The sequence below is a fragment of the Vipera ursinii genome (genome assembly GCF_947247035.1).
Source record: "Vipera ursinii genome assembly, chromosome: 1".
Classification (NCBI taxonomy): domain Eukaryota; kingdom Metazoa; phylum Chordata; class Lepidosauria; order Squamata; family Viperidae; genus Vipera; species Vipera ursinii.
In genome coordinates, this window is record NC_139512.1 from 340,226,423 (window position 1) to 340,370,601 (window position 144,179).

The window sequence follows — 144,179 nt, forward strand, 5'->3', positions numbered from 1 at the left end:
TCACAAGCGCATGAGTAACTGTGCGTAGGGCGTCTCGGTCCAGATAGGGACGCAACTGGCGCACCAGGCGAACCTGTGCAAAAGCCCCCCTGGTCACGGCTCCTATGTGGTCTTCAAAATTGAGCCGTGAGTCCAGGAGGACGCCCAGGTTGCGAGCCCTATCAACGGGGGGTAACACCTCACCCCCCATTGTTAGAGGTGGAATAACTTGGTTGACCCGAGATGCCGATATGCACAGCCACTCAGTCTTGGCGGGATTGAGACGAAGCCTGTTTCTCCCCATCCAGACCTGAACCGCCTCCAGGCACCGGGACATCACGGAGAGGGCATCACTGGGTTGGTTTGGGGTGGAAAGAAAAAGTTGGGTATCATCAGCGTACTGGTGATACCCCACCCCAAAACCACGAATGATCTCGCCCAGCGGCTTCATATAGATGTTGAACAGGAGAGGCGAGAGGACCGACCCCTGAGGAACTCCACAAATGAGAGACCTCGGGGCGGATCTCTGCCCTCCTGTCAACACCGACTGCGAGCGGCCCTGGAGGTAGGAGGAGAACCACCGTAGAACGGTGCCTCCCACTCCCAACCCCCTGAGACGCCGCAGCAGGATACCATGGTTGATGGTATCGAAAGCCGCTGAGAGATCTAATAGGACCAGGACAGAGGAGCAACCCCTGTCCCTAGCCCTCCAGAGATCATTCACCAGCGCGACCAATGCCGTCTCCGTGCTGTGTCCGGGCCTGAAGCCCGATTGGTACGGGTCCAGATAATCAATACCTCCCCCCACCCTAATATTATCTGGAGATTCCTTGAGTATAAGAAGCTAGCTATAGACATTTTTTGATAAACATCTAGTGGAAGGTTGGGTGACATTTTTGATCAAGAGCTATGCTTTTTAATATGATTGGAGTCAATCAAAAGGTTTCTTTCTTTACAAAATGGATTTGCCACCAAGAATTGCACTGCCAGTATTCTTTGCTTTACTGCCAGATTTTGTCACAATGAACTTGAGGAGTTTCAAGACAGAGAATGCTATTTGCTCGTCTGTGATGTAGCCCAGTACAGTATTCTTTGTCCCAGGATGAACTGGCCCTCCAGAATTGCTGGGTCACCCTCACCAGCTGGCCAATAACAAGAGACCCAGGAATTGTAGTTCATCAGTTACTGGGAAATGTTTGCTGTCCCTGCTTGGTCTTCACTGGGTTTCCTCCAGTATCTCAGAAAGATCTTTTGTTTAATTTTCAAGGACCTTTGGCTGGAAATGCCAGATTCATCCTTTAATCGCCTGCTGAAAAAGCAAGTGGATTTTTTTTTTGCCCAATCATTTTCTTTCCCTTCAAAAGCTTGATGAACAATTTATTTATTTATTTAATCCCATTTATATCCCACCCTTCTCCGAAGACTCAGGGCGGCTTACAATCTAAGAAGCACAAACAACTTGTTGGTTACCAATCAGGGATCAGAATTGTTTGTTTTCATTTGTTGTATATTTGTTACTTATTCCTAATGTATTTTCACCATTCATCTTAGTGAAGGGTAGTTGATCCTCGAGCTACCTTGCCCAAAGGTTGCATAATAAGGTATGTGCAACAGCCAAGAATTTAAAGGAAGCAATTCTTTACAGAGAGCAAAGTATGGAATTTGTTGTTATCAGATATGATCATGGTTTCCTATGAAGATTCTTATTTTATTGCAAGCTCAAGGCTGTGGAAGAGAAGGAAGGCCACAGATGTATGTCAACAGGTGGTTTACTGTCATGGTGTATGGTTGGTACTATAGGAAGCAAAATCCAAGGATAGATTAGAGTAGGAGAGGTGTAGTAGGTATAGTAGGAGAGGCTGTGACAGATGGTTAAAAAAGCTGGGATGATTTCCCGCTTCAAGGTAGTGTTAATGATTTGGTGTTGGAAAGCAATCTGGTAGCTTAGTTCCCTGGCTTCAAAAGCCAGACTGGGTTTCTCTCTCATTTTATCCTCCTCTAAAGGAAAAATATACTGCAGCTTCTTACTATCGGAGGTGATTTGCTAGATTTAAATTCAAGGTTGTCATGGTGACCCTGGTGACTATTGTCAAGCATGTGTTGTTATGGTTACCAGTGTTGGTGTGCTTCACTGTAGGATTTGGAGATCATGCTGGAAAAATACAACACAAACCTGGGCTGTATAAACGGAGGCATAGAATCAAGATCACGAGAAGTTTTAGGACCACTTTATAAAACCCTAGTGAGACCACACCCGGAACACTGCAACCAATTTTGATCACCATACTACAAAAAAGATGTTGAGACTTTGGAAAAAGTTCAGAGAAGAGCAACTAAGATGATCCAAGGCCTGGAGACTAAAACATATGAAGAACGGCTGCAGGGCTTGGGTTTGGCTAGTCTAAAGAAAAGAAGAAATAGGGGTGACATGATAGCAGTATTCCAGTAATTGAGGGGCTGGGACAAAGAGGGGGTCAAATTATTCTCCAAAGCACCAGAGGGCAGGAAAAGAAGCAATGGTTGGAAAGTGATCAAAGGGAGAACAAACCTGGAATTAAGGAGAAACTTTTTAACAGTGAGGACAATTAACCAGTGGAACAGCTTGCTTTCAGAAATCATGGGCACTTGTTTGAGGTTCTCCTGCTTGAGTGGGGGCTGGAGTAGAAGACCTTCAAGGTCCCTTACAGCTTCTAATTAATTCTAATTCTAATTCTAATTCTAATTCTAATTCCTATTCCTGTTCTATTCTATTCTATTCTATTCTATTCTATTCTATTCTATTCTATTCTATTCTATTCTATTCTATTCTATTCTATTCTATTCTATTCTATTCTATTCTATTCTATTCTATTCTATTCTATTCTATTCTATTCTATTCTATTCTATATATAATGTTCTATTCCATTATTTCCTTGACTTGATCACTGTTACTGTTGACCAAGTAAACTGTGGTCAGCAAAAGAGTGAAGTCATGGAGATATTTTTTGCAGAGGAAGTTGAAATGGCTGAAGATTAAATTGTGCTTTGGCTTAATATTTGTTTGTATTGTCTATGTCATGGGTCTTCAAACTTGGCCCTTTTATGACTTGTGGACTTCAACTCCCAGAATTCCTCAGCCAGCGTGCCTGGCTGAGGAATTCTGGGAGTTGAAGTCCACAAGTCATGAAAGGGCCAAGTTTGAAGACCCCTGGTCTATGTGGTCTGAAAACGCCCTCCTGTGTTATAAATGTGATATTTATCCCTGGAAATACGTCATGTTGCATTATCAATATGGCTGTGTTCCAAGACAGAGATGGTGCTCCTCAGGTTGACGTGTCTGCTAAAATTTCTCATCTCCCATCTTTTGCATCTCGTACAGCTTGAGTTCTGTCATTCATCTGTCCATTTTTCCTGGGCCTATACATGGTTGGAGTATATAATGCATCACACAAAGTCAGGTGTTGTTTTGGGCCCTTCAATCATAAATTGATGCAATAGCGGAGAATGTGCTGTATGTACATAAAGGCTGAACCATTGGTTGCTTGATTTTCTTCTTCCTATTAACCAGAATTCAAAACATCAAGAACCCAATAAATTAATGCATGGTAAGAATTAAGCTGATATGACTCAGATAATGAGTAGGTTTTCATAACTTTCAACTTAAAATGTTTGTTCCCTGGCATGCTATCACTTTCATCATGTATTTGATGAGCTGAATTTCAGCTCTTAGGGAAACCAAAGTGACTTATGAGTACAGGTATGAAGCCTGTTCAAGCGTCAACACATCCACCTCTCAAAAAAAACCAGCTGGTTAAGTCACCCTGTTATTGTCAGAGCCTTTGACACCATTAATGGCCATTTATTCTTTCTTTTTTAAAATGTGGCTTCTCAATACAAAAAGAGTGTTGTTTCTTTTTTGCAGTTTGAATAAGATGAAATGAATATTTGGAAAAGTTAAAAATGTGGCCAGATAGACAGAGAACCAGGTTTCTTAGCTACATCTGGCTAGATCCAGGTAGCATGCAAAGGCATTAATCATGGTTTATTAATCACTGTGACTGAGTTCACACAACATGCAAAGCTATAAACCAATCACATTTTGCTTTGCTGCAATTGGTATTGGCCAATAACTAGTTAGGAGTCACATGTCTTAAAGACAAATACCTTGGTTTTCTGTGTATCTGATCACAACTCTTACGTTTTCCAAACATTCATTTCACTCATTCAAACTGCAGAAAGAAACAACATTGTTCTGGTATTCAGAAGCCACATTTTTTTTTTAAAAAAAGTTTTGGTATCTTCTTACATTGCATGATATAAAACTCTTACATTTATATTATGTTATATAAGAAGATGGCAAAACCTGGCCAATTTCCTTTGATCTTGAAAGCTAAGAAGGGATGGGCCTGGACATGACAGCAGCCTCAACTGACAAATAAGATCTGGAAGAGCAATGCTTTCCAAAAAAATAGGTTTATAGGTGTGTGCTTGCCAGGATCTCACCTTAAGGATACTTCAAACATTCAGTAAGAGGTTGAAAATGTCTGTATTTAACATGAAATAGTAGCTTTTTATTTGTTGGAACTTATTATTCATTGATAGGGACGCGGTGGCTCAATGGGTTAGGACGCTGAGCTTGTCAATCTGAATGTCGGCAGTTTGGCGGGTCAAATCCTGAGTGCCGCGTAACAGAGTGAACGCCTGTTACTCGTCCCAGCTTCTGCCAACCTAGCAGTTCGAAAGCACGTAAAAAATGCAAGTAGAAAAATAGGGACCACTACGGTGGGAAGGTAACAGCGTTCTGTGCGCCTTTGGCGTCTAGTCATGCCGGCCACATGACCACGGAGCCGTCCTCGGACAAGCGCTGGCTCTTCAGCTTTGAAATGGAGATGAGCACCGGCCCCTAGAGTTGGAAACGACTAGCACACATGTGCGGGGGAACCTTTACCTTTATTATTCATTGGATTTAGGTCTCACCTTTACTTCAGAGACTCAAGTGGTGTACATGTTACTTGTCCTTCCAGATTTTCTTAGCAGTAAAAACCCTGCGAGGCAGGTTTTGCTCAGAGAAAGCAACAGGTCCCAAATCTCCCCTGATCATCCATAATTGCAGGTGGATTTGAACGTTGGCCTGAACTGATGCATATATATTGGTTTTCCATCTTTTGCAACACCATTGGCATGCTTAGTCCTTCCAAAAAGAACTAAGAAGAACATAAGCTTTTGTTTTAAGGAGGTGGCAAGGTGTAAAAGTATGCTATATCTCTGTATTTAATTAGTTGCATGCCTGGACTGGTCTATAAGGAAGGCAGGTGAAAAATAATTTAATAGGACTTTTCTTTCGGTAGTGCTAGAAAGAGAGAGGGATACAAGTATGCAGTATTGATCTTCCTTCTCGGGTAGAGATCATTTTGCTGGCAAGCTCCTTTTACATGAACATTATGAAACTTATGGGAGTGATCAGGCTGATGGTTCCTATCAAATTTCAAGCCAGGTCTTCTGGGTGCAAAATGAAACATATTTTTTGTAGGTTTTGTGGTATCTGGCTAAGGTTGCTTTCTTCAAAAAAATTGTCTCTGTTGAGTGCTAATCTGGTTTATTCTACTTAATCTGGGATGGTCTCCTGCTACTCCTAGATTGAAGCCCTCCTTCTTTTGCCCTGGTTTTTGGCTCCAGAAGATTCCAGATTGCTGATATTCAAAGCTGTAGCAGTGTATGTGACACGTTCTTTTTTATTCCCATTCAGTTCATCTCCATGGGGACAGCAACATCTAAAGAAGAACCCTCCTCTGTAAAGAGTCCAGAGGCTTCAGTTGCTTTCAACATGATGGACGTCTTCCTCTTCTCCATTGTCATTGGTCTCCTGACCTACTGGTTTTTCTTCCGTAAGAAGAAAGAGGAGATCCCAGAGTTTTCAAAAATCCAGACACCAGCAGGAGGAGAAACGTAAGTGGTTGGACAGTCAGGAGCACTTAAAGAGACCTGGCTTTCTGGGGTGGTGGATGCAGTATGATTCTCTCACATCAGTTTAGCTTCTAAGAATTGAGTGCTGGATTCGAGCAGCTTGAATTCATTAAGGATTTAGCCTGCACTGGAAATATGGTCTCCTTGGAGTATTTTTTGGCAATATCTTAGTGTATTATTTTATGGTGTTTGTATGCTGCAGTTACGTATTGCCCATCCCTGTCCTAGAAAAATGATCAGATTGGCTAGAATAGGGCTTTTCAACCAATGGTACGGGTACCACCTGTGGTACATTGGCATCTAGTAGGTGGTATGTGACCATCCTAGAAAAGTGGAAGTGGGGGAGGAGAATGAGCTGAACCGGTGGCAGCACCGCACAAGCTTGAGCGAGAGATGGCTGGAGCTGCAGGGCTGTCAGGGCTCAGCAGAAGTGCCAGGATCAGCACCAGGCTCCAGCTGGAGCTCAGTGCTGATCCTGGCACTTCTGCTGAGCCCAGAGAAAGCGCCAATCAGCTGGAATGTCTTGTGATTTGCTTGGCAACAAGAGACTGGAACCTTTTGAGGAAAAAAGTTAATTTCATCTAATAAGCATGTACCCTATTTGGTTGAATCAGATTTCCCTACTTTGTGTGTTACTGTATTGAAAAAACTAATTAAAAAAGCATATTTTTAATAACATAAACTTAACTATGTTAATTGTATGTGTGTGTGTGGGGGGATGGAGAGAGCGAGCTTGTTTAAAGGTACAGAGAGGACCAGAATCTTGGCAGCAGAAGCTTTGGTGTTAAAATAGTAATGTTTTTCTTGATCAGTTATAGGAGAGCTTGTTATAACTTTTTTTAAAAAAGAACATTTCTTTCTATTTCCTATCTTTTACTATAATTTTAATAAAGATCGTCTTCCACCTGAATTGGGTTAAAACAGCCAGCATGATTAGTAGCCATACTTCCAAAATATTGTGCATTGTTTGGAATCATTCCTAAATATGGTTTCCAGTTTGAGACACCACATTCTGATGATTCCAACTAGGACAGTTAAGGCCTCAAGGATTGTGTGTCAACTGGGTACAATTCCTAGGAGGAAAAAACGAAGGGGACTGTGAATGTTTAGCCTTAAAAAAGTATGACTGAGGGAAGATATTATATAACAATAGAGTTGAAAGGGACCTTAAAGACCTTTAGGTCAACCTCCTCTTTCATGCAAATCTGCTGAAGCCCTTCTCAGAGTTGATTGACTGGCCTCCGTATCAGGAGCCTTGGTGGAGCAGTGGGCTAATGCCTCCTTAAGTAACACCAGCTGCCTGCAATTAGTGCAGGTTCGAGTCCCACCAGGCTCAAGGTTGACTCGGCCTTCCATCCTTCCGAGGTAGGTAAAATGAGGACCCAGATTGTTGGGGGCAATAAGCTGACTTTGTAATAATGCCGCTTGGGGTGTGTGTGTGTGAAAGCCCTAATAAGCAGGCATATACATAGAATGAAGGCTATTGCTAAGCACATTGATTTGTGCTTAGATTGTAAGCCGACTTGAGTCTTCGGAGAAGGGCGGGATATAAATGGGATTAAAAAAAAAGACCTCGATCAAAGAACACTGCTCCACAGGTTGACAACTCATGCAATCTGGACATTTCTCTTGATGTCTAGTCTAAATTGACTTCCTTGTATTTGTAACTTGTTGCCTGGGGCAATAGGGAATAAATTTTGTCCCTCTTCTATGACAACCCTTCAGATACTTGAAGACTAGATTCTGTCTTCACTTGTTTCTTCTGTAGACCCTAACACCCTCAGATCCTTTAATTCAGCAGCTCCCAAACTTTTCTATACCCCACACCCCTAGAATGCTTCTGATATATTCTCGCACCCCTTACAAAAGTTCGAAATAACAGCAACAAATTATGCATATACACTATAATTTTGAAAACCCAAGTTTTCCCACCCCCTGGAATATCCTCTTACACCCCCGGGTTGGGAACCCCTGCTTTAACTGCTCCTAATAGAGCTTAGTTTCCAGATTCTCCACCATTGTAAAATCTGTTCTCTGAACTTGCTTCAAATTGACATTGTCAAACTATGTCAAATTGAAAGCTGCCCAGAGTTGGGTAGAGGATTTCAGTGGGGTCTGACCAAGGGAGGATGGGACTGGAACTATTACTTTTTATGATCGCTGTTCTGTTTTCCTGTTAATAAATCCCAAGTTAGCCTTTGGTTTTTAAGCACCTGCATGACACTGAAGCATTGCGTCACACATAGAATCACATTCTTCAAATATTTGGAGCTGTGTCTCAAGGAGGAAGGCTAGATAAACTGTTATTGTCCACAAGCAAAAGATAAAAGGTAAAGGTAAAGGTTCCCCCGCACATGTGTGCTAGTCGTTTCCAACTCTAGGGGCCGGTGCTCATCTCCGTTTCAAAGCCGAAGAGCCAGCGCTTGTCCGAGGACGTCTCCGTGGTCATGTGGCCAGCATGACTAGACGCCAAAGGCGCACGGAACGCTGTTACCTTCCCACCGTAGTGGTCCCTATTTTTCTACTTGCATTTTTACGTGCTTTCGAACTGCTAGGTTGGCAGAAGCTGGGACGAGTAACAGGCGCTCACTCTGTTACGTGGCACTCGGGATTCGACCCGCCAAACTGCCGACCTTCAGATCGACAAGCTCAGCGTCTTAACCCACTGAGCCACCACGTCCCTTTTAAGCAAAAGGTACAGACCAGTAGTTTTTAGGAAGCCATTTTTTTGCTGAATATTAGAAATAATTTCCTCATGGTCAGGATGCTTTACTAATGGAATCTGTTATTAAGCTGATAGATGGGGCTCAGTGGTCTAAATGGCATGTCCAGTGTTCTGATCTAGGCATTGGGCTAAAGATACTATTATTCCCAGTCATCTCTGAGATTGTAGTGTTAAATTCACAGCCTTGAATGGGTCTTTCCACTTTTGTGAGTCTGCGAATGCTGGGACATTGTTGGTGGTGCTGTAGGGAATGAGTTGGCTTCGAGAACCTGGGAAAGTGCTTTGAGATTAAATGTCCCTGAATCCTTGCACTATTTTCTTGGCCCAGTGACTGAGAAGAAGAGCTTTGGGTCCTGAAGACCTGAGTTCCTAAGTGCCCCCAAATGAGTTGATCCTATAAATCTCCTGTATTGCCATCCAACAAATCTGGAGGGCACAAGTCTGGGAAACAATGGGAGCTTTCTTCCAACACATCTGGAGGGCATCAAGCTTCCTGTAAGCAAAAAAAAGAAGAAGACAATGCTAATGGGTGGTACAGAACTCTCATTCCTCCTTTCAATGAGTTGTGTTTCTTTCCAGAATGAGGGGCCTGTGGGAAACAAGAGGCAGTGGGAAGGCTGCTTAAGGAGACCTTGAATTCAACAGATAAGCATTTAGACTGGATTATGCTGACCTTTCTTCTTGCCCACTCCTAATGGAAACAATTTTGACAGAGTCTCTCTTATGTATCTTGTTTTTGGAACTTCCGTCTAGCCTTCCGAAGAGGTTCTGCAGCGAAGGGCACTTCTCAAAAAGGACAAAAGGAAAAAGGTCTTCTATTTATTTTTGAAAGACCTCTGATGTAAAACAGTTGCTAAGGCAATGGAGGTCTCTCGCTGAGAAGCTCCCCCTGCTCACTCTTGAAGGGTAAAAGTAGGGAGGGTTAGGGTCCTTGGGAATTTTCATCCTTAAAAAGTCCTTTTTCCTTCTCATTCCTTTTTGCTGCTGCCAGATGTTGACATTCTTGGGTTTGTGCCGGGCCCTCTGGGTAATTCTGAAAGCAGCCGGCATGAATCCCAGAGGATCAGGCTGCTGGTGCCGTGTCTGACTGGAGGGGTTGGTATGCAAAGTTTGCCGGGCTATAACAAAAGGAGGCCGGCCACTCACTTGAAGATCCAAGAGGGGTACTGAGAGGAAGGCTGGAGAGGCTTTGCTTCAGAGGGAGGTTTAGCTGTCTGTAGCCAGTATGAAATTGCAGGGTTGTGAAATACTGTCTCTCTCTGCTGTTTCCAATTCACTATGGGTTGCGCCTATTCGGCAGGAGAGGAGACTTTTTCTGAGAGGTAAGTTAACCTAGGAAGTTTGGAAGCCTTAGGAATTGGGATCTGCTTGAGTAAGGGCAGGGTCTTTCCAGTGCAAAAACTGGTTTGGCAGCAGCTTTGATTCAGGAAAAGTGCTCTGACATGAGCATGGACGTTGCCACGAGAGGCCACTATTTGGGCCTGACGCTGGGAAGTTTCTCTTACTCTCCTCCACCCTCCGCACTAGCTTAGGTAAAACTGAGCTCTTGCTACTGGAGAAAATGAAATAAGGCAGAATTTTTTATTTGCCAAGGAAAGTTATTTTTTAACTGAAAGCAACTTTTTTAAGATACTTGCCTTGTGCAGGATACCAAAGGAAGAGATGATAGCTCAGAAATAGAGCACGTTAAGAACAGAAGAGCTGTGCTACATCAAACTGAAAACCCATTTTTGTCATCCCATGACATCTGTGAGCCCCATAAGCAAGAGATAGACACATCGTACCCTCTTGCTGTATTTCCCAAGTAATTCAGACTAAGAGGAATACTTGTTTGGTAGTAGAGTTAACACATAAGTGTAATTGACTAGACAACTCTTCTCTATTCGTTATCTGGTTACTTCCAAAGTGAATAGCTGCGTTGTGCTTAACTTGGGGTTACCGCTTGGAAAAGCGTTCACAATCTTCTGCTGGCTAGATACTGGTGTGTGTGTGTGTGTGTGTGTGTGTATAGGAGAGCCTTATTAGTCTATAGTGGCAAAAACCCAGTCTTGTAGTAACTAACTACTAACCTGCTGAACATTTTATTAAACTCTTAGAAGTTTATGCCTTTTAATAAAACACGCTAGTTGGAAAAGATGGACTTTGAAAAACAGAATGTTCTTTAAGGTGTTTCAGGCTACTCTTGAAGGTCTTGTTTGTTAATCCTTGACAGCTCAGTAATGGTTTTTCCCAAGCTGCAAATGGGAATGAATGTCTGAAGAAGTGAGATCCCTCTTCCTATCCCTGTCACTTAGCCATTCTCCATAGCAAGCAGTGCTAGAAAAAGGATGAACTTTGGGGTATAGTTTATGTTCTGCTGATAATTGGGGTGCGTGAAACAGAGAGAATCTTGCATGTGGATTGTGAAAAGGAACCTATGCTCCAGGCCGATGTTCCTCAGCCTTACGGTTGAGAATTCTGGGAGTTCAAGTCCAGATATCTTAAGGTTGCTAAGGTTGAGAAAATCCCACTCAAGTCTTCTGACTTCAGAAAATATTGGTTATGATGCAGCTGATAGAGACTATTGACCTTGGTCTGGTGGTAAAATAACACCACTGATCGTTATGCAGCTGCCAGCTCAGCCTTGCCAAACTTAGTGCCTGCTAACTATGATGGCTTATCATCATAGCCCCCAAATAATATTATTTATGCCACTGAAATGATAGGAGCTTTAATTTTGACAGAAGTTGATAAGTAGCAGATTGGAAAACCTGCTGAGCCAATGTGATAGTTTGGTACATAGCTGGAACTGTGAACGTTTCAAAACCAACCCTTTTTTCGTTCTCTCTTTTATAGTGGGCAGTCAGCAAATGAAAACAGTTTTATTGAAAAAATGAAAAAAACGGTAAGCTTCATTTCATTATTTTCACGTTAGTACTTACTGAAACAGGCTTGTTATCCGGGTTTTTCCAGCCATTTCTGCCTCTCTTCTGTATTTGAAGGGCCAGCTGGCAGTAGAATGTAGATTTTTGGGGGGAAAATATTTTTCAGTATTGGATTCCCAGATGTGGTTGGAGTACAGTGTCTACTATTCTTAATCATGAGGCTGGGCATAATGAATATTAGAGAAAGCCTCCCCTGGAGAATATCTTCATGTCATGCTGGGAGAAGTCACGTTTGTGTAAAATATATATTTAGCATAAAATATTGCTAAGAAATTAATTATTTGTACATTAAATTTTTGGATTGCTCGGAATCTACAAAATCTACTTTCTTGGGTGGCATACAAATCCAGTGGTAATACTACAGCTAGTCCTCGACTTACAACAGTTTATTTGGTGACTGTTCAAAGTTCCAACGACTCTGAAAAAAGTGACTTATAACCATTTTTGTACTTAACAACCATTGCAGCATCCCCACAGTCACATGATCAAAATTCAGAGGCTTGTCAACTGACTCATAATTCTGACGGTCGCAGTGTCCCAGGGTCATCTGATCCCCTTTTGTGACTTTCTGAGAAGCAAAGTCAGTGGGGAAGCCAGATTCACTTAACAACTGCACTGATTCACTTAACAACTGTGGCAAGAAAGGTGCAAAATTCACTTAACAGTGTTGCTTAGCAACAGAAAATTGAGCTCATTTGCCATCATAAGTCGAGGACTATCTGTACTACTACTACTACTAATTTATTAAAAAGAAGCTAAAGTGCTCTGGGAGTTAGAATTCAAACAGACCGGCACTTGTCATATAACAACACCTCAGACTAAACAGTTGTTGATAAGAAAGACAAATAAGTTGAATAGTGGACGTGGCGGTAGCTAAAGACAGCAGAATAGAAGGGAAAGAACTGGAGGAAAATCACAAAATACAGGTAGTCCTTGACTTATGACCACAACTGAGCCCAAAATTTCTGTTAAGTGAGACATTTCTTAAGTGAGTTTGCCCCATTTTACAATCTTTCTTGCCATGGTTGTTAAATGAATCATTACAGTTGATAAGTTAATAACCCAGTTGTTAAGTGAACCTGGTTTCCCTATTGACTTACTTGTCAGAAGGTTGCAAAAGGTTTCACATGACCTTGGGACGTAGCAGTGGTCATAAATATGAACCAGTTGCCAAACATCTGAATTTTGATCATGTGATCATGGGGATGCTGCAAAGGTCGTGACTGTGAAAAACGGTCATAAGTCACATTTTTCAGTGCTGTTGTAACTTTGGTCCGGCAAATAAAAGTGGAACGTCTTTGGCAAAAGAAAGCAAAGATAGTACCAGTAGTAATAGGTGGTTTTAGTCCAGTCCCAAAACATCTAGAACAGATATGTCAAACCTGCGACGTATCGGGACGGTTTTGCCATTGCCGGCAATGGGGTGGGCACGGCTTCCGGGTGACACATCCGGCCTGCGGGCTGGCAGTTTGACACCCCTGATCCAGAACAGGGGTCCCCAACCACTGGGCCACAGCCCACTACTGGCCCATGGCCTATTTGCAACTGGGCTGGCTGGTGCGAGCGCACAGGCCTACTCATGCAAGCATTGCGGGTCTCATGGCCCCACTTGCGTGAGTGTCGTGGTCCTTCAGAGCCTCACTTCCACAAGCATCACGGGCGCTGTCGGCCCCACTTGCGCAAGCAATGGATGCTTATGCGCACGCACATACTCCTATCCTTGTCACAAAACCATCCCCTCTTCCCCCCCCCTGGGCTGCCAACCTGGAATGGTTGGAGAATTCTGATCTAGAACGCTGTTTGAAGTCCATCGTCATTCACAGAATCACCATTGGGTAATTGCAAAAGGCAGCTTTGCTTGGAACAGTTTATATCTTGAAATGATACCTTTAACCTGATCAAACAATAATAATAACAATAAGAAGAAGAAGAACATCTGCTTATCCCAGGACCTTGAGAAAGGCTCAATAGGGGGCTAAAAATGCCAGATCTAGTCTAAACATCAGATTGACTTTGAGATGGACCATAATAGTAATAATAAATGCTAAACCCAGTCTAAACATGCTGGCTGCAACAAGTCAAGGTTGACTCAGCCTTCCATCCTTCCGAGGTAGGTAAAATGAGGACCCAGATTGTTGGGGGCAATAAGCTGACTTTGTAATAATGCCGCTTGGGGGAAGGGCGAAAGCCCTAATAAGCAGGCATATACATAGAATGAAGGCTACTGCTAAGCTTGTAAGCTGCCCTGAGTCTTCAGAGAAGGGCGGGATATAAATGGAAATAAAATAAAAAAATAAAAAAGTCATCATCATCATCATCATCATAATGTCTATCTTTCTGTTTCTTTTCTCTTTTAGATTATTTTGTAATTTAAAAAAAATCCTACAAGAGAAAATACAAATAATGATAGCACTTAGACTTACATTCAGTAAAGGTAAAGGTAAAGGTTCCCCCGCACATGCATGCTAGTTGTTTCCAACTCTAGGGGCCGGTGCTCATCTCCGTTTCAAAGCCCAAGAGCCAGCGCTTGTCCGAGGACGTCTCCATGGTCATGTGGCTGGCATGACTAGATGCCAAAGGTGCACGGAACGCTGTTACCTTCCCACCGTAGTGGTCCCTATTTTTCTACTTACATTTTTATGTGCTTTCGAACTGCTAGGTTGGCAGAAGCTGGGACGAGTTAACAGGCGCTCACTCTGTTACGCGGCACTTGGAATTCGACCCGCCAAACTGCCGACCTTCTGATTGACAAGCTCAGTGTCCTAACCCACTGGGCTCTTCGGCTTTGAAATGGAGATGAGCACCGGCCCCTAGAGTTGGAAACGACTAGCATGCATGTAGGGGGGGGGGAACCTTTACCTTTACCTTTACATTCAGTGGTGGGATTCAAATATGTGAACAACCGGTTCTCTGTTTGGATGCCACTTCCATTCTGGGCTTGGGCAACAAAAAATTAGCTATTGGTTCTGCCAAAGTGGTGTGAACTGGCTGAATCCCACCACTACTTATATTTCCTAACCCTCTCTGAGCAATTTACAGAGTCAGCATCTTGCCCCCAACAATCTGGCTCCTCAGTTTATTGACCTCGAAAGAATGGAAGTCTGAGTCAACCTTGAGCCGGTGAGAATTGAACTGCCAAACTGCAAGCAGTTGGCATTCAGCAGAATTAGCCTGCTATGCTGCATTCTAACCCCTGCCCCACCAGGGCTCTTGAATAACAAATACCAAGAACAATACAAACCATACAAAATAAATGCATAAAATCACAGTAAAACTAGTAGCAAAACAATATCCAAGAATTTACTTAATTTTTAAAAACTTTCTGGTAACCAAGATCAAAAAGTAGGTATTATGCAAGTTGTGGTAGGAAAGATATTTTTAAAAATGGGGTGCTGCTAATGAAAATCCTTTTTTTTCTTGCCTGCCTTGTAGAAGGATCTTGGATAAAGAATTGGGTTGATTGGATTCTAAGCCACTAGAAAACTCACATTTTATACTGGGCTTAGAAGCAAAATAACAGTCAGGGCAGAAGGCAAGTCATTAGCTTCATAGGATTGTCTTAGCCTCTCCCAATTAGCAGCACTTTGGTTTCACTGATTTGAAAATGTTCCCATGTTCCCGTGCTAAGTGAGATATTTCTTAAGGGAGTTTTGCCCCATTTTATGACCTTTCCTGCCACGATTGTTAAGTGACTCACTGCAGTTTGTTAAATTAGTAACACCGCTGTTAAACGAATCTGGCTCCCCCATTGACTTTGCTTGTCAGAAGGTCACCAAAGGAGATCACATGACCCCAGGACCCTGCAATTGTCATAAATATGAGTCAGTTGGGGATAACCTTTCGCCGCGGCCTCAAAACACTCCTTTTCCACCTGGCTGACCTGGACTGACAGGGATTTTAATTATGTTTTTAATTTTTTAGCTTTAATTTTTAATTTATTTTAATTTTAATTTATTGTACAGAGGCCTTTAATTTTAATTTTATCTTAACTTCTGTATTTATTGTATGTTATTGTTGTTAGCCGCCCTGAGTCCTTCGGGAGATAGGGCGGCACATAAGTCCCAATAATTAATAAATAAATAAATAAATAAATAAATAAATAAATAAATAAATAAATAAATAAATAAAAACGGTCATAAGTCGCTTTTCTCAGTGCCGTTGTAACTTTGAACGGTCACTGAACTGAAGCATTGTAAGTCAAGGACTACCTGTATAAGCAAACCAAAATAAGCTCAGGGTGGCTTACAGCATAAGCCGGCTGGGAGAAGCTTTATGGACAAGAAGTATTCCCGGGAGAAGAAATTTGCTGAATATTCACTCTCCCACACCCTTGGCCAAGGAACGCTGTCCCAAAAAGCCTCAAGGTGATTCTGTGCCACACCTTTTCTAATCCAGGAGTGAAGTAGATACAGAGACCTGCTCTGTAGCTATCAAACCAGCCACTGTCTAGTACAGGCATAGGCAACCTCGGCTCTTTTATAATAATAATAATAATAATAATAATAATAATAATAATAATAATAATAATAATAATAATAATAATAATAAACCTTTATTGTCAAAGTACAACATGTGTACATTGAGATTAGCTGAGCCTCCCCCTGTGCTCTCTCCCCCCAACACACAGTGACAACAAACCCTCCATCCTACCACACCATGTGAACCAACTACACCACACACCGGCCTCCCAAGTCAATTCTGCATAAGATTATGTCCCATTTAAAAGCCTAACAGCCCACGGATAAAAGCTATTTTTCAGCCTGTTGGTACGGCTGGCTATATTCCTATATCTCCTACCGGATGGTAGGAGAGTAAAGAGATACCGTCCAGGGTGTGAGTCATCCCTGAGAATCTTCCTTACTCTTCCAAGGCAACGAGCCCTGGCGATGTCATCCAGTGGAGTCAGGGAACAGCCCACAATGTCTTGTGCTGTGCTCACTACCCTCTGTATGACTCATGGACTTCAACTGTGGAGCTGAGGACTGCCCCCGACCTCCGTTCATTCCGCCGGGACCTGAAGACCTGGCTCTTCGAGCTCTCTGGCCCAGGCTGAGAATTTTAATTTTAATTTTTAACTGGGGTTTTATTTGTTCAGGGACGGATATAATTTTTTTAAATTGTTTTTAACTTTTGTATTTTTTGTTTTAATCACCCTGTAAACCGCCCTGAGTCCTTCGGGAAAGGGCGGTATATAAATATAATAAAATAAATAAAATAAAATAAACTCCCAGAATTCCTGAGTCAGTTGAAGTCCATGAGTCATAAAAGAGCCGAGGTTGCCTACCCCTGGTCTAGTAGAACAAAGATATATGCTGCTATATATATTTCTAAAACGGGAAGAGAATTAATTTCTCTTTTCTTTCAGCACTCAGCCAGGGTGGATCCTACATGTTAAATGTTAAATTTAATTGACCACTTTTTCCTCCTTTTTTTGTACACTTATTTTTTTTTAGGGCTGAATGTATGTTTTTGTTTTGTTTCTTTGTTTTGTTTTGTTTTACTGATCTGTATTTCATTCTCTCTGATAAAACAATACATTTAAATTTTTTGAAAAAGAAGCGTACCCCAGGCTCTTTGCCTGATCCTTTAACGTAGGGTTAGCACAGCTTGTCTCCTGCAATCTCTTCACGTAGGTTTTGTGCAACTCCCCAGTGTGATTTTGGCCCTTTTAAACTCCGTCCTTTTTCCCCTTCTGTTTACTGACTCTGAATTTGCCTATATCAGCGGGAACAGACTTGCCCTAAAACCATGCACCCCATCCTAACCAGAGTGCCCATCTAGGATGCAATTTGCTGTGGCAAAGAAGCTGCTTAAAAAGTCCAAGAAAATCTTCGAGCTGATATTTCACATAATGTATCTCTATCCCTTTTCGGATCATCCAATAGAAAGACAAGATCTTTTCTGCTCTCAGTTTGGATTTCTGTGGATCTAGAGCAGGGGTAGTCAACCTCGGATCTTTTATGACTCTTGGACTTCAGCTATGCTGGCTCAGGAATTCTGGGAGTTGAAGTCCATGAGTCATAAAAGAGCCGAGGTTGCCTACCCCTGATCTAGAGAATAGGCCTGGAGTTGATCATAATTATTTTCATCCTCCATATGCAGGATAGATTTCTTTAGGAGTGACCAGATCAGTTTGTTTATTAGATGCCGGGACTTCCCACTTGCTCAAGGAGGAGTTTGTAAGCTGTTGGATAAGTCAGTAGTATACATTTCCTTTAATTTGTTTACAATTTAAGACCAAGAAGGTGCAAGGAACAGTTAACACAATAATTTTAGCATTCCCCAAAGAATTGCAAAAGGGTTTTTGAATACGCATTTGCTTTTTTCTGGAAAAACCACATGTAAAATGTTAGCTGCAACTTGGATTGTTCAGTCTATTCTCTATGCGTTCTGTTATTAATTAGCTTTACGGAACATTTCATGCTTAAGCTTTTTGTAGAGTTGCCTGCAACTGAATATATGTATTGCCACATACTTACACTGCAAAGTGGTTGATGGATAAGCGCATGTTGCAGATGGTTATAGTTGGGCCGATATGCACACATCCCAAATTCCAACTATGTGTTGTGCAGAGTTGCATGTTCTTCCTGTTCTGTGCTTTGATGTTTGTTCCCTAGCCAGAATGTTACATTTGCATAAGTGTAAATGGGACACCTATACAACCATCCCAAACAGCAGAGGCAAATGTTCCCTGATGTTTAGTGTCAGAGAAATCTGCTTGAACCTTTACAATTGGAAACGTTTCCTCAGGAAACTTCGTAACAACAAATGGAATATTATATTATATTTATTAAATTTTTATACTGCCCTTCTTCCACTTACATAATTTGAGGGGAAAATAAAAACTCACCCATCTCATATAATACCTAGTGTCCCAAGAGAGGGCAAGTGATACCACATGCATTCTGATGTTATTATACAGATTGAAGTCATGGAGCAGGTGATTATCATGTCTTCCAGAGATGCTTAATTTTTGGCTTGCCTGAAAGGTGTGCCAAAAGTAAATATGTTTCCCTCTGATAGACTTTGGAAGAATAAATTAATTTCTGTTTTGATTTCAGACCTGGTTGGTGATAGTAGTAGAAATTATGATCTGGAATAAGTAGCTTTATTGATGCTGAGCAGTTCCAAAGTCATTGCTAAACTTACTTTCTCACATTTTGTTTTCCTTTCAGGGAAAAAACATTGTGGTATTCTATGGATCTCAAACAGGGACTGCAGAAGAATTTGCCAACCGCCTTTCAAAAGATGCTCAGCGTTATGGGATGCGGGGCATGTCTGCTGATCCAGAAGAATATGACTTGGTATGTTCTCAGCAGTCTTTCCACCCTTTTCAATCCTTGTTGGTGTCACCTGAGTTTGAGGTTACATTGTCCTACCAGCTCTGCTGAGATTGGAATTTACTAATACCAGAAGGTTGCAGTCAAGGAAGTGCTCAGATGTGCATCAGGAGGTGAAACTCTTAACGTGCATAAGTAATAATTCAGTCTTTCCCGACCTGATGCTATCCCTATGTTTTAGGACTCCAGCTTGCTGAATTCTCCAGCCAGTGTGGTTTGACAAAATAGGAATTTATATAAATTTTAGTTCCCTCCACATTACAACGCCAACTGAATTGGGGAAGATTGCATAAGAAGAGCAATAGCACTTAGACGTATATACTGCTTCATAGTGCTTTACATTCCTCTGTAAGTGGTTTACAGAGTCATCATGTTGGCCCCTACAATCTGGGTCCTCATTTTATCGACCTCTGAAGGATGGAAGGCTGAGTCAACCTTGAGTCAGTCAGGACTGAACTGCTGGCAATCAGCAGTGTTTAGCCTGCAATACTGCATTCTAATGCCTGCTCTCTACTAGCTAGAGTCTACTATTTTTTCTTCCTGATGCCTCTCCAATTTCTCCAGCAGAAGGGAAGCAGCAATGTAGCTGCACTAGGTTGCCAGGATCTAAAGAACAATGAAAGGTTTTAATTTTCCTTTTTCTTTAGGCAGCAGGGATTGGGTATGTAACTTCATGCCTCCCAAGAGTTCTACTGTTACAGTGAGACCAAAAAATATTTAGTCAGCCACCAATTGTGCAAGTTCTCCCACTTAAAAAGATGAGAGAGGCCTGTAATTTTCATCATAGGTATACCTCAACTATGAGAGACAAAATGGGGGGAAAGAATCCAGGAAATCACATTGTAGGATTTCTAACGAATTTATTTGAAAATTATGGTGGAAAATAAATATTTGGTCAATAACAAAAGTTCATCTCAATACTTTGTTATATACCCTTTGTTGGCAATGACAGAAGTCAAACGTTTTCTGTAAGTCTTCACAAGGTTTGCACACACTGTTGCTGGTATTTTGGCCCATTCCTCCATGCAGATCTCCTCTAGAGCAGTGATGTTTTGGGGCTGTCGCTGGGCAACACGGACTTTCAACTCCCTCCAAAGGTTTTCTATGGGGTTGAGATCTGGAGACTGGCTAGGCCACTCCAGGACCTTGAAATACTTCTTACGAAGCCACTCCTTCGTTGCCCGGGTGGTGTGTTTGGGGTCATTGTCATGCTGAAAGACCCAGCCACGTTTCATCTTCAATGCCCTTGCTGATGGAAGGTGGTTTTCACTCAAAATCTCACGATACATGGCCCCATTCATTCTTTCCTTTACACGGATCAGTCGTCCTGGTCCCTTTGCAGAAAAACAGCCGCAAAGCATGATGTTTCCACCCCCATGCTTCACAGTAGGTATGGTGTTCTTTGGATGCAACTCAGCATTCTTTCTCCTCCAAACACGAGGAGTTGAGTTTTTACCAAAAAGTTCTACTTTGGTTTCATCTGACCATATGACATTCTTCCAATCCTATTCTGGATCATCCAAATGCTCTCTAGCAAACTTCAGACGGGCCCGGACATGTACTGGCTTAAGCAGGGGGACACGTCTGGCACTGCAGGATTTGAGTCCCTGGTGGCGTAGTGTGTTACTGATGGTAGCCTTTGTTACTTTGGTCCCAGCTCTCTGCAGGTCATTCACCGTGTGGTTCTGGGATTTTTGCTCACAGTTCTTGTGATCATTTTGACCCCACGGGGTGAGATCTTGCGTGGAGCCCCAGAACGAGGGAGATTATCAGTGGTCTTGTATGTCTTCCATTTTCTAATAATTGCTTCCACAGTTGATTTCTTCACACCAAGCTGCTTGCCTATTGCAAATTCAGTCTTCCCAGCATGGTGCAGGTCTACAATTTTGTTTCTGGTGTCCTTCGACAGCTCTTTGGTCTTGGCCATAGTGGAGTTTGGAGTGTGACTGTTTGAGGTTGTGGACTGGTGTCTTTTATACTGATAACAAGTTCAACCAGGTGCCATTCATACAGGTAACGAGTGGAGGACAGAGGAGCCTCTTAAAGAAGAAGTTACAGGTCTGTGAGAGCCAGAAATCTTACTTGTTTGTAGGTGACCAAATACTTATTTTACCGAGGAATGTACGAATTAATTCATTAGAAATCCTACAACGTGATTTCCTGGATTCTTCCCCCCCATTTTGCTTCTCATAGTTGAGGTATACCTATGATGAAAATTACAGGCCCCTCTCATCTTTTTAAGTGGGAGAACTTGCACAATTGGTGGCTGACTAAATACTTTTTTGTCCCACTGTATCTTCAACCTGCAGGGAAAATTGCAATCAGCACATTTGGATAGCTTCAGGTTGGGGAAAACTGCATTCAGTTATAATTTAGTGTAATTATCACTTGCTCTTTTAGTAAAGCATGCCTTGTACGCTGAATGCCTTGTCATCTCTGAAAAGGCTCTGACAAACCCTCAGAATTAAGATTGTAATAATGACAACCAAAATAAAAGAATGGCTGGAATTGTGTGACATTTAGATGATTTTTGTGAGAAGAAAAGGAATCAAGTGAAGTATTATCAAGTCTTGCTCAGGACCTGAAAAACTAAGTGAATCTTGTAGAATCTCCAGTGTTTTTTCTTGTTAGCATTGTGCACATGGATTTCTCCTGGATAAGAAGGAAAGCTGGTGCTTCTGAGTTCCTTATTTTGTATACCCTCTCTCTCATATAGTCGGACCTGACTCATTTATCGGAAATTGAAAAGTCTCTGGCAATTTTCTGCATGGCCACCTACGGAGAAGGGGATCCCACCGATAATGCCCAAGATTTCTACGACTGGTTGCAAGACACAGATGCCAAACTGTCTGGTATAAAATATGCGGTGAGCTTTGATTATTATCTCTTTGCTGCTAGTCTTGTGGCGGGAGACAGTGGACATGATGCTTGAGAAACTAAAGGGTGCTGCCTAGAGGTTGAGACCATTTCATTGCAATGGGGATATGAATTCTGAATATACAAAACCCATCAGGATGCAACCCTTATGTACTTCATGAAAGCCAGGGGGTAAGTCCCAGAAAATTATTATGATCAAGTGTTATGGTTATCTTCAATTCCTGACATGAATGCTCATTTTGCAAATTCTAATCTGAGAGGAATCAGAGTCATATTAGAGAGGGAAGTCCAAAGGGTGAAGGGCAAAGGTTATTACTTGCACAAGTGCATGCATGCAGAGTTGGAAGATATTTTAGACCTCACCTAGCTTGACTCCCTCCTCAGCATGGATTAACTAGAGCAATTCTGATATCCTTGTTTGTTCAGTCCTTGTTTGAAGACCATCAGTAAGGTCTCCCTTCTTTCCCATTCTCCTCTTGTTCTGTTGAACGTTCAAAATTTCCAATACCTTTCTACTCTTATTTTTACAGCAATTGTGTTTCCTGGGAGTTACTAGGTATAGGTAGGATGGTGTTCACAACCACACTCCCTTCTCCCAAGCACTCAGTCGGTTATGTCCGTAGCTTTCTTCCATGACCTCTGCCTATCCTCTCTAGCATAAGATGCTTGGCATACACATTGTGCCTTTTTATCTTATCTCAAATGGAGCTTTGGGACTATAAAGTCTGCCCTGCTGCCAGTTTTCTTATGTGTTCCACGGAACTTGTTTTGAGAGCTGTACAATGGAAGCACAGTTCTCCGATTTTGCTTTTGTCCTACCCAGCTATGCTGCAGTTAAACATGTCCCCAACTAGTTAGGTGGAAGGAACAATATTTTTCAAGCTGTCAAGCTGTCAAGCATCCCTTAAGTTAGTCTGAATCAAGACAAGGAGAGAAGAAAGTTGTGAATGTTACATTCTAGACTTGGAGCTGATGAACACAGTTCCTGCTGTGGGCCAAGTTAGCTTCTATGCCCTCTGTTGCCACGCCTGAGAGTCGAGGAAGCAAAGCAAGCCACAAATATAATTCCTCTGAGATTTGTTCTTGAATTTTGGAGCACTTTGTGGATGATTGAGCTCTAGGGATCAGACTATCTCTTGTTCCTCTCTTTTCAGTATATTCAAATGCATCGTGAGCTCTTTGTTTTTTTTTAAACCATCTCTGTGCATTAGAGTTGCTGCTGCATGCCAAAAGAGAGGCAGTGAGGGAGAGATTCAATGCTGACAATTTTTCCTTGGCAACTGAAAAGCTAACAAAGAGATCTTTAAAACTATCTCTCATTAATTTACCTTTTTATCTACTCCAGCTTTATTTTCCTATGGCTGCCTCCATGACAGTAGGCATTTTTCTCTCTCCTTTCCAGCCATAAATAGTGTTTTTTTTAAGTCCTGTCCTTCTGTGCCTGCCATTTGAGAAGCTCTCGTCCGCCTCCATCCTTGAAAATCCAGCTCTCCCAAATTAGTTGCTTTTTCTAGCGCTTCCATCTAATGGTCATCGATAACAAATAACTATACCATATTCCTGGTCTGAACAATTAATGACCTAAGCCATGTAATATCCAGATGTGCATGGCATGAATCACTGCTCAGTTTCCATGTCTACAGTCCTTTTTCCTTCCCTATTCTAATAAGAGAACTGAAAATAAAGTCATTAACTCTGAATTAGACCTAGCTTTCCCCCCCCCCTTGCTTTGACCATTGCTGCTGCTTTTTTTATGGCTTCCCTTTCAAAATACATCTTGTGCTTCTTTGACAATAGGATACCTTAAATCTCTACATGGTAGACCTTTCTGCTTTGGATGCAACACAAAGTTTTATTCTTGCTCTCCTCCTCAGTCCTAATACACCTTCTCTCCTTTCCCCATGGACTTGGATTCTCCAGTTATATTATCATCTTTGATTTGAAAGATCATCTAATCTCTCTTCAAGGATTCTGTCATTTCACTCTGGTTGCCTGTAGTGCTAGATAAAGCCTGTTCCTTTCAGACCCTTCTTCCTTTTCTTGCTGAAGTCTTTGAGTCAACCATCTCCAACCTATAGTAGCCAAGTTTAAGGAGGGAGGGAGGGAGGGGGAGAGAGAGAGAGAGAGAGAGAGAGAGAGAGAGAGAGAGAGAGAGAGAGAGAGAGAGAGAGAGAGAGAGAGAGAGAGAGAGAGAGAGAGAGAGAGAGATAACAAAAATGTATTCCATGCCCAATGTACAAGGAGGAAGAAAACCTCAGGTTGTTTGACAGACATTTAGGACAGAACCCTCCTCCTCTAAACAAGAGGAACACTTTGATTTCCAAGGAGATATTCCTTGGACTCTTCTGATTGCCTCTGAGCTGAACCAGTCTTCTGCTGCTTTCCAGGTGTTTGGGCTTGGGAACAAAACCTACGAGCATTTCAACGCCATGGGGAAATTTGTAGACAAGAGGATGGAGGAACTCGGAGCTCAACGGATATTTGAACTTGGCCTGGGAGATGATGATGGGAAGTGAGTGGCTGCTGGAATCTCTGCTCCAAGTGGTTGTTTGGCTAGGATAGAAGACAGCAGGCTGGTCTTCGGGCACGGCCAGTCCTAAGTGGAGTTGGAGGCCTGCTTTCTCTGGGACAGGGCTAAATAATGTGAGCCTTCTGAGTCACATGGAGCCCTAAAATAGCTTGGAGCTCTTCTGAAGTTATCGTTCAATTATAATTTTTAATATGACAGAAAGGGAAAAAATGGTTCCATTTATGATATTAACATAACACTATAAACAACGGCTGTTTGCTCAACCATAATATTTTATTATACATACACATTATAATATAATATGTATCATACCTAGCATACATTAAATTATGCATATATTATGCATAGCTGCTTGTATATTTTATTATATAAGTAACCCAAAGAAAGCTCGGATGTTTTCCCTGCAGAGCCCTCCTAAAATTACCACGCAGTTATAATTTTTAATATAAAGAGGGGGAAAAATGGTTGCATTTATGATTTCAACATTATTATTTCTACTATTATTGTCACTATATCTGTTTGCCACCCGACTCCCAGCAGCTCTGGGAGCATGAAAAGCACAACAATAAAAACAGCAAGAAACCAAAAAGGGTAGAGCTGGTAGAATAACAAACTGGGTGAAAAAACAAAAGAGAACAATCTAGGTCAGGGGTGTCAAACTTGCAATGTCACATGACGTGTCGCGACGTATCGCAACTTTTTTGCCATCGTCAGCAATGGGGTGGGTGCGGTTTCGTTATGATGCATCCGGCCCACGGGCTGGCAGTTTGACCCCCCTGATCTAGGTGAAAAGGAGACTTCAGTCAGCCTCACCAAAGGCCTGAATAAAGAGCCAGGCCTGCAGACTCCTTTTTAACCCCAGTAGGGTGGGGGGCTGTTCAGATCTTGGGGAGAGCCTCATTCTAGAAGGCAGACATTACTACAGAAAAGGCATATTTCTGGGGTCTCAATAAATGCCGTTGCTTAATTGAAGGAACCTATAGCACACCAACCTGAAAGGACGTGGTGGCTCAGTGGGTTAGGATGCTGAGATTGCCGATCAGAAGGTCGGCAGTTTGGCGGGTCGAATCCCGAGTGCCGCGTAACAGAGTGAGCGCCTGTTACTCGTCCCAGCTTCTGCCAACCTAGCAGTTCGAAAACAGGTAAAAATGCAAGTAGAAAAATAGGGACCACTACAGTGGGAAGGTAACAGCGTTCCGTGCGCCTTTGGCGTCTAGTCATGCCGGCCACATGACCATGGAGACGTCCTCGGACAAGCGCTGGCTGTTCGGCTTTGAAATGGAGATGAGCACCGGCCCCTAGAGTTGGAAACGACTAGCACGCATGTGCGGGGGAACCTTTACCTTTACCTATAGCACACCAACCCTCCCAGATTGAATCAGCTGGTCGATACTATGGGCGATAGATGAACCCTGAAATAACCAAACTCTATGCATTTAATTAACTTCACTTCATAAGACACATTTTTAATTGCATTAAAATGAACTCAAATATAATTTTAGACCTGCTTACCTCTTTGGACTGCAGTTATTATTTCGCTGTCCAAAAGGTCAGGAACTGCCTACAAGCTGAAAAATTAGCACCTCTTCCAAACCCTTCTGCAAAGCTTGTTTGTTGTGTAAAATACCAGATCCAGCTCAACAAGTAAAGCAATGCATTTACGCAAGAGTAGTACCAGTCGAACTTCCTCCTGACTGCCGTTTTTAAAACTACAGGACTGTCTTTTGGATTAGGCCTTTGACCTCCCATATAAAATGCCAATACAACTGATGTTGCCATTTCTGCAACTGATCAGAGGGCTACATGATGATTGAATCAGCTCTTCCTTACAAAGTCAGAAGGGATGATAAGGTGAAGGATCTGGATCAGGGTTGCTCAGCCCTAGTTCCTTTAAAATGTGTGGACTTCAACTCCCAGAATTCCACAGCTAATGGAAGTTGGAATCTTAAAGTTGCTGAGGTTGAGAATCTTCAATCTGTATATGGATATTGAATATGATGCCTTTGGTTTTCCTCATCTCCCCCTTCACTGTTTCCAACAGCTTGGAAGAAGATTTCATCACTTGGCGTGAACAGTTTTGGCCAGCAGTGTGTGAACATTTTGGCGTGGAAGCCACAGGAGATGAATCCAGGTCAGTGTGGAATAGCAACTAGTAAGAGAAGAGAGCTTGGGAACCACTGATACACCTTCTGCAAAGAGTAGGTTGGGGCACAGGTGATTCTCAGCTTCACTTCCAAAGTAGTCTTCAAGTAAGCAGTTCTGAGCTCTAGCAAGAGCAGTTTTGCCTGGTGGCAGCAGAGAGAGAAGATGGTGGCCCTATCCACACCCATCATGTAACCTATGATAAACTGCTCTTGGAAAAATAAGGCAAGTAGGAGGAGGATGGAGAAACCTCCAGCCTTGTGGCTCTGCTCTGATCGTGGGGAAGTCCCTTAATGACTGCCTCCAGGTTCACCATGTGGCAATCTGAGCTCCCTCCCATTCTGGCTCCTGAAATTGAAAGCCCGGCATCTATTTATTTATTTGTACCCTGCCTTTTTTATTTTCACAAATAATTCAAGACAACGAACATATCCAACCTACCTTTCTCCTCCTATTTTCCCCACGACAACCAACAACCCTGTGAGGTGGGTTGGACTGAGACAGAGTGACTGGCCCACATTCACTCAGCTGGCTTTAATGGCTAAAGTGGGACTTGAACCCATGGTCTCGTACTTTCTAGCCTCGACCCTTAACCACTAGAGTCTAGTGGTCAGCAACCTGAAACAGTGAAAGAGCCACTCGGAACCGGATCCCTCACAAAAGGAAAAACTGGGAGACGCAAAAAATGTGTGCGCATGTGCATACATGCGCGCATGCCCAGAACAGGGTTTGATTGAAGAGTGGAGCCAAGGCGAGATATGCACCTACCCTGCATATTTGAATTGATTGGTTGAACTTTTTTTTTTTTTGGATTGCACATGGCAGAGGACTGGGAGCCGCAGGAGATGTCTGAAAGAGCCGCATGCGGCTCTGGAGCTGCGGGTTGCAGACCTGTGCACTAGACCAAGCTGACTTTCTGCACAAACTTTCATTTCCTTTCTTTTTTTTCTCTAGCATTCGGCAGTACGAGCTGGTGGTTCACAAAGACATCGCCCCAGGCAAAGTTTACACGGGTGAAATGGGACGCCTCAAGAGCTATGAGAACCAGAAACCGTAAGTTTTTTTTTTTTTTAAATTCCATTTATATCCCGCCCTTCTCTGAAGACTCAGGGCGGCTTACAAGCTTAGCAGTAGCCTTAATTCTATGTATATGCCTGCTTATTAGGGCTTTCACACCCCCCCCCCAAGCGGCATTATTACAAAGTCAGCTTAATTGCCCCCAACAATCTGGGTCCTCATTTTACCTACCTCGGAAGGATGGAAGGCTGAGTCAACCTTGAGCCTGGTGGGACTCGAACCTGCACTAATTGCAGGCAGCTGGTGTTACTTAAGGAGGCATTAGCCCACTGCTCCACCAAGGCTCAAGTTACCAAAAGGGAGACTGAAAGAGACAAACAAGGCATGAAGGTCAAAACCCTCCAAGCATTAGCTAGTGGCACTCCCCCACCCACCCATCCCCAACCAGGAAAGACACGGCATTTGCTTTATTGTACCTCCTCTATAGACAGAGGTCCTGCCAAACCAATGCAACAGTTTGGATCATCATAGATGTACTATGAGAATTGCTCGGAAGGAGCCTTCTTAATTTTTCCTCTTGGCCAAGCTATTTAAGCCTTGCTGCCTCTTTGCCCTCTGGAAGGCAGCCCCCTTCCTTTTGGGAATCCAGACTACATTCCACACCACAGGTAGAGGCTGAATTGCTTATAAGCATTTCTCAAACGGCAACAATAAAATCTTGACTGTTTTGAAATATTTGAATTTCCCTTGCAAGGAAACCTGAAAATTTATCTTCGTTATCAGAGTAATAGTGGTAACAGTAATAGTTTTTCTTCTGTTGTAGTTCCTTCTTCTCTTCCTGCTTCCTTTTAAAACTATTACTGTTTCTTCCTCCTCCCCCCTTTATTAGTGTTATTAGAACTTCTGCTGCTGCTTCTCCTCCTCCTCCATCTTCGACTTAATTATTATTATTACTTTCCCTTCTTACTCCTAAAGGGACAAAGAATGATATATGAAGTCAGCAGGGCACACAGACAATAAAAACAATACAATTCAAGAAGCAGGCTCTTCTCTTTAAAATCCCTTTTAAAGAAATCCCCATGAAAAGGAATGTAGTAACTTAACGAGAGTCCTTAACAAGGGGGGAAGCCCTCATCCAGTTGTGAATAAGTATGTCCATTTGTGAACAGCTGTATATTAAAGAGGTATTACTGAATTGCACCCAGTCTTGGTGGACTGAGTTGTGGCAAGCTGCTGGGTGGCTGCCATACAGTCTTTGAGAACTGCTTCCTGTAACAAGGGCAGGTGAAAAATGAGACCACGAGACGCTCACAGTTTTCTGAAATTTTCCTTTAAGAAAGAACAAAGGGAGCCTCCATGGAAAAGAGCTATCTGGAAGACAATTAATTGTGGCCTAACTGTAGGACTCCTACATTGCTCCTACCTTAGTTTGTGACTTCCTCATCAGATGTGCTATCAGAGCAGTGGGTGTAATGGGCGGATGGGAAACTTCAGCAATTTTTTTTCCCACTCAAAAGCAAACGAGTGTTCATGAAGACACCAGAATCGCATGATATTTTAGCTGTTGGTTTCATTTTTTAAAATTCTGAAGGATGCTTGATGCTATGTAGAGCTATGTGGAAGCAAACTTGGTATAGTTGCTCAAGCAGCTCTTGGTGATTTACAAAATAGAAAAACCAAGATGGTATCAAAAGGTGTTGCATTAATTGCTCTATACAAATCCACTAGAGAGAGTGCCTGGCATACCGGGGCGGGGGTAATAATAAATAATATGCAAGAAGATCGCACAGACTGACTACAAGCAGCGGCATGACAAAGTAGCAACAATGGTGCACTGGAAGATCTGCAAGAAATATCATTTGCCTGTAAGCAAGAACTGGTGGGATCATAAAATAGAGAAAGTCATGGAAAATGATAAAGTTAAACTGCTCTGGGACTTCAGAATTCAAACAGACAAGCACCTGCAACATAACACCCCAGACTTAACAATTGTCGATAACAAAGACAAAAAAGTCTGGAAAGTGGACGTGGCAGAGCCTGGAGACAGCAGAATAGACAAGAAAGAACTGGAGAAGATAACAAAATACAAAGACCTACAAATAGAAATAGAAAGACTGTGGCAAAGGCAAGCAAGGGTAGTACCAATAGTAATAGGCGCCTTGGGTGCAATCCCCAAACAACTGGAGCACCACTTGAACACCATTGGCATTGACAGATTCTCCATTAGTCAATTGCAAAAGGCGGCCTTACTAGGAACTGCTTCCATCCTGCGACGAGATCTGTAATGCCATCAAACATCCACATCTGCCTATCCCAGGTCCTTGGTAAGGACTCGATAGGTAGACAAAAATGTCAAATCCAGTCTGAACATCTGGCTGACTGTGTGATGATCAATAACAACAACAACAAAAACGTTAGAAGGTACCTTGGAGGTCATCTAGTCTAACCCCTGGACTGTCCAGTCTCTTCTTAAAAACTTCCAGTGTTGGAGAATTCGCTGCTTCTGGAGCAGGTTGTTCCACTGGTTAATTGTTCTGTCAGGAAGTTTGTCCTTAGTTCTAGGTTGCTTCTCTCCTTAATTAGTTTCCATCCGTTGCTTCTTGTACTGCCTTCAGGCGCTTTGGATAATAGCCTGACTCCCTCTTCTTTGTGGCAGCCCCTGAGATATTGGAACACTGCTATCATGTCCCCCCTCGTCCTTCTCTTCATTAAACTAGACATACCCAATTCCAGCAGCCGTTCCTTATATGTTTTAGTCTCCAGTCCCCTAATTTGTTGCTCTTCTAGAGTCTCAACATCTTTTTTACATCGAGGTGACCAAAATTGGATGCAGTATTCCAAGTGTGGCCTTACCAAGGCATTGTAAAGTGGCATTAACACTTCACGCGATCTTGATTCTATCCCTGTTAGTGCAGCCTAGCACTGTGTTGGCTTTTTTTGACAGCTGCAGCACACTGCTGGCTCAGGGGTGGGCAGAGGGCTTCATAGCATAGATGTCATTGCAGACCGTTGCTTTTGGGGCCCTGTCTTGTCAAGACCTCCTTCAGTATGTGTTCAGAAGATCCAATTGCAGTGCAGTAAACCATTCAAAAGGGACACGGTGGCTCAGTGGGTTAGGATGCTGAGCGGCCGGCAGTTTGGTGGGTCAAATCCCGAGTGCTGTGTAACAGAGTGAGCGTCTGTTACTCGTCCCAGTTTCTGCCAACCTAGCAGTTCTAAAGCACGTAAAAATGCAAGTAGAAAAATAGGGACCACTACAGTGGGAAGGTAACAGCGTTCCGTGTGCCTTTGGCATCTAGTCATGCTGGCCACATGACCACGGAGATGTCCTTGGACAAGCACTGGCTCTTCGGCTTTGAAACGGAGATGAGCACTGGCCCCTAGAGTCGGAAATGACTAGCACGCATGTGCGGGGGAACCTTTACCTTTAAACCATTCAAATCATTAACCAGATATGTCTCCTGGGGTTCCTTCTAGACCATTTGATGCCAAGAATCCCTATTTGGCCCCAGTTTCTTTGAACCGGAAGCTCAACCAAGGTGGAGAGAGGCACCTAATGCATCATGAACTGGACATCACTGGGTCTAAAATCAGGTAAACGGGAATTTTGGAGATTGTGGAATCAACAAAGCTACACGGCACTGGAATGAAGAAATTTGCTTTAAACACAGGCTTGATGGTTGTGTTGACAAAACACATAGTTAACCAGGTCAGTTAAAGAGTTAGAGGCTGTGTTTGTACAACGTGCTAAACTTGGTTATGGATAACCTAAATTACTTCTCTGTAGGTGGATTAGCATATTGTATTAAGTAACATAACTGATTAATTAATAGTTCATTGTATTTCACAAACTCTGAATACAAGTAGACCTTGGTTAATGATTACCCTATTTAGCAACCATTCAAAGTTACAACAGCACTGAAAAAGTAACTTAACAACCAGTCCTTGCATTTATGACTGTTGTAGTGTCTCTGTGATCACGTGATAAGCATTTGGGCATTTCTCAACTGGCAGGTATTTGTGTGCTTCACAGCCAGCTTCCAACAAACAGTTGATGGAGAAACTGGCAGTAAAATCACAAGTTGCAGTCAAGTTGCTTAATAACCATGTCACTTGGTGAAGGAGTTGCTGGCCCCAGTTGTGGTCATTAAGCGAGGACTATCTTTATGGATAAATTCAATAACCAACTGAAACACATTGTGTGAATGCAGCCTTAAGTCTATGTCAAAGGATTTGCCTCCTTGTGCTTTAAAAGGTCTGACTTTATTGTAATAGAGATGAAATTGTATTATATCGGGCATAATTATTTAATGTTTTTTTTAACTTTTGTACTTTGTATTTTGATATTTATTGCCCTGTACACCACCCTGAGTCCTTCGGGAGAAGGGCGGTATAAACATTTAATAAATATAAATATATAAATATAAATATAAATATACAAATGCTAATACCCCTAACTTTAAAAGTATTGGATTAATACTCTTAAAAAATTCCCAGGCTTTGTGGGGACCTTTAACAAGGATTGTGAATCCAAAGATGTACTTCAGTGACCTGGTTCAGACTAAACTATCCGACTGTGGTTCACTAAACCATAATGTGCTTTTGTTTTGGCTCAGCGTGTTGTATAGACGCAGACAGCAGTGATCTTGTTTTCTTTCCCAGATATGAAGCTGGAGACCATATTGCTGTATATCCAGCCAATGATACTTCACTGGTGAATCAACTGGGTGAAATACTTAGTGCTGATTTGGATGCAGTGATCTCCTTAAACAATTTAGATGGTGAGTATATAAAGATGCCCTCTTTGTTTATGTGCTTTTTTGTTTTGAAAACTGACGGTGCAGAACGTTTCTCCCTATCTTTTGAGCAACCATTCCCATTCTTTACCGTACAAACTGTGGCTGATGGAATGTGCTGTTCCTAACAACTGTAAAGCATTAGATGCCTTCCTGTCACGTTTACCAAAAGAGGCCCTGGCGGAGATGCACATAGATAGCTAGGAGTGTACTTTGTTTTTCACAGACAGTTCTCATTTTTTGACAGTTGCTGCAGCAAAAAGTTCCATCATTTCCAATCTGTGCCAATAGCAACTATTTGAAGATGGAATTCATTTCTGGCAGAACTAGTTTCCACACCTGATTTCAAGGGCGTTTACATCCCGTTGCCCAATCAGGTTGCCTGATTAAGATACTCTGCCGTCTTATTCTGCCCTCTTTATGAATCTGAGGCTGCAACATTTGAAGTGGGGAGACCTGCCAAACTTGCTAAGCCTGTTGAGAATATGTATTAGCTTGATGGGGGCAGACATGCTTCACTTGCATTTTGGGGGTTACCGAATGAGTCTTCCAGCTGAATCTTCAATAGATTCTAGGCTCAGCAGTTGGCAGCTTTTAGCGCTGCCGCCTAAGCTCTTCACAGAGCCATTGCTATTGTGTCTTTGTTACAGTGTGGATGGCAAGGGAGGAGGTGGTAAACACTGAACTGAGGACTCCTTCTTTGTTTCATATTTCAGCTTAGTGAACTGTTTGTTCTCTTGCATTGTGTGCCCTTATGTGATCATTTCTCAGATTTCAAGTGTGCTGGTCGCTTTCATCACATGAGATCTTTCTTTCCCCTTGCAAGGTGACCTTATCTCACATGAACACTTTGGAAATGGGATGCTTTAATGAATTTTGTTTTGTCCTGCTTTTGCCCACCTGTCAGCCTTGCATTGTGCACTGGGGCACATGGATCTGGTCTCCATAACTACCAAAGCAGTAGAACAACATTGGTGCAACAGAATTGTCCAGCTGACAGCAGAGTTAAGAACTGAGTAGATTACCTTCCCTGTATGAATGCCATCCAGGTGTATGAACTTCAACTTCTGTAGTTCTTAGCTGGGTCAATGCTAGGTTGGAGAAGGTTAGAATATAACTTTAGGTACCTGTTAGAAAGCTGATTTTTTTTGTCTTTGCATCACTGTGGTGGAAGCTCAGTTTGTTAGTCATTGGTTATTATGACTATGAAAGCTGTGGTTGATCTTAACCTTTCGGTCTCAGTTAGAATTGTCAGGATTGTTGCTCGGGCTCTTTATGCAAGATTTGGAGGTTTATATTTGAATTTCTGAACTCTTCCTCTCTTCTCTTCTGTACAGAGGAATCCAACAAGAAGCACCCATTCCCTTGCCCAACTTCATACCGCACAGCCCTGACCTACTATTTGGATATCACTCATCCACCACGCACTAATGTTCTCTATGAGTTGGCACAATATGCCACAAATGCCAATGAACAGGAGCAACTGCGCAAGATGGCCTCCTCCTCTGCTGAAGGCAAGGTGGGTACTGATCTACATTCACTGCTCTCCTTAATGTTACCAAAATGTCATCTGTGGTTAGTGCCATCAAATTTGGGTTGCAGCAAACCAGACCACCAGTAGATGGTGGCAAAGATAGAGGCAAAAACTCAGCATACTGCCCTCTGGTGGTCCTCTGTATTTTTGCAGCCCTGATCTGCAAAATCCTACATTGAGCCTTTGAAGGAGAACTTGTTGGAATTGGTAGAAATAGGGGATTACCAATTTTCTTTGAATCAGACAAGCAAAATGTGGAGAGAGTTTCCTCCTTTAAATTTCTGGGAGTCTACCTCTGTGAAGATCTTACCTGGAAAGTTAATACAACCCAGGTGGCCAGAAAGGCCCAACAGAGACTTCACTTCCTCAGGGTCTTGCGGAAGAACAGGGTAGAACAACGGCTTATGACCCTCTTTTACCGGTGTACTATAGAGAGCATCCTCTCGCATTGTATTGTGGTTTGGTATGCTGGTCTGACAGCCGCGGATAGGAAAGTATTACAGAGGGTGGTAAGCACAGCACAAGACGTTGTGGACTGTCCCCTGACAGCACTGGATGACATCGCCAGGGCTCGCTGCCTTGGAAGAGTGAGGAAAATGCTCAGGGATGACTCACACCCTGGACGGTATATCTTTACTCTCCTACCATCGGGTAAGAGATATAGGAGTATAGCCAGCCGTACCAACAGGCTGAAGAACAGCTTTTATCCATGGGCTGTTAGGCTCTTGAACGGGAAATAATTTTATAAACTTTATGTATGATTGACTTGCGAGGTCGGTGTGTTGTGCAATTAGCTCACATGGTGTAATAAGATGGAGGGTTTGTTGTCACTGTGAGCTGGGGGTGGAGGCACAAAGGGAGGCTTGTACTTTGACAATAAAGATTCATTCAAAATAGTACAGAAGCTGTTTTCAAGGGTGAAATGCTAAGTGAGAAGACAGACATGCTTGATCCATGTCGCACTTAGATTTTCCTAGTCTGTTCTTCTGGTAAGGCAGAAATGGAATAGGGATGGACAGTGTCTGGGTTATCAGGATTGCTGTTTTAGCCCATGGAAAATCCCATTCTGAATGACGTCTCAAAACTTAAAAAGCAGGACTGGGAATCTCTTCATGGTGGTGCTTACACATCAGATTTGGTAGGATAGGAAGTAACCAGTCATCTTCTGCTAAGCCAGCCCTTGCAGTCTTTCTTCCTCAATTAACTTAGAGCACTCTTCCATTATTTCCCATCCTCCCGATACACTGGATGTAACTGTCATGCTATGCAATCTAGAGTGGATGGAAGTTACAGCCCAAAGCCCTTCCTGAGTACATCAAGTAAAGAGAGACCTTAAGTCCAGGGTTGATTTGTCTAGAACTGACCTTTTTTGAAAAAAAAACCCATATGGATCGCTTTCTCCCCTGTACACCGCCCCGAGTCCTTGGAGAGGGGCGGTATATAAATCTAATAAAATAAAATAAAATAAAATAAATAAATAACATAAATGTTTGCTTGATCCAGGCTTTGTATCTCAGCTGGGTTGTTGAGTCCCGGAGGAATATCCTGGCTATCCTGCAGGACACACCTTCTCTGCGGCCACCTATTGACCACCTTTGTGAACTGCTTCCCCGTCTTCAAGCTCGCTATTACTCCATCGCTTCTACATCCAAGGTGAGCACACTGGCAAGGCATGCCAAGAGCTCTCCTGTTTGACAACCCAATGTATTTTTCCCCGTTACCTTTTTTTAAACTACAAAATATGTACTTTAGTTCTTCTACCCGCCCATACCCAGTCCTTAGGTTTTTGCCTTAGTCGAAAATGACCTTTCACTTTTCCTAGGCTGGCTGGACTGACGGTTGATATTTTGTGTGAGTCTTCCCCCGCCCCCTCACTTTGAGCAACAATGAATCTCCCTACTGCAATGTTGCAACCTGAACAGTCATCGATGAGAAGTTTTAAAGATGTCAGGAGTTGGGTTACAGCTCTTGCAAATTAGAAAGAAATGATTTGTAAAAGGAGGGGGTGAAATTAATGATTTCACTAATTCCAAGGAATGATGGAAAAGGCACGAAAATGCTGATGGCACTGCCTCCTTTGTGATCTTTTTCAGCAAATCCCTAATGTGAAGATGATTTTTCTCATCCTATGTTAATTCCACCAAAGGAAGCAATGGTCTTGTTTTATTTAACGCTGGTTAGACCTGTGTCAAGTTCTGAGCATTAGAAAAAGTCTGTGACAAACTGGGTTCATATGAAAGCAACAAATGGTCCTGGGTATGGGGAGCAGATGGAGAGAGAGGAAAAGATCAGGAAAATGCTCCTCAAAACCCAAAGAGTTGCCACGTGTAAGAAGGCAACTATTGTGTCAAGAATTGAAACCAACCTGATGGCTCATAATAAAGCAATCATTGTGAAAACTTGAGGACTCCGTACTCCGTACATTAGAGAGAGGCCATCAAGCAAAGACAGGACAGCTCCCTGGATGTGTTGTAATTCTGGATTTCCTGCATCAAGCAAAGGTTTGGACTGGATGGTCTACAAGGTTGCCTATCTCCCTTACTCGTTTTTTTTTTTCTGATGTCTGAAAATCCACTGATACATTGCCTAAATACAGAGCATGGTCATATTTTATGTTCATATTTCACTAGAAACTTGTATTTGAACCTTACTATCTTTCAGTATTGAAGTTGGAATCTAGTCCTCAGTTCTGGGCTTCTCTGCCTCCTTGTATTCCAAGGAAACCCAAGTCACAGTTCTTGTCTGTACATTTTTAAGAAGAGATTGGACAACAATTTGTCTGAAATGGTATAGGTTTGTTTATGATTCAGTCTGAACCCTGGACAGAGATTAATTCTGTCACTAAGCAAAGTGTGTGATGTAAATGTAATCTAGGACTTTAGAGCTGTTGTCTCTAAAAGCTCCTGATGGCTCTTTCTTGCATTTTACCACCTCTCCAGGTACACCCAAACTCCATCCATATCTGTTCTGTTGTCGTGGAGTACACTACCAAAACAAACCGAGTAAACAAAGGGGTGGCTACTAACTGGCTGAAGAACAAGCAACCCAATGAGAATGGGCACAAATCCACCGTGCCCTTGTATGTCCGGAAATCCCAGTTCCGGCTACCCTTCAAACCTAACACTCCTGTCCTCATGATTGGGCCAGGCACAGGGATCGCTCCCTTTATCGGTTTTATCCAGGAGCGGGGCTGGCTCAAACAACAAGGTGAGTGCTCAGCTCAATTGGCCCCCTGAGCAACAGTGGGATCCCAGGTTAAATTGCTTGGAAAGCAAGACAGCGAAATCCACAGATTATTTGCTATGGTAGTGAAATAAAGCATTCACTGCAGAGGCTACTAAACAGTAGTAGGCTGGTTATCTTAGTTGTTGCATTTCTTTCCCGACAACCTATATGAGTTACCTTGTCTCATTATCATCCAAACAATCACCTTGTGAAGCAACTTGGGCTGACAGAGTGACTGGTTCAGAGCCATGCTTGGTGAGCTGTATGGTTGAGTGGGGGCTTGAATTAAAGTCTCTCTGCATTGAATCAAACATCTTGACCACTTCATTACTCTGGCCTTAATTGTGTGTGCCCAATGGCTTTTGTGTCTTGCTTCAAGGCTTCCCTAAAACAGTTGTCTGATAGCTGGCTATTTGGAGTGAGAACTTGGATCCTCAGCTAGGTAAAACTTCCGTCCATTCTTGCTGGTATCACCTTGTATAATTGCTGTAAATCATCATTGTTCCCCTGCTCCTCCTCCTCCACCTCCTAATCACCACCACCACCACCACCATCATCTGGTTATGGCCACACACTCCAGCAGACTTTGGGCAGTTTGCAAAATCCATCTTTGATTTGTCTGTGAACGACTGTTTTACAAACCAGTTCACGTTTATCTCTTCTGTAAACAAAAATATATGTTATAAACTATTGCAGTTGCCAATGGGTCAAAATGGAGCTGCAGTTTCTTTTGGCTGATTCTCCTTTTAATAGAGTAACTCAATCAGAGTCAATCCATACCTTATGGAAAAGCACTCAGTGAGGCAGAAAAATAACTTTTCAAAGGACAGAATCCTAACTGTGCAGACGATGCAACCCCAAATAATCTTTCACTCATAGCCAAATTGGAGTGAAAATCTTCTGCATTGCCCTGGCTTTGGCACGCCTACATTCAGGTGTATTGGTTTAAGCAGGAGACTGAATAAGTGAACATCTCCATCTAAATACAGGTAGTCCTTGACTTGCAACCATTTGTTTAGCAACTCCTCAGAGGTACAGCAGCACTGAAAAAAGTCTCACGGCCAGTCCTCGCACTTGCGACCATTACAGCATCCCCAGGGTTATGGGAGGAGCCCTGGTGGCCCAGTGGTTAGAATGCAGTATTGCAGGCTGATTCTGCCCACAGTCTAGAGTTCGGTCCTGATTGGGTTCCATTCTTTTATTCTTCTGAGGATGGTAAAATCCTTGGTGGAGCAGTGGGCTAATGCCTCCTTAAGTAACACCAGCTGCCTGCAATTAGTGCAGGTTCGCATCCCACCAGGCTCAAGGTTGACTCAGCCTTCCATCCTTCCGAGGTAGGTAAAATGAGGACCCAGATTGTTGGGGGCAATTAAACTAACTTTGTAATAATGCCGCTTGGGGTGTGTGTGAAAGCCCTAATAAGCAGGCATATACATAGAATGAAGGCTACTGCTAAGCTTGTAAGCCGCCCTGAGTCTTCGGAGAAGGGCGGGATATAAATGGAATTAAAATTAATTTTTTTTAAAAAAAAATGAGGACCCAGATTGTAGGGGGCAATATGCTGACATTGTAGACGGCTCAGGGCAGGCAGTAAAGCACTACGGAGCACTATAGAAGTCTAAGCGCTCACTTTGATCACATTGCTATGTGATCAACATTTGGGTGCTTGATAAACAGTGTGTACTTACATGAATGCTGTTTGCGACCTTCCTAGGTAGCTTCTGACAACCAAAGTCAATAGGCGAAGCTGGATTTGCTTAACATGGTTCACTAAACAACTGCAGTGATTTGCTTAATAATCATGGCAAAAAAAAGGTCATGAAATCAGATGCGATCACTTAGCAACCACCTTGCTTATCAGTGAGTTTAGTGGAAATTGTCATAGGCTGAGGACTACTGTAATGCTGTAGTACAGGGCTTTTCAACCTTTTCACCCATTGTACCACTTTTAGGATATGGCAACATCCGAGTACCACCAGTCGCCTAGCAAGGTGACAAAAACCTGATGATCCCCCCCCCAAAAAAGGAAAAAAGTGATGAAGTACAGGTAGTCCTCGACTTGAAACAGTTCGCTTAGTGACTGTTTGAAGCTACAATGGCACTGGAAAAAGTGCCCCCCCCCAAGCCACAGCTGAGCAAGACACCTGCCTGCCTGCCCGCCCAGCGGTGCTCTTCCTCCTGTCCGAGGTTTTCATTGTTGTGAGCATTTCTGTTGAGGATTGGCAGCGGGGGTGGGGTGTTTGGTTTTTATTCCCCCCGTCTGCTGGGTGGTTGCAGCAGATTTTGGTCACTTCATATGACCCTGGGACTCTGTGACCGTCATAAATATGAATCATTTGCCAAGCATCTGAATGTAAATCACAAGACCCTGGAGATGCTGCAATATTCCAGCTGATCAGCGCTTCTACTGGGCTCAGCAGAAGCACCAGGATCAGTACTGAGCTCCAGCTGGAGCCTGGCGCTGATCCTGGCGCTTCCGCTGAGCCCCGACAGCCCTGCAGCTCCAGCTGTCTCTCGCTCAGGCTTGTGCGGTGCTGCCACCGGTTCATCTCACTCCCCTCCCCCGCTACCACTTTTCTAGGATAGCCGCGTACCCACCTGCCAGGTGCCAATGTACCACAGGTGGTACCCGTACCACTGGTTGAAAAGCCCTGCTGTAGTAAATCTTTTCACATTTCACTTTGTGGAAGATATGAGGTTCCTAGCTCCCTCCCTCCGCACCCAGTATGCTTTTCTTCTCCATCAGAGCAATTACTGGCAAATAGCTTTCATATTTTTATCTTCAGTGATTTCTGTTTTGTGATTTCCCAAACTGTTTTGTCAGTAACAGTTATATTGTCTGAACTAGGGCTCAGATTTGGAGAGGCACATTCAGGCTGCTATTTGTTGCAAGGATGCACTCAGCAACTCTGAACTGAGGAATATGCCTTTGTGTTCTAGGCAAGGAGGTTGGGGAGACTGTGCTGTATTTTGGCTGCCGACACGAGAAGGAGGATTACATCTACAAAGAAGAACTTGCCAAATTTCTCAAAGAAGGAGCCCTTACTCAACTCAATGTGGCTTTCTCGAGGGACCAGCCAGAAAAGGTAAGCCTGTTCTATCTAAACGTTCCACCATCAGTGGGCATTTGCATTCACTTGTCCCGTTGGGCTTGTTCTGTTTGAAAAATGGGCTGTTTGTATATTTGGTGCTTGGATAATCATCTTCTGTTGAGGAAAAAAAAAGAACCAAATATGCCTGTCTTTTCCGTAATTCTAGAAAACGTTGGTAAAGACATTTTCTATTTCCTAAGTCATTCCCTGCTGTCGGTCCGGTTCAGCCGATTTTTGGACTAGGCATTTTTATTTTTTCAAAAGCGCTTTTGTAGTCCTCATATCTACCTTTAAAAAAAAAAAGTAGATGCCAGTCTTTACGGTGAAGAAGACACAGAGGATATACGCAGCTCTTAAGGCCCCCGTTGACACCCAGTTTTTGTCTCTTCAGATTTATGTGCAGCACCTGCTAAAAAAGAACAAGGAGCATGTCTGGAAGTTGATCAGTGAAGGAAACGGTCACATCTACGTGTGCGGGTAAGGATGGCGAGGCTCTTGTTGTTCACAGGTTTCCTTGCAGCAGTGAGCAGTCAGAAATTGACTTGAAAACAAGTAATTATTAATTTTGTCCCTGGGGCAGAAGTGTTAGGAAGAAAACAGCAGTGCCGTGCTGCCTGGAAATTCTGCTATTAATATCTGAGGGTACCCGGAAGGGTCGCAAACTACATAAATTATCAGTATGAATTTGCAGAAGAATTTGTCGAAAGCGCAAAAATGTTCAAAATAATTCAAGTTAGGGAAGTGGTTGAACTTCCCTGGCTATCGTGACTGAATGTCGGTCAGTCTCATAATATATGGCCTCCATCTGACTTCCCACAAACTTCAGTCTTTAACCTCATCAAGAGAACCTTTGATTTTGTTTCAAGAAATAGCCAGCTATATGTCTAAGAAGCTTTCTTATGCCATTCCAACCCGGCAGCTGACCTAGCAACTATCCATGGAGACTACAGGTCCTATCAAACTGGCTTAGTTGAAGGAATTCTGTTTCCATGCCCCAATCAGTAGATAAATGGTTCAATTTTGGGAGGAGGGGAATTCAGGTGGGAGCATTTCCTAGCTCTGCCTGGAAATAAATGGGACTGAAATGGGACCTTCTGAGGGCAATTAGACGTTTAGTATGCTTTTGTCACTTAGATCTACAAAATACCATAGTCCTCTCTTTGCACCTGCCCATCTTTAGATTCTCTTTTTATTAATTAATTAATTAATTAATTAATTAAATTTTTATACTGCCCTTCTCCCGAAGGACTCAGGGCGGTGTACAGGGCAATAAATATCAAAATGTAAATACAAAAGTTAAAAAAGAGATTAAAAAGAATTAAATAATTATGCCCAAGAATACAATACTAAAAATGTGTTAAAACTTATTTAAATCCAACCCCAAACCCATCAGACCAGGCCAGATTGTTCAAATAGATAAGTTTTTAAATCACGCCGGAAGGAGCGCAGGTAGGGGGCCATCCGGAGCTCAACCGGAAGGCGGTTCCACAGGTCTGGCGCGCCCACAGAGAACGCCCTCCCCCTGGGGGCCACCAATCGACATTCTTTGATCGGAGGCACCCTGAGGAGGCCCTCTCTGTGGGAGCGCACTGGACGGAGGGAAGTTGATGCCGGCAGCAGGTGCTGCCGTAGGTAATCCGTAGGTAATCCGGACCCATGCCATGTAGGGCTTTGTAGGTCATAACCAGCACCTTGAATCTCACCCGGAGGGCAACCTCCACAGGGTTGAAAGGCAGAATTTGTCTGCAGCCAAGATGCCATTTCTCCAAGCCTGCTTTTTGAATTTTATCTACCTTGAGTTCTAGCCACTGCTCTTCACTGACTTACCCTTTACTCTCTATTTTTTCCCCTCCTTCTAGTGATGCACGGAACATGGCCCGGGATGTGCAGAATACCTTTTACGAGATTGTAGCTGAATATGGCAAGATGAACCAGCAGGCGGCTGTGGACTATGTCAAGAAATTGATGACCAAGGGCCGATACTCTTTGGATGTTTGGAGTTAGGGGGCACTTACTGCAGAAAGGAGGGGTGTCTCAGGTGGCTGGTGGAAGAGCAGGGCAAGGACTCATCATTCTGCCTCCAGGGAAGCATCTGTGCATACCTTGACTTTCTCCAGCTCCTACCCCTTCCCTGTTAAGACAGGATGAATTTAGTGGGCTTTGGTTTTCTATGGTAAGATCTAATTGCATTGAGCTGGACTCTCAGAGCAGTGGAGAAATACCAGCATGTCTGTCTGTCTTTCATTCTTTCTTTGGTAGCTGCTACAGGACATATCTGAGGGTGGGTTTCCTGCCCGTTCTTTGCCCAACAAAAGGAACACCCTTCTTGTCTCACAGGTATCACTGCTTGGGTGGAAATGGTGCTTAGATGACCTTGGCCCTTCAACAGTCTCATTTAGCCTGATCAACAGGCTGGGGTCTTTCTTGGGTTGCACTGAAGAATACATTTTGGCAACGATTTTCATTTTGGTCAGCAGCTGGTTGTTGGGATTCATGTGGGATGGGTGCCAGGGAAATGTCTGAAGAGGAGGCAGAAGGCATCGTTTGGAAGGCAAGGGGTAGCAGCAGTGGTTTACAAGAAGCATCAGTAAAATGAAACTCATCTTCCTGTGTGTTAGCAGGCATGTGTGGAGGGTGATGGTGGATCTAGATGCTATGCCTCTCAGCATGGAGCAGAGAAGAACCTGCTTAGGATATGTCACTTTGTTCTTTCCCTCTTGGGGGAAACTTTATTTTACATGAGTGTGAGGGCTCTCCAAACCACCCCTTCTATTTCTCCCTTGCTTTGTTCCTAACTGGATGAGATCCTGGACTGAGGCTGTTCCCAGCTCTGATGCCTGCAGTCCCATGCTGCTCTTCTGAACACAAATTTGCCTCCCGTCACTTGACTCCCTGATGAAGCAGTGGTACCGTGCCTAATAATGTGTTTGGAAACTGGCCAAGCAGTCTGTCTACCGATTGTACATAACTTTAGGAAGACTTGTTCTTGAAATAAAAAAAAACCCGATTCTTTTGTTCTGCCTCTTCTGCCTCTGTGTGGACTTTTGCGGGGAAGGGAGACTGGAGGTTTTGCCAGCTACAAAGCCATAGCTGTAACTGTTAAAACAGAAGGTGAGGGAGCTTTGTTTCATAAGAACCAAGCTTATTTATGTATACTTTGATTATAATTTAACTCTATAGGGCCATGCATGACAAAATGTGTACAGTAGTATATTTAATTTTGCAATTTGCTTACTATCGACAGTCAAAACTCGGATGGGAAGTGGGAGGAAAGGAAAGGAAGTGAAAAGTTCCATTATTGTAGTAGAGTTTGGCTGGGACTTTTTAATGGGTATATTTCGCCAGAATGCAAATATCTGCTGGTTAGAAGGTAGAGCTTCTAGCCTGAGTCACAACAATCTGGTATTTGGAGAAATGATCACCCTCCACTGGGTGATTACGTTTTACCCATTCTGTGGGTTGTCTGTCTTTGCCATGCTGCCTTCCTGTTAAAAAAGACGTCTAAAGTCATAACAGATTCTACAGATGCCCTGTATTTCATAGTGCTATTTCAGGACTCAACATGCTAGGTCTAAACTTCTGTGCCCTGTCACATTTAAACATGCAAATATATTTTCTCTTCAGTACTCTGTTGCCTTTCTTGCTATTTTAAGGTATTTATAAACTAATCAGTCTCAGATGATTCAGCAACTAAGAAGCTATACCATCGCCAACAACCTAACCATAAATATGTTACTTCAAAGGAGTATCACTCACAAACATGAACCACAGAGAAGCAAAGGTGGGCACCCTCAGTTTGGACTGAAAGTACAACGAAATCAAGTTTTAACTCATGAATCGAAAGGATTAAGTATTCTACAAGGTGCAGGTCTTAAAACTTTCAGGAGCTCTCTTGACGGCTGGAGCTAGATAATTCCAACAAAATGACATTAGATGCAGCCTAGTATTTTTTTTTTAAAAAAAGTTTATTTATATCCTGCGTTTACTATTTTTTTACAAATAAGGTGGCAAACATAATCCAGCACACCTTCCTCCTCCTATTTCCCCCATAACAACCAGCCTTTGAAGCGAGTTGGGCTGAGGGAGTGACATGCCCAAGGTCACCCAGCCAACTTTCATGCCTACATTGGGACTAGAATTCGTGGACTCCAGCTTTCTAGCCTGATGCCTTAACCATTAGACCAAACCAGCTCTCTAGGGCAGGGGTAGGCAACCTTGGCTTTTTTATGACTCATAGACTTCAACTCCCAGAATTCCTGAGTCAGCTGACTCAGGAATTCTGGGAGTTGAAGTCCACGAGTCATAAAAGAGCCGAGGTTGCCTACCCCTGCTCTAGGGCTTTAAACAGGGCTCCTTCCAATCACTTGTAGTCTCCCCACCACTATCATGTGTCATCTGGAAATGTGATGTTGATCAGTGACTAAAATGCTTAAAAGAATGTGGAAAGGGAGTTCTGTATTTATCTTCCCTGTAGTATTCTTAAAACATCAAAACAAATTTCTCCACTGCATACAGCTAGCATCCTCCCATTCATTCTGTATCATTCATTGCAGTGCAACTTCTACGTAGGCCTTACCTACCTACCTACCTGTCTCTGCATGATATAGGCTAAAGTGCCAGTCATCTTCAGCCTACATGCCCAATGATCTTGTTCAGTGATGACAGCTGTTACCCAGCACATCTGGAAATCAACCTATGAGAAAGACTGCAATAGCTGTCTTTCTGTGCCTTCTGTCATGGCACTTGCCTTATGGAACAGTTTCACCCCAGAAGTATGGCTGGCCCCAATTCTGGTGGCCATCAGAAAGCAGTGAAGACCCTGGCTTTTCTCTCAGCAATAGGGCTGGGATGTTGATGGTATGGTTGAGGGATGCAAGTATAATCAGGGCCTCAATGTTGCTTCAAATGTTTTAATTATATTGTGGTTTTGATTCCTGTCTGCTGCCCATAGTTCCTTCTGGTAGATGGACAGCCATATAAGCTTAATAAGACTACCTCAAGGACAATCTGTGTGTATTAGCTTATTTTGTCTTGTACCACATTTCTCTACACATTAGACAAGAGAGGGACCAACCAGCAAACCAGGGGATATGGGATTTGCAACATCTGTTTTTAAGGGACAGGAGAAAATCAAAACACTGCCTAAAAATATCCAAATAAAACTGCTGAAAGAAATTCCAGTGCTTTGAACAATATTTGCACTGTTAGGTTGGTGATACACAGCTCTTCCCAAGAATCTCAGGAAAGGTCATAACTCCTATATAGCACTGCAGCCCTAAAAAAAAGACTTAGCTATTTCTTTTTGCTGTGTTAGTTCCAAACTAGATTGGTATAACTGGCTTTGCAAATTCTTCTGAATGACCAGTTGTGAGTGAGGTTAATATGCCTTCTTGGATAATGACCTGCCACTATTTAGGGTAGCTGGGGAAAATGCTGCCTCCCCCCCCCCCAACTATGATAGGACAATTCCCAAGATCCCAAACCTTTGGGAAAATGCTCTCCCACACATTTCCAGAATATCAAACTGGGGAAGACCATTTTGGAACATGTAGAAGAATGACTACCTGTATTGTGGAATCTGATAGTTGCCTTTGTCTTACAGCAGCTATCCAAAATATGATGAATGAGTCCCCCTATCCCTTAAAATGTGCTTTGCCGCTATGAGGAAGCGTCTGGTAACAGAATTTCTCCATATGCTATAGAAAGCAAGGGTTATAAAGATTCCATTATGCAAGTTTCAAATACAAAATTGTTGGGGTTTAAAAAATAAGATATTTGTACCACCACTTGAATACTGCCTACTGCAACAAATACGCCTGCAGCAGCAATGTACTTGATCATGAAAGATATGGCATCCATTTTCACAAAGAGTAAGACTTTCCTTAGTCTTCCTTCTTCTAAAATTGGGGTAGGAACTGTCTTCTCTAGTGGCTGTTGACCTTCCCCTCTCAGGCGTGCAGGCAGCACTAACCAAGGCTAAGTAAGGGATGATGGGAATTTTAATCCAAAACACACAGACAGCTCTGCACTGCTTAGCCCAGGGGTAGGCAACCTTGGCTCTTTTATGACTCGTGGACTTCAACTCCCATAGCTGGCTCATAGCTGGAATTCTGGGAGTTGAAGTCCACGAGTCATAAAAGAGCCAAGGTTGCCCACCCCTGGCTTAGCCTGACCCTTAGCCAGCTAAGCATCTTAGGCAGAGGAAAGCTTTTCCGTCTCCCTCTTCGGCAAGAGAAAAAATTGGGAGGAAAAAAATTCCAAAACGCCAGTGAAGAAAAACTGCTACCAATCAGGGCAGGCGTGCTTTGGATTCACACCATTTTCAGATGTGTTTTCAGTGCAATGGGTTTCACTGAGGCTATAAAGTTCCCTTGAAAATGGTGTGAACCCTCTTAATCTCACATTTGTGAGATCTGGTTGCTCATTCCAGGAGCAGTGATTCAGCAGCATTCCTAAAACATGGGATTGGAGTCTGAGACACATGATGGTGTACGGTGCCCTCCTAATAGGGCCCTGAGCTTTATGAAGTGTCTTATGCGCTGTATTTAAGAATCAGCAGGTACATTCTTGGGATTTCAGATTTTTATATCCTTAACTTGGTACTATTTCCCTTGCCTAGAAGTGCCAGGGACCCAGGCTTCTCTACGTTCTTTTATTTCCCAGCTTCCCCCCCCCGCTTAATGTGACAAGAATACATATTTAAAGACAACAATGCATGTTTGGATGTAGGCCAGCTTTTCCCAGTTTTAGAACCACTATACACTTAAGGCAGACAAATGACGATATGGACTGAGATTGGAGGAAGCCAGGTGCCAACGATGCTGCTGCTTGCTCGGCCAACTATGATCAAATAAAGGTTATTTTTCAGCTTCTCTGGCAGGATGCCTCCTAGGTGCTTGTGAATCCATGTTCCAAAGAGCACGGGGGGGGGGGGGGGGGAAGAAGCGCTGGGTCTTTGGCCCTCAAGGGCTGAGAAGGCAACTCCAGGAGGAGAATTGTGAGGAGGCGGCTGAAAGTAATCACGTCAGGTTTGTCATAAAATATACACAGAGGAGGGAAATCAGGCTCTGTATTGAAGGTGTAGCTGAGAAACTGTCCCCTCCGCTCATAGTAAGGAAGAAATCTTAAGATAGGGGAACATTTCTGGAGATGGGGAGGGAAGAAATCAACCCAGCAGAAATAGTGAGAACACTCTTTGCCCATATAATCTGCTTCCAATAATACAGTTAATGTCCTCAGTAATAAACATTAGATGGCCTAGGTTGAACTTGCTCCCTTCCTTTTCCTGTGACTCAGTTTGGGCAGACAGCCCCCTGCTTCGAAGGAAGGGTACAAAAACCATACAGGTGTCAGCTGGGAGTTGTAATCTGAGAGTCACTTGAGTTCCTCACACAGTACTTTACCCTAATCCTTGAATCTGACACCTGATTAAGTCCAGAGTTCCTTTTGGCAGCAGGAAGGCCTCAAGGCCCCATGCTAGTGGTAGAAGCACTACTCAAGACGTGGTTTCATTGACATCTGTATGCAAGAGAATCACAGGGAGGCAGAAGGAGGAGGAGGAGGAGAACACCCAGCGTGCTGTGGATCCTTCGGTCAGCATAGTAGCGCTCCCTCCAACAGTGATAACGAGGAAGGGGGAGAGGCACTTGAAGGCTCATTCCTTCTTGGTCTTATTCTGGAATTTCTGGTGAACAACTCGTAATGTGGTGAAGAAGTTGCCAGTAAAGAGGGTGAGGAAGGGAAAGGCACACATCAGGACCTGCCAGTGCAATTAAAACAGTCAGTGATTAATGCTTTAAGAGGAAGAGAGAGAGAGAGAGAGAGAGAGAGAGAGAGAGAGAGAGAGAGAGAGAGAGAGAGAGAGAGAGAGAGAGACTCGGCAGTTCTCAAAAGGACTGGACTGCTGAAGAGAGAGATCAATTTAGCAAAACTGTCAGGAATTCTAGAGTAGAACAGGAAGAGCATCACAAAGCATCAGAAAGGTATTTTACTATGAGTTTTAGTTCAAAGTGTTAAAGCAGCTATGTCTTTTGAGGCTTGTATATTTATAAGGCTGTCCTTAGCTGTCTTTATGTGTAGATGTGCAGCCACTTTAATCAGAATTTAATCAGAACAGAATAGAGATGGAAGGGACCCTGGAGGTCCTCAAGTCCAACCCCCTGCTCAAGCAGGAAACCCTATACCATTTCACTTTGATGATGTTTTTAGAGAAAGTGTTGTTTTTATCCACACAATTGATTGGGAACAGCCTTGGAAGCAGCTGAACAAAAGGAGATAGCTGCTTTTAATGCTTCAAAGATGGGAGCTTTGCTCATACCAATATCCTTTGTGAAATGTCTCTTTTGAATGCTTTGCACGAGCCCAACCTGGCTTTTTACAAGTTTCCACTTTCAAATCCCTTCACTTGTTAAGGGCGAGTCACAAATGAAAGCCAACTGAATAGCCATGCTTTGGAAAGAACTGTGAATCCGAATGCAGATGGTCCTTGTTTTACAGTGTCTAAATCTGCTGGGGATGTAGTAATAATTGGAGGATCGCAAGTTCCTCATCCCAGCATATAGCATCATCTGAAGGCAGGCAGTAGCCCAATGACATTTGCTTACGTGTTGTTTTTGTACCTTCCTTTACTTATTCACATCCCAAAGAGGCAGAACAACGGATTCACTAGCACTTCTTTTTTAGCAGACAGACTGAATGGACAACACTGGACCCTCTTTACAGGACACCTTGCTGGCACTGTTTCATGTTACATGGCATTGCCTGTTCTTGAAATCCAGTATGTGTTTCTTATTTGCTTTGTTAATCTTTCGAAAGTTCCTCCTCCTGACTTGCCCTACATTTCAGTCTTGATTTTAGATTAAGTTCAATTCGCACATGTCAATAAAGATTCTCCATTATCCAGCAGAGTTGTCTGGAAGCTGAATCATGACAACCGGATTTCTTTTCTTTTTGGTTTGAAATGTCTTGCTGCTTGTCCCAAGTGGCTTCTTCAGAGCAAAACCGAAGAAGATTCAGACTGAAGAAGCAAAATATTTCAAATCAAAAAGAAAAGAACTCCAGATGCCATGACTCAACTTCCAGATCAGTTCATACATGTTGGCAGAGCCAACATTTCATCCCTACAGAACAACCCAACTAACCTTAAATAAGAAACAGCTTTACAATCAAGCTCTTCGAACATACACACACTTCCACTCTGGGCAGAGACAGGGATTTCCCAACCATGCTGCCCTTTGCGCAATATTTTAATTTATTTATGTGATTTATCACCACTTTAGTCTGGAAGGATTCTATGAATGAAAAAGCTCATGCTCTACCATTGAGCCACGATGTTCATCATTTGCAGAAGGAGTTCCCAAACTCTACATGACTTAAAACAGCATTCATTTTGAGGAAACCTACTTTCATTTTCCCAAATCAGAAACATAAGAAAGGGGTTTTCTTGCCTGAAATCAATATCTTTTAAAATGCTATAAGCGTGCAAAATACTAGCAGGCTGTAAGCTGACTGGCACACTCTCCTAGCCAGCCATGCTGAGATAACAATCAATCCCTCTGAATATTCTGACAATCTTCCATCCCCTGCCTGTAAGCCTGTTAAAGATTGTTATTCACACTATGAGATAAGCGGATATAATGGGCAAAGGGGTTTGGGAGGATTACTGAGAGGGTTTCATATACTTTACCATGAGTATCAATCACACTGGCAGCATTTAGAACACATTTGGTTATTTCTGAAAGTAATGACAAAGCTTGCAATTGATGCAACCGGGCCATGATTTTGAAAGTGTGGGAAAAGAACAGCATTTCCTCTTCCTGTGCCTACAAATTCGCTCTTACCTGCCATTCTTTGCATTCTGGATGGCTGGCTAGTTGGAAGAGTGTGACAGCATTGAACAGTTGCCAGAACTAGAGAGAGAAGATAATTGTTTTATTTGCAATATCTCAGATTTTCACCCTCAAATGTATCACTGTGAGATCACTTGCATCACTGTGAAACCAGTGGTTTTTGGCAGTAGAATTTTTAGGATTTTTAGTCAAAACACACTCTTTCAAAACTACCTGAGAATTCTCTGCTCAGATGAGCATCCCTGCCGTCCCCCGTCCCCTCCCCCCTGGAATTTCAACATAAAAGCACAGGCTTTTTTAGCAGTTTAATTATCACAATAAAGCCTGAGAGTTTACTTGGGACAAAATGCATCTCAAAGCCAGATTATTCACATGAGTTAATCAGTAGGTGCATCTAGGAGAAAAAAGACACATGGAACACTAGTCACACATCAAATTATTATTTCAATTACTCTTCACCTCAATCTTTCTTTTTTTAGGCACCACCACCCCTCCAGCCCTGTACCAAGCACAGTGAAAAAATCAGGCAGTTTCCCCCTCTAAAAGCTGGCAATGAGATGGGGAAAAATACGGTATCTCTTTAAGGAGTGCAATAGGTTTAAAACACAAAAACAGAACAAGGAATCAGATGAATTTTCTCAAACCACAAAGTATGGCAGAATCCCCTGTACCTGCCAGTTTCGATGGCGACTTGGCAACACTGCCCTGCCCACGCTGGTCATAAGAATATTACCATCCCTTGTAACAAACTTTCACTTTGTAAAGAGGTTTGGAGGGGAAGGAAGCTTGTTCCTTTAAGCATCTCTTCACGTAACATTATTATGAAGTAAAAGTTCGATTCTCTAATTTACTTTATATATTTATAAAATGAAACAAAATATATGATTATGAAATAAATGTTTCATTGTCTCTCATTTAGTCAGTTGTTTATAAACAGAGCGTACATCTACCCTGAAAAAGAGCTAATAGGAGGAAAGACAAAATATACAAGAACTCTACATTAGTCTAGTCTAGTCTAGTGGTGAAGGCACCAGTCTAGAACCTGAGAGACTGTCTAGTCCCGCCTTACACATGAGTGATTTGTGGCCAGCCATTCACCCTCAGCCCAACCCACCTCACAGGGCTGTTGTTGTGAGGAAAACAGGAGGCAGGAGGAGTATTAAGTATGTCTGCCACATTGAGTTATTTCTAAAAAAATAATAAAAGGCAGAATATAAATAGCTAATTTACAAATCCAATAAAATAAATAAAATAATTAAACAAAATACACTGAAGAAACTATTCCCCTGTCAGATCAAATAAACCTGGTTTTGTCTTGCCTAGAGTAACGATAATCCCCAAAGAAGTGAAACACACTTACTTGGCCGAAGAAGAGGAACGGAAGCAGGAAAGTGAGGCCTCTCCACATCCAGGACTGGAAACCTTCTGCAAGGAAAAATGCACAGCCAAAGAATCAGGCCACGGTCCAGCAGTCCCAATGGCCTCTTCAGACTGACTGGAGCTGGCGATCTTTGGAAGACTTGACAGTTAACACAGACCTCTTACCTCTGCTAGGCTAGCATTGCCAGAAAAGGAAATAGAGAAGCTTAGAGACAGGCAAAACATTGTTAAGAGCCTGCCTCCACAAGAATAAAAGGCTCAACTCTTTGAGAAGGGAAGGGTAAAAGCTGGTTTGAAAAGCAGACCTACTTCCCAGTCAGATTCAGAATTTTGTTTTTTTTAAAAAAATATGTAACATGGCTATTAGCAATTCTGTTTTTTTAAAAAACTATACCTAGATGAGGACTCTAAAAACGTTAATATCTCTAAGCCAGAATGAAACATGATTAAAAAAAGTCCCTTCATATCAAGCTCATCAGGTGAATTCAGAGACACTCCTAAGTAATTTTCTTGAATACGGCATGAAATAGCCATGACCTTATTTTGGGGTGTTTTTTTCTATTTGCTAATATAGGTTACAGCCCTGGGTGGGATTCCCTTGAGATCTCCCATCCAAATATGAACCAGACCTGATCTAAATTGATGACACAAGCCTAAGATCTACTTCCAGTATCCAAGGGTAGGGAAAAACTGCAATTTGGAGGGATTATGGATCACACAAGCATCCTTGCAGGATGAGAACTGACAAAGCAAGCCTAGAGACAGAAGCTTTTGCTGTCCGTATGGCATTGGCCTGCTGTGGTTTCCCATCCCTAGTATTTCACAATGATCCCACCTTTATGGCCACCAAGAGCTCTTCCTCCTTTCAAAAGCCAGTGACCAGAAGAGCATCTTCTGTAGGGATGACTTCTGTAGGGATGACTTAGTGAAGGAAGATCCCCATCTCTCACACAGGAGAGTTTGCCTCAGCAAAGGAAAAAGAGAAAGCAGAAATGCTACCTACCCACAGTGAGATCCATGGTGTGTCGTTCACCCAGAGCTCTTAGCCGGTACAAGCAACCACTCTGGTAATAATACTGAAGAAACTGGACAAAGCCTATCAAAATTTCAGCAAGGGAGATCAAAATTCAGGGCAGCAGCATATACACTAAGATACTGAAATTATCCATCCCTCATTGTTACTCTAAAGCGTCCCTTAAAAGCAAAGCTCTAGTTTTAAACCTTTTCATCCATTACCTTTGGTGGTAGCGTGGTTTTTCCTTTCTTAAAAATAAAAACATCTAGTGTTCACGGTACTGGGGTGGGGTGGGGAAGCTCAAATACATTTGAGCTGCTTCAGCTACAGCAATTTGCTCTTTGCCTCAATGCCATCTCCTATGCCACTACCCTTTCATCTCAATTTCATCCCATGAGGAAACCCTTACATAGAATTGTTTGACTGCCCCTTATTCTTATTCAAACAGAAGCCTTCGCTAGAAAATGGCATTCTGTGTTCCATGTTGCAGAATTCTGGCAATGCAGCTATGAAAATAAAGGCTGGAATTTATTGTTTTACTGACAGCCTGACACTTGTGGGTCTTCAACCGCTTCCCTCCTCCCTCTTCTTTAATGAAGTCCCACTTACTCTGATACATGGAGAATGTGAGGAACTGATTTCTGAACTTCTGGTACATCAGGCCATCTGGCCTGCAAAGATAAGAGGGAATGCAGAAACATACATGTAATCAGAATTCACTGACATGTGATGGGCACTGGCTATTCTCCTAAAAGGCTCCAGAAAGGAATTAAGTAAACTCTTGAGCTATTAGTTAAAACCACTGAAATCACAAGCATTATGCTCATATTTTTTTCTCCTTGAAATTACCAAGACAACTGAGATGAAGACTCACCAAGTCAGCATGACCCCTGAGAGGAAGGTGGAAATGTAGTGATGAAGCACCCACCAGCCTTTAATCCTGGAAGAGCAAGCATTAAACCAGTTTCATTAATATTTTTCTTTTAAACACGGCAGCCCAATATACCGAGACAATGTCGGGAGCTCCATTTGGAAGGTGCCAGGGCAGTAGCAGCTGGAATATCTTGCGCTGAATGCCAAACACCGTGTCAATGACCATACCTTTAAGGAAAATGTCTGAATTGCCACTTGAGGAGACATGCTCCCCATTCTACTCTTAAGATTGCAAAGAACTTCCAGGAATGATTTTCTCCACAGAAATGCTGAAAAAGCTCTGCTGTCAGAACAGGAACTGCCGTGCTAGATGGACCTGCCCCCTGACTGCATACGTAAGGCAGGGTTTTTAAGGGGATGCTTCCAAATTCAATTCCCAGAATGTTAAAGCAGGACTAGGAAAGATTTTACAGAAAAGATACAAGGAGTACTGGCTAAATATATACTGTATGTGACCTCCTTATAGCTTAAGGAAGGAGAGACGCTGAACAGAAGCACTACTTACTTAGAACCATTGTTGATCAAGATGCTCTCTCGAATTGTCAGTGTGCAGTAATACCAGACCAGGAGAAAATTGAAGACAGCATCAGTTACCCTTGTCATAAAAAGTGAGAAAGTGATGGGTCAATTGTAGTAATAGAATTGCCTGGTGAAGTGAGTGGCTGCTTGCTGGTTTCTATCTCTGGGCTAGAGAATGGGATCGGAAGGGACCTTGGAGGTCTTTTAGTCCAGGGCTTTTCAACCAGTGGTACGGGTACCACCTGTGGTACATTGGCAGCTGGCAGGTGGGTACGCGGCTATCCTAGAAAAATGGTAGCGGGGGAGGGGAGTGAGCTGAACCGGTGGCAGCACTGCACAAGCCTGAGCGAGAGATGGCTGGAGCTGCAGGGCTATCAGGGCTCAGTGGAAGTGCCAGGAGCTCGGCACTGATCCCGGCGCTTTTGAGCCCAGAGGAAGCGCCGATCAGCTGGAATGTTGCAGCATCTCCAGGGTCTTGTGATTTACATTCAGATGCTGGGCAACTGATTCCTATTTATGACGGTCACAGAGTCCCAGGGTCATGTGAAGTGACCAAAACCTGCTGCAACCACCCAGCAGATGGGGGTGAATAAAAACCAAACACCCACCACCACCACCACCGCTGCCAATCCTCAACAGAAATGCTCACAATAATGAAAACCTCGGACAGGAGGAAGAGCACCGCCGGGTGGGCAGGCAGGTGTCTTGCTGGGCACTTTTTTCAGTGCCATTGTAGCTTCGAACAGTCACTAAGCGAACTGTTTCAAGTCGAGGACTACCTGTACTTCATCACTTTTTTCCTTTTTTGGGGGGGGGGATCATCATTTTTGACAGCTTTCTAGGTGACTGGTGGTACTTGGATGTTGCCATATCCTAAAAGTGGTACAATGGGTGAAAAGGCCCTGCCAAGAGCTCCTATAATGTTCCAGAAAAATGGCTGTCCAATCTCTTCTTAACAACCTCTCGTACTGGAGGAACTGCCGACTATAGAAGAATGGACTCTAAAAGTTTCTGACCTGGCGGAAATGGCAAAGATTTCGGCTTACTTGAAAGATCATTCGCAAGAACGTTATATTATGGAGTGGAAAAAGTGGATTGATTATATTCAGAACAAATATGGGACTAAAAAGTTTCATTTAGCATTTGAATAAGTTTCCTTTTCTTTTTTCTTTCTTTTTATATGTAACATTAGTATTGCTTGTAGTCATTTTATATGAGCTAGAGGGCGATAGAGTTAATAGTTTATTGTTGTTAGCATATGGATGTTTATGATTGTTCTTTGTTTTTATACCTTGTACTTAGCTCTGGGAAGTCAGGGGGGGGAATGGGGGGAGGGATAGGGAGGGTTAGGTAGGGGTGGGGGAGGGGGGATTGTTAAAGATAAAATGTACTGTAAAACTTTTCAATAAAAAAAAAACCTCCCGTACTGAAGCACCCACAACTTCTGGAGGCAACCTGTTTCACTGATTAATTGTTCTCACTGACAGGAATTTTTTCCCCTTAATTCTAGGTTGGACCTCTCTTTAAAGATCAGCCAAGATCAGCTAAATGCAGGTAGTCCTCGACTTACTATCAAAATCTGGGTGCTTGGCAACCAGCATGTATTTACAAAGGTTGCAGCATCCCAGGGCTCTTTCGTGACCTTCCCAGGAGGCTTCCGACAAGCAAAATTAATGAGGGAAGCTACGTGATTCACTTAACAACCATGACAAAAATAAGGTCGTAAATTCAGGCACGACTCAGTTAACCACTTTGCTTAGCCACAGAAATCCTGCTTCCCAACTATGGTTGTAAGTCAAGGACTACCTGTGTTTTGTATGGACAAGGATCAGCGAGGCCTGGATTCTAATCCATGCTCACCCAGAGAAACTCACCGGGGGAACTTTGGGCCAAGCAATCCAACCTGACACATAATGGCGTTGTGGGATGCACACGTGCCTAAGTTGTAAAGTTACAAAGGGTGGGGTACATAGAACAACCATTTATAGCTTTTCAACCTTTTCACCTATTGTACCACTTTTAGGATATGGCAACATCCAAGTACCACCAGTCACCTAGAAAGCTGTCAAAAACTTGACCCCCCCCCAAAAAGAGGAAAAAAGTGATGAAGTACAGGTAGTCCTCGACTTACAACACTTCGCTTAGTTACTGGTTTGAAGTTACAATGGCACTGAAAAAAGTGCCCCCCAAGCCACAGCCGAGCAAGACACCTGCCTGCCCACCCGGCGGTGCTCTTCCTCCTGTCCGAGGTTTTCATTATTGTGAGCATTTCTGTTGAGGATTGGCAGTGGTTGTGGTGGTGGGTGTTTGGTTTTTATTCCCCCTATCTGCTGGGTGGTTACAGCAGGTTTTGGTCACTTCACATGACCCTGGAACACTGTGACCGTCATAAATATGAATCAGTTGCCCAGCATCTGAATGTAAATCACAAAACCCTGGAGATGCTGCAACATTCCAGCTGATCAGCGCTTCTTCTAGGCTCAGCGGAAGCGCTGGGATCAGTGCCGAGCTCCACCTGGAGCCTGGCGCTGATCCTGGCACTTCCACTGGGCCCTGACAGCCCCCCCAAAGTGCTGATCCTGGCGCGTTTGCTGAGCCCTGACAGCTCTGCAGCACCAGCCATCTCTCGCTCAGGCTTGTGTGGTGCCACCACCAGTTCAGCTCATTCCCCTCCCCTGCTATCACTTTTCTAGGATGGTCGCGTACTACCTGCCAGGTGCCAATGTACCACAGGTGGTACCCGTACCACTGGTTGAAAAGCCCTGATTTATAGTGTACACAGGGTTACCAAGTGCCTTTTGCGGTAACACTATGGAGGGTTAACATTTTATTCCCTATGATTATTACTTCTTTATTAAAGAAAATTATATAGCTGTCCAAAGTAACTATGGGTAGTGAAGAAAATTAAAACATAGGACACTAAAAACAAAACGACCATTTGAAACAATAACCAATGTAAACATAAAATGCACAATCATCAATTAACCATCTTATGCCAGCTCCATCAGCAACATTTCTTCCATTGCCTAAGGGAAAAACAACTTCACTACTTTGCTAAACTGTTAGTCATTTTAGTTATGGTATTTCATCAATGGTGTAACAATCCCAATTTTAAGAGGTCCCTCACCACACACATAAAAAGAAAGCGTGAGAAAAACTCCTCTCCCTCCATTACTGTATTCATGGTGAATCTAAGTTATCTTTCACATCCCAGAATAAGAGACAGTTACTATATGCTTCCTTCCCTCCAAGGAAATGGCACTAGTCTGTTCACCTCTGCTCCAGTGATGGGAAGATTCTGCCATTTAAATAATCCTCCCTTTTTAATAACAGTGGAAGTTTTGTGGGCTTTCCAAAATCTTTCTCATCTGCACAGAAGACAGCCACGCAGAGCTGGGTGTAAGCCCAGGTGGCAAAGAACGGGAGGGAGGTGTCACTGCTTCTACCTCTTATCACTATTAACAACTAAAGTTGGCAGCTTACAATTTTTAGCATGTTTACATTTACTGGATGTCCAGTAAAATTAATCTCACTGTACTGAAGGGCTGCTGCCTTCAACACCTGATTGCCTTTCCAAGAAAGCAAGCCGTCTCTGCCATGCCACTTCCCAAAGTCCTCTGTGGATTGGAGGTAGCAACTTTAGCTGGCTGAAAGGCAGGGGAGAGGTTGTGCCTCTTTCAGGACTGTGCACTCACCTGGAGTTAAGGAGGAAGCGGCAGGTGAAGGAGATGATAAGCAAAATGATGGTGAGGTAAAGCTTGAACTTCTCGTACTCATCCTTATATGCAAACCTACATGGGGCGGCAGAGGGGGAGGGGGAATAAACCAGTTCCAAGAGCCATTTGTAATCCTGGCTCCAAACCAGCTATCTTCCCAGTACCTTGTGACTGTAACTCCCCAAATCCCCAATCCTAAGAGATGGAGTTCCAGCATAATCTGAAGGATGTTAGATGGAGAAGAACTTTTCAAGCTCTTTATCTACAGGGTGTCTTCAACATATGTCTGCAACTGAATCCAGAATTACAGACACATGTCACTGCAGTTGTAAGTCGAGGCACTCACGTGACTGGAAGTAATTTTCTGGCCTTGTTTTGCAGTGGCTAAGTGAGTGCTGCAGTCAAGCACATGCCATGGTTGTTAAGCAAACCCATCCATTTAAATGGGTGGGTTTTTGCTGGAAACCAGCAAAAACATTCATGAATCGCAGTTGTGTGATAGCAGAAGGGCTGGAGACTGCTTTATGGGCTGCAGAGAACCTATTCCATGGCTATCATAACTTTGAACAGTTGTGAAACAATTGGTCATTGAGTGAGGACTACCCTGTATGGCAATGAACTATATGTCTGTGACTATAATAAATACTGATTTGATTTGAAAGCTCTCTGGAGCTTGGGACTCTGATGTCTTAAGGAACACTTTATTCTCATATGAGCCTGCCTAGCAATGAGCATCCAAACAGTAAAAAGAGTTGATGGAATGAAATACCCTCCCTGCAGGCATTAATTAAATCAATTAAATTTTACTTAGGGGAGTATAGTTCTTTTTTAAAGAATACACCTGTGTTTCACCATGCATCGTTTTGTGCCTGTTTATGATTAATATGATTCTGTACAGGATCTTGGGTTACGACCATTAGGTTCAGTAACTATTCAAAGTTACAGTGGTGTTGAACAAATGTTATTTACAATGGGTCCTCATAATTCTGACTGTTGCAGCATCCTCATAGTTGAACGACTGTCTTACAGCGTTCCCTGTACTGGGAGAGCTGGCAGGAAGTCAGTGTCACATGAAGGCCTTGCTTAATGACCTTCATGGTCCTCACTTATTGACAGCAAGAAGGGGATGCTGATCATCACTAAGCAATGGGGTCATGTGATATTCTTCTTTGCAACTGCATCACTTAGTGATAGTAGTCCCAGTCCCAACTGCTGACATAAGCCAAGTCAAAAACAATATACATATATAACATACAACACCCAGCATCTTGGCTTATTTGATTGGTTTTGTGCCTTAGCATTTCTGGCTCCATGGACTGGTAGCAGCGCTGGCAGCGGCTAGCGGGAGGAGGGGATGGTTTAGCATGTGTAGCCTAATCCTGTGCATGCACAAATAAAGCTTTATGCGCTCGCCCACTGCTTAAATGGCCCAGTTCCCAATCAGCCACAGACCAGTACCAGTCTGCGGCCCGGGTGTTGGGGACCCCTGGCTTAGCACACTGAGAAACTTCATTTGCGTATTCTGAAATTTAAAAGGGGGCTCCTAATCTGTAAAACATCTCAACAAGGAGATAAACTATAATTAATTAGCACCTACTTGGCTTGTTTGCTCAGCAGAGTGACGTTCACATTTCCCAGCACCAGATTCAGGTACAACCTGGAACACAACAGAAAGACGGAAAAAGTACACCTCCATAACAACAACCTGAGTCATACTAGTTTCACATTCTGGGCATACTCAGCATCTCAAATTAATCTGCAAGGAGTCATAATAAGATATATTGATCAGCAGCCTGTTTCTTTTTGGCAGCAGCTGTCAAAACAGGGTATAACATGTGATTTTGCTATAATTAACTATAATTAGCATACAACTGACATCTGTTCTCAAAGTTACCAAGAGCTAGTGGCAGCAAACTAACTAGAAACACCTTTGGCTATAGAATTCATACTGGAATTCTGTCAGATGAAATATCTGCCTATGTTTCCACAGCCACTGGCTATAAGTAGCTAGATGCAACATCTTCCTTATATTTTATTTATTAAATTTATTCGCTGCTCATCTCACTATGATGTGGCTCTGGGAGACTTACTGTTAGATAAGATTATAGTATAAAAAATAAAACCAGTCAATAAATACATTAAAATTAAACAAATAGCTTAGATACGGGGTTGGTAGGAGGTATACAATAGAGTGAAAGTGGAATCTTCCACAGATAGTCCATGACAGACATGTCAAACACAAGGCCCGGGGCCCAGATCCGGCCCGCGAAGTGGTTTCATGTGGCCCGCGAAGCCATCCTGGAAACAGTGAGGAAACGGCCCCCACTGCCTTGGCCCTGGCCCAGAGACCCCCCCCCCTTCTGCCAGAGACCCTCAGATCTGTCCCACTCCTGCCCAGGCCCCCATAGGTACCCTTGATGCGAATGATGTAGAGCTGGCCATGCCCACCCTGTAGGCCATACGCACTCTAGCCACGCCCACCCAGTAGGCCACACCCACCCTGGCCATACCCACCCTGCCCCTTGAGGGCAACCGCAATGCTGATGCAGCCCTCAATGAAATTGAGTTTGACACCCCTGGTCCATGACAACAAAAGTTCACTTAGTGAACTGCCCCCCACCCTCTTGGCTTTTCTAAAGGCCTTAAAACTTGGTCTGACAGATGACCTGGAACCCAGATATGAGTATGTTATCCTGGAGGTGGAATCATTAACTAAATACAGGTAGTCCTCAACTTACAACCACAATTGAGCCCAATGTTTATGTTGCTAAGTGAGAAAATTGTTAAGTGAGTTTTGCCCCATTTTATGACTTTTCTTGCCACATTTGTTAAGTGAATCACCGCAGTTGTTAAGTTAGTAACACAGTTGTTAAGTGAATCTGTCATCCCTATTGACTTTGCTGATCAGAAGGTCGACATGGCAACCATCATAAATGTGAGTCAGTTGTCAAGCATCGGAATGTAAATCCCGTGACCACGGGGATGCTGCAATGGTCATTAAGTGTGAAAAATGGTCATGAAGTCACTTTTTTTCAGTGCCGCTGTAACTTTAAATGGCCACTAAGCAAACTTTTGTAAGTCAAGGACTATCTATGTCTTATCTATTTTATTGTAAGCTGTTTAGAGTCACGTATGAAACCTAGGTGGCTCTATAAATCACATAAATAACCAAGCAAACTATTAAGAGCAGAATCAGTCTTATTTCCCTGTTAAATTAGGGGAATTCTGAGTTCAATTGCCTTACCCATTCTTCTTTGGCAAGTATGCTTCCATTTCAAAAAAGACATCCTGTCTCTCTTTGATCATGTTTTGCAGTTCTTCCAGAGCATCCTCATCCTGCTCCTTGTCAGGAAGAGACTTGTACCTGTACAGGACCAGGAAAAAGAAGCCACATTTCAAAGAAGAGAGCAAGTATTGAAGCCCCACTTCCAAATCCAGCATCCTAAGCTTTCAGATCCTGTTTCATAGCCTCCGAGCCTCAGCCTTGAGATTCTGCCCCCAGAATTTCACACAGGGATTTTTCTTCCAGTTGCATGTGGAGGAGATGAAAACAGGTGAGGATCATGGTTGGAGTCCCAAAGGTGCTTTTTTTCAAAAGGCAACTGAACTCGGTTTTTCCTTAAGGTTACAGATACATTCAGAAGAAAGCCAGAAAGTATCTCCAACCATGATGTCTATGGAGATTCTCAGTCTTCCCGATCATGGTTGTCCCAAAGGGGCTTTTTCAAAAGGCAATTGCTAGCCTCCTGCTCCCATTTTAAGTGAACCACTGGGGTATATCACAAAGGAACCTGCCTTATCCAAGCAGTAATGAAAAGCCTTTCCCAATACACATTTCTGAGCATCGGTACACTAATCTCAAAACCAATATTTGGCAATAGAAGGGTGTTATGAACGAACATTCAGGATATAAAATCTGCTTCTTCCTCTTGAAAGGCAAGAAATACGTGCAGAGGGAGAGCTATCGGAGTCTACAATGAACATTTCCTCTGAAAGTCTTTTGTAACATCAAATTGCCAAACAAATTAGATAAAAAAGCTTCTAACACTCAAACTGACAACCTAATTATTACAATTCATGCAAGATTTATTTGCAAACCAGCATGGTTTTAGTAAATAAGCAAATATAATGTTGCAGAAACAAATATCTGAAGAGCACTATAGCTTACTTCAATTATCATAAATTTAATTTTAATAATAGTGAACTCTGCTGCCTCAACAATCAGTCATTTTATCTGTCTTTTTCCTGGTTCCCATAAGATTAACTCTTCTACCTCAAAGGCAAAGGCTCAACCTTTTATAATCTTGCTCCATTTAAAATCTTTCTGCCAGCTGATGTATGCATTTATTCAGAAGAAACACTCCAAATTTCTGGCTTAAACACAGACTGACAGCACTGCACAACATATTGTAAACCAGGAGTCTCCAAACTTGGCAACTTTAAGACTTGTGGACTTCAACTCCCAGAATTCAACTCCTGGAATTCCCCAGACAGCTAATTGAAGTCCACAAGTCTTAAAGTTGCTAAGTTTGGAGTCCCCTGATGTAAACCATACAATATTCAATGGTCACAAGCTTATTTAAATTAGCTCTGAAAGAATACCAAACTTAGCTCGGTTTCCCCATAACTGTCAGTAAAAGGAATGTGTTTAGACATGCCTAAAGATTCATTAAATAGCATTTATCTAAACAAAGTTTAAAATCATATTATCAGTAAACATCAGAATGTAATAAGTGGGTTAATCATGCCCAATTCTTACTAAATTCAAGCAAAGAAGTAAAATGAAAGATTTCTCAATCAAGCTGGGGTTTTTTTCCACAGTGGGAGATACGTTACAGTGCTAGCACATGGAACAGACGAGCAGAAGTTTGAAAAATTTAACCCAGAAGCCAGCAATATAGTATCCCCAACCACTGCATTACATTGTTGTTTAAAATTGAAATAGTCAAACTCTTAAGCTTTCAATGTTCTCACATGAACTCTTATATAACGCGAGGCAAAAATGCTAAAATCCCACCTTTTGTTGTTGTTGTTCAATCGCTAAGTTGTGTCCGACTCTTTGCAACCCCATCGACCATAGCACGCCAGGCCTCCCTGTCCTCCGCTATTTCCCAGAGTTTGCACAAATTCATGTGCATTGTGTCAATGACCGCTATCTAACCATCTCATCCTCCACCGTCCCCTTCTCCTTAGCCTTCCATCCTTTTCAACATCGGGGTCTTTTCCAATGAGTCTTCTCATTTGGTGGCCAAAGTATTTCAGGTTCGGGTTCAGTAGCTAAAATCTCATCTAATATTACTTAATTTTCAGCATCCCACCTGTCACTTGAATAGGTCGACAGCTCCTGGCTTAATTTCCATTCCTACCACCTTCTCCTAACATTTATTTATTTATTTACTTATTTATTTATTTACTTATTTATTTATTTATTTATTTATTTAATTTGTATACCGCCCTTCTCCCGAATAACTCAAGGCGGTGAACAGGGCCATAAATACCAAAATAACCAAAATTAAAAATTAAAAACAAATTATGCTGAGATAGAAAGTGCCCAGATAGAAGCAAAGTGTGCAAGACTTTTCAATAGAATGATTTTTCACTTTTAAGGTGGACTAACAGAGGAAGGGAAGAATATAAGCTATTAAACACTTTTCAAGTTTAGTTGCTCTGTGGTCTTCTTTAAATAAGGGAAGAAAGAAAGGGAGTAGATGAAGGAGCTGATGCACTTGAAGAAGAGAGAGTCAACTCAATCTCATGGTTCATAATTCAAATTTTGGCATTTAGATATAACACCCAAGTTATCTGCTTGCTCAGGAGTTAATACGTATGACTTGTCCAAAAGCAAACAATATGGAATAATGACTATAAACATACTTCTTAAGAGCCAGAGAGAGCTCCTTCAGTTGCTTTTTCTGTCGTGAAATGGAGCTGGAGATGTTGCCTTGGAGCTTTGTCAGCTCTTCCAGCTTCTGTTTGTATTGCTTTTGAGTTTCCTAATAAAAACAAGAACAGAGTATCACAGCTTAGGACAGAAACTTGACATTTTCCTACAATGCAGGTTAGTACATGCCTGGTAAATAAAAAGCTGGAGAGCTTCATCATTAGTAACAGACATGGGTGGGAAGGTAGCTAGTACATTCACTTATTTCAAGCAGTTCCCAGAGTTCTTTCAAAAATCACCTCAAACAATGATTGGTTGGGCAAGCCATAGTCATGACGTTATCCAAAATGTTAAGTTATACACCAGCTTTTCCAAACTTGGGCACTTGCCAGATATGTGCACTTCGACTTCCAAAGTTCTCAAGTATAGAGTTCTGGGTTCTTGTTCACACATTTAGCAGGCCTCCAAACTGGGGAAAGCTGTCATAAACCCATCTATTTATAAAGACAATGAATGAGTTAACACATATTAAACAATAATTTATTAGATAAACCACAATACCTGGAGCCACATATTGTTTTAAGACAATCGCATCCTTCTAAAACCACAGAAAGTTTAGAAAGTTTCATTGTCCACTGGTATATTACAACTTGGACTTCGAAGTCCTAGTAATGACATTTTAAACTTTGAATGGCTTGAGAGTGTGGTACTTGAAGAACCTCTTCCAATATACACCTACCTGATCCTAAAAGTCTATAATGTAGAAGAGGCCTCCTTCCTATCCCAAAGCTGGAAGAGATGTGCTATTTTGTGATGCAGAAGAAAGCCTTCACTATTATGGCATCCTGGCCTTAGAATACCCTTTCCTGGATCCTGGCTAGCACTGATGTTATCCATTTGAGGCAGACAAAGACCTGACTTTTTACTCTCAAATTTGGACCTTAATAACCATCAGGTCAAGAGGGACGCGGTGGCTCAGTGGGTTAGGACACTGAGCTTGTCGATCAGAAGATCGGCAGTTTGGCAGGTCGAATCCCGAGTGTCGCGTAGCAGAGTGAGCGCCTGTTACTCGTCCCACCTTCTGCCAACCTAGCAGTTCAAAAGTACGTCAAAATGCAAGTAGAAAAATAGGGACCACTATGGTGGGAAGGTAACAGTGTTCCATGCGCCTTTGGCGTCTAGTCATGCCGGCCACATGACCACGGAGACCTCCTCGGACAAGCGCTGGCTCTTCGGCTTTGAAACGGAGATGAGCACCGGCCCCTAGAGTCGGAAATGACTAGCATGCATGTGCGGGGGAACCTTTACCTTTACCTTTAACCATCAGGTCACCATGCCTTTAAAGCAGGGCTTTTCAACCTTTTCACAGATTGTACCACTTTTAGCACATGACAATATTTGAGTACCACCAGTGCTTATAGCAAGGTGTCAAAAACTTGATGACAAAAAAAGGGGGGGGATTTTGGGTTTTACTGATTAGATTCATTTGTTGTTATAGAAATGGCTAGTAAAATGGAAAAGTAAAAAGTTGAGGTTCAATGTTAATGCTTCCTTCTACTGCAACAAAGGAAGTCTGTTCTTTTTCCCTTCTCCCCTTCACTTCGCTTTTCCCTCCCCACTGTATCCTACTATTTGCTTTTGTATTTTATTCTATAATCTAATAAAATGTTACAAACTGTAGAAAAAAGTAAAAAAAGAAGCGGTTTTAATTTCTTTGGTGGCTGTTCCTTTGCTGAATCACTTTCCCTTTGCACTGACAAATGTATGATGAATTTATCCATGTTTATTAATATGCACCACTACCAGCTAGCTCAGGGGTCTTCAAACTTGGCACTTTTAAGACTTGTAGACTTCAACTCCCAGAAGTCCTCAGCCATCATGGTTAGTTGAGGAATTCTGGGAGTTGAAGTCCACAGGTCTTAAAGCTGCTAAGTTTGTAGACCCCTGAGTTCCCATTTGCCGCCGCAGCCGCCGTGGATGTTTGGAAGGCGAGCTCTGTCTTCCACATCTGATTTCACATTGCTGGGGGACCCTGGAAAGGGTCGAAAGTTCCCCTGTAGGGGTGACCAGCAAGGAGGCGATCCCTGCTTGATCACGGGAGGGTGGTAGTCCTTCTGCTCGATCCAGCACAGCCCTCCAAACTGGCGGACGAAAGACCAGCCATAGAAATATGGCTCGTCACCTGGCTGCAGACAGCTGAAGTCAAACTTACTACCAGGCACCTACAAAGCAGCGCGGATGAGACTGGGTGAGATCTGAATCTCTCTTCAATCCTAACTATTTTTTCCACCCGTATAAGCTGCCCAAAGTATTTTCCCCCCTGTGACGAAAGGGAAGGGAAATTCTATCCCACCCTCTAATAACAGCGGCGACTGACTATCCAGGGGCGTTTAAAACGTTGAAACAATAACCTGATTTTAACTGGATTTTTATCATTCCAAAACTTTAGGACTAAAAGACTTCCTATTTTTATTGAAGATTTGGGTTTTTACTTACAAAAAAAGAAGTAAAATTGAAAAAAGACCATAAAAATCTTGGTTTTTTAAAAAATCCTAAATGATATGGTCAACATCTTGTGGCTAAACCTAATATTACAACTTGTGTCTGAGATTGGCTTGAAGCCCAGACTATAGATAAGACTTTTGTAACCTTGGTAATCAGCTGTGAGAAGCCCAGTTGTGTTCTATACTCAGTGATAAAATTATTTTCATTCTCTGACTGTAAAGCTTTTAATTCTCACCACTAGGAAAACATTGATGAAGATCAGGAACAGATTTTATTTATGTTGAAAGCAATTCATGAAACTATTCTTAAAGCCACTAATGAAATAAGAGGCTACAGAAAAGAACAAGACGTAAGCCTAGATATACAAACCCAAGCTTTGATTACAACCAAAGAATTAACTACACAGAATATAATAGAAGAAATGGAGCAATCATATACTATGATAGAAGATTCAACTGATCAACAAACACAGTTAGTGGAAAACTCAGAAAAAGGATTGACAACTTTGAAAATGGAAAAGACTTTCTATATAAACCAGAAGAAACCTGAGGATCAAGAAGAAGAACAGACCGAAGGGAAGATAAACATTTCAGGACAACTATGCCGAGAGACAAAAATAGAGAGACAATTTGTTAGTCCCTTCAAAAAAATGGTGACTGGATGGCCTTTCTTATTTCAAACAATACATATAATAACAGAGGGAGATCTATCTGATGATTTAAAAACACGGATATGGAAGGCGAGTTGGCAAAGAAAGAAAGCTAGAATAAGGCTGAATAAAATCGGGGCTTTGATTTATTAATAAGGATTAAAATAGAATATACTTGATTTGACAAGATACATACTTTGAACACTAGATTTTGTTATGAACTGAGATAAAGAAAACTGGTTATTTTAAAATCTGGAAGTATAAATATTAAAAATTAAATGTGAATATTGATTTGTTTATAAAGGTTGAATGTAAAGCATATATATATATATATATATATATATATATATATATATATATACACACACACACACACACACACACACACACACACACACACACACACTGTGACCACTGCCTGTGGATGGCCTTGGGTTAGGCTGAAACAGGAAATAAGATTCGTTCCATGTGTATATACATATACATATATATATATATATATAAGCTAAAATAGATTGATAAATGTAATAAACATTTTTTTACTTAGCTGATATAATAAAAACTGTATTAGCTTAAATATGACATCAGACATTAAGAGAAAAAGAGAGGAAGTATTTGATGCGGAAACAAGAGAAAATTTGGTTACTAAATTTAAGATGTTTGGAAATTAATAGAAAATAAGAATGAATCGTATTATTATTTAGTTGATGTAAGATGATGAGAAATAGAATATATTCAAATAGATGTGTATTCTAATATTAGACTTTGTGATGTATTGTGATAATGGGAACTTTGGTTACTTAAAACGTGGAAACTATAATATTAAATGTTAAGTTAAATATTAACGGAAAATTAAAAATTGGGAAAACTAATTAGGACACAGATTGTCTATAAAGGTATAAGCAGGGCTTTTTTCCCCACAGAATGCTCAGAATGGTGTTCCGGCACCTTTTTTTGCACACACACACACACAAAAGCTTTTGCACAAGCTGTGCTACTTCCTCCCTCCCTCAGTTTAAACAAACAGGTTCCAGCAGTTGCAAAAAGTGATAACCTTAAATTAAGCCTGTTTACCTACAAAGAAAACTTGCTAAAAGCCACAGACAGACTCAAGATAAGGGGGTAAAACTAATTACATTTGTTTAAAGGGATTAAACCTACGAAGTCAACACTTTGGACTCATTTCTAGCCTTTGTGAAACAGACTAAAATATTCCAATAACCAAAGCACACAAACCAAGCCGCTGAACTACAAAACGCTGTAAAAACTGTATAAAAATCCTTATGGTAATCCATTCAAGCTGCCAGTTGACCAGGAACCCACTAGCTTCTGAAATAAATCCACCTCCTTTCCAACATGCTCATCTTCCGGCTTTTCATTTCATCAGCGTTGATTGCATTCTCCTGGCTGGAGAAAATGAACCAGGGGACCTTATCTTCTAGCAACAGCTGCTTCTTCTTCCCTGTCTCTTTTAACTCCCTCCCTGACTGCTGAGCTCTCCTTCCACAGCTTCTTCTCCATTCTCTTCTCTTTCCTTGTCTTTTTTTCCCCTTTCCCACCAAATCCACCGCCTTTTATATCCTCTCCTCCCCCCCTTTTTCTTCAGTTCACCTGCAGCTCTGTGCTGTTTCCAGAAGCACCAATCAGCTGGAGCCCTGGCTGTGTTCCTAGGGCTTCTGCCGAGCCCTGGCAGTCCTGCAACTCCAGCTGCCTCTCCCTCAGGCTTGGGTCACTTCAGCTCATTCCCCTCCCCCGCTACACTTCTCTAGGACGGTCATGTACCACCTGCCACATGCCAAAGTACCACAGGTGGTATGTGTACCACTGGTTGAAAAACCCTGCTTTAAAAAACCTCTTTGCTGTGTTTTAATAATCTAGCTTTGTTATATATTGGTTTTCTAATCTAATCATAATTCACCAAAAGGTTATTTGAATGGCAAACAAACTGAAAATATTTTAAAATAAATAAGTTACAAAATGTTAAACCAGACCGATTTATAAACTACAGTGGGTAAATTCACACAATGTACAGGTAGTCCTCAAATTAAGATCACAATTGAGTCCAAAATTTCTGTTGCTAAGCAAGACAGTTGTTGAGTGAGTTTTGTCCCGTTTAACGAACTTTCTTGCCAGTGAATAAATGCAGTTATTAAGTCAGTAACATAGTTGTTAGGTGAATCTCACTTCCCCATTGACTTCGCTTGTCAGAAGGTCACAAAAGGTGATCACATGATCTCGGAACACTGTAAACCGTCATAAATAGGATTCAGTTGCCAGGCAGATAAATTTTGATCACATTACTATGGGGATGCTGCAATAGTCATAAGTGTGAAAAACATTCATAAGTCTCTTTTTTCATGGCTGTTGTAACTTTGAACAGTCACTAAATGAACTGTTGTAAGTCAAGGACTACCTATACTAAACAAACAACCCCATAATGGCTTTACAAGGTGCTTGAATCCAGGAGGTATCAAATAGCTTATGAGCCAAAAATGGTTGACCAGAAGCTTCTAATGTTTCTCTGCTTGTGGAAAAGTAGGGAAAGAGAGAAGACGGAATTCAGGAACTGCACTTTACTGATAGTACACCGATGATGTAATATCACTAAGCAAGACTGTACTTTGGTCTCAATGTAGAGATGTCTGCGCTTGTTTGGCAGAGCTGCAAGTACAGCCCTGTTGCTCAATCTATTGTACTTCACAAGGCTAAGGAACAACTTTTCAACCAGGATAAAATACAAGTCAGAATGTGAACTCCCTCATTATTCAAGTTTCAGTGCCATCTGAAAAGGTATGTCACAACTATTACAGAGTAACACAGGACAATTATTTGTGCTTTGCATGCAAATGTAGAAGATATTTAGACACAAAGGTCAGTAGATGTTCTGAAGTCTAGGTGCAGCGATACAATATCAGATATTCCCTTACATCCAACTGTTGTCCTTTAGTTCCTAGGTATCCATCGAATTGCAGTCTGGTACATTAAAACTGGTTGAAAAGGAGAGGGACCCAAAAGTCCAGAGAATTCCCTCCATTCTTGTTATTCTGCTCTGTTATTCTGTTACTCCCATCCTTGGGAATAAGAATATTCTTTTTGATAAGCTGCATTATCAACAGGAAGAACACCACCCATACATTCAAACATCATTGCAAAATTCCTCCCTGTATCTTTACTATTTCCATGTGCACAAGCCTCTTTTTCTTTAATTAAAGTGTTCTTGAATTGAGACTCCTTCAAGTCAAGCTTGACTTCAAACTCTTGGCAATAATACAGAAGTGGTTTGTCACTGCTTTTTCTAGGATTTTTTTTTCTACTTTCCAGTCTAGTCTACAGTCTTGGTGGTCTCTCATCCAAGTGCTAATCAACTCTGAACCTGCCTAATATTTTTAAGAGCAGCCAAGGTCAGCTAAAGGCTGTTTGGACATCTGGACTAGGATCAGGGAGATCCTATTTCAAGCCCACCCTTAATCCATTGTAATTCACTGGGTAATTGGGATCAATCATTTTTTCCCCAGCCCAACCAATTTCATAGGGTTAAAATTCCTGTACAAACTGCTTTGGGCTCCTGATGAAAGCTGGGATGTATAGGGAGTAACTAAATCAATCTACCCAGAAGCTAGGTTTGTACAACCAGATCTATTAAATGTCCACCAAAGCATTATCTACCAAGCCTGGTTTGTGTTTTTCTGTATTTCATTCTTGATCAGTTTCATTCCTGATCAGTGTCCTTCTGTGTACAGCACTTTGTTTAGTGACCGTTCAAAGTTACAATGGCAATGGAAAATGTGACTTATGACCATTTTTCATAGTTACGACCTTTGCAGCATCCCTGTGGTCATGTGATCAAAATTTTCATACATGGTGGACCTGTAAAAAGACACAAGGGTTTTGGCAAATGATACAGACATGGCTAGAGGAAATAATAGGAGGGAGAATAGATTATAGGCCAGAATTTTTCCTGCTTGGTATAACAAAAGAGAAATATAGTAAAGAAGAGATATACTTAATGATACATATTATTACAGCAGCGAGAATGACGTTCGCCCAGAAATGGAAGGATAGCGAAGTACCTGATGAGAGTGAGGTGATAAACAAAATATGGGCATGCACAGAAATGGATGTTAATTTTGGAATTAAAAATAAAGAACAGTCAGAATATTATAAAATTTGGAATAAATTTTACCTATGGTGGGAACAGAAAGGAAGGTCTTAATAGAAGTATACAAGATTATGAATTTAAGTAATATTAGAATAAGGTGGATGATAAGGTTGAAGAAAATTATTGGCATAAATGTATGAATATGTTTAATGCGTGCAACTGTATATAAATGATATGTATATAAAATGTATATAACACACAAAAAATGATGTAAGACAAGAAGGTATGTTAGACCAATAACACCATGTCCAAAGTTTTTAAATATTTTAAATAATAAAATTTGTCATAAAAAAAACAATTTAGATGCTTAGCAACTGTTTCATTTTTATGACAGCTGCAGTGTCCCAGGGTCACACCTTTTGCAATCATCTGACAAGCAAAGTCAATGGCGAAGCCAGATTCACTTAACCAGGTTACTAACTGATCAACTGCAGTGATTCACTTAACAACTGTGGGAAGAAAAATCATAAAATAGGACAAAACTCACTTAATATCTCACAACCACAGAAATTTTGGGGCATAATTGTGGTTGTAAGTCGTATTGCACAAACTTGGACTCCTTGGTAATGGCAATATTTTATTTATCAATCAAATTCATACGGCCACCCATCTCATGAAAAGTGACTCTGAATGGTGTATAGCAATCAGATAAACACATAAATACAACAATCATATAAAAATATAAGAATCAGTATTAAAATTTAAATATTATAAAAGCAAAATATACAAAGGCAATGGAAATATCCATCTCAATAGTGGAGCCATCTAGACCTATCTACAGATCGCTGGGACCTCCAGGCCTGGTGACATAATCAGGTCTTGATGGACTTCAATAGGGACAGAACTAATCCGATTTCAGCCAGAAGAATATTCCATAAGGCAGGTGCCACAGCAGAGAAGATCTGCTGCCTGGGTTCCACCAAATGCATGTTCCTAACAGATGGTAGGGACGCGGTGGCTCAGTGGGTTAGGACACTGAGCTTGTTGATCAGAAGGTCGGCAGTTTGGCGGGTCGAATCCCGAGTGCCGCGTAACAGAGTGAGCGCCTGTTACTCGTCCCAGCTTCTGCCAACCTAGCAGTTCGAAAGCAAATAAAAATGCAAGTAGAAAAATAGGGACCACTACGGTGGGAAGGTAACAGCATTCCGTGCGCCTTTGGCGTCTAGTCATGCCAGCCACATGACCACGGAGACGTCCTCGGACAAGCGCTGGCTCTTTGGCTTTGAAACGGAGATGAGCACCGGCCCCTAGAGTTGGAAACGACTAGCACGCATGTGCGGGGTAACCTTTACCTTTTAACAGATGGTACCTGAATGTGCCAGGTCTAATGGGGTGGGCTGATGTAATTGGGGAGAGCCGGTCCCTCATATAACCCAGTCCCATATCATGAAAGGCTTGAAAGGTTAAAATCAGCACCTTGAATTGGACCTAGAAACAAACTGGTAGCCAATGCAACTTGCACGGCAAAAGTGCAGCAGCACGCGCTGTTCTAGGAGCACACGTAACTGTCTGGGTTGCGGCATTCTGTACCAGCTGAAGCTTCCAGATACTCTTCAAGGGCAGCCCCAGAGTGCATTACAATAGTCTAAACCGAAGGTAACTAGGGCATAAGCAGGGCTTGCCTATCTGGGAAGAGGGGCAACTGAAACACAAGATGCTGTGCAAAGGCCCCCATAGGCATGACAGCCATCTGCTCATTAAGCAGGGGTTGTGAGTCTAGGAGGAGCCCTGGATTACACACTGGGTATGTCTGGGGCAGTGCATCCCCATCCAGCACCAAAGATGGCACAATACTGGAATCAGTGGGCCCCAAAATCAGAATAACTCAGTCTTTTGAGGGCTCATCTGAAGCCTGTTATTCCCCATCCAGATCCCCACAGTTGACAGGTATAATAGTATTGTAGAATAGTATAAAAGATTCATGATATTGCTTAATTTGTTAAAGGCAGAGATACATACTTGGGTATCATCAGCATGCTACAGGTAATCCTCTATTTATAAACATTTTATTTAGTGACTGTTCAAAGTTGCAACAGTGCTGAAAAAAGTGTCATGGTTTTTTTAGACTTATGACCATTGCAGCATCCCCACGGTCATGTGATCAAATTTCAGATGCTTGGCAATTGACTCATATCTATGACAGTTGTAGTGCCTTGGGGGCCATGTGATCAGCTTCTGCAACTTCTGACAAGCAAAGTCAATAGGGATGACAGATTCACCTAACAACTGTGTTACTAACTTAACTGCAGTGATTCACTTAACAGCTCTGGCAAGAAAGGTTGTAAAATGGGGCAAAAAACTCACTTAAGAAATGTCTCACTTAGCAACAGAAATCTGGGGCTCAGTTGTGGCTGTTAAGTCGAAGACTACCTGTAATACAACCACAACCCATTGCAATAAATGTGTTCCCCCAATGCCCTCGTGTAGATGTTAAAGAAGAGAAAGGACCAAATCGTGAGGCACCTCAAACAGTAAGGCAGGACTCTCCCTCCCCAATCATCACCAACTGGAATCGAGAATGAAAAAAGGAGGTGAACTAGCACAACACTGTGCCACCCCCACCCCCCCAATACTCTGAGCTGATTGATAAAGACACTAGTCAATTGTTGTATTTTAGACAGTCGTACAATATATAAACTGAATAAAATACAGCTGATGTTCTAGCTACCTTTACTCCAGAATATACTCCAGGTGCACAAAACATCTAGAATAGATGCTGCTCTCAATCAGGCTAGAGTCACTTTATTTAACATCTTTCCCCAAATTCTTTACATTTCTCCTCAGTAACTCCAGTTATCAATAGATCAACAATTCAGGCTTCTCAGAAACCAACTGGAGAATCAAGGGAGAACGCTTTCCCATATTCGTGCCACACCTTTCATATCCCATAATCAAAACAAACCTACTTCATCCACACCTGCACAGTATTAGGATTTTTCCATAGCACCTGGAGCTCATGCACAAACACTTTCACTTTTCTCCTCACTAATAATACAGTATATTGAAAAAAGAAGGACTGGAAGTCAATCTGGTTGAAAAAACAGAAGATCCAGTTAATCTGGATACCTAAAAATTCAGCATCCTATTTTCAAGGGGTCAGCTAGATACCTCCAGGAAACTTAAAAGCTAAATTCCTCAAAAGGAGATTTTAACTATCAAGATCTGCTTAAGATCGCCACGTATTTAACCAAGTTTTTCAAACTGTTTTGCAGAACCCTAAGCACCACAAGAATTTGATGGGGTTCTGTGAGAGAGTAAGGGGAAAAAAAGTTGTCTTGAACATAACTTTCTTTCTTGATCAGGATTTCAGATAGCTAATCACATTCCACAACCTGAAAAGTCTGAAACTAAACCATGGTTTGTTGAATAAACACAACTGACTGAGTCTGCATACACACAATGCCATAAATCAGCAACCTGCAATGATTTAGTATAATGTTCCGTGAATCTGGCCAGTATACAGAATTATATCTTCTAAATAGTAGAAAAGACTGCCAAGAAAAATGGTCATTTTTTTTCAACAGAGAACTTTCAAATAGGCTAGATTACAAATTGGCAGATAAACTGTAGTAAGGTGTTTTGTTTTGTTTTTTTTAAAAAAAACACCTATCTAGCAGGTAGTTTAGATTATTTTAGATATCCTTTGACTTGGTAATTTACAGTAGAGCAAAAGCCATCTAATAATCGCTATTATGCAACCGGTACCAGAGGTACAGTGCCCTTGATACTGATAATGTATAACCCTTTGGACTAGTAGTAACTAATGATCGCCCTGTCTTCTGTATATACGGTATCTACTGCTGGATACAAGGCTGCTCCAGCCAAACGTGGCTATTTTGCAGAAGGCAGACTTATCATTTCCACTGAAGAAATGAAGCCAGATCATTTGGTCTGCAAATGCCCCCTTCAGATACCGAAAGAGATATGCAGCACGCTCAGAAAACCTTCCAGCTTCACATCTGCTGAAAGCACAAGGGCAGGGGGTCGGCAACCTCGGCTCTTTTATGACTCGTGGACTTCAACTCCCAGAATTCCTGAGCCAGCATAGCTGGCTCAGGAATTCTGGGAGTTGAAGTCCACGAGTCATAAAAGAGCCGAGGTTGCCGACCCCTGCACAAGGGGAAGGCATTCTTCATATGCTCAGCAACGCTTTCCATGCACGCACGAGATATAAAAACACTGTTCTGCTTTAACACGGAGGTGGTTGGGCTTCTACCTGCCGGCTAAAGAAACCCGAGTTTGTGCCCGCACGGCTCATGCCTCCCACCGCCTTTCGGGCCCAGGCAATCTGCACATGCTTGAAATACTCCTTTTCTTCACCCAAGCGAGAAGGAGAAAACGGCTCGCTGGCCCAATCCGAGAGGTTTTGCGGTTTTGTTTTTGTTTTAAGGCGCTTTCCAACTCCGGGCTGGGAACAGAGCAGCAAGCCCCATTTCTCCAGGTGATGCCCGGTTGAGGAACGCCGCCTGCCAGCCCGCGAAGAGGCGGCCGCAAGGGCTGAGCCCGGCTTCCCCGCTCGCCGCCAACAGCCCCTTCCTCCCGGCTCCGGTGGTCTCCGCTCGACAAGGCGTTTCCCCCCACCCCGCTCCGAAGAGCACCTGCACGAGCTGGAAGCCGTCCTGCAGCTCCTCCCAGTCCCGGAGGCAATCGGCGAGCGAAGACCGGCGGTCCATGGCGACGGTGTGAGCGACCGGCGGCAACCCTGCCGACGCGCCCTCCCGCACAGCGGGGGCGGAGTGGAGAAAGAGGCGGGAGCGACGTTTCGGAAGGACGCTTCAGCCAATCCGCCAAGGCTGTTCGGGGACCCGCCCGCTGAGGGCCCGACCAATGGGCGCCGAGTCGAAGCCAGCGGGCGGGCGGGCGGGCGGGCCGGCGGGCAGGGAAGGACGACCGCGGGCAGGAGGACGAGAGGTCGCGGGGAGAGAGCAGTGGCTGTGCTGTTCTCTCCCCCCGAGAACATAGGATAATCATAGAGCAGGAAGGGACCTTGAAGGTCTTCTAGAATCTAGTTCAGGGGTCTTCAAACTTGGCCCTTTTATGACTTGTGGACTTCAACTCCCAGAATTCCTCAGCCAGTCTGCCTGGCTGAGGAATTCTGGGAGTTGAAGTCCACAAGTCATAAAAAGGCCACGTTTGAAGACCCCTGATCTAGTTCAACCCCTATACCAGGGGTAGGCAACCTCGGCTCTTTTATGACTCGTGGACTTCAACTCCCAGAATTCCTGAGTCAGCATAGCTGGCTCAGGAATTCTGGGTGTTGAAGTCCATGAGTCATAAAAGAGCCGAGGTTGCCTACCCCTGCACCAGACAAAAGGTGGTTCCAACAGCTGTGTTTCACAGCACTCCTGCCCACCATTTATTGAATTCATCGACACTAACCTCCTGGACTAGTTCATACGTGCTAGGTCTAGGTCATAGCTGGCTCAGGAATTCTAGGAGTTGAAGTCCACGAGTCATAAAAGAGCCGAGGTTACCGACCCCTGCCCTATACTATTTCAGATCAATGGTTGTCCAGTCTCTTCTTGAAAGCCGCCAGGGATGGAGCACCCACAATTTAGGAAGCCAAGCTATTCCAATGGTTCTTTGCTCTTGCCGTTAGGACATTTCTCCTTAGTTCTTAGGTGCCTTCTCTCCTTGGTTACTTTCCAGCCGTGGTTTCTTGTCTTGCCTTTTGGTGCTTTGGAAAATAATTTGGCACCCTCGTCTTTGTAGGAACCCCTCAAATATTGGAACACTGCTATCATGTCTCTCCCCCCCCTCAATCCTTTTTTTCATTAGACTAGAGCAGGGGTAGGCAACCTGGGCTCTTCTATGACTCATGGACTTCAACTCCCAGAATTCCTGAGACAGCTATGCTGACACAGGAATTCTGGGAGTTGAAGTCCATGAGTCATAAAAGAGCCCCTGGACTAGAGACATACCCAATTCCTGTAGGCGGTTTTCGTATGTTTTGGGCTCCAGCCCCCTAATCATTTTTGTTGCTTCTGAGATGGTGGGTCAAACAGTAGGATGTCAGTTATGGGTGAAGTCGGACCAACTTGGTGGCCTAACTATGCTGCTAAGCCAAGGTTTGTTTAGCTGTGATCTGTCACATAAGCACATATAGGTTGGGTCCATACAAAAGATAGACTTACTAGAACTAACTCAGCTACAGGAGAGTTCATGGACTGTCTACTTGAGGTTTGCTCTTTCCAGATGCTTTTTTGACCTCCCAGCCTGGCTCTCAGTCCTGTGATTTTATCCTGATCTCTCATTCAATAGTAACCTGATCTGACCCTTTCCAGATCAGGTGAGTGGCAAACCAAGCCATTATTTGTGTCACCAATGTTCAAAGTCACAGAAGTGTTTTACGTTACTGGGGGAAACTATGGAAAGAACTCTTTGCAAACAACTTCCTCTTATGCTTTAAAGTCATGACCATTTTTAAATGATCCATGCCAATTTGCTTCTTGCCACAGCTGTTTTTTGGTGCAACACTTGTTATTGCTTCTCTTTAATTCCCTTTGGATGTAAACAACCAGTTTCCATCATAACAGGGTGAGAGTCATTGGAGCAGGTGGTATAATTGTGAGAGGCATTTTGAGTTTTGTGCAATTTGCTGCCTAGTTACATTTGTGTGTGTGTGTGTGTGAAGATTCTAATGGCCGCAAACAAGCTTGAGAGCCACATGCCATCAGCAGACTAAGTATTGCTTAGGAAATTGTCAGCCTAGCCAAGTTCTTCCAACCTTCATAATAAAAACTGTCATGCGGCACATGATTATGTCCTTGATGTGGTATTAGAACCATGTGGATCATTTCCCCTGCTGCCAGCTGACTGGCAAGCTTCACAGGCATCACGCTATTGGTTGATAGTTCCATACACGCATTTTGCTTTTTCTGAACTCTAATGCTGATTGTTGTTGAGCAGAGACCATGACGTTGCTACCTGGATTAGTTCTTCGGTGCTAAAAGTTAGAAGCTAAGGAAGCCTTTCTACTAATGTCCCAATGCATAGATAGGAGTATCAAGATGTTACCAGTGTGTAAGGCAAAGGAAAATATAACTTGCTTGCTTGGAGGTTGGGTCACATGGATTATCAGAGATTATTGGAGTAGTTTCCTTATGCAGGATTCCCCTTCAGTTCTAATATACCCGTGTGAGATTTCTGGTTTCTCTCCTGAGGCAATCATATTCTACAGGAATACTCTATTAAGGCTCCTAATGGAACCCAAATAATCCTAGTAGAGCTCAGTGAATATTTAACTGGAACTGGAATGGTACTGTGTAGAACCTTTATAAAGTTGGAGTAACCATCAACTCCTTGTATCACTCCCTCTTTTGCCTATGGTGTAATAGCTGAGAAACCAAACTTCAAAAAGATGGCTGGAGCTTTTACTCCTTGTTCCCTCTGGTAAGGCATAATGCACATTGCCTGTTTCCTAATTCTATGTGCTGATGGTGTGCTTGCAACTTTTATTTATTTATTTATTAAATTTTTATGCCACCCATCTCCCCTGAAAGGTGACTTTGGGCAGCTTACAAATAGAAAAATAGAAACAAATAGAAAAATAATTAAAATATAACATTAAAACTTCCTAGATTCAGAAACCAGGACCAAGAGATGGAATGGGGATGAGGACTTCTCATCAACCACCTTAAGCTGTGAGCACCTCCCTGGGGGGGGGAGGGGGAGGCTCCAGACCAACTGGCAAAGCCAAGTTTTAATATCCTTCTGGAAGGCCAAAAGGGTGGGAGCAGTTCTCATCTCCGGTGATAGTGTTCCATAGGGATGGGCCACAACTTTCCTTGATCTGCAGCTGGAAACAGATTTTTAGTGGGAGTGTCGTGTTTGGGGAACAGCATTTTGGATGTCTGAAAATTTATTCTATAGAATATGTTTCTGACCTTGACAAGCAAGCTCATGAAAAATAAAAACATAATGAAGCTCCCGATCAGTAATTTGGTTCTGAAATGTCAGTGATGGCAGTTAAATAGATCCGTTCTTCCCAATCTGATAGTTGTTTCACAAATGCACGATTGGGCCGCATGTTATTTTTACATTTCTGGACGTAATTCCAAGCGTTCTGTGAAGAAAGGTATAAAAGGCAAAGATCAGAAACAGGGAAAATATTTGAGGAAAGCCCCAAACATCTTGGGGAAATAGAAAACTTGCATTGTAATATGTGTTCATAGAGTCACAGTCATCTAAACCCATAATCAGGGGAAGGTTCTCTGTAACTTCATGGTGGAATATATGCTTCATCTGCCAAAACCCTAGGTTCAGTTCTTGATACATCAGTTGAAACTTCACCACTTTTTATAGTTTATAATATTTTGTAAAAAGAAATTCCGGTTTGCCGCTGTGGCCACCATAGATGTTTGGAAGGTGAGCTCCGTCTTCCACGTCCAATTTCCCTTCACTGGGGGACCCTGGAAAGGGTCAAAAGTCACTCTGTAGGGGCAACAGGTAAGGAGGGGACCCCCACTTGATTGCAGGAGGGTGGCAGCCCTTCCGCTTGATCCAGGGCAGCCCTCCAAACTAGTGGAGGAAAGACCGGCCATAGCAATATGGCCCATCATTAGGATGCAGACAGCCGAAGTCAAACTCACTATCAAGCACTTCGAAAGCAGCGCGGATAAAACTGGGTGAGATCTGATCTTCTCTTTACCCTTCCTTCTCTTCCTGTAAAAGCTGCTCAAAATATCTATCCCCCTGTGAGGAGAGAGGGAAGGGAATTTCTATCCCACCCTCTAAGAATAGTGGTGTCTGACTACCCAGGGGAATTAAAGCATTAAAAGAACAATTTTAATCTAATTGGATTTATATGTTCCTGAAACATAGGGACCAAAATTTTTCCTATTTTTACTGGAGACTCTTTTTTATCTACAAAAAAGAAATAAAATTGGAAAAAGGATTAGAAAAAATTAGGACTTAAAAAACCTTAAATGGCATTGGTGACATCTTGTGGCAAAGTTTGGTATTACAATTTGTTATTTCCTAAAAGAGGCGTGGCTTGAAGTCCAGACCTTAGATAAGACTTTTCTGACCTTGACACTACCTGTGAGAGACTTAGCTGTAAGAGAACAGCTGGGTAGCATAACTGGCCTATTTGAACTATGAATGTAAACCTTTACTGACTTTCAGAGTTATATGTGGGAAATTGCTTTCCTATCTCTTTACTTGAGGAATATATGAGATGTTGAAATATATGAGATGTTGAAATACCTTGGACTATAAAATCTTTACGATCAGGAAAAGATTCTTTCCCTGTTGAAAGCAATACATGAAACCATTCTTTCAGCTTGTGATAAAATAAGACCTAACATAAAGGATCAAGACGCCAGCTTAGATACACAAATCCAAACTTTGACTACAACCAAAGAACCAACAATGCAGAAGATAACAGAAGAAGTGGAACAATCAAATATTAAGACAGAGGACTCAAATGATCAACAAACACACCTGATGGAAAATCCAGAAAAGGAAGTGACAACACTGAAAATGGAAATGGCCTTCTATACAAATCAGAAGAAATTTGAGAAAGAAGAACAGATTGAATGGAAGATAAATATATCAGAGCAAGCATGGGGAACTGGAATAACAGGGAGACAATTTAACGAATACAAATGGGCTAGTCCTTCCAGAAAACTGGCAACTAAATGATCTCCTTTATTTCAAATAACATATATAATAATAGAGGGAGATCTATTTGACGATCTAAAAGCACTGATATGGAAGCCTAGTTGGCAAAGGATGAAAGCCAGAATAAGGTTGAAGAAAATTGGGGTTTTGACTTATTAGAGGGGATTTCATATTATTAATTAGAGGGTTAAAGAGAGATGTTGAGATCGAGGGAAATTTTGTTATTAGATTTAAAATACTTGGAAATCAGTTGAAAATATTTAATATTAAATATTTTTAATATTTTTATTAAATGTTTAATATTTAAAAATTAGACCTAAAAGGGAAAAGAAAATCATTATGAATATGTTTGATTTATTAACCCACGTAATATAATGTTTTTGATTTATTAAAAAGGATATTGTTATTATTAAGTAGATTTAATATGGTGGGAAATAGATAACTTTTAGGAAATACAACAATATTACATTCAAATAGATAAAATGTGTATTTTGGATATTATATTTTGTTATGAATTGAGATAAATTTCAAAGGTTAAATAGGAATATTCATGAGAAACTAAAAATTGGGTAAAAATTAATAATAGGCTATGGATTGTTTATGAAGATTGAATGTAATTAAGATATGTATAAGCTAAAAATTTATTAATAAATGTAATAATGATGTTTTTATTGAGTTGATATAATTAGAACTGTACTAGCTTGAATACGAGACAGTAAATGTTAAGGGAAAAAGAAGAAATAGCTGATGTTGTAACCTGAGATTTGCACTAAAGACTTTGTTGTCGAACTATTGATTAACCCAGTCACCACATTACTTTTTAAATACCTAAATGTAAAATTGGAAAATTAATAAAATAGTACTATATAATATTTTGTAAGAAGTAGAATATTTTGTAAAAGTAAAAAGTTGAGGTTTGAAGTTGATACTCTATTGCACCAAAGGAAGTCGGAAGTCAATGCCTTTTTTTCTTTTCTTTTCTCCCTTACCTCACAACTCTACTCCCCTTTTCCCTCCCCATCTTTTCCGCTATTTGCTTTTGTATTTCCATTATAAACTAATAAAACTTTCTAAATAGCAAGAAACTTCACCACTTTTTATGTATATACAGTACACAATAAAAGGTACAGGGCTTCGGCCATACATACCATGTTGTGTTTGTTGACTGCCTCTAAAGACTTCTTTGGAGCTATAAGTAGGTAACACAACCACACTTTAACTTGCCATATTTTTCATTCTCAGTTTCTAGCTAAGAGTCAGGTAGCAAATGATGGGAAGATCTGCTTGCTTGACCCTTTGGGGAGCCACTGGCAATCACAGTACACCAGTATTAGGCAAAATGGACCAAAAAGACACTCAGTACGAGACACTAATAATGTGAGGCACTTTAAAGTAAACATGATTCATGTTCTAATTTGAGCATAAAGCAGTGGTGGGATTCAAATATGTGAACAACCGGTTCTCTGTGTGGATGGTGCTTCCGGAAGTCCATTCTGGGCCCGGGCAACAAAAAATTAGCTATCGGTTCTGAAGTGATGCGAACCAGCTGAATCCCACCACTGGCATAAAGGCCCCTATATCATCTTTGGTTTTGCATTGTTTTTAGAACTGATTAAATTGGTTACCATCAAACTCGGTTTGACAGTAGAAAATTTACAATGTAGGTTTCTGTTCCAAGATCTTACAGTTGAAAACTGACACACACACACACACACACACACACACACACACACAAAACAACAATAGAGAATGGAAGAGAAATTTGGACAAAAAGATATCTGAGAATAGCATGCAACCTTATGAATGCTCAGCATAATGGCAAAACATGTTAGGGGTGGGAAGAGCTAACATTAGTGTATGATAGCCTCTCCCTACTTGTGTCCTCCAGGTGTTTAGGAGGTCACAATCCTAGTGTATCTAGTGAGTACCTAATAGGAAAGGTTGTCACAAGTTATCAACTATACTCACCTTCAAGTAAAATTTGCAAGAATGGATAAGGTAAGCCATCACTGCTGTGCTACACCTGCTTATTCCAAAAGTGGAGAAGACCAAGACTGCTCCTTTATGGATGTGAGCATCTAAACAAATAATTTTGCATTTTTTCATTAAGAGTTTGAAGGCAATAAATTCTACAGAAGAACAGTTAATTTTTCTTTTTACAGTTTTAATCTTGATGCAAATTTATGCGGGAAAATTATGAGAGACGGTTGGGCCAAATGTGAATTCTTCAAGTTTAAGCTCATTCATTTAAGTCCAGTAGGAGGTCCCACTGATGTCAATGAGTTATTTTCTGTGTCAAGGTATATAACAGCTATGGGAAGGCATGAAATTATGGCCCCAGGGGACTTTAGGACCTACTTGCCAATGTGCAGATTACATATTCCAATTGGAAATGAAGTCTATTATCTAGGGAACTAAAAGATTTGAACTGACATCATGAGTTCTCTAAACAAAAGGAATTAAAAAAAACACTATTGTATAAAAATAGTTGGAAAACCAGTTTGGTGTACTGTAGTGGTTAAAACACCAGGCTAGAAACCACGAAACTGAGTTCTAATCCTGCCTTTGGCATTGAGTCAGCTCAGTGACCTTGGGCTAGTCTCTCCCAGGCCAAGGAAGGAGGCAGTGGCAAACAACTTCTGGAAAGCTTTACCAAGAAACAGTAGCACACAATACAATGATGATTTCTATATACGTTCTCTAAATGGACATATCTGGATATTTATGTCTGGATATTTCAATAAAAATGCAGACATAAATTACACTGCAAATCAATAAGCAAAAGGATCAAATTTACACTGATCTGCACGTATCTATTCAGAAGCCATCTTGCCTCAGCAAGTGATCCATATTCATATTTTCCTCTGTTCTCCTTAGAGATGGTAAGTCAAGTGGCTGCTCTTTTCCTGACGCTGGAAAAAGATGCAGCTGCTTTAAGGAGTTGCAGACAGGTGCTAATTATGTGCTGTAGCATCTTTTTGCTTTTTTGTTCACATTACCCCTCAGCCTGCTCTATTTCACAATTTTAGATGATCCCTAAATTTATTTATTTATTTATTTATTTATTTATTATTGGGACTTTTATGCCGCCCTATCTCCCGAAGGACTCAGGGCGGCTAACAACAATGTTCAGCGGGCACCAGAAATCTGGGGTTTCTCTATTATAGGGTTGTGATTGTGACATGATCAACAGCAGTCTGAACCAGCTAAACCACAAATTCTTTTTTACTGTTCTGACTTCATGACAATTTGGAATTTAGGATCAGGAATTTTGGACTATATTGATCATCATTAACCCATGCCATTCCACGATCTTTTCTTTTAGTCCAAATCAGTATTTCTCAACCTCAGCAATTTTGAGTAGACTTCAGTTCCCAGAATTCCCTAGCCAGTATGGCTGGCTGGGGAATTGGTAGTTGAAGTCCACTTATGAACTTCCCTCAAGAAATTCAATCTGAAGGCTTTTAACAGGGATGAGATGAGGTGAAATGATGAAGACTGAATATACAGAATAAATGAGTAAGAAAGAGTTTGTGGCTATACACTTGCCCTCTGGACTAGGGGAGGAGAATACCACTACAGTCTACTTACCAATAAAGTGACAAATGTTGCTGAACTGAGAAAATAAATCTGCCTCCAGAGAATCAGGAATAGGAATATGAAGGAGATTTTCTCTGTCTTCAAGGAAGCTGGGGAAAAGATATGATCTGCTTAGAACATGCAAAATTGAATCAGTCCAGAATCATCGCCACATTATAATTGTTTAGCACTGGAGTAGTTCAAATTTGTTTAGGTATAATACTCATAGGATGGTCTTCATTCAATCATTCTCAAACTGGCCTAATTCATGGAGTTGTTTGAAAAGATAATGTGATGATGGTGGTGGAAACTATATATACTGTAAGCTATTAAGGATGTGTAATTTTAAAAAATACAACAGAGTTTGAAAAATGGGCAAGGAATCATAAGTAATCCAAGTCTATATTTTGTAGATCTATTCTCATTGTGCAGGGGATACAAATTGTCTAGAGTCTTTAAAAGGGATGTATGCCTTCTTAAGACTTAAGTATGGAATCAAAGGATGCTTCAGGCTGAGGGGATTTCCAATCGCCTACCCACTTCTATCAGATATTGAGGTAGACAATCTTTGGGTGATAAGAAATCCATATTTTTTAAGGTGACTGAAGGCCACTAAGCTGATTTTCTCTCTTCCAGGTATGTTTTGGGTGGAAATAGAGGAAGGTATTTTTAAAAACAATATTAAGCCTACTCTAGGTCTTTCATTCCCCTGCCTTGTCATGGTGAAGGGGCTTGCATAATTCAATGAAGCTATGAGCTATGCCGTGTAGGCCCACCCAAGACGGACAGGTCATAGCAGAGAGTTCTGACAAAACGTGATCCACTGGAGAAGGAAATGGCAACCCACTCCAGTATCTTTGCCATGGACAGTACCAAAAGGAAAAAAGATATGACGCTGGAAAATGAGCCCCTCAGGTCAGAAGGCGTTCAATATGCTACTGGGGAAGAGCAGAGGGCTAGTCCTAGTAGAGCCAGAAAGAATGAAGCGACTGGGCCAAAGCCGAAAGGACGCTCAGCTGTGGATGTGTCTGGTGGTGAAAGGAAAGTCCGATGCTGTAAAGATTTTTTCTCCATAGGAACCTGGAACGTAAGATCCATGAATCAAGGCAAGCTGGACATGGTGAAACAAGAGATGACAAGAATGAACATCGACATCTTAGGAATCAGTGAACTAAAATGGACAGGAATGGGTGAATTTAATTCAGATGACCATCAGGTATACTACTGTGGGCAAGAATCCCTCAGAAGAAATGGAGTAGACTTCATAGTGAATAAAAGAGTAGGAAAAGCAATACTGGGATAGATAAAGGTAAAGGTTACCCCGCACATGCGTGCTAGTCGTTTCCAACTCTAGGGGCCGGTGCTCATCTCCATTTCAAAGCCAAAGAGCCAGCGCTTGTCCGAGGACGTGTCCGTGACTAGATGCCAAAGGCACACGGAACGCTGTTATCTTCCCACCGTAGTGGTCCCTATTTTTCTACTTGCATTTTTACGTGCTTTCGAACTGCTAGGTTGGCAGAAGCTGGGACGAGTAACAGGCGCTCACTCTGCTACGTGGCACTCGCCAAACTGCCGACCTTCTGATCGACAAGCTCAGTGTCCTAAGCCACTGAGCCACCGCATCCCTTTTAATAGTGGGATACAACCCCCAAAATGACAGAATGATCTCAGTTCGAATCCAAGGCAAACCATTCAATATCACTGTAGTCCAAGTCTATGCCCCTACCACCAGTGCTGAAGAGGATGAAATTGACCATTTCTATGAAGCCCTACAGCACCTTATAGAACTAACACCAAAAAATGATGTCCTTATCATCATGGGGGATTGGAATGCTAAAGTAGGAAGCTAAAAGATAACTGGAATAACAGGCAAGTTTGGCCCTGGAGTACAAAATGAAGCAGGACACAGGCTGACAGAATTTTGTCAAGAGAATTCGATGGTCATAGCAAACACTCTTTTCCAACAACCCAAGAGACGGCTCTACACATGGACATCACCAGATAGTCAACACAGAAATCAGATTGACTATGTGCTCTGCAGCCAAAGATGGAGAAGCTCTATACAGTCAGTAAAAACAAGACCAGGAGCTGACTGTGGCTCAGACCATGAGCTTCTTGTTGCAAAATTTAGGCTTAAACTGAAGAAAGTAGGGAAAAGTACTACGCCACTCAGGTATGAACTCAATCATATCCCTGATGAATATACAGTAGAGGTGACAAATAGATTTAAGGAATTAGATCTGATAGAGTGCCTGAAGAATTATGGAGGGAGGTTCGCAACATTGTACAAAAGGTGGCAACTAAAACCATCCCAAAGAAAAAGAAATGCAAGAAAGCAAAATGGCTGTGTGAGGAAGCTTTGCAAATAGCTGAGGAAAGGAGGGAAGTGAAAGGCAAGGGAGAAAAAGAAAGATACACCCAACTGAATGCAGAATTCCAGAGAATAGCTAGAAGAGATAAGAATGCCTTCTTAAATGAACAGTGCAAAGAAATAGAAGAAAACAATAGAATAGGGAGGACCAGAGATCTCTTCCAAGAAAATTGGAGAGATGAAGGGAACGTTTCATGTAAAAATGGTCATGATAAAGGACCAAAATGGCAGGGACCTAACAGAGGCAGAAGAGATCAAAAAGAGGTGGCAAAATTACACAGAAGAACTATACAAGAATGAACTTAACGTCCCTGATAACCACGATGAGGTGGTCACTGACCTCGAGCCAGACATCCTAGAATGTGTAGTAGGCCTTAGAAAAACTGAGCAACAACAAAGCTATTGGAGGTAACAGTATTCCAGCTGAGCTATTCAAAATCTTACAAGACGATGCAATAAAAGTGCTACACTCAATTTGCCAGCAAATTTGGAAAACTCGGCAGTGGCTGCAGGATTGGAAAAGATCAGTTTATATTCCAATTCCAAAGAAAGGCAGTGCCAATGAATGTTCAGACTATCGCAGCATTGCACTCATTTCACATGCTAGTAAAGTTATGCTTAAAATCCTACAAGCTAGACTCCAGCAGTACGTGGATCGAGAACTACCAGAAGTACAGGCAGGATTTCAAAGAGGCAGAGGAACTAGAGATCAAATTGCCAACATACGCTGGATCATGGAGAAAGCTAGGGAGTTCCAGAAAAACAGCTACTTCTGCTTCATTGACTATGCTAAAGCCTTTGATTGTGTGGATAACAACAAACTGTGGCAAGTTCTTAAAGAGATGGGAGTACCAGATCATCTTATTTGTCTCTTGAGAAACCTATATGTAGGCCAAGAAGCAACAGTGAGAACTGGACACGGAACCACTGAATGGTTCAAAATTGGGAAAGGTGTCCGGCAAGGCTGTATACTGTCGCCCTGCCTATTTAACTTATATGCAGAGCACATCATGAGAAAGGTAGGGCTAGATGTATCAAAAGTTGGAATTAAGATTGCCAGGAGAAATATCAACAACCTAAGATATGCAGATGATACCACTCTAATGGCAGAAAATGAAGAGGAACTAAAGAGTGTCTTGTTGCAGGTGAAGAAGGAGAGTGCAAAAGTTGGGATGAAACTTAACATTAAGAAAACCAGGATCATGGCATCCAGCCCTCTATTTCTGGCAAATAGATGGGAAAGAAATGGAGATAGTGACAGATTTTATTTTCCTGGGCTCCAAGATCACCGCAGATAGGGACTGCAGCCAACAAATTTAAAAAGTCTTGCTCCTGGGGAGGAAAGCAATGGCAAATCTAGACAGCACACTAAAAAACAGAGACATCACCCTGCCAACAAAAGTGCGTATAGTCAAGGCTATGGTCTCTTTGGCTTTGAAATGGAGATGAGCATTGCCCCCTAGAGTTGGAAATGACTAGCACACATGTGCGGGGGAACCTTTACCTTTACCTATGGTCTTCCCAGTTGCAATGTATGGCTATGAAAGTTGGACCATAAAAAAGGCTGAGCGCCAAAGAACTGAGGCCTTTGAACTATAGTGCTGGAGAAGACTCTTCTGAGTCCCTTGGACTGCAAGGCAATCAAACCTGTCAGTCCTAGAGGAGATCAACCCTGACTGCTCTTTAGAAGGCCAGATCCTGAACTCAAATACTTTGGCTTCCTAATGAGAAGGAAGGACTCTCTGGAGAAGAGCCTAATGCTGGGAAAGGTTGAGAGCAATAGAAGAAGGGGATGACAGAGAATGAGGTGGCTGGATGGAGTCACTGAAGCAGTAGGCGTGAGCTTAAATGGACTCCAGAAGATGGTAGAGGACAGGAAGGCCTGGAGGAACATTGTCCATGGGGTCGCGATGGATCGGACATGACTTCGTAACTAACAACAACAACAAGGTCTTTCATTTATAGATTCCGCATGTCTGCCACTGCACATTGATAAGAAATTGCACCTTTAAAAAAAAAACAAGTGGCATGACTGGAAATGGCCTTACAAAATCCAGGACTAAAATAATGCACAGGAAGGTAACTATTGTTATTTCTCTTAAAAGACTGGAAAAGTGGGGAGTGAACTGTCTCTAGTATACTATTACTGTGGGCTGCATACTCACAATGTGCCAGCTTCCTCACAGACATTAATGTGAGCCTTGATTTTCAGATCCTTCTGAATCTGGCTGTCACAGGCTTGCATATAGTTTCCCATGTACAGCTTAGCCGGCAAGATTTCTACTGGATAGGGCTTAAAGGCTTCCAATTCCTGTGGGGGAGGGGATAGATTACCCAATGAAAATATAGTACTTACGGTATTCAAAGTCACTGTTGAATCAAATTCAGGCTCAGGGAGCTGCAATCAATATGGCCATTTTTAAGATCCTCTTGACTGCAAGGGGTGTGTGTGTCACTGAATGATTAAACTTCACATCTCAAATCCAATGAAGTTTAGAAGTTTAGAACCTTACAGGCTGTGGACCAATGAAAATGAGTCTCCTTGAACTCAGTGATGCCTACTTCTCATAGACAAATGGAAAGCAGGCAGTGTGAGTTTAGCTAGAAGAGAACTCTCAAGTATATAAAGATTTAACATTCACAAGAGAATATTACAGGGATAGTTCTTAAATAAAATGCAAGGATCCTTTAAAATATCCAACAGGAATAAACTGATGTCATAAACTTTCTAAAGAGGGACTCGGTTGTCTGCATCAAATGCCTACTGGATCTGGATCTGTATACTAATCTCCCATCTGTACCTACTTTTCTTGACGTTAACATCTTTTGCATGTTTGTAATGTACACATTTTGTATATGCCTTTCCCTAATAGTTACATCCTGATATACATTTGGATTGTAAGATGCATCATAAAGTTCTGAAAATATGGCTACCTATACAATAGCTCTTTCTAATCTGCACACAGGGTTGTATCTCCTGGGCCACTCGCAGTCAGTGTTGACGGGAGGGCAGAGATCCACCCCGAGGCCTCTTGTTTGTGGAGTTCCTCAGGGGTCGGTTCTCTCGCCCCTCCTGTTCAACATCTATATGAAGCTGCTGGGCGAGATCATTCGTGGTTTCGGGGTGGGGTATCATCAGTACGCTGATGATACCCAACTTTTTTTCTCCACCCCGAACCAACCCAGCGATGCCCTTGCCGTGATGTCCCGTTGCCTGAAGGCGGTCCAGATCTGGATGGGGAGAAACAGGCTTCGTCTCAATCCTGCCAAGACTGAGTGGCTGTGCATATCGGCATCTCGGGTTAACCAGACTATTCCACCTTTAACGATGGGGGGTGAGGTGTTACCCCCCGTTGATAGGGCTCGCAACCTGGGCGTCCTCCTGGATTCATGGCTCAATTTTGAATACCATATAGGAGCCGTGACCAGGGGGGCTTTTGCCCAGGTTCGCCTGGTGCGCCAGTTGCGACCCTACTTGGACCGAGATGCCCTACGCACAGTCACTCATGCACTCATGACCTCCCGTTTAGACTACTGCAACACTCTCTACATGGGGCTGCCCTTGACGGCCACTCAGAGGCTTCAGCTGGTGCAGAATGCGGCCGCGTGAGTTGTGATGGGGGTTTCCCGACACTCCCATGTAACACCTCTACTCCGCGAGCTGCATTGGCTTCCAGTTGCCCTCCGGGTGAGATTCAAGGTGCTGGTGATGACCTATAAAGCCCTAAATGGCTGGGGTCCGGGATATCTGAGGGAACACCTGCTGCCAGCATCAAGTTCCTTTCGTCCAGTGCGCTCCCACAGGGAGGGTTTTCTCAGGGTGCCACCGGTAAAAGATTGCCGGCGGATAACACCCAGGGGGAGGGCCTTCTCTGTGGGTGCGCCTGCCCTCTGGAACCAGCTGCCCACGAAGCTTAAGACTGCCCCCGACCTTCGTTCATTTCGCCGGGACCTGAAGACCTGGCTTTTTGAGCTTTCCGGCCCAGGCTGAGAATTTTAATTGGGGTTTTTATTTTTTAGGGATTTGATTTAATCTTTTTAAATTGTTTTTAACTTTTGTATTGATCTTTGTTTTAAATATCCTGTAAACCGCCCTGAGTCCTTCGGGAAAGGGCGGTATATAAATCCAATAAAATAAATAAATAATTAAAGTGGATTATTTTGCATGATTACTTATAAGTTTGAACATTTCCATAATAATATGTTTGGCAAAAAATAATAATACTCCAGGTGAAATTTTGTGAGTCAGCTGACTACTTGAAGAGCTGGGAAAGAATTTTCCCAAATTGCTAAAAATACCACAAGACCAAGATCAAGCTAATTCCAAATCAAGTTGGTGTGACTCTGGAAGTCACTAGGCTGGAGAACAATTCTAGAAGGGATAGAAAGGAAGAGCAACTAAGAAACAAGTGATTTCCAAGGTTCTCAAAATAAGCAAAGAGAAGAAACAGACAAAGAACCTTCAGGGACTACTGACATTTGCTTCTTCTGAGGCTTTCAACTACTAATTGGAACATCAAAGAAGAGAGTGGAAAGTTTCCCACCACAAATATGGCTATATATATGGGCATGCATAGGTACCTGAGGTTTCCCACTGCCAATTTATTAATAAAACAATACTCCTCTGACTTGAAGAAAAAAGGAAAATCTTGAAGTTTAAGAAGAAAACCTGCTCTTTCCTCTATGATGTTTGTCGTACTTGAGGCATCCAAAATATCTTTTGGGTCTGGAGATAATGGTAGGAAGCTGTAAAGAGTTCGTAGCCGCCTCTTAAGATCATGACTGGAAAGCGGGTAAGGCGCTGCATAATTCTTGCACAGCGAGCTGCAGAGCCTTCTTTAGCATCTAGAAGCAGAACATTAAGTGTTGATTCAAAATATTTATTAATCTGTGGCATGGGCTCCAATAAGTCCATCCCATTTATTATTAGATTTCTGTATTACACACACACACATATATTCCCCTATTCATTACAATATGATCCAAGTTCTACCTCTTAGATTTCTGTATTACACACACACACACACACACACACACACTCCCCTATTCATTACAATATGATCCAAGTTCTGCCTCTTAAAAGCAATGCCTCTTTCTATATGTCACTCCACTGTTTTTTCCCTAGTATTTATTTAAATGACATAAAAATAGCAATAGCACTTAGACTTATATACTGCTTCATTGTGGTTTATGGCCCTCTCTAAGTGGTTTACAGAATCAGCGTATTGCCCTCAACAATCTGGAGCTTCATTTTACTGACCTTAGAAGATGGAAAGCTGAGTCATCCTTGAGCCAGTCAGGATCAAACTGCATTGATAGAGCACGCAATCTGGGCGTCCTCCTAGATTCACGACTCAGTTTTGAAGACCATATTGGAGCCGTGGCTAGGGGGGCATTTGCACAGATTCGTCTTATATACCAATTGCGCCCCTTTTTGGACCGAGATGCCCTACGTACAGTCACCCACGCACTCGTTACCTCCCGTATTGATTACTGTAATGCTCTCTACATGGGGCTGCCCTTGAAGACCACCCGGAGGCTTCAGCTGGTGCAGAATGCAGCTGCACGGGTTGTGATGGGAGCTCCCCGATACTCCCATATTACACCCCTCCTGCGTGAGCTGCATTGGCTACCAGTTGCCCTCCGGGTGAGATTTAAGGTGCTGGTACTTACCTTTAAAGCCCTACATGGCTTAGGTCCGGGATACTTGCAGGACCATCTGCTGCCGGGAACAAATTCCCATCGTCCAGTACGCTCACACAGAGAAGGCCTCCTCAGGGTACCGTCAGCTAGGCAATGTCGGCTGGCGACCCCCAGGGGGAGGGCCTTCTCTGTGGGAGCACCAACCCTATGGAATCAGCTCCCCCCTGAGCTTCGGATAGCCCAAAACCTCCAATCCTTTCGCCGCGGCCTCAAAACACACCTGTTCCACCAAGCTGACCTAGACTGACAGGCATTTTAATTAATTTATATTTAGTATTTTTAATTCATTTTTAAATTCTCTAATTTTTTATTGCACTGATGTTCTCAATTTCATTTTATCTTGATTTATGTACTTATTATATGTTTTATTGTTAGCCGCCCTGAGTCCTTCAGGAGATAGGGCGGGATATAAATCCCATCAATAAATAAATAAATAAATAAATTCTATAAGGCCACACATCTCACATCAATGGTTCTATTCACCATGTTATTAATATCTAACAATACGAATTTAGCCAGGCATTTTTTGTTCTGGGCTGCAAAATCCCCTCCCCCATCTCGCAAAGGCTAGAAAGGCACATGTCAAGGAGTAGTGGATTTATCTACCCCCCCCACAACCCATTTACACGAACAAGTGATTTGCCTCTATAATGATAACAAAAAACGTACTATATTCAGAAGATGGTTTCTTTCTTAATTCCTTTATGTCAATTCCTGTGTCAAATGCTAGATGGAGAGAAGAAGAAACAAAAAGATTCAACACAGGGTTTTGAAACTGTTATTGCAAGATACAGAAGCATTTCCCCATTTTAGAAGTTCCTATGCACAACATTTGCTGCAGTAGGCTGGCTCAGTTCAGCAGCTTCAGATGGAGTAAGGCAACTGCTTGATGTAATTAAGCCTTTGATGTTCTGGTCTCAGACTGCCAGGAGCCCAACAGTCACGGTACCTGGGAATTCTAGATACTAATTCCAGTACATCTGATCATCACCAAGTTTAGTGAGAATGAGAAATTTTGGAGCGTCACTCTAGAATGAGCCAAGCCTTAGCAAACTATCCTGCCTCCTTAGTTTTGAAAAAAAAAAGGAATGATACGTGTTAGTTCTGTATCCACTTCAAGTAGATCATAATCCATGTCAAAAGCTGCATCCACAGACTCCGTTTTGCCATCATATACTACACAGTATCGGACACATTCCAGATGGATGGATGGAGGCACCAAATATTTGCCCAATGGATTCTTTAAAACAAACAGACAAAGGTAAATTAAGTAGCACCAAATACAGATACTAAAGAATGGAGTGTGGTATTTCTGTGGTGGATCCTAAGGAAGTTAACCTAACCCTAACAAAAATATCTAAGATATGGTCCCATTCTTATAAAGTAAAACTGATTTCAAAATCTTCAGCTGTGAAATAGCCCTTTCCTTATAAATGGTGACATTGGAATGTCCAACTGTGTGTTGGAGAAGATGAGATCAATTTTAGGGTAGAGATAATGGCTCCCAAAGAATCTTGCTATGGGTCATGCTTGCTAGGGCTAATATGAATTGGTTAAAAATATTTGAAGAAAATGTGCAACCTGTTTTAGGATGTACAGGTAGTCCTTGAGTTACGAGTATAATGGAGTCTGCCCATTCCACTCGTAAATCGAAAACTCGTAGAGTGAATCTTGTTCGAGGTATGAGATCACTCCCTTTCTTGTTAAAACGCACACAGCTCATTAAGCTAACATGAGGTATCTCAGGGTGGAGAAGGCCATGGAGGGCCTAGTCCTGGAACAGGCTTCCAAGGCCTCCCCGACCCACTAAGATACTGCATGCTTCCACCTCCCTTCCTGCCACGTGGACTCACCTGGAAAAGATCCATCTCCTCTCTGCTGCGGTTCTAGCTGCTGCCCGGAGGCCTTTTCCATCCAGAACCACAATTCAGCCTCCAGAGACACACAGAAGCGTCCCCCAGCTTCGGTTCTGTTCTCTGTTGCAGACAACAGAGGCCTAAAGTGCCATGAGATCACGCGAGATCAGTAGCATGAGATCTCACCCCACTGATCTCATGTGATCTTAAATTACTTTAGGCCTCCATTCTCTGCGAACGCACCAAAGGCTTGCAGCAGCCAAGAAAGCGAAAGATCTTGATATTCGCAGAGTGAGTACTGAAGGCCTGGTGCCTAGGGGTGGGGAGGGAGGCAATAACCAGGGTGAATGTTGCAGAGCCACTGAGGTAAGAGTGAACGACTGCTGTGGTGCTGCAATATTCGTAACTTCGGGACTTGCTTGTAAACACTAGGGGGCACTCATCAGGTAACTCTGAACAAGCGTTAAGTGAACGGTCGTAACTCGGGGATTACCTGTATATCCATTGTCTTTTTGAATATTACCCTATATCACAAGAAAGATAGTCCTCGTGATTTTTTATTTACCCCCACCCCCAGGTTTTGAGCCCTGGTGGCGCAGTGGTTAGAATGCAGTATTGCAGGCTAACTCTGCCCACAGTCTGGAGTTTGATCCTGACAGACCTCAAGGTTAACTCAGCCTTCCATCCTTCAGAGGTTATAAAATGGGGAACCAGATTGTTGGGGGGCAATATACCGACATTGTAAGTCACTCAGACAGTGCTATAAAAGCACTATGGAGCAGTATATAAAGCTAAGTGCTACTGCTATTACTATTTTGAAGATAATGGATATTACTAATGTTTAAGACTCTTATTACAGTGTTTGGTTGTTTTGTCTCAATATGCCAAGAAACTATACCATTTGTCACATATGGCTATTGGTGTGGGCAGAAGTTATAGCTACTTCAAAACTATAGCTACCCCAAATGTTCAATGCTACTTTATGAAAACTGCTATGGAACAACAGTTTCCCCAAGAAGCATTGACTGCTATATTCAAAACAAACAAATTTGTAGTCTAGCATGAATCTGCCTTGCCAATTAAGAAAAGTTTTAGAACCATTCTGAATCCTGACCCTAATCCTTCCTTCAAAAACAAGCCATCAAAATCAAATTATATTATCTAAATTAAATTCAAAATTCTTCTTTCAAAATTCAAAAGAAGGGTTTTCAACTGAAAACACTTTAGAATGGTTTCAGATTACTAATGGAACAGTACTGGTAATGTTGAGAAGTACATTCAAGAATGAAACAGGGCTTTTAAAGGTTGTATTTGTTTTGATTTCAAAACACTTTTCACATCACTAGTCCAAATGTTGGAACGCAATTACACAGGGATCTGGTTTCTTCCTTCTTGCCTTCTAAGCACCAAGCCAAGTCTACTCTATTTTCTTGCACATTTATGTCAATAAATTAAAGAATGAGATTGTTTCAGTTATGTTTACTCTTTTATTGTTGTGTTATGCAATGTATATTTACAAAGAAACAAGCCCCATTTTGTCATATAGGGTTACATCAGGATAAATGTGCATAGGCTGGCATAAAGGTAGAGTATGACCATAAAAGCAACAGCTAATTTCTTTCCATACATATGGGCAAAGAAAATTAATAATTTCTAGCCATTAGAAAAATCTCTGCATGGTTGCTATCCTTCATTTTGGGCATATGAGGAGATAAAAAATGAAAGACCTCTCCAGAAATAAACTCACTGTTTTGACTCGTATTGCTGTCATCAAGTGGCTTTCATTATATTCCCTCTTGGTACGAGCATCTGAAAGTAAAACAAGAAAAAAGAATATATATTTATATGAAATCTGCAAGTGTAAATCTATACTGAAATCTATATGGGATAGAATAGAGTAGAGTAGAGTAGAGTAGAGTAGAGTAGAGTAGAATAGAACAGAACAGGATAGGATAAAACTTGAGTAGAACAGCATAACAGTTGGAAAGGATCTTGTAGGTCATCTAGTCCAACCCCCTGCCCAAGCAGGAGTCTCTACATCATTTCTGACAGATGGCAGTCCAGTCTCTTCTTGAAAGCCTCCAGTGATGAAGCAACAACAACAAGAGGGACAGTGAAAAGTAGTGGCTAAAGTGCTGAACCAGGAATGGCCCAGGAAACCAGCAGGGTGACCTTGGAATGGTTATTATATTTATGCTAATGTGCTGCAGATGTTCTAAAGAGATAGGGTTAGCATCATCACTCTAACTCTACCAACTCGCCATTTTTTAAATCTTCCCATTCCTACTCCAGACATTTGTGGGGGCTGGAGAAATCTTCAAGAGAGAGACTCAAGTTCTAATCCATTCCAGGGAAGTTCATTGGGTGACTTCGAACAAACCATTCTCTCTCTCAGCTTATCTTATTTCCCAGGATTGGTTTGCTGAAGAAAATTAGCAGGACAGAACATATATATGCTCCTGAATGAAAGTCAAGATATACAGGTAATAAATAAATAAAATAAATATGGTCTCAGTGGGTAAGAACCTCAAGTGCAGCTGATCAACTTTAATCCCAAAGCTAGGGCAGTGACTTCAAGGATTTGCTAAAGGATCAAGTGATGATAGCTTTGTACACAACTAGCTCATAGTTCTAGCAACATTCAAGCAGTAATATACACTTATACAGGATTTATATGAGTTTTAAAAGTTGAAAACATAGCAATGGCATCTGCAACAAGCCATGTTGATACTGTATGTGTATCATTTTATCAAGCTAAAGATGGAACTTTAAACAGCAAAATTGGCATCATAACATCATGATGTATCATTTCCCCCTTTTCACATGAATGTCAATGACTAGCAATGCCAATGACTATGTCCAACTGCACAGTGTACTAGTGTAACTATCTTTGATATTAACTTTTACTTACCCAGTAAACAGAGATAGTTTGGCTCTGCTAATCTAGAGATCTTTGTAGACTGATTCAACAAATTATACAGTTCTGTTGGTTCACACAAGGTCACTCCTGCCATCCCACTGGAAAAAAATGCCAAAAATCCAATCGCATTCTCTAAAGATTAATTCATGTAAAAGGCTAATGCACAGCCATGTGGCTTCTCCATTAAAAAAAAGTTCTTTTCTAAACTGAAATCCAAGGTATCTGGATGCTTTTCACTCTAAAAGCAGATGAAAAATGGCATCGTTATACAGAGACTCAATATAGGAAATCTTGTTAACACAATCTTAAAATATCTTGCAAAAATTAGTGAAAAACCAGTTGGTTAGGCTTATAGAAGAAAACACCTGATATAAAAGGAAAAGAGATTGTAATATCTTTTATTGATTCACTATTTGCTGAAAGTTTTCTGCCTTGTGCTTCAGATGGAATGGCTCCCAGTAGGATTAAATAAAGAGACAGGTATAACATAAAAGAAAAATAGGTGGGATAAATAAAGGAAAATGAGAATATTCAGGCATTATTTCTTAATATTAGAAGGGTTTTAGACTTTAGGATGACAATTGAAGGAGAGGAAATGCTCAATGAAACTGGCTTCACTGATAGAATGAAGGTGGCACTGCTTTCATTTTTTCTTATTTTGCTAATAAATAGAAGCTTCCTCATTCAGGGCTGAATTAGCCTATGTACTCAGTGATATCGTTTGCCTCATGTCAATTTCATGAACAGCAAAACTATATGGCAAGAGTGATACAGACCATCAAAATTAACAGGAAAATCATTAACTCTCTCTCTATGTGTGTGTGTGGGGGGGGGGGGGGTTCCCCAGGTATAGCTGGTACTAGTCTGGATGAATAGGTTGAAGTGGAATAGTGATTGCTTCCTTACAGAGGTCTCAATGGCAGAGCTTTTGCTTTTTAAGCCAAAATTCCAGATTCAACCCTCTATATTTCTACTAAGAAAGGCACACATTTGAGAAATTGTGGTGTATCATTGTGGACAATACAAAGAAAGATAAGACATTGATCTTCCATGGAAGAATTCTTTTGAGGAAAGGCAAGATGTGAACATAATTGTAATTATTTATGCTTCTGAAACACAGCCTTGCTTTTGGGGGTTATCTTTTATATCTCTATGTTCTCTATTGCATAGCTGATGAAATTAAATCACATCATTCATATTCATACATATGTATATAGGGACGTGGTGGCTCAGTGGGTTAGGACGCTGAACTTGTTGATCAGAAGATCGGCAGTTTGGCGGGTCGAAACCCGGGTGCCGCATAACAGAGTGAGCACTTGTTACTTGTCCCAGCTTCTGCCAACCTAGCAGTTCTAAAGCACGTAAAAATGCAAGTAGAAAAATAGGGACCACTACGGTGGGAAGGTAACAGCATTCCGTGCGCCTTTGGCGTCTAGTCATGCCGGCCACATGACTACGGAGACGTCCTCGGACAAGCGATGGCTCTTCGGCTTTGAAACGGAGTTGGAAACGACTAGCACGCATGTGTGGGGGAACCTTTACCTTTACACACACACACACACACATATGTTAAATGTTTGTTAAGCATTCAGAATACACTTGCTTAGTCCCAGACACGGGACAAATCTTATTTCCTGTTTCAGCCTAGCCCAAGGCCATCTACAGGCAGTAGCCATAGCAGTGGCAGCTCATATTTGTGTAAATTTTTTGGTTTGCTAACAAAGAATAAAGGGAGACCGATATGATCATTTCAAACTTATTTGTTCTCATCATTCAGCCATACCCTTCTGAGATTCGACTGATGGCTGACTGATAAGAACAAATAAGTTTGAAATGATCATATCGGTCTCCCTTTATTCTTTGTTAGCAAGCCAAAAAATTTATATATATATATAAATATATAGGATTTATCGTCTTTTGAATACCTTGCTAGTTAAACTTCTTTCCTCTTTCAGCCTATCCCAAGGCTATCCGCAGGCTATAGTCACAACTTACGACAGTTCATTATTTGTGTAAATTTGTATAATTTACTATATATATATATATATATATATATATATATATATATATATATATATATATATATATATATATATATATATATATATATATATATAAATTAAAAAATATGTAAAATACTGATCAACTCAGTTCAGAACCCAGGAAGAATTATTAAAAAAGAGAAATCCACTAATTATGTGCAGTTTGTGACATCTATTGTCATGGCAATTATGATTCCTGTTGCTATGTGTCTGTCCACTGTTACCAGAGTAACCATAGAATCTACTACTCATAATACTGAGTTTAATCTTGTTACAATTACTATAATTGCATCCACTCTACCACAGATTTTTGGCAGGTCCTTACCGTCCACGGTGATATCGGAAATTTCAAGGGAGAAAAGCATCGCTGCACCTATGGTTATCTTCTTCGAGTTCGCACCACCACGTCTTGCGATAGACCCACCGGGCCTATGAAGCTCCCGCTCCCGTGCAGGAACGCTTTATTTTGGTAACTGTGAGATGACGTCACTCACGCTTTCGTACTCGCGCTCCCTCTTGCGATACACGACCCCAAGAGGCTGATGGGGTGAAAATCGGTTTTTTTTTTGCGAACCCGTTAAAATATCGCGAGAGTTCCAGTCAGGTTATAAAAATTGAATGAATTCTCGCGAGAGTTGAGAAGTTTCTTCTTTTTCATCTTTGAAAGCTGGGGTGCGAAGTGTAGTATGTTAAAACTCCTTTCGCTTAACTTCACTTTGTCTGAGGCGCTTGGTTCCCCAGGGCAGAAGTGGCTGTTCATTCACAGGGGCCTAGGTAAACTAAAATAAATTGACAGCCGGTGACGGGCAAAGGAAATGAGCTAGATGGGCTCCCGAGAATTTGAGGAAGAAAAGCATAGCGAGAACTGGGTAGAGCTGGCAATAATGAGCCCGGTAGGCTCACTCAATTCTGTCAGCGTTATTACCGTACATTGCAAAGGCAAACGCTGGCTTTGTGAGAAAGCAACTTTGTTCCTATTTTTAAAACGTCCTTTGAATTCTCATTTTGGTAGATTGTGAGCCTGAGCAAACTTTTCTGCCGATGTGCCAAACCTCTAAATCAGAATTACTAACGCCAACAGCCCCAGCCCCATTCTCACTCTAAAATAAACGAAAGAGTTCGTTTTCTTTGTTCCATTTATTATTTATTAAATTTACACCGTCGCCCATTTCACCCAAATGACTCTGGGCGGCTTTCATAATTAAAGGTAGCAAGGATTAAACAGAAAAATAAAAGCCGTTAAAAAAAACCGGATTTCCCCCCCCCTTTGGTTGGATTAAAAAAAACAAAAAAAAACGGTGACAAGGAATTTCGCGATGTGACAGATCTCGCGAGACAGAATGAGATTTAAAACAAGGCCGTCGAGAGCGCCAGCCGCCGAATTGTCGCGGGAGTTCGGGAGAGGGGGGGGAAAGTCTCGCGGTGCCCTCGCTGCCTGGAGGTCGTCGAGGATAAGGAGAAAAGCCCGCCGAGTCTTCCTTCTTTTCTGCCGACGTCTCCCGCCATGTTCTCCCGTCTCACACAGTCTGCGTGCGCTGGGCTTCGTAGAGGATTCGGCACCACCTCGCAGGTAGCTGGAGCCTGGGGATGCGGAGCAGGTGGAGGGCTTGGAATCAGTCTTTCAGCTGAGTCTGGAGGGCAGCCCTCCGGCCGGCCTCGTTAAAAGAAATATGCGGATCCCACAGGGCAGCCCCAGCAATCTACTCCCTTGCTGGCATTCTCGATTTAGGCCTTAGGATTGATTGGTCTCGACTCGGATCTTTTTCTATTTAGAACAGCGTTTTCCAACCTTAGGAACTTGAAGATGCGTGGACTTCAACTCCCAGAATTCCCCAGCCAGCTATGCTGGCTGGGGAATTCTGGGAGTTGAAGTCCACGCATCTTCAAGTTCCTAAGGTTGGGAAACGCTGATTTAGAAGAGTCGACAGTAAGGACTTCAGCTCCCAGAATTCCCCAGCCAGCCTATAGTTCCCCACTATAGGCTGGCTGGGCATTGAAAAAAAATCCATGCACCTCAAAGTTGCTAAGTTTGGGGGGAAAAAACGGATCTAAAGTGACCTCTACCAATACAGCGACCAAGGTTGATAAGGGAAAAATACATTTGGCCACGACGGAATTTTCAGCAAGAGGTGGAGGCTGTGCTACAGAACCAAGACGTTTACCTGGAATAGGAGAGCCCTCATTAAATTTTTCATCTTGTTCCTGCACCAAAGGTGCTTTTTTTCCCCCAGGAGGCAACTGGATTTTCTCGTGGGTTTTTTTTTTTTTGAAGACGTTTCGCTTCTCATCCAAGAAGCTTCTTCAGCTCTTGACTAGATGTTGGTCAGAACTGAAGAAGCTTCTTGGATGAGAAGAGAAATGTCTTCAAAAGAAACATAAGAAAGTCCCAGTTGCCTCCTGAGGAAAAAAGAAGCACCTTTGGAATAACCATACCTGGATGACTGAGAACTTCCATAGACATCTTGTTTCTGCCTAAGTAAGAGGATTTCTGGTATTGGAGCTAAAGTCTTGATAAAGTAGTTCTGGCCAATTGTTCATGTGGATTTTAATTTATGGTTCATCTGTGTGAGTAGCCAGTCAGAAAATGTGAAAGGGGGCCTTGATATTTAGTAATGGGAATAAGAAAATTATTTTGTGAAATTGAGCTTTATTAAAACCCCACAAATCCACCAATAGAACAAATCAAGTTTTTTCCTTTTGGTCTTTCACTTTAGAAGGGAGGATTGATCTTATTTTTACTTGCTTGTATTAAAATGTCTAGGTCTTAGGGAAAGAGCTTTTTATATCTGTTACTGGACATGATGAATTTCAGTTCATAGTTTAATTCATAATTTGGTTTATGCAAATGTTGGAAATATATATTTTTCCTCTGAATTTGTTCCATAAATCAGTGCCCTATTTTCTAGGTGTTGCTTGATTTGAGTTTATAGGTGCTAGAATTATAGCTAAATAACATCTACATGGCTGTACATTTCCTATCTTTTATCAAGATTATCTTGCCTGATATCTCCTAATGCTGAAGTTAAAGAAATTAACTTGCTTTGCAGCTTTCCAGCTCAGTGATGCATCCTGCTTTTGGCATGCAGTTATTGTTGAATATATTCATTGCATTTTCTTTCTGCTTGTTTAATAGATGTGATATACTGTATAAGGACCAAGGCAGCAAGGAACATACTGTACAGATACTATGTCTGGTACATAGATAACTGGCCATTTTTAAACTTCAGATGTAACTTCATGAATTAGTATAAAGTCTGTGAGAAAACCTGGATAAAATATTTGAATAAGGATTTAGCTTATATTTCAATTGTGGGGAAAAATGCCCAGAAAGGATCACAAATAAGTTGCTTTGGTTTGTTTAAGTCTAACACTTGATTTGGTTAGGTCAATGAATGCCTTTTATTTTCTTCATGTCCCTGAACCATCACCCCCCAACTTAAAATCTTTGTGAGATTTAATTTACCTATTTAGGGATTTGGAACTATGTAGCACTTTGTGGGGAGGTGAATAAAACTTAATATGTACTGAAACTTAAAAGCCAGATATGACGTCACTGCAGGCAGAAGAACACAGAGTTATCTTAGAAATGTTCCCTCTACCTTTAGTTCATTGCATTAGCCAATTGCAACACAAGGTTGTGTTCACATTTGCAATTGTAACAGAAATGCATTATCAGCAGTGTACCATTAAAAACTCAAATGTCAGTTTCCTGTCTCAATGTATTTCTCATGATTTCTGATACATTCTTGCAATTATGCAGCTGACAACCTAATTGTCTTTACTAGCCTAATACAGAATTGTATCATTATAGTCTTATCACATCTGGAGGAGAATAGATTAGGATATGGCATTTTAACAGAATAACAGAGTTGGAAGGGACCTTGGAGGTTTTCTAGTCTAACCCCTGCTCAGGCAGGAAGCATTATACTATTTCAGACAAATGGTTGTCCAATCTCTTCTTAAAAACTTCCAGTGTTGGAGCATCGGCAACTTCTGGAAGCAAGTTGTTCCACTGATTAATTGTTCTGTCAGGAAATTTCTCCTTGGTTCTAAGTTGCTACTCTCCTTGATTTTAAATGAAGAATTTATTGCTCAATTCCAACAAGTATTTAGACTTTTCCAAAAAATTGCTGATCTCTTGTTTGTGCTTCGATTTATACAAGTTAAATGTTACCACATGTTGCTTCAGAAAACAATATTTCTACATTTAGGAAATCATAAAAAGGTAAAGGTTCCCCCGCACATGCGTGCTAGTCGTTTCCGACTCTAGGGGCCGGTGCTCATCTCCGTTTCAAAGCCGAAGAGCCAGCGCTTGTCCGAGGACGTTTCCGTGGTCATGTGGCCGGCATGACTAGACGCCACAGGCGCACGGAACGCTGTTACCTTCCCACTGGAGTGGTCCCTATTTTTTTCTACTTGCATTTTTACATGCTTTCGAACTGCTAGGTTGGCAGAAGCTGGGGCGAGTAACAGGCGCTCACTCTGTTACGCGGCACTCGGGATTCGACCCGCCAAACTGCCGACCTTCTGATCGACAAGCTCAGCGTCCTAGCCCACTGAGCCACTGCGTCCCTTTTAGGAAATCATAGTGTTAAGCATTTCATAATACCTAGTTCAATACAGATAAGATGAATATGTACATAAAGTATTTTTTTTAAGGTGAAGACTCTGATATTGAATATTTAGTAAGGTATTGATACGCCATAGCATACATTATTACACTGTGTACCTTCCCATTTTCTCAGTTTTCAATTTTTTTTAAAATTTATCCCCCAAATAACTTGAGTACTTGAGGTGGGAGCTGAGGCAACAAGCAGCCTTCAGTCAGGCCAGCTGCTTCTTAGTGCATACAGGAAGGCAGAATTAAGGTTATGAGCAGATTCTGACTAGTGGACTCTCAGATGCTTCTAAAAATAATAATAAACCTTTATTGTCAAAGTACAACATGTGTACATTGAGATTAGCTGAGCCTCCCCCCCCCCCCCGTGATCTCTCCCCCCAACACATAGTGACAACAAACCCTCCATCCTACCACACCATGTGAACCAACTACACCACACACCGGCCTCCCAAGTCAATTCTGCATAAGATTATGTCCCATTTAAAAGCCTAACAGCCCATGGATAAAAGCTATTTTTCAGCCTGTTGGTACGGCTAGCTATACTCCTATATCTCCTACTGGATGGTAGGAGACACCAGCCTGAAGATGATGAGTGGGACCTCGTCGAAACGTCGCCGTAGATAGATGGATAGATAGATAGATAGATAGATAGATAGATAGATAGATAGATAGATAGATAGATAGATAGATAGATAGAGTTGTGTTAACTTTCCAGGTCAGATCTTCACAGAGGTAGACTCCCAGAAATTTAAAGGAGGAAACTCTCTACACAGTCCTCCCCGATGTAAAGTGGGGCAGGTTCCTCCTTTTTTCTCCGGAAGTCTTAACACCATCTCTTTCGTCTTGCCGATGTTTAGGTGCAAGTTGTTGTTACTACACCATATGGATAGTTTTTGTACCTCTGCCCTATATGCTGTCTCATCCTCACCTGTAATAAGACCCACCAGAGTTGTATCATCTGCGAACTTGATTATCGCAGTGGATGGGTCAGATGATATGCAGTCATAAGTGTATAAAGAGTACAGGTAGGGGCTAAGCACACAGCCCTGTGGCGCGCCGGTGCAAAGCTTCAGGGGGGTGGACAAAACAGACCCGACCCTCACTGTAATCGATCCCTAAGAAAGTCTTGAATCCAATCGCAGATGGCGGGGGAGAATTTCAAGTCAGTCAGCTTCTCGATGGGAATGCTCGGCAAAATGGTGTTGAAAGCCTACACATGCACTGTTAATCATCTGGCCAGATTGGAGCTAGCTCTGTCCTGTCTCTGCTTTCTCCAACAATCAGCTGGTCATACCTAGCCTGTTAGCATTCTCATCCACAGCTCGCCTGACAGCCTGCCCCAACCATGCCTCTCCTTGTTGGTGAAGGCAGACAGATGGGACTTTGGAGAGCAAATTTTGGCTAGTTAAAGTGGGGAGGCTGTAGCAGATCCATGAGGTAGATATCTACCCACCGCAGTGGAAGAACCACTGCATTATATTATGTTCTGTTGAGTTACCAATTCTGTGCTTAGAATGCAGTCAAAGGTTTTTACTATTGCCACAGTTCACTTTGTCTTCTGAGATTTGATATCTAACCAGTCAAAATGTTAAAACACTTTACCATCTTCCAAAGCTCAGCATACAATGGCCTGAACTGCAGTACAAGGGCTAATGATATAAAAAAAATGAGAAGCTTCTTACAAACAACTCTGGTATGCACACTTTAATCTCCTCCGTGTTTCTTTTTTTTTTTCCTTGCCCTATTCAGAATCATGCTAGAGTGGCTGTACTTGGTGCTTCTGGTGGAATTGGCCAGCCTCTCTCCCTCTTGCTGAAGAACAGCCCCTTAGTCAGTCAGCTCAATCTCTATGATATCGCACACACGCCTGGTGTTGCAGCTGACCTCAGCCACATCGAAACAAGAGCTGACGTGAAAGGTAAGAGAGATCTGCTCACTTCGGATATCTTGCTTTATTTTTATAATTTCTTTGTGCACCACTAATTCATAGAACCTATTAAGTGGGTACTGTTGCTACAGTAAAAGTTACAATTGATAGATTTCAATCCTACAACTAGTTTATAACCGTAGTCGGAATCTCAATCATGGATTGACTAGTTTTGTCAGTTTGCTTGATTTTAAAAGCTTCCAAAAGGCAATCAGGTCATATATGCTTTTAAAACAATATATCCTTCTTGGCCACTCATGGGCAGCGAGGTAAAGAGATTGATCCTGGCATGCAACCTCTGGCGGGAAAAAGGTTCCTCACCTGTTAATCTAAAATGAGCTTCCTCTGTATCCTACAATTCAGGCTAAGAGGATATCTGCTCTTTCATGAAAACTGCAGTTTAGATTACTTTTATTGGAACTTAAGTCCTATTAGATTTGGTTCTGAACAAGCATGGATGGATCAGAATCCAGGATTCTAAAGTAGTTGGCGATCAGGAATATTCTCTTGTCTTTAATTGTGTGAAAACGAAGACCAGGCTTTATAAAAATAGTAAATGATCTTACTTGGATCTGAAGATAAATTTATGTTTTATATTAAAAGAATGAGGTGCTTCATGCATTTGAAGCATTTTCATGGCCTCAAGAAATTGAAATCTTATATTTTCTTTTATCTATGATTTCTGTTTATCATAGAATCTGTTTTACTGGTACAGTCTGAGCTGTTCTGTCCAGTGTGGGAATTTATATGTCTTGGATGTGAATCAGTTTAGGCATTATGCTTATTTTATATGTATACTCCTTATGTATTTTACTGATTTATCTAACCTGTTCCATGAAAATCCTAATCTGGCTATATTTGTTTTTCTGTGAGCAACAGGTTATTGTAATACCATTGAAACTGATTAGGGAAATCAGTTTTAAAATGTCTAGATTCTTAGGTAGTGATAGAAAATCCAGTGTCCCAGGTACAAGTCTTTCTAAAGAAAACAATTTTTCACTATGTTAATGTTTTCAGTGAATTCCCAGCCAACAGAATGTTGTAACTATGGTTGCTTGTTTCATTGCTTTAGGTTTCCTAGGACCGGAGCAGTTGCCAGAATGCCTAAAGGGCAGTGAAGTTGTAGTAATTCCAGCTGGAGTCCCTAGAAAGCCTGGTAAGCTGTAGTCTGAGAGATTGCAAAGAGATCCAGATCACATGGAGTCATTGCAAAGAGCATCACAATGGATGTTAAGATTTGTCCATACTCTGCAAAATAGGGAAAAAAGAATAGCTTGTATCTATTTATGATGCAGTGTTCCTTGTATGCTGTTGCTGGGCTGTTGTGTATCTGTTATACAGTGGGGTGGGGTGGGGGAATTATTTGATCCCCTGCTGATTTTGTACATTTGCCCACTGACAAGGAAATGATCAGTCTATAATTTTAATGTTAAGTTCATTTTAACAGTGAGAGACAGAATAACAACAACAAAATCCAGAAAAATACATTTCAAAAAAGTTATAAATTGATTTGAATTTTAATCAGTGAAATAAGTATTTGACCCCTTCACAAAACATGACTTAGTGCTTAGTGGCAAAACTCTTGTTGGCAATCACAGAGGTCAGACGTTTCTTGTAGTTGGCCACCAGGTTTGCACACATCTCAGGAGGAGTTTTGTCCCACTCCTCTTTGCAGATCCTATCCAAGTCATTAGGGTTTCGAGGCTGATGTTTGGCAACTCAAACCTGCAGCTCCCTCCACAAATTTCCTATGGGATTAAAGCCTGGATACTGGCTAGGCCACTCCAGGACCTTAACATGCTTCTTCTTGAGCCACTCCTTTGTTGCCTTGGCCTTGTGTTTTGGGTCATTGTCATGCTGGAATACCCATCCACGACCCATTTTCAATGCTCTGGCTGAGGGAAGAGATTCTCACCCAAGATTTGACGGTACATGGCCCCGTCCATCGTCCCTTTGATGCAGTGAAGTTGTCCCCTTAGCAGAAAAACACCTCCAAAGCATCATGTGTCCACCTCTATGTTTGACAGTGGGGATGGTGTTCTTGGGGTCATAGGCTGCATTCCTCCTCCTCCAAACAGGGCGAGTTGAGTTGATTCTAAAGAGCTCGATTTTGGTCTCATCTGACCACAATGCTTTCACCCAGTTCTCCTCTGAATCATTCAGATGTTCATTGGCGAACTTCAGACGGGCCTGTACATGTGCTTTCTTGAGCAGGGGGACCTTGTGGGCACTGCAGGATTTCAGTCCTTCATGGCTTAGTTTGTTACCAATTGTTTTCTTGGTGACTATGGTTCCAGCTGCCTTGAGATCATTGACAAGATCCTCCCGTGTATTTGTGGGTTGACAGCTACATGATCACTGAAACTCCATGAGGTAAGATCTTGCATGGAACCCCAGACCAAGGGAAATTGGCAGTAATTTTGTGTTTCTTCCATTTGCAAATAATCACACCAACTGTTGTCACCTTCTCAACAAGCTGCTTGGCAATGGTCTTGTAGCCCATTCCAGCCTTGTGTAGGTCTACAATCTTGTCCCCGACATCCTTAGACAGCTCTTTGGTCTTGGCCGTGGTGGAGAGTTTGGAATCTGATTGATTGATTGCTTCTGTGGACAGGTGTCTTTTATACAGGTAACAAGCTGAGATTAGGAGCACTCCCTTCCTGGGAGCCAGAAATCTTGCTGATTGATAGGGGATCAAATACTTATTTCACTCATTAAAATGCAAATCAATTTATAACTTTTTTAAAATGCATTTTCCTGGATTTTTGTTGTTATTCTGTCTCTCACTGTTAAAATGAACCTACCATTAAAATTATAGTCTAATCATTTCCTTGTCAGTGGGGAAATTTGCAAAATCAGCAGGGGATCAAATAATTCAGGGGTGTCAAACTCAATTTCATTGAGGGCCACAATAGCATTGCGGTTGCCCTCAGGGGGCTGGGTGGGTATGGCCAGGGTGGGCGTGGCCTACTGGGTGGGCGTGGCTAGAGTGCATATGACCTACTGGGTGGGCGTGGCCAGCTCTACATGTTTGGCATCAAGGGTGCCTATGGGGGCCTGGGCAGGAGTGGGACAGATCTGGGGGTCTCTGGCAGAAGAAGGGTCTCTAGGCCAGGGCCAAGGCAGTGGGGGCCGTTCCCTCACTGTTTCCAGGATGGCTTCGCGGGCCACATGAAACCACTTTGCGGGCTGGATCCGGCCCCCGGGCCTTGTGTTTGACATGTCTGAAATAATTTATTCACTCACTGTAAAAGTATTCAGTGAAATTAGAGTAAATCCTAATGTGCGCTGTCCTATAAATTAAAGTTTGCAGTATTTTGTCAATTCCTTCCTTGTTCTTCAAAATGCTGTTTAACCCATTTGAAAGATTTCCCGTCTTCTATCTTGTATCAGACTTCCCTTTATTTTGTTCCTTTATCCATCATTGCTGGCACTAAATTATTTCTTGTGAATTCTTAGTACTTCCCATTTTTTCAGTACAGCTCTATAAGGATTATAAGTAGGCTAGAGTCATTTTAGGAGGCATTAGCCTTACTTTCCTTGGAATTTTTGCCCATTAGCGATCAAAGCTCTGTTGCTGTGTTTTTACTGGGTCCACATGACTCTTGAGAGCACCTGTTCACAATTTTTTGCAATGTGAACAGGTTGATCCTTCTTGAAATTTTTGATCTCAACTTCAGGTCTCCTAAAATACATTTAACAATTTGCTCCTGCCAAGTAAGGCTCACAGAGGAGCCGTGGGGCTGATTAGCACTCTGAAAGCCCTCCCCTGCCTCTTAATTAAAAAAATATTTTAACATTGTATTTTTAAATCATTCTTGTCTTTTAAAATTTTATATGCTATTCTTACATTTTAATATTTATTTGTACACCACCCGGAGTTCCTCTTTGAGGGAGATGGGCAGTTTCAAAATTGATAAATACTAAAAAAATTCTAATGAGATTACCAGTCCTTCGAAATCTGGGGAAAAGTCAGCTAAAGTCTGAGGCTTCTTTTCTACTCATGAAGGAGATTTCTAACCTTCCACTTGGCCTTAGAACTGACACTCATCTGAGTTTGGAGATGAGTAGAATGATGGCTTATTCTGCTGTATAAGAGTATAAACTCTGGCTGCCTCCAAAGGGATATTTTGTTAGAAATCTTTTATTAGTCCTGTAAAGCAGGGGTCCCCAGCCCCCGGGCCATGGACCAGTATTGGGCCACGGCATGTCAGCAACCGGTCTGCACAAACAAGCAAAGCCCCATCTGCGAGATGCAGGTAGCACACACAACCACGCACTCTCCAGTCCATGGAAAGACCTCTTTCCATGAAACCGGCCCCCAGTGCCCAGAAGGTTGGGGACCTCTGCTGTAAAGTGTTTCTTGCCCATGCAATTCAAATGGCTGTTGGATACCAGAATATCTTGAAGGGTATTCTTGAAAGAGAAGAAACAACATTTGGGTGGGGGGAGCAATTCTAGCTGTACACTGCAGGATATAGGGAGTGGGGGCACTGATAGTAAATTATGTTGACCTATCAAGTATGATCTGGATGGCGTGCAGAACACTGTTAACAAATTCTTTATGCTAATATACAGGGATGACTCGTGATGACCTGTTCAATACAAATGCTACCATCGTTGCTAACTTGGCAGGTGCTTGTGCCCAGCACTGCCCTAAAGCTCTTATCTGTATTATTGCAAATCCGGTAAGCGCTTTACAGCCATGTTCTTTGAGAAATATAATGCAATATGTTGTGGTTGGCTGCAATGGCTTCATATAAGTCACATAAGGAAAATCAGCCACATTGCTGCCATTTTAAGCACATCTCTGTTTTTACTATATCTGTTGGAAACCAAATGGCCTACTGAGCATTAAATACAGATTCCTCATGTTTCCAAGACAGCTTTTTACATAGATTTTCATCACCCCCATGTTCATTCAGATTCAGAATAGAATCACAGACTACTAAATTCCCTGCCACAGAAGAGATAACAGCTAATTATTGAAGTGGCTGTTGAGAGGCAACAGAAACTAATGTTAGAACTGTTTATGTAGAACTGTTACTTAGGATATTTGCAAGGAATTCCATAGGCCTGTACTGTGCTACTGAAACAGTTGGTGGGGATCTATTCCTTTATATTATTCTTGTGGTTTCTACTTTAAAGGGAAAAGTGTTGGAATTGAATAAAGATGGATCTGATTTCACATATTGTTTTATGTACTCAATATCTTACCTTCAAGATAATATTAAACATATAAACTTGGAAATTGTTTTAAAACATTTTGGGTGAGAACTGCTTCAAGGGAAACTTAAAATATTAGAAAATTAAGATATATTCTTTTTGTTTTTTATTTAAAATTGAGGCAATAAACTACTTTCATTTTCAGGTCAATTCCACCATCCCAATTACTTCTGAGATTTTTAAAAAACATGGTGTATATAATCCTAACAGAATTTTTGGTGTCACAACTCTGGACATTGTGAGAGCAAATACTTTTGTAGCTGAATTGAAGGTATGTTAGTAGAGTCAGGTTGCATTTTTGCAGCAAAGCATTTTCTGTTGAAATGGATTCTTCTTTCTATCCTCCTGTCAACTTCAACAAAATTTATTTTTCTAAGCATGACTATTACAGCATTCTGTAGCTAAAATAAAATTGAAAAACGGCAACTGAGCTTTTTCTCCTTTAGAGCTAATTTATCCCAGTTTATAATAGGGCACAAATTTTCTAATTGACTTGCTATGATGAGGTAAGGAGATGGGTCTTCACTGATACTATAATGCAGGGGTGTCAAATTGCCAGCCTGTGGGCCGGACGCGTCATGAAGAAACCGCGCCCACCCCATTGCTGGCAATTGTGAAAAAGCTCTGATATGTCGTGTGACATCACGTGATGTCATGAGTTTGACATGTCTGCTGTAATGGAAGAGCTTGCAGCTGGCTGCTTACATAAAGATTTAGGAGACTATTAACAATTTGGGAACCAATTATTACATTTTGATGTGATCTTCCAGATCTGCTCTAGAGGAATCAGGAATTATCCAGAGCAGCCTAGGCATATATCAATTGTGAGACTATAGTAAATTTTCTCTCATTACTAAGTTTCTTTGTATACAGGGAGTGCAGAATTATTAGGCAAGTTGTATTTTTGAGGATTAATTTTATTATTGAACAACAACCATGTTCTCAATGAACCCAAAAAACTCATTAATATCAAAGCTGAATATTTTTGGAAGTAGTTTTTAGTTTGTTTTTAGTTATAGCTATTTTAGGGGGATATCTGTGTGTGCAGGTGACTATTACTGTGCATAATTATTAGGCAACTTAACAAAAAACAATATATACCCATTTCAATTATTTATTTTTACCAGTGAAACCAATATAACATCTCAACATTCACAAATATACATTTCTGACATTCAAAAACATAACAAAAACAAATCAGTGACCAATATAGCCACCTTTCTTTGCAAGGACACTCAAAAGCCTGCCATCCATGGATTCTGTCAGTGTTTTGATCTGTTCACCATCAACATTGCGTGCAGCAGCAACCACAGCCTCCCAGACACTGTTCAGAGAGGTGTACTGTTTTCCCTCCTTGTAAATCTCACATTTGATGATGGACCACAGGTTCTCAATGGGGTTCAGATCAGGTGAACAAGGAGGCCATGTCATTAGATTTCCTTCTTTTATACCCTTTCTTGCCAGCCACGCTGTGGAGTACTTGGACGCGTGTGATGGAGCATTGTCCTGCATGAAAATCATGTTTTTCTTGAAGGATGCAGACTTCTTCCTGTACCACTGCTTGAAGAAGGTGTCTTCCAGAAACTGGCAGTAGGACTGGGAGTTGAGCTTGACTCCATCCTCAACCCGAAAAGGCCCCACAAGCTCATCTTTGATGATACCAGCCCAAACCAGTACTCCACCTCCACCTTGCTGGCGTCTGAGTCGGACTGGAGTTCTCTGCCCTTTACCAATCCAGCCACGGGCCCATCCATCTGGCCCATCAAGACTCACTCTCATTTCATCAGTCCATAAAACCTTAGAAAAATCAGTCTTGAGATATTTCTTGGCCCAGTCTTGACGTTTCAGCTTGTGTGTCTTGTTCAGTGGTGGTCGTCTTTCAGCCTTTCTTACCTTGGCCATGTCTCTGAGTATTGCACACCTTGTGCTTTTGGGCACTCCAGTGATATTGCAGCTCTGAAATATGGCCAAACTGGTGGCAAGTGGCATCTTGGCAGCTGCACGCTTGACTTTTCTCAGTTCATGGGCAGTTATTTTGCGCCTTGGTTTCTCCACACGCTTCTTGCGACCCTGTTGACTATTTTGAATGAAACGCTTGATTGTTCGATGATCACGCTTCAGAAGCTTTGCAATTTTAAGAGTGCTGCATCCCTCTGCAAGATATCTCACTATTTTTGACTTTTCTGAGCCTGTCAAGTCCTTCTTTTGACCCATTTTGCCAAAGGAAAGGAAGTTGCCTAATAATTATGCACACCTGATACAGGGTGTTGATGTCATTAGACCACACCCCTTCTCATTACAGAGATGCACATCACCTAATATGCTTAATTGGTAGTAGGCTTTCGAGCCTATACAGCTTGGAGTAAGACAACATGCATAAAGAGGATGATGTGGTCAAAATACTCATTTGCCTAATAATTCTGCACTCCCTGTATTTTCCCATTGATTGGTAGACCAAACAGGCATGGTCAAGGAATGTGATCAACCACCCTGTGAGGTGTGTTAGGCTGAGAGAGAGCAACTGGCTCCAAATCACCTGCTTGTCTTTCATGCTGAATGTAGGAGTAGAACTCAGAATCTTCTGGTTTCTAGCCTGGTGCCTTAACCATTAGACCAAACTTGCATGTGAGCTAAGGCAAAGAATAAACCACTTTTTATTCCTTGATCTTGAGGGGTTATTGATTATGCACAAAAGTTTGTCCCTGTAGCTTCAATAAGGGATTAAATCTTACCATGCTGATAAAACACAAATGCTAGCAGATTCAGCAAGTCAAGGACTTGCTGTGAATGGGTGATAAATACCTTGCCAGTTTGGCATTGGTAGGTCAGTGTTCAAGATCCCACCTCGTAATGGAATGATATAGGTCAGGAATCTTTTCAGGTAGTGGATGCCATCTAAAATTATTGCTGATCTCTGATACAAGCTTAATCTTTCAGTTTCTACAGCACCGATGTTATTCCCTGACTAACAGATTGTGAAGGAGGCTGTTCCTCTGGGATCTTTCTTGAAAACTAAAAAGTCTTAGTGAGCAGTAGAAAACTTGTCCTCTCAAAAGCCAAGCTGCGAAGAACTGGTACCTGGCCAACTGTAAACCACATTTGTTCGTTTGTGCAGGACACTATGTTGTCTTCTCACCTTGGCATTAGGTTTGCTAGGATCATAAATAGGCTTCCCATGACATGGTTCTGATTTACTCCTTTTGGTTTGGCTGCATGACAATCATTTCCAGAATTAGTCTGCATTATTAGTCTGCTGTCAGGATGTAAAGAGGAAATGGCCAAAGAACCTTTGTTCTCTAACCACATTTGGACCAACCACATTGGTAAATTGTTGCAGAGATGCCCAGCTATGAAACAGGAGTTCATAGCTCATGGCTAGAATACCTCTAAAATATCTTAAGCAGTTTGCAAATGTGTACTTCTTTCTTTGCATATCATTGCAGCCTGTCCATGTTTTCCAGTAATTCAGAGCAGAGGTGCAAGAAGCATCATCTTGATCTTCAGGAGCCCCACCAGTATTCTATTTGTGTTCCTAAAGCTCCTCAATGGGACCAAAAACGTTAGCTATTTTTTCTGAGTTTGGGAATATTGAAGTTTACAATGAAAAAAAGGGTTAACGTTTCAATTTTACCATTAAACCTCCTGGCTTAAGTGAAGTGCATCTCTCGGCATGACGTGCAAAGCCCTGGTATGGCCCTCGAGGTAACAAGCTGTATGTTTTTAAATTGAGAAAAAATCCAGGTCAGAACACAGTTGCAACTGAGAATCTAAACAGTTATAAGTGTTTGAGCTCTAGTTTCTCTGACAATAAAGTAAAAGGAAGATTTATAAACTACGGTATATCTCGTTCTCACATATTTCATTTTCCAAATTTTTCTGTTTTGTGAGGAGTGGGAGGTTTTACTGTTGAATTAAGCACATAATTCACCCATCTTGTTGCAAAACTGAGTTCTAAATATATGCTGAAAGTTGCCATTTTCACAGGGCTTGGATCCAGCTCGTGTCAATGTTCCTGTGATCGGTGGCCATGCAGGGAAAACCATCATCCCACTAATCTCACAGGTGTGTGATAAAATTTCATTTCTCTGAGTAGTTTTGGCTAAGGGAGCATTCAAAATTCATATCACTATATAGAACGGTATGACCCATGAAAAGAATTTGGAAAGAAACCGATCTCTGCTTTCAACCACTTGTCAAATGCAGCTCTGTGTTCAAACCTATGAAAGTAGCCTAATTTTAAGGTTTGAAGTATAATTGTATTTTCAACTCTGGGCCAGCCAACTGAAGCTGTCAAGGTTCTATCCCAGTGCCTGGAAACTGACCAGGTCTGGACAGGGAGGAATCATTTCTGGCTCAATCTTACCAAAATTGAGTGGCTGTGATTGATTGGACCGCCCAGGTCTGAGCTATTCCAGCTTTGAGCTTGAATGGATTTGTACTTCACCATTCAAGGAGGATGCACAATTTGGGGTCCTTCTGGAGTCATAGCTCCTGCTGAATGAGCAGATGGCATCTGTGGCTCAGATGATGTGTCAGTTGTAGCCTTTCCTAGATCGGATACCTCTTCAGTCACTTGCCTCGATTACCTCAGGGCTAGACTATTTCTTTGTGCCGTACATGGGGTTGCTCTTGAAGAACTACTGGAAGCTTCATCTGGTCCAGAATCTAACAGTACAGGCAGTCATGAGTATGCCTTCTTATTTTTAAGGAATACTTCTCTTTTTTGGAAAAAACTAAATATTGAATCCCTTCCCCCAGGTCTCTGCATCAATGATCAGCTTCCAAGTTGTTTTCATTTAGAATGAATCTGTCAGCTGCTTTCTTCTGGAAAGTTGAGGGAGAATAGTTGAGAAATGGTGGAGTAGAAGATTTGGGCTCCGAGTTCCTTTTCCTGACAGAATCCACTGCTCTTGGAACACACATATGAATGTTGTCTTGAAGGCTGGGTCTAATGCAGCTAATGCAGATCTGATTCTTAATTGATATGTCACTAAGGGATGGAGAAAGAAGCTTCAATTCTGTTGTTGAAAGTTCCGGTTCAAAACCCAATAATATAAGAGTGTGATAGAGATGAGATTAAATCCTGTGTTGCTTCCCTGTTGCAGTGCACACCAAAAGTGGATTTTCCTGAAAATCAGTTGGTGACCCTCGTTGAAAGGATTCAGGAAGCTGGAACTGAAGTTGTCAAAGCAAAAGCAGGCGCAGGTTAGTTTGTGGAATATTTTTCCTCTATCTGGATTGTTTGTGGTAGAGGTGAGTTGTGGTTGTGGCTTTACCCTGCCTGCATTTTTTCCATGTCCATGTTTTAGAGAACTACTTGAGTTTTCAATACAATGGATTGTTTTTTGCTTGTTTATTTGTTGTTGAATATTTTTTTGTAGAGGGGGATTGGCCAACAAAATTGTGTTTGTCATCTTGGCTGAGAGATAACTTTTTGGCTCCATCCTTTCCTAAACAGTTCTCTAAGATGGATCAACCTCATTGTCGTCATAATATACAGTGAATTCAGAAAGTATTCAGACCCCCATCACTTTTGTCAATTTTGTTGTGCTGCAGCCTGATTCTGTAGTTGTTGAAATTTATTTTTTCTCATTAATCTACACTCAGTACCCCATAATGACAAAGTGAAAATAGAATTTTAGAAATGTCTGTAAATTGATTAAAAAGAAAAAACTGAAATATCACATTAGCATAAGTATTCATACCCTTTACTCAGTACTTCATTGAAGCATCTTTGGCAGCAATTAGAGCCTTAAGTCTTTTGGGATATGCCATGACAAGCTTTGTACACCAGGATTGGGGGAATTTTCTGCTATTCTGCCTTGCAGATCATCTCAAGCTCATTAAGCTGGATGGTGACTGTCGGTGGACAGCCATTTTCAGGTCCCTGCAGAGAAGTTCAGTAGGGTTCAAGTCAGGGCTGGACCACTCTTGAATGGTCTACCTTGGCTCTTAGGCAAACTAATGAGAGTATTATACCATCTAAATGTATTTCACTGATTTCAGTGCTACTAGATTTATATTGGGAAAAGCTATGGGAAACTCCACAGAAGCGTTTCTTTATCTTTGAATTGTCCACTTTTATTCCAACAGGATCAGCTACATTGTCTATGGCCTATGCTGGTGCCCGGTTTGTCTTCTCAGTCCTAGATGCTGTGAATGGCAAAGAAGGGGTCATTGAATGCGCCTTCGTTCGATCAGAAGAAACAGAATGTTCATACTTTTCAACACCTCTGCTCCTTGGGGTACATAATCTGGGCAGCTCTTAATTTAATTTGCTTTATGTATGATTGTCTTCTAGTGATGTAATTGTTAACCACTTTATGTTTTAGGGGAAAAAAACTCCCAGTGGTACATAATTAATGAAAGCAGTTTTAGCTGCAAATCAGCACTCAAATAAGTAGCAAAAAAGCAAGACAACTACATATAGAAACGTAATGGGTAAAACAGTCATTAGAACACCAGTCTGTAAAGTTACTATGAGTAGTACATGTATTAATGGTGTCTGTAATATCCTTGAAAAAAGTGGACTCTTTGTTTCTGCTGAAGTAGACTCGGGTTATTTGACTGTGACTGATTGGATTTAAGATAACAAGCACTAAGTTAAGACTAAAGTCCTGGAACAATGGCCAGTAACAAATGATCTTGGTAATGCTTGAAATGATGATGATGATGATGATTTTATAATAATTATTCTATTATAAATAAATAGAAATGATGACCTTTAAAAGTAGGTCCTTTGATGTGCAGAGGTAGTTTTCTGTCAGTTAGGCCCTTGGCTAATCAAGCTTCCAAAGTCCGTGTTAGCACTATTATATTGAAACCAGCACTCTAATTGGTAACCTATGTAGGGTAAGTACATGATGAATTGGAGCTATATTAGCTCTGAGGCAGTTATCCAGTGGGCATATGTACACAGTGGACAATTAGCCACTTGATAGTGTAAGAATCTAGTAAAATAGTAGTACTAGTGGCACAGCTCAGGCCAGAGTATTACTTAACAGCAGTTCATTTCTAGGCTACTAATGTGCATCATGAACACTAATTTTTATCAAGAGCTTTCTCTTAAATATGGCTCAGCTTATTTGACCCATTTTGAAACTTGGAAATAGCCCATCTGTGTCTATCGTATGATTTAAAGGAGCTAATGATTTTCCAGTGAAAAATTGTGCTTGTTGTTAATGTCTTACTACAGTGTGCTAATTTTCTATCTTTCTTCCTCTGCTTCAGAAAAATGGCATTGAGAAAAACTTAGGTATTGGCAAGATCACTCCTTTTGAAGAGAAGATGGTAGCTGGGGCTATTGCAGAGCTGAAAGCTTCTATCAAGAAAGGTGAAGATTTTGCCAAGAGCATGAAGTGAAGCATCAATGACGAAAGAGAACTGCTGTCCCCTTAATTTATTTAAGGTGCATCATGTCACTTTAAAGGCTGGAGGCAAAAGTAATAATTTTTGCCTGAAGGCCTGTAATTGACTTGCCCTCTAATTTGTCAATTGGAATTCTGTTCTTCAATTAAAAAAAATCTTATTTTTTTCCAGGGTATTCCCTGAGTATTTTATGTTTTGGTTATAATTTTTGTGTATGTCTCTGAATTATAATAATAATAATAATAATTTTATTCTGCCTGGCAGAAATTGGAGGGAAGGGACTCATAGACAGATGACCATTCAGATAAAATTAGCTAACGCATGTGTTGTTTGTAGGCTGTTGCCTAGATAATTCCAGGTTATAGGAAAATGCTCTTGTGGCTATAAGGAAACCTCACAAAGTTGAGAATGAATAGTTGAGGACCCAGTGCATCTCATTACTCTCAGCTTATTGTAATCAATCTGTACTGGAATCCTAAGATTCAGATCTTGGAAAAATTCATGATTACAATCCTGAATTTCCTACCAAAATGTTCCTATTGAATCACAATTGAAGTAACATTTGATAAAATTATTTACTCTGGTGCAGGAGTTAGGAAAGATTAATTTTCCCCCCAGGATTGGATCTCCTTGCAGTCTGTCCCTGGGCCATTAGGATTAATTCAAGGGAACCCCATTTAGAAATGACATCAATGCAGGTCCTGTGACGGTCCCACAGATTCCTTGGCTTTGTTTACATTCTACTGAGAATCCTTTCTCTCTTGCCTCTCAGTAATGTATTACAGTTTGAGGGAATGGTAAAAGTTGAGAGAGAAAGAAAATAGTGACTCTACCAGCTAATGTAAATGATTACATTGCACACATACCAGAAAAGGGGGATTCTGCTTAATATGACATAGCTACCATTGCCACAAATACTCATATCTCAACATACTGATACTTATAACTTTATATTTTAGTGTTTATAGAAATAGTAAAGGTAAAGGTTCCCCCGCACATGCGTGCTAGTCGTTTCCGACTCTAAGGGCCGGTGCTCATCTCCGTTTCAAAGCCAAAGAGCCAGCGCTTGTCCGAGGACGTCTCCATGGTCATGTGGCCGGCATGACTAGACGCCAAAGGTGCATGGAACGCTGTTACCTTCCCACCGTAGTGGTCCCTATTTTTCTACTTGCATTTTTACGTGCTTTCGAACTGCTAGGTTGGCAGAAGCTGGGACGAGTAACAGGTGCTCACTCTGTTATGCGGCACTCGGGATTTGACCCGCCAAACTGCCAACCTTCTGATCAACAAGCTCAGTGTCCTAACCCACTGAGCCACCGCATCCCTTCTAGAAATAATACATATTGCTTAAACCAGGCCTTCAAGTGCCCTTATGCAGGTATTGTTCCAACAAGATGTAGATATTTTCCACAACTTCAACTAAGATCTCTGCAACCTTAAACCACTCAATTACACTATTTAATAACTTGTTGGGTGACCTACCTCAGCCTTCACCTGTATTTTGGAAGGGATGATATTTTTCTGTCCTGCAGTTTGAGTTCAGGCTGCTTTTCTTAGCTGCTCCTTTGATTTAGTAGATCAAAACATGGATGTTGCAGTTCTGGGGAACTTTTGCCCTGAAAAATAAATCATGGTACTATCAAAGGCTACACTGATAATGCACATTCACTTTTTTCCCTTCAAATTTCAAAAGATAAGTATTAAAATATTAAAGCAATATAGTTATTATTACAGTTGAACAGAGTTTGTAATACTTAAGCTCACTATATATAAAATTAGAGATGGCTAAAGACAATTTCCAAGGTTCAGACCGTGAGCCAGAGGGCTGAATATTAACTTGTATACACACTGATACTTCGGTTTCCACTTAAATAATATAGATATGTAGGCTTTGTTTAAGAAGTACATATAAATTGTTATTTAAATTCCCCAGTGAGGGGGAAAAGGAATAATTTGCAATCTTCTGTCACTATTGAACTAAGTGTGCTGTATCAACACAATCATGAACAACAAATCTAGAATACATTTGCATCCATAAGGATTTGATCATTTTTGTTTAAAAACTAAAGTAAGTTGGCTGAATTCTGTGCCCAGTGACAGGTTTTCTAAACTGAAAAGTCTTCCTTGCGGTGGCTGTTAACCATAAGTGCATCTTGAACCTAGATGATCACCTCCCTGTACACCTATTCAGCTCAACACAAAGACTCCTGTACATCTAACAACCAAATTAAATTAAATAATTGCTGTCTAGCAAAGTAAAATTATTACATCTAATATTAAATATCCATAACTATATTTCCTCCAGGAAATAGGCAGTTACATGTGAAAAGGTTTTGCTTTAGCTCAGTAAATTTATTTAGTAAATAGTAAACTGATTTAATAAAGTCTGATTCCAAGCTAGGGACTTAGTTGCATCTGTGAAGTCAGTATAATGGTGTAACATTTTATCTTGTGTAGCATCTTCCCAACAACCACCATGTTGATGGTGAAGGGCACAACTTGCCCTGTTTTCCTTCCATTCTGCTCTCCATATAATAATAATAATAATAATAATAATAATAATAATAATAATAATAATAATAATAATAATAATAATAATAATGATAATAATAATAATAATGATTAATAATAATAATAATAATAATAATAATAATAATAAGAAGAAGAAGAAGAAGAAGAAGAAGAAGAAGAAGAAGAAGAAGAAGTAGTAGTTGGAAGGGACCTTGGAGGTCATCTAGTCCAACCCCCTGCTCAGGCAGGAAACCCTATACCATTTCAGACAAATGGCTGGCCAGTCTCTTCTTAAAAACTTCCAGTGTTGGAGCATTCACCACTTCTGGAGGCAGGTTGTTCCACTGGTTAACTGTTCTAACTGTTCTCCTTAGTTCTAGGTTCCTTGTCTCCTTGACTAGTTTCCATCCGTTGCTTCTTGTCCTGCTTTAAGGTGCTTTGGAGAATAGCTTGACTCCCTCTTCTTTGTGGCAGCCCCTGAGATATTGGAACACTGCTTTCATGTCCCCCCTCGTCCTTCTCTTTGTTAAACTACACATACCCAATTCCAGCAATCGTTCCTTATATGGTCTAGCCTCCAGTCCCCCAATCATCTTTGTTGCTCTTCTCTGTACCCTTTCTAGAGTCTCAACATCTTTTTTACATCGTGATGACCAAAACTGGATGCAGTATTACAGGTGTGGCCTTACCAAGGCATTGTAAAGTGGTATTAGTACTTCACGTGATCTTGATTCTATCCCTGTTAATGCAGCCTAGCACTGTGTTGGATTTTTTGGCAGCTGCAGCACACTGCTGGCTCATATTGAAGTGATTGTCCACTAGGACTCCGTGATCTCTCTCACAGTTACTACTATTGAGCAAGGTACCACCTATACTATACCTGTGCATTTGATTTTTCCTGCCTAAATGTAGAACCTTACTTTTTTCACCATTGAATTTCATTTTGTTAGATAGTGCCCAGTGTTTGAGTCTGTCCAGATCCTCCTGTATCTTAAGCCTATCTTCTGGAGTATTGGCTATTCCTGCCAGCTTGGTGTCGTCTGCAAATTTGATGAGTTCCCCATCTATCCCCTCATCCAAATCATTAATGAAGATATTGAAGAGCACTGGGCCCAGAACAGAGCCCTGGGGCACCCCACTACACACTTCCTTCCATGTAGATGCAGTTCCATTGAGGACCACACGCTGAGTACGGCCTGTCAGCCAACTACAAATCCATCTGGTGGTGATGCTGTCTAACCCACATTTTTCTATCTTAACAAGTAGTAGGTTGTGATCTACTTTATCAAATGCCTTACTTAAGTCCAAGTAAATTATATCTACAGCATTCCTCTGATCCACTAATTTTGTCACTTGGTCAAAGAATGCAATAAGATTTGTCTGGCATGATCTGTTTTTGACAAACCCATGTTGGCTTTTAGTGATGACTTTGTTTGCATCAAGGTATTCGCTGATTTGTTGTTTGATTATCTTTTTCAGAATCTTCCCAGGTATTGAGGTCAGGCTGATAGGTCTGTAGTTTCCTGGATCTATTTTTTCCCCTTTTTTGAAGATGGGAACTACTGCTCTGTTTGATAGCAATATAGAGCAAAACATTTTCAACCAAGTCCCAAAGCAGCTTTTTTCAAAAGGCAACTGGACTTTCTTGGTATTTTCATTGAAAATGTTTCTCTTCTCATCAAGAAGGTTCTTCAGTTCTTGCATGACAAGCGAAAGATTTTAAAAAAAACCCCAAGAAAGTCCAATTGTCTGTCTTTCAAAAAAAAAAAAGTATTTTTAGGTCAACCATAACCTAGATTGCAGGTATCAAACTTGATCATGTCACGTGATGTATCACAACTTTTTTGCTTTGCGGAGATGGGGTGGGCGTGGCCTGTGTGTGACGCATTTGGCCTGCAGGCTGCCAGATTGACATCCCTGACCTAATTGATTGAGAATCTTCACAGACATTTTCAACCAAAGTACCACAAATGAGCTAACTTACAGAATCTATCCAATATCTGGGGCCCATTTCCATCCTATGGAAATGAAAATTGGTAAATTTAATAAAACATTTTATGGCAAAAACATGATCATTGTCAAGCCCTGCCGGCTTGCCAAGCAGCCGAGCTGCAACACCGTCCTCGCCAGTGCAGGGAAGCGGCCCCTCCCTCCCCTAGAAGTCCACCGTCTCCAGCACCCACCTGCGCTCTCGGACCTCGACGCCTCGTCACCGGCCAGCGGCCGACCGTGCTGGCCGCGTTGGGTCCCGGTGGCTACGCGCCAGAGCCGCCAGCCGAAGCTGCCAGCTGCGACCGCCCTGGAGATGCGGTGTCGGGCTCCCACCGATCAGCTGGTAGGCGCAGCCTCGCCCGGCCTGGAGACGCGGCGTCGGGCTCCCGCTGACCAGCTGGTAGGCGCAGCTTCGCCCGGCCAACGTGTTCAACGCCGGGTTCCCACCTTGCAGCTGGTCGGCACACTCACACCCGGGCGGCTGGGCACGCCCTCGCCCCACCGACAGGGACGGCTCCGGACACCCATCGGTCAGCCGATGGGCACACCTGCACCGGCCGACCCCCGGCGCCCCGGCGGTTGGGCCCAGAGCCACAGGCTGCGCCCGCGTCCGGGTCCTGGGAGCGACGCCAGCGCCCTGCTGGGCCACGAGAGCAGCCAGAGCCGGGTCAAACAATGGACAATGGGGGGGTGGCCAGGGAAACCGACCAGCCACAGGCAGCCATGAACGGGGAGGTGGCAACCTTAAGCTGGACAGGGAGGCGCATGGGAACGGAGGGACAAGCCGTACCTGGGGATGGGCTCGGCGGGCCGCAGCAACACACGTGGTGGGTGGCGGGTGTGCAGGATGATGGGTGGAGGCTTTATGGGGAGGTGGGCGGATGCCGGTTTGCACTGAAGGGGTGGGGTTAGGGTGGAGCAGCGTGCTGAAAAAGAGCGTTGAGGCTGGATGCCTCAACGCTGACTTTACCGCGGTTTGATCTGTGTGAGCAATAAACCTGGTCACCCGTAGCTTTGGAGTGCTTGTGTTTCTTCGCAGAGGACGTCGTGACAATCATAAAAGAGTTTATGACACAATACAAAATGCTACAAAACATTTCCTGTGCTGATGTTTGTGCTATAGTAGATCAACATGGGCTATTTTCAAGGCAGATACATCTCTGAATGTATCCCAACATTTCAGTGAAGACAGTACATTAGAAATTCTGTCATTGTTGAAGGCACTTAGGAATCTGGTAGGGAAACATCTCTGAAACGATGACCCAAGGGATCAGGGTTATCTAATAAATAATAATAACAGAATTTTGAAATCTTAGAAGCCTTTACCCTTCCTTCTTTCTTATATCAGAGGGAGTCTCAACCGGATCACTAAGTTTCTTTCTCATACTGTCTTGTTTTTGCAGACTGAGCTCACACTTTGCTAGCAGTCTGCCTCTGCCTTCTCTGAGGTCATCTCTGTACTTCTCTACAACATGGGAACTCTAGCTGCCTTTATACACAGTAATTGATGGAGAACTCCCTCAGTGCCCTTACACTTCCTCAAAGTGATTTAAGTTAGTGACGATCATTGCATTTTGGGACAGTGAAGTCAACTAATTACGTTCTTGTTGAAATATTTTTTTCTCAATCTATTATCTATCAGTGTCACTGGATGACAAAGTCCCTGCACTATAAACAGAGGGGGAGTTCCATCCTTGTGCTGTGACATTATTAAACTCATCATTCTTTTGTCTTCTCTAACACAAGAAGCTCAAACCATTAAGTCTAAATGCATCTCAAATCCATTGATAATTTTGATCAGCCTTCTCTATACCTTTTTAGCAGTAGAATATTCAACCTTGGCAGTTTTAAGATCTATGGACATTATCTCCCAGAATTCTCCAACCAACATGCTGGCTGGGGAATTCTGGGAGTTGAAGTCCACAAATCTTAAAGTTTTTAAGTTTGAAAAAATGCTACTTTATTTATTATTTAGATTTATATTATTTATTTATATTATTTATTATTTTATATTATTTATTACTTTAGAGCAACCAAAGCAATGCAGAATTGAGAATGCAGCTGCACGAGCAATTTGTATCTTTTATAAAAGGAATTGCCTTAATTTCCATACTGCGTTCAATTACGAATGTCAGAATTGAGCATTCCAGAAGTGCAATTAGAATATTTTTAATGTTATATGCAATTCTAATGATCATCCAGTTCCAGCTACACTTGACAGAACAATGTAATTATCTGCATTAAAGTTTTGAATCAGTTCCAGTAGAGTCCAAGAGATGGTGCCAGAGAATTACCTTATTTTATTTTTCGGCTTTCCATGAAGGCCCTGACACACCCAAGAATATTCTGTAAACCTTCTACTTTTCAATTATTTAAAGAAGGGGGCATTTAAAAATTCATTTTTGTTGACTTCATTTCATATGTTTCAGTGAGGCACTTAACTGCATTTCTTAAAATAGTTAAGAGCAAACTAAGATGACGTTACCTTTGTGCTTCATTAGAGTTTTACAGCTATAACATCTGATTTTCATTTGCACATTGCAGCCTGGAACAAGGGATGAATGAAAAAAAGGAGACAAAGATGTGAGAATGCTCTACCCTGTGCCAGTGAATAAATTTATTTATTTATACTACCTTATTTTTTTAAATAAATAATTCAAGGCAGCAAACATACTTAATACTCCTTCCTCCTCCTATTTTCCCCAAAGAACAATCCTGTGAGGTGGGTTTTGGCTGAGGAGTGACTGCCCCAAAATCACCCAGCTGGCTTTTATGCTTAAAATGGAACTAGAACTCACAGTTTCCTGGTTTCTAGTTTGATATACAATTTCTAGCCAAATTCTCATTCTTGCAGATTTGCACAGTATGGTCCAAATAAGCCTATCATAACTGGGCTTATGGTAGTCCTACTCTTTATCTGAATCAAGGTGTCTCTTTCAAAGCTCAGGATATTATTAACCCGTCAGAATTGTTTGTAATCTGTATCTGATCCAGTTAATCTTGGCTCTAAATAAGGAACCTTGCCTGCTGCTGAGTAAGGAATGCTTATAAGATGCCTGCTAATGTTTCTTGGTGGTGAAGTTCTTGATCTTAGAGTGGGTAGAAAAATCAGTTTATTGTGGAGATGCAAATCTTAGCTTGATCTCTTGTTTTTCAGCAGGACCATACCCTGATAGAATATACCAAATTGGAGATCAGATGACTATGCAGTTTTCTCAAGGGGGCTGCCTTCTCTGTTTGCCAGCTCCCTTGCCCCTTCTGACTATTTTATTATTTATGTAGATGTTTTTAATTAAAATGAATAGGAAACTGGCAGGCTGCAATATACAGCACTGGCTTCTAACATTTTGTTCATTTATAATATAGCCCCTGGGGACTGCATAACTCTTGGAATATAAATTGGTGAAGTACTGTAGACCAGGATTTTGTTAGTAATATACTACTATAGCCTGAAAAGAAAAGAAACCCTATACGTGAAAGAGGTGGTCTTAAAATGCCCAACTTTAAATTATATTATGAGGCTGCGGCTTTATCGTCAATTAGTAATTGGTTTAATTTAACAGAAGGAAGATTATTGAATATTGAGAGATGTGATTTATTATATGGTTGGCATGCATACGTATGTGAAGATCTGACCTGGAAAGTTAACACAACCCAGGTGGCTAGAAAGGCCCAACAGAGGCTTCACTTTCTTAGGGTCTTGCGGAAGAACAGGGTAGAACAACAGCTAATGACCCTCTTTTACTGGTCTACCGTAGAGAGCGTCCTCTCGTATGGTATTGTGGTTTGGTATGCCGGTCTGACAGCCGTGGATAGGAAAGTATTACAGAGGGTAGTGAGCACAGCACAAGACATTGTGGGCTGTTCCCTGACACCACTGGATGACATCGCCAGGCCTCGTTGCCTTGGAAGAGTGAGGAAGATTCTCAGGGATGACTCACACCCTGGACGGTATCTCTTTACTCTCCTACCATCCAGTAGGAGATATAGGAATATAGCCAGCCGTACCAACAGCCTGAAAAGTAGCTTTTATCCGTGGGCTGTTAGGCTTTTGAATGGGACATAATCTTATGCAGAATTGACTTGGGAGGCCGGTGTGTGGTGTAGTTGGTTCACATAGTGTGGTAGGATGGAGGGTTTGTTGTCACTGTGTGTTGGGGGGAGAGAGCACAGGGGGAGGCTCAGCTAATCTCAATGTACACATGTTGTACTTTGACAAAAAAGGTTTATTATTATTATTATTATTATTATTATTATTATTATTATTATTATTATTATTATTATTATTATATAAAAAGGTGGATAATATCTTTAAGACACATATATTAAGGTATGCCCTGTTGCGAGTTTGGAAAAAATACCGATACAAGTTAAATTATAAAATACCAATTTGGGCAATACCTAAGCATGCAATAGAAAATATAAGTCCAGGATTTAAACATGATGTGACTACATATAAAGATATTCTCAGACTGGAAAGGAATGTATGGCAATTAAAGCCATTTAACATTTTAAAAGAAGGGGAAATAGTACAAACTTCATTTCAGTATGGCCAGATACAAGCTAGATGGAAAGAAGATCAGAAAATTGGCATTTCAACAATAGATGAAAATCTGGTAAAACAAATCAGAGATCAAAGTCAAGCACATATAAGAAGGATATATAATGCATTGATAGAAATAGATTCAGAAACGGAATGTTAAAGATTGTATGATAAAATGGGCCCAGAATATTCAAGAGCCAATAACGATGGATGTTTGGGAAAAAATTTGGGTCAGAAACGTAAAATTTACTCAGGCACAAAATTTAAGAGAGAATTTTTATAAAATGTTTTATAGATGGCACTTAGATCCTAAAAAATTAGCACGTATGTATCCAAATTATCAGCCTAAATGTTGGAGGTGTGGTTGTGAGGACGCAACGTATTACCATATGTGGTGGACTTGTAAAAAAGTTAAAGCTTTTTTGATTAAAATTTGGTGGAATATGCAGAAGATATTTAAGAAAAAGATAAGGTTTTTGTCACAGGTATTTCTGTTGGGTATTATTACAGATTGTACTGTTATAGAAACTACCGTAGTTTCCGGCGTATAAGACTACTTTTTAACCCATGAAAATCTTCTCAAAAGTCAGGGGTCATCTTATACACCGGGTGCTGAAAATTTAGGGACAGGGCTGGCTGGAAAACCTGGAGCGGATCTCCCATTTAGTCTGTGCAGGGAAAGCGGGACCAATTGGAGAAGAAGCTGCAGTCTGTGATTTTTTTACAGGCTGGGGTCTGGGTGTCTTTTCTTCTAAAGTTGAAGAGCAGCTGTAGTCTATCCCAACTTGAAAGGCAGGTGGGGAAGGCAGCAGCCAGAGCAGCGGCTTAGCTCTAAGGACACATTTGACTCAGGAACTGGGCGGGCTGGCTGGAAAACCTGGAACGGATCTCCCATTTGGTCTTTTTTTTTTTTAAAAAAAATCCCATTTATATCCTGCCCTTCTCCGAAGACTCAGGGTGGCTTACAATTTAAAGCACAAATCAATGTGCTTAGCAATAACCTTCATTCTGTGTATATGCCTGTTTATTAGGGCTTTCACCCCCCCCCCCAAGCAGCATTATTACAAAGTCAGCTTATTGCCCCCAACAATCTGGGTCCTCATTTTACCTACCTTGGAAGGATGGAAGGCTGAGTCAACCTTGAGCCTGGTGGGATGCGAACCTGCACTAATTGCAGGCAGCTTGTGTTACTTAAGGCTCTGCGCAGGGAAAGCTTTAGAGTGAATTAGGAAAAGTGAAAAAGTGAATTAGGAAAATAGGGAATGGTCGCTGGAATCAGGGGCTGCCACAAAGAAGAGGGAGTCAAGCTATTCTCCAAAGCACCTGAAAGCAGGACAAGAAGTAACGGATGGAAACTAATCAAGGAGAGAAGCAACCTAGAACTAAGGAGAAACTTCCTGACAGTTAGAACAATTAACCAGTGGAACAACCTGCCTCCAGAAGTGGTGAATGCTCCAACACTGGAAGTTTTTAAGAAGAGACTGGCCAGCCATTTGTCTGAAATGGTATAGGGTTTCCTGCCTTAGCAGGGGGTTGGACTAGATGACCTCCAAGGTCCCCTCCAACAACAACTACTTCTTCTTCTTCTTCTTCTTCTTCTTCTTCTTCTTCTTCTTCTTCTTCTTCTTCTTCTTCTTCTTCTTCTTCTTCTTATTCTTATTCTTATTCTTATTCTTATTATTATAGTTTAATCCACTTGCACTGTTTTATGTTTACATGTTTGATGACAAACAGCCTTATGTTTATAAGTGACAGTTTTCCTACTAAGCACCTGCATGTCATAAGCATTTGAATTAAAATTACCATATTAAAATCAAATCTGATGTTTTTTAATTTTTATTTGGTGTGCGTTGGAAGAGGGGTAGTCTTATACGGCGAGTATAGCCCAAACCCTATAATTTAACAGGAAATGTAGGGGGTCGTCTTATACGCCCAGTCGTCTTATACGCCGGAAAATACGGTAAATTGATGTTGAATTTAATAATGGCAGCAAGACTTTTGGTTTCGCAATACTGGAAGAAGGAGGAAATGCCTACTATAGAAGAGTGGACTTTAAAAGTTTCAAACTTGGCAGAAATGGCAAACATTTCAGCATATTTGAAAGAACAATTGCAACAGATATATTTTGGAATGGAGAAGATGGATCGATTATATTCAGAATAAATATGAGACTAAAATTTTTTATTTAGCATATGAATGAATATTAGAATTATAAGATGTATTATTACTTATGTTTAAGGGGAGTTAAAGTGCGATAGGATTTAAAGTGTATTTATAGTTGGTTAGCATATTTTAGCTTAAGTTTGTTTGAAGCAATACCCTGTATTCAGCTCTGGGAAGTTGGGGGGGGAGGGAGGGGATGTGGGGGGGAGGGGAAGGGAAGGAGTATATGCTTAAAATGTACTGTAAAACATTTCAATAAAAGAAAAAAAGAAACCCAACAGTAATGAACTGTAAAGTTTCAGAGCACTCTGAAGGCTAAAGAAAATGGTGGTGATAATCTCTGTTCCCCTGCCTATTTTGCTGACTGGAAACAAACAATTTGTAGAAACCACCATGGTTGCCATTTTGTGATCCTCGGGATGGCTGCTATTTTTTGAAAAATACTATGACTTCTTACATTTACAGAGGAGAATATTTGTAGCTCAAGGTTGAAATGAGGGACCCTTGGTGCTCTCTGAGCTTGGTTGTTTTCTTGCAGACATTTCATTACCAAACTAGATAATATCATCAAAGTACCAAGGACCCCTCACTTCCTACATTCTATTTCTAATCCTTGTTCTGCTTCAAGGCAAAATGACTGTGTGGGAAGCCAGCCCACCACCAGAGAAGGAAATATTAAAAAAGCAGAATATATTTCTCCAAAGGAATAATGGAGAAGATCTTTTAAAAGGCAGGTACTTCGCCTTCCCCTCAGCCAGAAAACTCAGCAGAAACCAGCTTTTAGAAATGCAGATGTAATAATCCATTCAGTAACGTTGGAGCCAGGAAGTTGATGAGATTAGAAAGATGAAGATCCCTAAAATCTACCCAAACTCTAAAAGACATGACTTTTGGGGACATAGTAGGATTAACCCACTGATTGTTCTGTACCAGCCTACTACCGGCCCTGCAAAAAAGGCAGGGACAACCCCTTTACAAAATGGCAAGAGGCTGGAACTAAGCCTGCCAAATTTATTGAGATAAAACAGAGCAAACAGAGCAAACAGAAACACGAACCATGAAACAGGAGCTATTCAAACGGTTGCCTTCAGCAAACCAGCCCTCCCACACATTCCCCTTTTAAACAGTTCAAAGCGTGGCTTCTCTCTGCCTCCTTCCGAGGTGCCCCATTGCCTTCCTCTGTTTACTCCTGATTGACTGCCTCCTGCGTCGGGTGTCCTTGAACAGGGCCAGCTTTGGGTCATCTTCATCCACGCTGTCAGGCTCACACAGGTGGGTCTGCGTCATAAACAGATGGGAGGGGCCTGGCTGAGGGTTCTGCGGAGCCTCAAGGCTATCCTCTGGAGGCTCTCCAACACCCCCCTCCTCCTCCTCTGAATCGTCCGACCCAACTGCCGAACCCACAGGCTGACCCTGAATCACAACACTGATACCAAAAGCGCACACTCAGACTCAGGCCAAAGTACATGACACAGAAAATACAAAGCCTCAAACAGGAACAGGAAACAACCTCAAGAGCCCCAGAAGGTATAAAAACCCACAACTCCCAGCAGCATGTGGTCAGCTGCTCCAAAGCCACACTTCAGTCTAGCTTTGCTCTTCAATAAACTCCAACCTTCTTTCTAAAGCAGTATCCATTTTGTTTATTCCCCACTTGGACTGGACCCTGATGAAGATTTTTCTTTCAACAAATGAGTGCAAACAACTCACAAAAACACAGTTGCTGTGATTGGATTATATGCTATTTATTTATTATGGCATAACATCATAGCCTGGTTCCCCTCAAAGCTGGGTTCCCACAATAAACTAAACCACAAACTATTTGACCCAGTTTTCAATTAAGTATCTTGGGTAGATCTAGTTTGAAAAGTATCATTTGTGGCTTATTGTTAGATGTGAAACACACAAATATATAACTTTGGATCTTTTCAGTAACTGTGACAGGGATCTGGGTGTCCTAGTGGACAACCAGTATGAGCCAGCAGTGTTCTGCAGATGCCAAAAAATCCAACACCAATTGTGTTTTTTAGACATACTACCTCTTGTCAATTTAATTTAAACCCAACAAAGATTTTTTTTAAAAAAAAATCTAGCAGATTGCCCAGACTTAGCAGATGACAATTAACACATATTGCCTGTCCTATGAAGCTTGGATGGCACTCTTGTATTTCTAAGGCCAAGTCTGGCTAGGGTAGGGTGATAGAAAGTCATCCATCGAACTCTGCCTTTCTCTAAGCTCATCAGATGAAGCACAGCGGGAGAGAAGTTGGTAGGATGAGCTTAACCACGTATCCTTTTTCTTGGAGATGCAGGAAATGGATTGTCAGCCTTTCCTCATTATGTACAGAGAGTCAAAAGATGCTCAGCTCCCATTGATCACAGCCACCTTGGCTGACAAGGGTAAATCTCTGACTCAGGGAAAAAATCTGAAAACTGTGAAACAAATGGGGAGAATATGATCAGATGAACTTTCTGCATGTCGTTATTCAGAAAGAAGCAAGGAGATAAGCTAGAACTCAAGGTGAAAGCAGGTCTTTTATGCTGTCAGGACTGTTATTAATATAAACAGATGAGGAGGGCATACTGGTCAGGAGTTCAGAATCCACAACAGTTCGAGGATCAAGCAGGAAAAGGTTGTTCTATCTAGTATGTAAGGATTCTAAGAAACTCTGCTGCTTCCATTCTGCACCTGCTGAGACAACTTGATAACAATCAAATTCTTCTTTAATGTTGACTCCCTTCTACAATATTGATTTCTTCTCCATTTTTTTTTCCTATCACAAGAACGAATGAGGTGAGACGGGCAGCCAACAAATCTAGCAAATAAGCAAAATAAACAAATTTTGTCTTCTTGAGCCTACTATCACATTTGGATCCTACTATGCAGGTACTCCTCGACTTGAAACAGTTCACTTAGGGACTGTTCAGTGTTACAACAGCACTGAAAAAAGTGACTTAATGTTTTTCACAGTTACAACCCTTGCAGCATCCCATGGTCTCGTGATCAAAATTCAGAGCCTTGGCAGCCGACTCATATTTATGATGGATGCAGTGTTCAAGGGTCATGTGATCACCTTTTGCGACTTTCTGATAAGCAATGTCAATGGGGAAGCCAGGTTCACTTAACAACCGCGTTGCTAACTTAATAAATGCAGTGATTCACTTAACAACTGTGGCAAGAAAGATCATAAAATGGGGCAAAACCTAACTGTCTCACTTAGCAGCAGAAATCCTGGACTCAAGATTGTGGTTGTAAGTTGAGGACTACCTGTATTGAAAACTTGTGATATCTAAGGTGCATCGTAACCAGAAGAAGAGATAAGAATATGGTTTCTAGGCCTCCAGGATCCCTTCAACTCACCTCGATATAATGGGAAAAATGGAGAATTCCTGGCACTTGAGATACTGTTACCATAAATAAAAAGAGAATAGCAGTATCATATCCCAAATTATAATAACAGCATATAAATATAGTTTTTTATAGACCTTGATCTTTTATAGACCTAGTTTTTATAGACCTCCTAGACTTGAATGTGATTTTCAAGCTCTCTTAATAGTGTACATGCAGACAGGAGATTGATTCGTTTGTCAGCTAACATTGTACGTTATAGTATAGACAATTTTAATTAAGCTTTAGGCTATAATTAATATCTTACATTCAAGTTTCTAATTTCTTTTAGAACGTGGCCCTCACTCACTACTCATATATTATCAGCCTGAGCATGGTTGCTCCTTAAAGTAAGCAAAGAGTGAGATGAAGACTCTACCAAAATCTTCTGATGAATTATAGGCAGAAGAGATGGATGTTTCTGCAGTCACCATGAAGATCCGGGGGATTGGGAATATTAATTTCCCAGACCTATGGTTGTCACAGCAGTGGTCAAGGAAGAATTTAAGAGTTGGTTCATATGAAAAGGGAAAAATGGGAGAGGATGAATGAATGAAGCTCACCATGTGTGGTGTGCTTCCTGCAGGCCAATTCACCATGGCCAACTCACTGTGGGAAAAGAGTCACACTAATACCAAAGAAAGTGTGGAATAGAATCATTAAAGAAAGGATGCCAAGGGAGGGACAAAATGAAATGTGAATGACAAAAATTAAAATCATTTTTAAATTATTTTAAATAATTACATTGAATTGTTGAGCTGTCCTGAGGCAAGTTGGCCACAGCGAGTTATCCCCTTCCGGGCTTGGGAATTGTGGCATTGAAGTCTACACATTTTAAAATTGTTTAAATTCAGAACCCCCTCTGGATCACCAGAGATGGGCTTCCAAACATACAATCTGCCTCTTTTAGCACTACAAGTTTGTTCTTGGCACGAGATGGGCTGCAATGCTGCTTTGGCTCATTTTAAAACATGTTTTATTTTTGCTATAATTCTCAAGGTTGGAAAATATTGTACTAGATGAATGTATATTCTTAACTAAGTAATTACTATCTAGCAATAATTGCAGATTTTTGCAATGTTATTTTGACAGGTCCACTTCAAATACCTAGTTTAGCTTTCAAAACCATGTTCTTAATTTAGGGTGCTATCTTTTCTGCAGGGCAACTCATTGCTAGCATCTGCCTATCTTGCCTGCACAAATGGCAAGTGGATTTGCACATCAAAAACCCAATGTAACACTGAAGTAGGAAGAAGATGCAAAACATAGCACAGCTTGCTCTTGTCATATGGCTGAAAGTAGTCTGGGTTATAACACAAGCAGCAAGTGGTTAATTGTGGGTTCTCAACAAATGGAAGAGAATGTGGCTAAGGGTAGTGACATTTAGTCTTTAATTTAATATGCCAGTTTTAAGACTGCTTGACATGTCAGTGACAACTTGCAATGAAGTAAAAGTTAGCATATATCAAAGGAAAGTAGAGATGGCTGACTAAAGACCAACCAATCAAGTGGGAGCAATATAGACATTCAGGGAGATCTCATTCTAGGCATGTGGTCTGTGACAGAGGTCTTTCCAATCAGGCACAGCTGATTGTGATGGAGGGGAAGGTGGGAATTGTTATTCTAGCATTCTGCAGCCTAGTGCTGTTAAATTGTTATGGAACAATTGTTATTTAAAATCATAGGGCCGGAAAGGACCTTAGTGGTCTTTTAGTCCAACCTCCTCAATTTCCATGGATCTTTATTTTCTCTCTTTCGTTCCTTTTCAAATAAACTTATTAAAAAAGAACAAAGATAGATAGTTCAGTTTTGATTTGTAAGTTGCCCCAAGTCTGCTTGAAATGGCAGCTGTGCTAAATTTAATGAAATAAATAAAATTAAAAGGTCTTGTAAGGTGAGGTTTCCATAAATATTAAAAGAGAATGGCTCTAGTGGCAGAAGAAAGTTTTTCTTTGATCTTCTCGTTTCAAGTTTTTTGAATCTCTGAAAAAGACTGGGGACACCCTTTTTTCTTTCTTTGTTATAGGCAACCTCCTCGAGTCCAAATTTACAGGGACTACAGTTCCCAGAAATCCAAGCTGGCCTAGATCGCTGCTAAGTCTTCCTTGCTACAGCACAGTCAATTGTCTTTCAATTTAAATGGTAACCACCCTTTCCACGTTTGCATTTCTACATATGAAGTAGCATCAGAAAACCTTAGATTGCAATTTTAGGCCTGTTCTCTATGTGGGAGTGGAACATTTCCCTTCTTTTGGCAATGCATTGGTTAATAGCTGCAGACACATGAGGCTTCCTTGCTGAATTTGTCTCATGTTTAAACAAAGACACAGGCTGGCAGCACGTACCTCTTCCCAGGCCATCTTCCCAGCTCGCAGCACTTTACATTTAAATGTATTAAGTGTCACTTCATTGTACCCCAGCCTGGCTTTTCATTCTGTCAAAAAACTCTTTGGTTGTTTGCTATAGAAGCTCAGCTGACAGCTCTGTAGCACTAGAGGACATTTCAGCCTCTTTTATACAGGTAAACAAAGGAAAAGTGGCCTTTAAAAATACAAAGGGAAGAAGCCATAAAATAAGCAGGTAGGATGGGAACTGTGTTGGCTGTCCTTCATGGAGCAACACCCTGGAGATTCAAAAGCTGCCAAGAAGCAGAGGATGATTTTTCTCAATGCAAATAAACTTTTCCATTGTATTTTCTTTGGCACACAGAATACAGGTAGCACACAGAATACAGGTAGTCCTTGACTTAACCACCACAACTGCACCTGCGGCCGGCGTCAACTTCCCTCCGCCCAGTACGCTCCCACAGAGAGGGCCTCCTCAGGGTGCCACCGGTCAAAGAATGCCGACTGGTGGCCCCCAGGGGGAGGGCGTTCTCTGTGGGTGCACCGGATCTTTGGAACCATCTTCCGGTCGAGCTCCGGATGGCCCCAGATCTCCGCTCCTTCCGGCGCGATCTTAAAACCCATCTCTTTGAACAAGCTGGCCTGGCCTGATGGGATGGGGTTGGATTTTATAAATGGATGTTAACTGTTAATCTGTATTAATTTATTATGGGCACTGTTTAATTACTTTTTAATAATTTTTAATTTTTGTATCTTGTTTTTATGTATTGCCCTGTTCACCGCCCTGAGTCCTTCGGGAGAAGGGCGGTATAGAAATTAAATTATTATTATTATTATTATTATTATTATTATTATTATTATTATTATTATTATTATTAATAATAATAATGATAATAATAATAATAATAATAATAACTGAGCCCCAAATTTATGTTGCTAAATGAAACATTAGTTAAGTGACTTTTGCCCCATTTTACAACCTTTCTTGACACTCTTGTTAGGTGAATCATTGCACATTGACTTTGCTTTGTCAGAAGGTCCCAAAAGCTGATCGCATGACTCCTGGACACTGCAACCATCATAAATATGAACCAGTTGCCAAGCCTCTGAATTTTGATTGCATGACCATAGTGATGCTGCAATGGTTGTAAGAGTGAAAAACGGTCAGAAGACAATTTTTCCAGTGCCTTTGTAACTTTGAACGGTCACTAAATGAACTGTTGTAAGTTAAGGAATACCTGTAACTCCTGGTTTTTAAGGACAATGAAGGAATGAGGTTGAGTAGCTGATCTCATGCTCCGCACACTGAAATCTTAAAATGCTGCCGGTAAATGACACCAGTACTGGGTTAAGGTAACCAAGAATCTAATTTGGTTCTTTTCCATATTCCAGATGGAACTTAATATCTTTTTTTAAGTTCCATATGGGCCAAATGGTTTAGTCCTGTTATAATCAGAATAAATAAGTATGTAGAAGAAAAAAAGTCTCTGTGGGCTTATTTTAAAAATCCAGGGTGGGGTGGGGGAAAGCCATGCTCACATAAATGGAATTCAGCAATGTCCCAGTTATGAAATCTGAAGGGTTTAAAATGCAAGGAATATTATGCATACTTTCTGAAATTCTGCACTACCATCCTCTGGGGCCTGTAGCTGTAATGGCACTTTCCAAGCTGGAAAGAAAGAAAGACAAAGTAGAAGAAACCCTTTTAGGAAAAACAGAATATAGCTGTATATTATTACATTTAATAGGGACGCGGTGGCTCAATGGGTTAGGACACTGAGCTTGTTGATCAGAAGGTCGGCAGTTTGGCGGGTCGAATCCCGAGTGCCGCGTAACAGAGTGAGCGCCTGTTACTCGTCCCAGCTTCTGCCAACCTAGCAGTTCGAAAGCACGTAAAAAATGCAAGTAGAAAAATAGGGACCACTACGGTGGGAAGGTAACAGCGTTCCGTGTGCCTTTGGCGTCTAGTCATGCCGGCCACATGACCACGGAGACGTCCTCGGACAAGCGCTGGCTCTTTGGCTTTGAAACGGAGATGAGCACCGGCCCCTAGAGTCGGAAACGACTAGCACGCATATGCGGGGGAACTTTTACCTTTATTACATTTAATGAAATTATAAGAAGTGACTGTGAGAACATTGCATTGTCGTGTCCTGTATTAAAGTCAAAATAGCCGGTCAGCATGGCATAATGGTTAAGGCAGCAGACTAGAAACCAGGAGACTGTGAATTCTAGTCCTGTCTTGGGCACAAAACAAGCTGAACCTTGGACCAATCACTTTCTCTCAGCCCTAGGAAGGAGGTACTGTAATGGCAAAACCTTGCTAAGAAAATTGCAGGCATTTGTCCAGAGTCCAGACAGTCTCAGAGAATCAGGCATTATTGAACAGAAGCAAATTAAATTATAATCACAGTCACAATCACCACCACCATCATCAATTCAAAATAATTAATAGTGGTATAAAATGGCCAGAAATACTCTTCAGTTTCCCTTACTGTGTCTACTTTGATTCATTAGGAAATTTGGCTTAGACAGAGCTGCATCCCAAAAGACAACTGATGATCTATGCTAATGATTCAAGTTTGAAACCTCAGCTGGCTTCACACAACACACTAAACCAAAATGTGGCATGTCGGTTTGCTATGGTTTCTGAAAAAAGTGATTATATTTCAGCATGTTGTGTGAATTTAACCAATATTGGATTAATCAGATTATTAGGGGATCCAATCTGGGTCAGTCACCAGGACCAGGGGCTTAGTCTTCAAAGCTTTCAGACTCATGCCTGTTGCCTGTGGCTTTTTAGATGTTGATTGGTGGTGTTAATGTCTGGATAGTAGGTCATTGGCTGTTGTTTCCTTGTGCTGCCAAGCCCTCACTTTCTAAGTACTTGATAAACTGGGGTTTTTAAATGCTCCTCTTGACAGACAAGGGGCCCATTTCCCAGGCTCCAGTCACTTCCCTGGTTGGTTTTGTGCCTGCATGTTCAACAACCTTTGTAGCTGCAGTCAACCTCTTACTATCTCCAATCAACATCAAAAAAGCCACACACAATAGACACCATATAAATACCATAAACAGAATAGCCCCAAACACTCTGCTAGAAAGATGTTCCCTGAGGATGGGCTCCAGCACAAGTCTGAAAGCTGAGAAGATTAAACCTCTGGTCCCAGGGACCAATCTAGATTGGATCCTCCAACATTATCCTGGGACACGTATATTTGCCTTCATTAGTCACATTATTAGACCCCGTGGTTTAGTATGCTATGTGAACCGAGCCACCTTATGCTGCTTATTTGCTTTTCCCATTTTTCTATTTTACAGAATTGTCAGCTCAGAAATACTTTATTAATAGAACAGACCTGATAGGCATTGTGTCTTTTGTTAACAAATAGCTCTCAGGACTTGATTGTTTAATCTCTATCCATAACAGTCTTTTTGTTGTTGTTGTTGTTAGCTGCGAAGTCATGTCCTACCCATTGCGACCCCATGGACAATGTTCCACCAGGCCTTCCTGTCCTCTACCATCTTCTGGAGTCCATTTAAGCTCACGCCTTCTGCTTCTGTGACTCCATCCAGCCACCTCATTCTCTGTTGTACCCTTCTTCTATTGCCCTCAACCTTTCCCAGCATTAGGCTCTTCTCCAGTGAGTCCTTCCTTCTCATTAGGTGGCCAAAGTATTTGAGTTTCAACTTCAGGATCTGGCCTTCTAAAGAGCAGTCAGGGTTGATCTCCTCTAGGACTGACCAGTTTGATCGCCTTGCAGTCCAAGGGACTCGCAGGAGTCTTCTCCAGCACCATAGTTCAAAGGCCTCAATTCTTTGGCGCTCAGCCTTTCTTATGGTCCAAATTTCACAGCCGTACATTGCAGCTGGGAAGGCCATAGCCTTGACTATATGCACTTTTGTTGACAGGGTGATGTCTCTGCTTTATAGTGTGTTGTCTAGATTTGCCATTGCTTTCCTCCCGAGGAGCAAGCGTCTTTTAATTTCTTGGCTACAGTCCCCGTCTGCAGTGATCTTGGAGCCCAGGAAAATAAAATCTGTCACTACCTCCATTTCTTCCCCATCTATTTGCCAAGAATTGAGAGGGCCAGTTGCCATGATCTTGGTTTTCTTAATGTTAAGTTTCAACCCAACTTTTGCACTCTCCTTCTTCACCTGCAACAAGAGGCTCTTTAGTTCTTCTTCACTTTCTGCCATTAGAGTGGTATCATCTGCATATCTTAGGTTGTTAATATTTCTCCTGGCAATCTTAATTCCAACTTTTGATTCATCTAGCCCTGCCTTTCTCTTGTTGTGCTCTGCATATAAGTTAAATAGGCAGGGCGACAGTACACAGCCTTGCCGGATTCCTTTCCCAATTTTGAACCAATCGGTGTTTCTGTGTCCAGTTCTCACTGTTGCTTTTTGACCCGCATATAGGTTTCTCAAGAGACAAATAAGATGGTCTGGTACTCCCATCTCTTTAAGAATTTGCCACAATTTGTTGTGATCCACACAATCAAAGGCTTTAACATAGTCAATGAAGCAGAAGTAGATGTTTTTCTGGAACTCCCTAGCTTTCTCCATGATCCAGTGTATGTTGACAATTTGATCTCTAGTTCCTCTGCCTCTTTGAAATCCTGCCTGTACTTCTGGTAGTTCTCGATCCACATACTGCTGGAGTCTAGCTTGTAGGATTTTAAGCATAACTTTACTAGCACATGAAATGAGTGCAATGGTGCGATAGTTTGAACATTCTTTGGCACTGCCTTTCTTTGGAATTGGAATGTAAACTGATCTTTTCCAATTCTGTGGCCATTGTTGAGTTTTCCAAATTTGCTGCCAAATTGAGTGTAGCACTTTTACTGCATCGTCTTTTAAGATTTTGAATAGCTCAGCTGGAATACTGTCACCTCCAATAGCTTTGTTGTTGCTCAGCTTTTCTAAGGCGCACTTCACTTCACATTCTAGGATGTCTGGCTCGAGGTCAGTGACCACTTCATCGTGGTTATCAGGGATGTTAAGGTCATTCTTGTATAGTTCTTCTGTGTAATTTTGCCACCTCTTCTTAATCTCTTCTGCCTCTGTTAGGTCCCTGCCATTTTGGTGCTTTATCATGCCCATTTTTGCATGAAACATTCCCTTCATCTCTCCAATTTTCTTGAAGAGATCTCTGGTCCTCCCTATTCTATTGTTTTCTTCTATTTCTTTGCACTGTTCATTTAAGAAGGCATTCTTATCTCTTCTAGCTATTCTATGGAATTCTGCATTCAATTGAGCGTATCTTTCTTTTTCTCCCTTGCCTTTTGCTTCCCTCCTTTCCTAAGCTGTTTGCAAAGCTTCCTCAAACAGCCATTTTGCTTTCTTGCATTTCTTTTTCTTTGGGATGGTTTTAGTTTCTACCTCTTGTACAATGTTGCGAACCTCTGTCCATAGTTCTTCAGGCACTCTGTCTATCAGATCTAATTCCTTAAATCTATTTGTCACCTCTACTGTATATTCAACAGGGATATGATTTAATTCATACCTGAGTAGCCTAGTGCTTTTCCCTACTTTCTTCAGTTTAAGCCTAAATTTTGCAACGAGAAGCTCATGGTCTGAGCCACAGTCAGCTCCTGGTCTTGTTTTTACTGACTGTACAGAGCTTCTCCATCTTTGGCTACAGAGCACATAGTCAATCTGATTTCTGTGTTAACCATCTGGTGATGTCCATGTGTAGAGCTGTCTCTTGGGTTGTTGGAAAAGTGTGTTTGCTATGACCATCGTATTCTCTTCACAAAATTCTATCAGCCTGTACCCTGCTTCATTTTGTACTCCAAGACCAAACTTGCCTGTTATTCCGGTTATCTTTTGGCTTCCTACTTTAGCATTCCAATCTCCCATGATGATAAGGACATCATTTTTGGGTGTTAGTTCTATAAGGTGCTGTAGGGCTTCATAGAACCGGTCAATTTCATCCTATTCAGCACCCGTGGTTGGGGCATAGACTTGGAGTACTGTGATATTGAATGGTTTGCCTTGGATTTGAACTGAGATCATTCTGTCATTTTGGGGATTGTATCCCAGTATTGCTTTTCCTACTCTTTTATTCGCTATGAAGGCTACTCCATTTCTTCTGAGGGATTCTTGCCCGCAGTAGTATACCTCATGGTCATCTGAATTAAATTCACCCATTCCTATCCATTTTAGTTCGCTGATTCCTAAGATGTCAAAGTTCATTCTTGTCATCTCTTGTTTCACCACATCCAGCTTGCCTTGATTCATGGATCTTACATTCCAAGTTCCTATGGAGAAAAAATCTTTACAGCATCGGACTTTCCTTTCACCACCAGATACATCCACAGCTGAGCGTCCTTTTGGCTTTGGCCCAGTCGCTTCATTCTTTCTGGCGCTACTACTACTAGCCCTCTGCTCTGGAGTGGGTTGCCATTTCCTTCTCTAGTGGATCACGTTTTGTCAGAACTCTCTGCTATCACCTGTCTGTCTTGGGTGGCCCTGCATGGCATAGCTCATAGCTTCATTGAATTATGCAAGCCCCTTCACCACAACAAGGCAGTAATCCATGAAGAGGTTTAGTGAAACAAATTGGGTAGTTTGTCTACATCTAGTCCTCTTGGACACATTTCTTTGTTTTTGCCTTAAATCTCTCAACTTTCACTATCTTGGATATCCTACGCTCTGGTTTTCTAGGAAAAGAGGGTGAAAAAGGTGAAGAATTTGGAAACCCAGTCAACATCCTTGCCTCCAGTTCCTCCACAACTGGCATATTATTATCTCTCTCTAGTAGAACTCTTTACTTTTTAGTTAAGACCTGTAGGCAACAGATAATTTGGAGAATGTCTATAGCTTGCTGTCTTTCAACCTTGGCAACTTGAAGACATGTGAACTTCAACTCCAAGAATTTCCCAACAAGGGAATTCCAAGAGTTGATGTCCACACATCTTCAAGTTGCCAAGGTTGAGAAACAGTGGACTAACTTGTGCTCTGGATAGTTGATGGTTGTCTTTTTTCTAAAATAAAATATTTCTAAAATGTAATCTTTCCAACTATAAAGTAGGCTTCTTTGAAAGGGTGCTTTGGGCCAAAAGGCAACTCAGAAAATAACTCAACATATAGATAATATGCAATTTGTGACCTAGTAGGTAACTTGGTTTGCTTTTGAACTGAATCTTATTCTGTGCTATGTTGCATCGTGGCTCTGCATATTTTACCACATTTTAAGCCTGGTATTCGCCAGCCTTTCATTGGTGTTACTTTTTTTCTCATTTCCCCAGCTGTGCCACGTCTTTAATATCAGATAGTAATCTTGATGGCAATTTCTATATTACATTTAATTTTTGTACAGAGCTGGCTGATTTTAAACATATTACTATTAAATTAATACTATTATCAATGTCATTATGCTCTCTCTTTTTTTGGCAAAGCATCTCTTTTTCTCTCTCCAACAGGCCCTTGCTGAGGCTTAGAATAGAAGCATTTATCTCAATTTGACCTGCTATATAGCTTTTGGGTTACTGATGTCACACAATTCAATTACAAGATGGATGGAGATGAGCCAGGAGGAAGGCACATTGGTGCTAAGTGATTAGGTTTGCTGTGTGGGGGGGTATGACCAGACCTGCAAAAACATCTTCTCCCATGTGCTTGAGAAAAGGCAGCCTATGGAAAATTGGACTCTCTCTCAATTTCCAGATAATAAAGTCCATCACTTTCCTAGGTGTCCTGCTGCTTTCCCCAAAACAAATTTAGCCTTCAACAATCCCAAAGTTGCTACCCCTGTTATCATTGCAGCAATACTGTTTGGCCCATGACTGTGAGATCTGGGCATCAGTGAAAGACATTCCCCTGCTATATCTTTGCAGAATGTGGACTCTTGCACAGAGTTGAGCACAGCATCACTGCTTTCCAATATTTGCCAGTAGGGATGGGATCCTTTCCCCTCTAGGGTAGAAGGAAAGAAAACCAAAAGGAGATTCTAGTTCCAGAGAAAGGTGACAATTCTTAGGAGTTCTTCTATTATCCAGTCTACCTTCCCAAGATCCTCCATCCACTTTTCTTAGAGGGCTGGAAACCTTTTTTGGTAGTTGCACATTGAATAAATCAGGGAAGGGCCATGGAACAGAGTGGCTGACTTATTGTTGTAACCCCATTGTCACCAAATCCTAGTTTGCAGGGAGGAACAGTTGTTTAGTTGGAGTACCATAACTGCAGACTCCTCTATTTCTAAGGATAGGTCTGAATGCAGGACAGCATTTCTTCTCTATATTCTCCTAACTCTAGAGCAGGGGTTCCCAACCTGTGGGCTGTGGCCCAGTACCGGTCTGTGGCCTGTTGGCCACCGGTCTGTGGGAATGGGTGGTGAGTGCACACATGTGTGCGTGCATTCCCCCCCACTCACCCTAGCACCACCATGAGGGGGATAGCTTACACGCAAGCACTAATGATCCCATTTGCCCATGTGTGTGGGTGCTAGCAGCCCTGTTTGCCTATGCATGAGGACGCTAGTGCTGCCGCCAGCATCATGCAGGCTCTAGCAGCCTGTTTGCACATGATCCATTTGTGCATGCACGGGGGCACTAGCAGCACTGTGGTGTGCATGCCTTCATTTGTGCATGCGTGCAAGTGCTAGCCCCGTTTCAGTGCACACGGCCATTTGCATATGCATGTGTGTGGGCGCAAATTTGCCTGCTCCCCCCTTTCCCTCCAGGCCACCAAACTGGAAAGGTTGGGGTCCTCTGCTCTAGAGTCAACCTAGAGGTTTTTTCTATTGCTTGTCAGTCATGGAGCTGAATACTACACTATGTTCCCTTTCAGTACTCAGAACATGAGTTTCAGCTATGGTCTGACTCATGCTGGGCAGCTACTACTGGACAGTATTGGAATCAGTCTGCATCTCTGCTTTGAACACTAACAAGTACTAGGATGGCCTTGGGACTGGCAATATCTCCAAAATATGGGACTGAATAATACCTCAAAGAGGACAAAAATGTGTTTTTTCTTATCTACCTTTCCTATCCCCTAAAGGGTTTAAGTTATAGACCAAGGAAAATTTCTTGATGGTAGAAACAGTTTGGGAATTTAGCCAGAGGAAGCAACATCTGAATATTTTCAAACAGAGACCAAAGAGCCTGAATATTTTAGCATTGGACTTCTCAGATGGACCAGGAAGCTGATTTATAGGACTATAGCAACAGCAGACAATTCATGCATGTGGGTGTCAAAATCAGCAAGATGATGTACACTGCATTACAACTGAAACCCTTCCCCTTTTTATTTGTGTGCACAGACA

General features: G+C 41.7%; 4 protein-coding genes across 7 annotated transcripts; 2 read left to right on the top strand and 2 right to left on the bottom strand.

Annotated features, from left to right (window-relative positions):
- Positions 1–5,709: 5,709 nt before the first annotated feature.
- POR (cytochrome p450 oxidoreductase) lies at positions 5,710–43,164 on the top strand. The gene is made up of 15 exons (XM_083372721.1): positions 5,710–5,904; positions 11,483–11,531; positions 18,747–18,875; positions 21,628–21,777; positions 24,176–24,300; positions 26,360–26,449; positions 27,415–27,513; positions 30,955–31,071; positions 32,140–32,258; positions 33,611–33,792; positions 35,311–35,460; positions 36,747–37,014; positions 39,973–40,118; positions 40,516–40,601; positions 41,984–43,164. Exons 1-15 carry the CDS (start codon positions 5,714–5,716, stop codon positions 42,126–42,128), a joined length of 2,046 nt encoding a protein of 681 aa, XP_083228847.1. The 5' UTR covers positions 5,710–5,713; the 3' UTR covers positions 42,129–43,164.
- A 914-nt stretch (positions 43,165–44,078) lies between these two features.
- Positions 44,079–75,449, bottom strand: TMEM120A (transmembrane protein 120A). Its single transcript, XM_083349535.1, has 12 exons — positions 75,328–75,449; positions 63,410–63,528; positions 60,780–60,899; positions 59,133–59,192; positions 57,515–57,610; positions 53,806–53,895; positions 53,242–53,307; positions 52,977–53,038; positions 52,356–52,448; positions 51,333–51,397; positions 49,964–50,032; positions 44,079–47,883 (listed from the first exon to the last, which is right to left on the bottom strand). Exons 1-12 carry the CDS (start codon positions 75,400–75,402, stop codon positions 47,779–47,781), a joined length of 1,020 nt encoding a protein of 339 aa, XP_083205661.1. The 5' UTR covers positions 75,403–75,449; the 3' UTR covers positions 44,079–47,778.
- A 3,123-nt stretch (positions 75,450–78,572) lies between these two features.
- Positions 78,573–99,383, bottom strand: STYXL1 (serine/threonine/tyrosine interacting like 1). Of its 4 annotated transcripts, none has more exons than XM_083348313.1 (10): positions 99,150–99,383; positions 96,774–96,880; positions 95,610–95,671; positions 93,102–93,246; positions 92,676–92,732; positions 91,003–91,148; positions 88,469–88,614; positions 83,945–84,042; positions 82,322–82,431; positions 78,573–78,794 (listed from the first exon to the last, which is right to left on the bottom strand). In XM_083348313.1, exons 2-10 carry the CDS (start codon positions 96,874–96,876, stop codon positions 78,663–78,665), a joined length of 999 nt encoding a protein of 332 aa, XP_083204439.1. In that variant the 5' UTR covers positions 96,877–96,880; positions 99,150–99,383; the 3' UTR covers positions 78,573–78,662. The 4 variants fall into 4 exon arrangements, with proteins under 4 accessions (XP_083204439.1, XP_083204438.1, XP_083204440.1 ...); XM_083348312.1 differs by having other exon boundaries at positions 96,774–97,020; XM_083348314.1 differs by lacking the exon at positions 96,774–96,880.
- Positions 99,384–100,187: 804 nt separating this feature from the next.
- On the top strand, positions 100,188–118,152 carry MDH2 (malate dehydrogenase 2). Its single transcript, XM_083372128.1, has 9 exons — positions 100,188–100,394; positions 105,195–105,363; positions 106,445–106,528; positions 109,951–110,060; positions 110,744–110,869; positions 114,583–114,660; positions 115,704–115,803; positions 116,692–116,843; positions 117,829–118,152. Exons 1-9 carry the CDS (start codon positions 100,329–100,331, stop codon positions 117,958–117,960), a joined length of 1,017 nt encoding a protein of 338 aa, XP_083228254.1. The 5' UTR covers positions 100,188–100,328; the 3' UTR covers positions 117,961–118,152.
- The last annotated feature ends 26,027 nt before the right edge of the window (positions 118,153–144,179 follow it).

Bases quoted from the DNA above. Each gene is read 5' to 3' on its own strand.
- POR (XM_083372721.1), top strand. From the start codon at position 5,714: ATGGGGACAGCAACATCTAAAGAAGAACCCTCCTCTGTAAAGAGTCCA. The intron at 24,301-26,359 runs GTGAGTGGCTGC...TGTTTCCAACAG, and splicing joins CTGGGAGATGATGATGGGAA to CTTGGAAGAAGATTTCATCA. The intron at 35,461-36,746 runs GTGAGCACACTG...CCACCTCTCCAG, and splicing joins CCATCGCTTCTACATCCAAG to GTACACCCAAACTCCATCCA.
- TMEM120A (XM_083349535.1), bottom strand. From the start codon at position 75,402: ATGGACCGCCGGTCTTCGCTCGCCGATTGCCTCCGGGACTGGGAGGAG. The intron at 53,896-57,514 runs GTGAGTGCACAG...TTTTATGACAAG, and splicing joins CGCTTCCTCCTTAACTCCAG to GGTAACTGATGCTGTCTTCA. The intron at 47,884-49,963 runs GTAAGAGCGAAT...TTGCACTGGCAG, and splicing joins CAGAATGCAAAGAATGGCAG to GTCCTGATGTGTGCCTTTCC.
- STYXL1 (XM_083348313.1), bottom strand. From the start codon at position 96,876: ATGGCAGGAGTGACCTTGTGTGAACCAACAGAACTGTATAATTTGTTG. The intron at 93,247-95,609 runs GTGAGTTTATTT...TTTGTTTTAAAG, and splicing joins CAGCAATACGAGTCAAAACA to AATCCATTGGGCAAATATTT. The intron at 78,795-82,321 runs GTGAGTATAGTT...CTTTCTTCACAG, and splicing joins CTTGCAAATTTTACTTGAAG to AACGCTTGGAATTACGTCCA.
- MDH2 (XM_083372128.1), top strand. From the start codon at position 100,329: ATGTTCTCCCGTCTCACACAGTCTGCGTGCGCTGGGCTTCGTAGAGGA. The intron at 106,529-109,950 runs GTAAGCTGTAGT...GCTAATATACAG, and splicing joins TGGAGTCCCTAGAAAGCCTG to GGATGACTCGTGATGACCTG. The intron at 115,804-116,691 runs GTTAGTTTGTGG...TTATTCCAACAG, and splicing joins CAAAGCAAAAGCAGGCGCAG to GATCAGCTACATTGTCTATG.